The following is a 144179-nucleotide window of genomic DNA, read 5'->3' as shown; positions in this document are numbered from 1 at the left end:
GCCCGAGTTGGAAGTTCAGGCAGGAGAAGTACGGCTGCATTGTGGTGTAAATAAATTGGAGCGGAGCAGCAATCCAACTGTGATTGCCACTTCATGGAAGCTATGGCCACCAGTGCAGAAAGCTTCAACTACCTCCAGCCAAGCTATAGAAATCAGTAACCACTGTTTTGGGCACCCCACACCAAACTCCCTCTCCATGACCATTGTCTCAGGTTGAAGTAAACTCTTTGCAGCTTTTTTTATCATAGAATTTACAGTGCAGAAGGAGGCCATTCAGCCCATCGAGTCTGCACCGGCTCCTGGAAAGAGCACCCTACCCAAGGTCAACACCTCCACCCTATCCCCATAACCCAGCAACCCCACCCAACACTAAGGGCAATTTTGGACACTAAGGGCAATTTATCACGGCCAATCCACCTAACCTGCATATCTTTGGACTGTGGGAGGAAACCGGAGCACCCGGAGGAAACCCACGCACACACAGGGAGGATGTGCAGACTCTGCACAGATAGTGACCCAAGCCAGAATCGAATCTGGGAGCCTGGAGCTGTGAAGCAATTGTGCTATCCACAATGCTACCGTGCTGCCCCTACAAGTATCCTACTTGATTTCGAGCTGAGCTGGGGACCCAATATCGTCTCCACCACAAAGATTTCATCTCCTTAACATCACTCTCCTCCCCTAACTGAGTGAAGCTCTGACACCGCAGCAATTGTAATCCTCCCGGCACCACAACGCTCTTCAGTCCGCTGCTGAACCATTTTCCCAGCACTCTCGATATTCGGACCCATTGTGTGCAACTGGCTCACTTTGCAGCTGACAAGGCCAGCAAACCGCAAGTGATGTTTGTTTGGAGCCTGCAGTTCACACCTAAAATGTCCATGAGGCCTGAACCTGAAAGTGCTTTGGGCATTCCAACTGCCTCATTGGGCAGACAACACAGGTGCAAGACCAAAATAGCAAATATCTTGCACCCAAATTAAAGATGAACCCCAGTGTATTTTTCCACTTAATGTGAGAATTTATTTTAAATTAATTTTCGGGGTGTGGGCATCGCTGGTTAGTCCAGCATTTGTAGCCCTTCCATAATTGCCCTTCAGAAGGTGATGGTGAGCTGCCTGCAGTCCCTGAGATGTAAGTACACCCACAATGTCACAATGCTGTTAGGGAGGGAGCTCTGGGATTTTTGACCCAGCGATAGTGAAGGAACGGTGATATATTTCCAAGTCGGGGTGGTGAGTGACTTAGAGCGGAATTTTCAGGTGGTGTGATGCCAGATATCCGCTGCTCTTGTCCTTCTATGTTAGAGTTTGGAAGGTGGTGCCTAAAAGACCTTGACGAGTTACTGCCATCATCGTGTGGATGGTACACACGGCTGCCACTGTTCATCGTTGGTAGAGGGATTGAAATTTGTGCAAGCAATCAAGAGGGTTGCTTTGTGATGGATGGTGTTGAGCTTCTTGAGTGTTGTTGGAGTTGCACTCATCCAGGCAAGTGGAGGGTATTGGATCGCAATTCTGACTTGTGCCTTGTAGATGGTGGATAGGCTTTGCCGTAGGATTCCTAGCCTTTGACCTGCTCTGGTAGCCACAGTATTAATATGGCGAGTGCAGTTTTGCTTCTCATCAATTTTAACCCCCAGAATGTTGATTGTGGGGAATTCAGCGTTGATAATGCCATTGAATGTCAAGGGACAATGGTTAGATCCTCTCTTGTCGCAGATGGCCATTGCCTGGCACGAATATAACTTGTCACTTGTCAGCCCAAGCCTGAATATTGTCCAGGTCTTGCTGCATTTGGACATGGACTGCCTCATTATCTGAGGAATTACAAATCTGAATAGTGTGCAGTCAGCTGTGAACATCCCCACTACTGACCTTATGATAGAAGGGAAGTCATTGTTGAAGCAGCTGATGATTGTTGGGCCTAGGACCCTGAGGAACGTCTGCAGTGAAGTCCTGAAGCTGAGACGATTGACCTCCAACCACAATTAATCAACTCACTAGAGGAGGAGGAGGCTCCATAAATATCTCCACCCTCAATGATGGAGGAGCTCAGAAAATCTGGCATGAAAACTCGGCCATGTATCTGGAGAGATACATTCCTGTTTTCAGTCAGAACCTGATACCGACAATTTTGGTAAAATTCCGCCCAGTCATCAAGTACTGACTGTCGTGGTCTCTATTCTGCTTTACCTGGATGGCTTGGATGCGTAGTGTTGAATAAAGAACACAAAGTTTTGTTAACAAACAAAACTATATATTTATTCACACCACTAACTAAGATTCGTTGACATTCCTAAAGTAGAAGGTTATTGTATTAAACTATGGTATCTCTAACTTATAGAACTCTCAAGTATACAACTGCTCTCTCTCACATCTCACAATCTAATCCTTTTACTATCTAATCTTCTTAATCTTCTAATCCTCTAATCCCAGAATCCCCAAGTCACATGATGTATATATAACTGTTCTGTGGTTCCCTCTGGTGGTATGAATCATTATCATTAACCTTTAACCCTTTACATCCCAGTCAATATACATCTCATTACACTGACGGATTTAAGATGCATTATGGAACAGGCAACCACATTCTAATCTTGATGAAGCAATTAAACTCTGACGACCACAAGCTATGTTTAAAATAAAATAAAATAAATAAATAACCTTTATTGTCCCAAGTAGGCTTACATTAACACTGCAATGAAGTTACTGTGAAAAGCCCCTAGTCGCCACATTCCAGCACCTGTTCGAGTACACAGAGGGAAAATTCAGAATTTTCAGCTGGTACGGGAATTGAACCCGCGCTGTTGTCCTTGTTCTGCATCACAAACCAGCTGTCTAGCCCACTGAGCTAAACCAGTTTACCTGAAATTTGAAGGGACTATCTTGGAAGGACAGGCCAATATAAATACAGCTCCACAGTTTAAACCATGAATTACTGGCTGGGATATTTAAGCCCTGCCATGGCAGGACCAACGTGGGGGATGCAGTGAAACAGCCAAATGTTCATTGACATTTGGCGGAGCTGGAAAACCATGGTCAAGGTTTAACACTCTTTTCACTGCAGCACGTCACTCAAATTACTGGTCACAATGCCACAGGAAATCTTCGAATATATTTAATAACCTTCTCTCATGTCTCATGGAGACGCCACGGTGGCACAGTGTTTAGCACTGCTGCTTCATAGCGATAGAGACCCAGGTTCGATTCTGACCTCGAGTGACTGTTTAGAGATGATACATTCTCTCCATGTCTGCGAGGGTTTCCTTCAGGTGCTCTGGTTTCCTCCCATAGTCCAAAGATGTGCAGGTTAGGTAGTTTGTATATACTATATTGCCCCTAGGTGGGGTTACAGGGATAGGGTGCGGTATTGGGCCTCGGTAGGGTGCTCTTTCAGAGGGCTTGTGTAGACTTGATGGGCCGAATGGCCTCCTTCTGCACAGTAGGGATTCCATGATCATCCATTGTTCACAAAACACAAATTGAGGTTCCTTTGAATCTGTTTTGTGTTTGCTTGCTATTAAAAAATTGTAGACCATAACCATTTGAAGATTTGCATCAGCATTCCTCTGTTCCAAGAAAAAAAAGCCATTAGATTACAGAAGGAACTGTTCTGCAATCTTCAACTTTTTTGACTGAGCATCAGCATTGGAGAAGTAGATAAACTATTTATTCTGATGTTACATAATAAAGAGAGTTCGGATTTTAACATCTAAATTGAACTGGTTTAAATAATATCCATTTAGGTAGTGTGTAAATTTTCAAGTACAGCAGCAAACAAAATGTAACAAAAGACTTATTATTTCCATTATGGAGTCGAGATAAGCAGGGAAGAACTGCCTTTACAGTTTGTCTCTGTCAAATCCAAGGGAAATGCAATAATTACATGAATTGCTAGCATATGTGTGCTTAAAATTCTGAAGTCAGAATAATACCTCCCTATAGGTTACGTTGATGCCTTGTAGAATAGTTATTGGCTGCTAAGGGCAAACCAAAATGGCAACAGGGCCTCAAAGAGCTCTTATTTGCATATGTAAATACCATAATGCAAGTCCTGCACAAAACTTACTTTTGCTTTTGCGAATAGGGTGGATGTCACACGTCTCATCAGAAATGTGCATCTGCCTCTTGCATTTCATATCAGGAGTTTAGAAGGATGGTTAGCAGCTGATATAGACTGCTTGACCAAATTCATTGGCATTTGTCTTTTGATTTTTGACAAGTACTGTAAATCTTTCATTTCATACCTAGAAAATGTGTTAATATGACGACCGGGCTCTGGGTATCTTTGATAGAAGATAGCTAGAAACCTTGCTGTTGCAAAGGAGTGAACATTTTTTGACTATTTACACTATTTACAGAGACAGATTTTAGCAGGACTCCATTAGAACCATCTTCCCTCTGTTCCAGTTACATGTGATCTGACATCATTGATGCTGCACTCGAGCTATTAGCAGAATAGTTATCAATCCCTTACACTACACGTCCCCCAAGCCTTTCATTCTACCCTTAAACTATTTACATTTTTATCCAACTCCTATCTCCCCCTGCTCCTCCCCCCATCAAAGTCACGATCAGGCCCCCAAGTCAGAGGTAAACATATTGCAATTTGTCAACTAATCTGCCTGACTGCATCCTTGTTTCTTTCAGAAGGGGGGTAGCAACATATGTGTCCTGCAGAAGAGGATGCGAACAATCCACTCAGCTGGTTGGAGCATATTCGCTTCCATAGGGCAGTCAATCTAGACTTGCAAAGGCCACTTGCTGATTGGTAGCAATGCAATCTATTTCAACTGTGGACGGCAGGGGCAGTGTTGAGTAAGTAAGAATGAGGGTGAATTAAGGAACTCAAAACTTGGCTCGGTCAGTTCTGGTTCTGCATCGAGACAGACTCTCCAGGACAGAGTGCTGGCAGCTCCTGCACCTTATGGTGGTGGCCAAAAGCAACAACCTGGTTTGCATGAGAGTGATCTTCCAGCTTCTGGATTCTACCCATGTCGGTCTCTTTGATACCTGGTCAAAGAGTATGCAGGAGACTTGAGAGTTGAATGTGTAACTTCCTACCCATTAGGAGCTCTGAATGAGTCAGATCATTGTGTAATGATGTGGACTGGTAACTAAGCAAGGCCAGGTCGATATCATTTCCCGTTAACAAAGCCTTGACTATATGGATCTTTCCCGTTCAGCATTGCCATCAGCTTGTGGGTATCGAGGTGAGCTGGTGAAATATACAAAACCATATGATTCAGTGAAGCGTTTGAAGTAGTCATTCATGAACTATGGTCCATTATCCAATATGACCATAACCTAGATGCCATGTGTGCCAACAATCTTGAAGTATAATGACAACTGCTACCAATGTGGGGCTGTATAATTGCTTCACTTAAATCCATTGGGAATAGTCTTCGATGATGGTGAGAAGGGTTTTACTCTTGAAGGCGAACAGTTCCATCCCAAAAATTTCCATGGACAAAATGGGAAAGAAGACGTCATCAAGGGCTCCTTGCGATTTTGACATGTTGGAGAGATAGCACATGTTGGAGAATAGAGCACTTGGACGTAATTCCCCTGAAAAATGACCAAGTATCATTTTGTGTGGGTTTGGTGGGGTTTTTCCCACCGGCTATAATGGCAAGATTGTAGCCTGTATTCACCCACACTTAGTTCCAAAAATAAGCCCCCACACAAATCTCACCATGCCTGGCTCCCTCGCCGTCTGATGCACCCAACTCGCACCTCAATTTCTCGTCACTAACAAGGGGAACTGTTTTGAAACGTTCCCTTAACACTCACTCCCAGTCAAGTCACAAGGAGGGCAGCAGGGTGAGACCCCGAGGGGGTCGGAGAGCCAGCAGCAGGGTGAGAAATGCCACTTGGGATATAGTGGCAGCTGCAGTGAGTTCAGGCGCCAGGACCAGGAGGACTGTTGTCCAATATACAAAGAAGACAAACGACCTCCACCGAGCCGCAAGGGTAAGTTAAAAGCTCTCTCCTGGCATCAGTCCCACTTGCTACCCTTCAATTTCCCAACCCTCTCCCCCCCTAAAAATCACTAGCTGGCACCTCGCATTCTCCCCATATCCAATCTTTGTGCTTGCTCCTCAGCACTATCTGGCACTCACCAGCACAACCCCTTCATGCCCAGGTGCAGTGTCCACACATGCCACCTGCTATTGACCCCCCCTGACCCATCAAGAGCGTGTCTCACAGTGCTGTCTCTCCGCAGGACAACAAAGCCCATAATAAGAGAGAAAGGGCCAAGATGGGAGGGGAGGTATGCCAGAAAAACGAGTCCTCATCCCTTCTGAGGAACAGGCGGTGGAGATTGCGGGGTTGCCTGAGGAGTCCTGACCGACAGCGAGTTTGGCATGCGCCGCAGAGAAGTGAGGATCCATTGCCCTTCATCCAGACCGATGCCCTGTTTCAAGTGAGATGTTGATGTCCCAGGAAAGTATCCTTCCCTCTCACTGACCACAGGTCCATTGTCTCACCAAGAGGCCAGGCCATCTGGAGTCAAAACTCACCCACTTGGAGAAGGAGAAAGACTGACAATCAGTTAGGTTTTCCATCCAGGGAGCCTCAAATCCCCCAAGCCTCCCACCCTAACCACGACTGTCCCGCCTTCTTTCAGAGTGCCATCCAACGAGACAGTTATACTGGTAAACTCTGCTCCACACACTCACTCCCAGCCAGATCAGGAACACCTAGGAGGTGATTCCCCAAGCCCCACGCCGGGCCGTGGGAATCGCCGCAACCGCGCCACGACGCCCTGTCGCTGGCGCGCGATTCTCCAAGGTACAGAAAATCGGCATCATTTGCGCTGGCGCGGCACCGGCCGCGGGCTACTGGAATCAGCGGGGCTGCCGATTCTCCGGCCCAGATGGGCTGAGCGGCTGTGATACTTGGGCTGCTTCATATGGCTTCACACACGCGACATCCAGCCCTCTGCACCCCCAGTCAAATGGAAAGGCGGAGAAGGGCGTTCACATTGCCAAGCGGCTCCTCTGTAAGGCTGCTGCTGCCGGGTCGGACTTCTGCCTCGCCCTGCTGGCCTATCGCTTGGCCCCACTAGCCACTGGTCTCTCACCAGCACAGCTGCTGATGGGTCGCGCCCTCAGAACCACTGTGCCTTCCATCCTGGCACCAACAATAGACCATGCTCCGGTACTGCATAGGATGCAACTGCAGCGCGGTCGCCAGAAGAGATCGTACGACACACGGGCAACTGATCTTTCCTCCCTGGCCCCTGGAGACAACGTCCGCATCCACCTACCAGGCGGTGGCTGGTCAGCACCTGCAAAAGTCCTCCGACACGTGGCTCCCCGCTCGTTCCTGGTACGCATGCCGGATGGATCCGTGCATAGGCGCAATCGAGCTTACTTCCACGCTCGCAATGGGACCCTACACAGACGCCGTGCCCTCCACTGGTTCCTGATAGCGACTTCCTGGAGATGCCATATACCATGCCCCTTCTGTCGCCGCCCGTGGCCAGGCTCGCACCTCAGCCAGTGGTTCTCGACCCACCCTTGAGGTGGTCAACCCGAATTCGTCGCCCACCTACTAGACTGGACTTTTGAGACTGTTCACACGTCAAACTTTTGCAACCATTGTTTTATAACATGCCTCTGTTTTATCGTTACAGGCTTCGTTTGATCGTTCCAAATTTCCACGTTGTTCTTCGTTTTATTATGGTACAACCTCGTTAGCATGTCACACCTGACCTCGCCCCTTGTATATAGTTAAGCCCCATGTACATGATGTGAATAATATCCTGGGGTGGGGGCGCGGGGTGATCTGACCCCGGGGGGTGTCCCCACGGTGGCCTGGCCCACGATCGGGGCCCACCGATCTGCGGGCGGGCCTGTGCCTTGGGGGCACTCTTTCCCTTCCGCCTCCGCTACGGCCTCCACCATGGCGGAGGCGTAAGAGACTCTCCCCACTGCGCATGCGCGGGAAACTGACAGCGGTCGCTGACGCTCCCGCGCATGTGCCGGGAAACTGTCAGCGGCCGCTGACGCTCCCGCCCATGCGCCGCATTTCCGCGCCAGCTGGCGGGGCAACAAACGCCATTTCCGCCAGCTGGCGGGGCGGAAATCCCTCCGGCGTCGGCCCCATGTACATGATGTGAATACACACCTTTAGCTGCACTCAGGACACATTTATATTTATAACCACGTAGGCACATAATCTTGTAAAAAAAGGGGGGATGTCATGATATTCAACCATACATCATAACACATACATAATGATAGACAGACCAACGGACCAATTAGCACACATAACACGACAGCCAATCACAGACAAGAGTAGACACAGTATAAAACAAGAAACACGATACTTCCTAGGCATTCCATCTGGAGAAGGCACAGGGCCAGGACCTCATAGCAAGACACTCACACAGTCACAACGTGCTGAGTACCAAGTCTGATGTATAAATAGTTTAATGGAATAAAACTGCGTTGTACCAATCGCAACCGTGTTGGTACGTCTGTACCTCAGAGCACCCAACACTTCAGACTCCTGGGACCCCCCCACCCCCACTCACACCTCCTCTTACCACCTCCCTCTCTTCCCATTTATTTCCACTCTGCTCATTGGCAAGCATTCTGAATGCCCTGTCCTATCCGCTGTGAACTGACAGCCATACCAATCATTTTGGAAAGAATCAATACTTGCTGTTGACATTTTAGTGGTTCTGTGCGACTTTTTCTAGTCTGTACCAACATCAGGGGCGTCATTCTCCGACCCCCCGCCTGGTCGGAGAATGGCCGTAGGCCGCCGTGAATCCCACCCCCGCCCCCGCCGAAGTCTCCGGTACCGGAGATTGGGCGGGGGCGGGAATCGGGCCGCGCTGGTTGGCGGGACCCCCCGCTGGATTCTCCGGCCCGGATGGGCCGAAGTCCCGCCTAGAAATTGCCTGTCCCGCCGGCGTAAATCGAACCTGGTATTTACCGGCGGGACCAGGCGGCGTGGGCGGGCTCCGGGGTCCTGGGGGGGGCGCGGGGCGATCTGACCCCGGGGGGTGTCCCCACGGTGGCCTGGCCCACGATCGGGGCCCACCGATCTGCGGGCGGGCCTGTGCCGTGGGGGCACTCTTTCCCTTCCGCCTCCGCTACGGCCTCCACCATGGCGGAGGCGTAAGAGACTCTCCCCACTGCGCATGCGCGGGAAACTGACAGCGGCCGCTGACGCTCCCGCGCATGCGCCGGGAAACTGTCAGCGGCCGCTGACGCTCCCGCCCATGCGCCGCATTTCCGCGCCAGCTGGCGGGGCAACAAACGCCATTTCCGCCAGCTGGCGGGGCGGAAATCCCTCCGGCGTCGGCCTAGCCCCTCAATGTTGGGGCTAGGCCGCCAAAGATGCGGAGCATTCCGCACCTTTGGGCCGGCGCGATGCCCGTCTCATTGGCGCCGTGTTTGGCGCCAGTCGGCGGACATCGCGCCGTTGGGGGAGAATTTTGCCCCGTGTGTCAAACTAAATTAGGAATCAAAGGCACACAGGACTTCTCAGTATCCAACAATTTCCTCACCAGCCAGCTGCGTATTAAAATGTCTATGACTTTGCTATCGATAATAGCCTTACCTGGTTGCTCTGCAAGTCCAACAGCAGTGTGGTAGCAGCGGAAGCAGCTACGCCAGTTCATCTAGTGCTCAGCCCGGCAAAGGTCTAGCATGGGCTTGGGGAGGGGTAAGACTGTCTCCAATCTTTGCATACCTATTTCAACTGTTGCGGGACTCTGGTAACAATTCATTGCTCTGTTTGCCGCCACGGGCAATTCTCAAGTGTGTCTGCTGAGCTGAATGTTTTTCTGCTTTCCCACCTTTCTCGGCATCTAGGGGGATCCTTCAAAAACAGTTCACAAACCCCATTGCCACCATGTGTTAACATCACCACTTGGCTCTGGGTGCCTTTAATAGAAGAGAATTGGAAACTATTCTGTTGTAAAGTAGTGAACTTTTATTGACTATTTGCACTTTAGCAGGATTCCAGTTACATGTGCTCTGATATATTTTTTTTATGAATTCATGGGACATGGGCATCACAGGCTGTGCCAGCATTTATTGCTGATCCCTAATTGCCCTTGAGGGGGCATTTAACCACATTGCTGTGGATCTGGAGTCACTGTAGGCCAGACCAAGTAAGGACGGCAGATTTCCTTCCCTAAAGGACATCAGTGAACCAGATGGGATATTTAACGATAATCAACAATGGTTTCATGGGGCGAAGTTCTCCGGTATAGGCGCGATGTCCGCCGACCGGCGCCACAAACGGTTCAAATCAGTCGGGCATCGCGCCGCCCCAAAGATGCGGAATCCTCCGCATCTTGGGGGGCCGAGCCCTAACGTTGAGGGGCTAGGCCCGTGCCAGACTGATTTCTGCCCCACCAGCTGGCGGAAGTGCCCCGCCAGCTGGCGCGGAAATGACATTGCCGGGCGGCGCACGCGCGGGAGCGTTAGCGGGGGCTCACGGCACCCCACGCATGCGCAGTGGAGGGAGTCTCTTCCGCCTACGCCATGGTGGAGACCGTGGTGAAGGCGGAAGGAAAAGAGTGCCCCCACGGCACAGGCCCGCCCGCGGATCGGTGGGCCCCGATCGTGGGCCAGGCCACCGTGGGGGCACCCCCCAGGGCCAGATCGCCCCGCCCACCCCCCCCCAGGACCACGGAGCCCGCCTGCGCCACCTTGTCCCGCCGGCAAGGTAGGTGGTTTAATCCACGCCGGCGGGACAGGCATCCTAGCAGCGGGACTTCGGCCCATTCGGGCCGGAGAATCGCGGGGGGGGCCCGTCAACCAGCGCGGCGCGATTCCCGCCCCCGCCGAATGTCCGGTGCCGGAGAATTCGGCAACCGGCGGGGGCGGGATTCACGCCAGCACCCAGCGATTCTCCGACCCGTCGGGGGGTCAGAGAATCTCGCACAAGGTCACCATTAGACTTTTGGGGGGCGGGATTCTCCAATATGGAGCCGAAGTGTTCACGCGAACTGGGCCCTGGTACGACCGAGGGGGGCCAGCACGGCGCTTGAGCGGTTCACGCCGCTCCAGCCTCCTTTCACCGTGCCAAATGGGGGCCGCACCAACCCGCGCATGCGTGGGGGACGTCTTTAGCGCGCCGGCCCCGACTCAAGATGGCCTCGGTGTTCAGGGGCCGGCACGCCAGAAAGTAGGCTGGGGGGGGGAGAGGCCGGCCGGCCGATCGGTGGGCCCCGATCGCAGGCCAGACCCCATCGGAGGTCCCCCAGGTGAAGGAGCCCCCCCACAGGCCACCCCCGTTCCCGCAGAGTTCCCGCCAGCAGCGACCAGGGGTGAACGGCGCCGGCAGCACTCTATCGTATCAGCGCGGCCGGCCTTGCCGATTCCAGCGGCCCGCGGCCAATGCCGCGCCAAAAGCGGCGGCGCAAATGGCGCCGATTCTGCGCACCTCGTAGAATCGCGCATGGCGTCGGGGCACGGTTGCAGCGATTCTCTGGCCCGGCGCGAGGCTCGGAGAATCGCCCCCTTGATTCCAGAATTTTAATGAATTCAGGGGCGGACTTCTCCGGAAACGGCGCAATGTCTGCCGACTGGCGCCCAAAACGGCGCCAATCAGACGGGCATCGCGCCGCCCCAAAGGTGCGGAATGCTCCGCATCTTTGGGGGCCGAGCCCCAACATTGAGGGGCTAGGCCGACGCCGGGGGAATTTCCGCCCCGCAAGCTGGCGGAAACGGCCTTTGTTGCCCCGCCAGCTGGCGCGGAAATGACATCTCCGGGCGGCGCATGCGCGGGAGCGTCAGTGGCCGCTGACAGTTTCCCGCGCATGCGCAATGGAGGGAGTCTCTTCCGCCTCCGCCATGGTGGAGACCGTGGCGGAAGCGGAAGGGAAAGAGTGCCCCACGGCACAGGCCCGCCCGCGGATCGGTGGGCCCCGATCGCGGGCCAGGCCACCGTGGGGGCACCCCCCCGGGGTCAGATCTCCCCGCGCCCCCCCCAGGACCCCGGAGCCCGCCCACGCCGCCTTGTCCCACCGGTAAGGTAGGTGATTTAATTTACGCCGGCAGGACAGGCAATTTATCGGTGGGACTTCGGCCCATCCAGGCCGGAGAATCAAGCGGGGGGGCCCGCCTTCCGGCGCGGCGCGATTCCCGCCCCCGCCGAATATCCGGTGCCGGAGACTTCGGCAACCAGTGGGGGCAGGATTCATGCCAGCCCCCGGCGATTCTCCGACCCGGCGGGAGGTCGGAGAATGTCGCCCCTGATTTCACCATCTGCAGTGGCGGTATTTGAAACTGGGTTCAGACTGGATTACTCTGAGTCTCTGGTTTACTAGTCCAGTGACAATACCACTACATCACCGCCTCCCTAAAAGTACATTGGTGATGTACTTTAGCTGTTAGCCCTTAAACTACAGAAAACACCAATCCACATCATGCTGTAAACCTCAAAGAACCTAACATATTTGTTAACACAACCAGTCTCGGAAAAATCCCTATTAGTTTGGGACAAATTACTTGTATTTAAGTTAAATGTGCTTGACTTGCTTCCTTTATAACAAATTGCAAATGTTCCCTGATTGATATCCTACTAACTGACCTATAATATTCAGGACCACACATTTCTGAATATTAATAAAAGTTGGAGCAACATTATTTAATTTCCAATCTTCTGCCACTGGCCCTGCATTTGTTGAGGTAAGGTGAATATCTCTCCATTGGATGTATTACTTGTGTTCTCAATTTTTTTGTCTGTTTGAATGCATTCTTGCATTGCAGTATTTCAATACTCTAAAGTTATTCATGAGCGTTTCATTACTAATTTCAAATCCCATCTCAGGAGTTGAATGTAGAATCTATGCTGACACTCCAGTACTGAGGAAGCTGAGTTATTGAAGGTGTACTCTATCAGATGAAATATTAAACTGAGGTCCTGTATATCCAGTGCAGGTGAGTGCTTTAGATTGATGACTTTCAATATATACATCTTTTAACATAATAACCAGAAGATGTAAATGCAGTCAATTATAAAAGAGACAGCTGGATCGTTTAGTTACAGCCTGAAAACCCATGAATAAAAATGGTACTGTTAACTTTCATGAATTGAGGTGATTGTTGGCAATCACACCTTACTTTTTAAATTATTTAGTTAGCCTTTGTTCATTAAGCTAAATACATAAAATTACTAACGCATCAAGAGAATAATAAATTGATCAATATGTATTAGATCTCCTTCACAATGAGCTTTTGTAACAGCATGAGAGATGAATAACGTTAATTTCAACATTATAAATATTTCATGGAAAGAAACTGGATAATGACATTTTCATTGTATTTTGCGACCAGAGGTTTAAAAGAAGTGATGGATTTAGCCTGTAAAGATAGGTTTCAATCCCACATTAACATTTCTCAATTGGTTAGGTATGTTATAGTCACAATCTTAACTGTTTAAACATGAATGAACTGGCCTAGGCCACGTATTAGGAGATCCAGTCCCAAAGGCCATAAAGCAGTCTTTGCCAAACCTCCCATCCTGAGAATTTTAAAGAGATGTTTCCAACTATTTAACGTTTCAGGGAAGACAGAATATGGGGATGGGAAGAAAGATAGGAGCCTCACGTTGCTTGTGCAGGGAGGAAAAGTTTTTATGCTTGGGGGGGGGGGGGGGGGTGGGGGGGTATCGTACTTTTTTGGGAGTGGGGTTGGGTATATATAGCCCCTATTTTCCTTGAATGGCTGTCTTCCTTCTTTGTGTGTGATGGGGTCTTTCCCTCTTCTGTCACTGTTTATACATGGGGTGTGCATTTTTTGTATGAGCACTCATGTGACTGTATATGGGGCCTATTGACTCATTTTTCAGCAGCTTGGAAAGGGACCAGGGTGGAAAGAGAAATGGGAGGAAAATGCCCAGACATTTTGCTGTCTGTAACCTCGAACCTTTCGATCGCCAAAATTTAACATAATTTCTCTGCCAATCAGTTAATGACGGTGTCCTCCATTGGAGTCAAAACTCATGACATGTAAGACCTAGTCTTGATGCCTTCCTTGAATTAACTTGCAGTTGCTGCACCAAGCAGAGAGGGATTAGATCATTTTGAGTCCTGTTGAAGGGTTGTGAAGGTGCCTATGGCAGATTAGATTAGCGAGGAGAAAAGAGCAGATGTGGGTAGACATCACTGTAAGGACAATAGAAGGCAATGTTTTGCCTGACTCTGAGTAGGAAAAAGGTTAATGAGGAGGAAAGGGAAGGATTGCAATCCAAGGTTATTTCTTCCCATATTAAAGCCAAGTTGTAGAACTATACTGCTGGCATTGACCTGTCCAACCACTTGCACTAACTAATTTGCTGGGTCACTGACAGTTGTCCTCCTGATCCTCACTTGTCCCAAGAGGACCTTTGTGGCAGTTGCCTTTGAAATGAGCTGTCCATTCACCATGACAAAAACCTCACCTTTTTTAAGAGCTGTATATAAGAGGTAACTTTAAAAAACAAGGAGATCTGGCTGATCTCACACCCTCTCAACCAACAAGCTGTCCAAAAGTAGTGTGATTTTTACCGGCAGCTTGCCCTCCAGCATTTGAACATGGTCCGATCATCAGTTAGGCCACCCAGCAATATGTCATAATATAATATAATCTTTATTATTGTCACAAGTAGGTTTACATTAACACTGCAATAAAGTTACTGTGAAAATCCCCTGGTCGCCACATTCCAGCGCCTGTCGGTACACAGAGGGAGAGTTCAGAATGTCTAATTCACCTAAAAAGCACGTCTTTCGGGCTTTGTGGGAGGAAACTGGAGCACCCGAAGGAAACACACACAGACATGGGGAGAACGTGCAGACTCCGCACAGACAGTGACCCAAGCTGGGAATCGAATCTGGGACCTTGGTGCTGTGAAGCAACAGTGCTAATCACAGTGCTACCGTGCCGCCCTTGGAGTGTCATTGGAGAAGCGGAGCAGACACCACGCTTGCTGCTAATCTGATTTGCACCACGTGCCAAAATCTCCTGTGAGTTGTTAAAGGGAGATGCAAAAAGCATTGTACTGCCACAAAAAAATGGTAGCAACAATGGATCATGTCAATAGTAAGCATAAAAATAGGAATATATTATACATAACATTACAGCAAATTAAAGTCGATTGCAAGAAGACTTTCCCATGGCCCAAATCACAAATTTCCACAGCTTCTTTGTTTAAAGACTGCATTGCATATAATTGGAGCTCTCACAGCATGAAAATGAACATGAAACACTTCACTTCTTCTGAGCAAGCTATTGCAAAGTTGTCAGAAGGGAATGTTTCATTAATGAGGTGCCTTCAGAGAGGCGCCATATATTCAGATCTTTTTTTATTTGACAGTATGCAATAACTTCCTGTCCACAATCCTATTGTGAATAAGTACACAAGAGTACATGACATGATATAGCTGTATCCAAATAGATAAGGGCACCTTCTTTACAGAACATATGCACTCTCCACTGAAAAACATTCAGATAAAACACATTGCAGCCCATTGTGAATCAGCTGTCATTACCATTTTCCATTTCTCTCTACAGAATGTACATTCACTTGTGAACTAGGCCTTTATCATCTTTGAGATTATTGTGAACGATTGCAATAACATCATGAGGGTGAATGGGCGGCACAGTAGCATAGTGGTTAGCACTGTTGCTTCACAGCACCAGAGTCCCAAGTTTGATTCCCGGCTTAGGTCACTGTCTGTGCGGAGTCTGCATGTTCTCCCCTGCGTGGGTTTCCTCCGGGTGCTCCACTGTCCTACAAGTCCCGAAAGACATACTGTTTGGTAATGTCGACATTCTGAATTCTCCCTCAATGTACTCAACAGGTGCCAGAATGTGGCGACTGGGGGATTTTCACAGTAATTTCATTGCAGTGCTAATGTAAGCCTACTTGTGACTATTATTATTATTACCTTCCCTCTAAATGAAACCACTCCGCCTGGCTTTATCTCCGCTTCTTCTGCTGCCCAGGCTGACATGTTGAGGTAGACTGGGTGATCACTTTGCTGAGCATCTTCGGTCTGTGTGCGTTCAGGACCCTGACCTTCCCGGTGCTTGCCATTTCAACACAAGACCCTGCTCCCATGCCTACAGTTCTGTCCTTGGCCTGCTGCAATGTTCCAGTGAAGCTCAATGCAAACTGGAGGAACAGCATCTCATCTTCCGGTTAAGCACGCTACAGCCTTCCAGTCTCTTCATCGAATTCAACAACTTCAGATGACCAGCTGTACCCCGCCTCAACCCCTTTGTTTTCATTCCATTTCATTTTAACTGCCTTTTACCTTTTATTTATTTCTTGTCTTTCTTTATACATATATCCCCCCCTCCCACCCTGCATCTTATCCCCTCTCACCTTGGGCGAGATTCTCCGACCCCCCGCCGGGTCGGAGAATTGCCGGGGGCTGGCGTGAATCCCGCCCCCGCCGGTTGCCGAATTCTCCACCACCGGATATTCGGCGGGGGCTGGAATCGCGCCGCGCCGGTTGGCGGGCCCCCCCACGTGATTCTCCGGCCTAGATGGGCCGAAGTCCCGCCGCTAAAATGCCTGTCCCGCCGGCGTAGATTAAACCACCTACCTTGCCGGCGGGACAAGGTGGCGCGGGCGGGCTCCGGGGTCCTGGCGGGGGGGGCGCGGGGCGATCTGGCCCCGGGGGGTGCCCCCACGGTGGCCTGGCCCGTGATCGGGGCCCACCGATCCGCGGGCGGGCGTGTGCCGTGGGGGCACTCTTTCCCTTCCGCCTTCGCCACGGTCTCCACCATGGCGGAGGCGGAAGAGACTCCCTCCACTGCACATGCACGGGAATGCCGCCAGCGGCTGCTGATGCTCCCGCGCATGCGCCACCCGGAGATGTCATTTCCGCGCCAGCTGGCGGGGCACCAAAGGCCTTTTCCGACAGCTGGCGGGGCGGAAATTCGTCTGGCGCGGGCCTAGCCCCTTAAGGTTGGGGCTCGGCCCCCAAAGATGCGGAGCATTCCGCACCTTTGGGGCGGCGCAATGCCCGACTGACTTGCGTCGTATTGGGTGCCAGTCGGCGGACATCGTGCCGTTTCCGGAGAATTTCGCCCCTTTTCCTTTTCTTTCCTTTGCTTCTCTCTTTCCCCTACATCTGTCACAGCTTACCCTTTGATCCTAGTTTCTCTGCTGCTTGGTCTTTCACACCTTTTATTCTCCCTGGGGACTTTTCCCTTGGTTTCTGTGGCTTTGACTCATCTTTCATTCCCTCACCCCACAGTATAAATATCTCCCATTTTCTCTGCCATTTAGATTTGACAAAGGGTCATCTGGACTCAAAACATTTGCTCTTTTCTCTCCCTACGGATGCTGCCAGACCTGCTGAGATTTTCCAGCATTTTCTCTTTCAGTTTCAGATTCCAGCATCTGCAGTAATTTGCTTTTATTATGTGGAGGTACGGTTCTCATTACCAAATTACAGCTCGGTCTGACCGCTTACTCCTCGGCAACTTTTTATCTTGTTCCACCCTTCCCAGCTCATTTAAATCCTCATTCTCTACCGACCACCCAACTACCATAAAATAATTTCATAACTAGATATTTTGGGCGACACAGTGGCACAGTGGTTAGCACTGCTGCCTCACAGCTCCAGGGACCGGACCCGGGTTCAATTCCAACCTTGGGCGATTATCTGTGAGCATTCTCACCGTGTCTCTGTGGGTTTTCTCCGGATCTTCCGGTTTCCTCCCACAGTCCAAAGATGTGCAGGTTAGGTGGATTCGTCATGCTAAATTTCCCTTTGGTCTCCAAAAGTTTAGATGAGGTTACGGAGATAGGGTGAGGCGTGGGCCTAGGTAGGGTGCTCATTCAGAGGATTGGACTAGACTGGATGGGCTGAATGGCCTCCTTCTGCACTGTATGGATTCTGTGATATATTTCACTGCTTTCCTCTCAGTCCCTGCATCAATCGACTTCTCATCTTTAATGATTGCAACCTCTGTCATTCTGGGGGCAGCACGGTGGCATAGTGGCTAGCACTGCTGCCTTACGGCGCCGAGGGCCTGGGTTCAATCCCAGCCCCAGGTCACTGTCGGTGTTTGCACATTTTCCACGTTTTTGCATGGGTCTCTCCCCCACAACCCAAAGATGTGCAGGGTAGGATTGGCCCCACTAAAAAATTGCCCCTTAATAGGAAAATTTTAAACAAAATTAATCATGCTATCTCTTCTCGAAAATCCCTCCTATCCTCACTTAATAACTCCTTCCATTTAAACTCCCCTACCCATATTCACAGCAACCCTCTACCCTTGATTTTGCCATCCCATATGTCCTCATTATTTGAAAAATGTCAATCACAGATAAGGCCATCTCTGTTCACCTTTTATATCTTTCCACCATTTCTTCTTATTCCTGTGCAAATTTCGTTCCTTCTGTGTCCATCCCTGGGGAAAATGCATGTTTAGCTTTACGCCTCCATCCTTTTCCATATTTCTGCAGCTATTGACCTGCTCAACCACACACCCAGTCCCTAGTAAAACCATTATTTTCTTCCTCTGAAGAGAATTCTCCCATTACAATCCTCATTCCCTTAAATCCTAGGGACACCGACTTAATTAGATGTCGCAAAGAATTGGTTTAGCCATTCTCCGACTGGTTTAACTGGACCACATTAAGTATTATTGGTCCTACTCTTGACGAATGTGATATAAAATAGTTACTTTAGAGTTACTAGTTAATGTAATGTAGAAATAAGTCACTTTGATTCTTGCAGTTAGGGACAAAGGAATTTGAGACCGCATGGAAAAAGCAGGAAGAGGTGTGTCTATGAGGGTGATGCTTCATTGATAGGGGCCAGAGAAAGGGATTGGAAGTGAGCCAATCAGAATAGATCGAACAGGTCAGGAGGGACATAGGCTGACCTATGTCCGTCGAGTATGTGAAACTTGATACCATTTGAACTGATTTTGCAGAGATCCCTTTGTCTGTTAGTTCAGTCGTTTTCTGGAGTGTAAGAGGCTGGATGTCCTGTTACATTTCTGTAAGATGATTCAAGCTTGCAAGCTAAATAAATAACTTCTGTTTACGTGCGAATCCGTCTCAACTTTTATTGAGGCCAGACTGACAGAGAAAGAAATTTGGAGATCAACATTTGGTGCCGAAAACCGGGATTTCTCTGGGCGATCCTGATCCAACTGCGAAATCAGAATTAGACTGATTATGAACAGGAGGACGGGAACAAAGGGCCCTCAATGTAGAAATGGAAAACGACCAGCATTGATTGTTCCCCTCTTCTTATCGTCTGATTAGTCTGGTCACTCGCGGTTGGCACAGAAAGACCGCCTCGACGAAATCACAGGTCAGTCTGGGGATTAGCACTTTAATTGATGGGATTTCATATTGTTGTTTCGGCTTGGGTTAGGGTTTTGGGCTGATGGGACTTTAAATAATGAAGGTTCAGTCTATTATCGGGGTTCAGAGGCTGATGGGACTTTAAATAATAAAGGTTCAGTCTATTATCGGGGTTCAGAGGCTGATGGGACTTTAAATAATAAAGGTTCAGTCTATTATTAGGGTTCAGAGGCTGATGTGACTTAAATAATAAAGGTTCAGTCTATTATTAGGGTTCAGAGGCTGATGTGACTTAAATAATAAAGGTTCAGTCTATTATTAGGGTTCAGAGGCTGATGTGACTTAAATAATAAAGGTTCAGTCTATTATTAGGGTTCAGAGGCTGATGTGACTTAATTAATAAAGGTTCAGTCCAGTATAACTGTTTTTAAATCTGAAGATGGTTCAACTCTATGTGTGAGTGTTTTAAATATATAGTTGATTAAGCTAAAATTGTCTCCTTGGACTGTAAAGTTCCGAGGTCTAGTTGAGATTGTGAGGTTGAAGCAGAAGTCTCTCAAAGGGTTAACAGCAGCAGGCGGAGTTGAAAACAGACAGTGCTTCTCACTCAGGCCTTGAGATAACAGCACCAGTCTGCAGTGTAATCGGATACCTTTCCTTTGAGTCAGTGAACACCAGCAAAGTTACGTTTTGAATTAATTAAAGGAAACCAGTGGGTTTCTCCACCTCTTTGATAAAAGTTATTATTTTCGAAAGCAATTGATTGAAATTGCCAGAATCTTAAATTTTACTTACTTGAAATAAGGTTTATCTCATTTTATCTGGAGATTAATAGAAACTTAAAGAAGATCATGGACACCATTTTAAAAAGTGTCAATCTGGAGATGATAATTGATTTTGCTAATACTTATGATAGTTGATTTTGCTAATACTTATGTGTATGTAACAGAAAAAAAACTTGTTAAAAGAAAAATTGTTAAGATAAAGAAATAATTAAGTTGTAAATGTTATACAAGTTTGTGTTAAGCAAATTGTAAATTTAGTTCTGAGTTGAGATCAGAGCTAAGCTTGCAAGTTGCAGTAATTCAATTTGAATTTTCAAACATTTTTAAGTTTTAAAAAAAAGAGAGCAAATAGAGAAAAGAAGGACACAGATCTTGAATGCGTTGAATAGCACATTTCAAAGGCCCATAAATCTTTCTGTTATCTTAGACCTAAAACCTAGGAAGATTGACGAGCCATAGGAATGTCTGGGGCGTTTTAATGAAATCTACCGGGGGCAGTCAGGCGATTTGCTGTATCAAACTGGTCAGAATTCCCCTCAATACTGTGCTATGTTAATGCATTGCCTACCACCTTCTGTGGTTACTGCTGTGAAATGTAATAACATGAATTGGACAGAGAACGACCCTTCCCAGATGGCAAGGGCAGTCAGATTTTACTGGAAGGAGGGTGTAGGCCAAGAAGGAGGCTCAGTTACAAAGGTTAAGACTGAGTATGTAATGAAAAAGGATGATCTGCGATCCCAACAAGCGGCAGAAATGGTAGTTTACCAGCAGGAGCTCCAATATAGTGACTTTGGGTGGGTGGATCAGCGAAGAGGAGGATGAGACAACAGTGCTATATTTCTATCACCCCCCAGTGGTGGACGTTAGACATTGAACAGCCACTATCACTGCATCACGTTACCCTGGCCTATGACAGAACTGGACGAAACAGGGAGTTGGAGGACAAATACCGGCCATTACTTGAGACCGAATGGCCAGTCAAGGTTACAGCCACAGTCACGGGAAAAGAAGGTACAGCCGATTTTGTTACAATATCACCACATTTATGGCCACAGTCAGCTTCGGTAAGCCCTCATATTACACGTCAGGTCCATGACCAGTACCATGCCAGGGATATGGGGCGAATGGTCAGCATCTTACCGCAGCTCGTCAGAATAGGTATGAGATATACCTTTTGAACAATCCACGTCTGACATTTAAATACTGTACCACTATCAATCCAGCCTGTTTTCTTAGTGGTCCCCCTGTCCATGAAGACGCACCTGGCCACGACTGTTTAGCCTTGATTCATGAAACTACCACAATAAGGGGCGATTTGAGTGACATTTCGTCAGAACAACCTGACATGATTATGTGTGGTCAAATATCCCACCGGGGTTTAGTTAATGACCTACTGCAGGCCCTCCTTCTGCCAGCGCAGATTTCCGTTATTAAATGCGCTGCCCACACGAATGGTACAACCCCAGTTGACGTTGGTAATGAACGAGCAGATTGTGCAGCGCGCACAGCCGCACAAATTCAGCAAGTGATGGTGCCTAAAATGTTAAGTCAGACTAAACGATCTACTATGAATGTGTCTGCTTCTGACAAGCCAATGCCAGACGTCATAAGGTTACAGGAGGACGCTCCTGAGAGTGATAAACAAATGTGGAAACGGTTAGGTTGTACATATGATTCTGTTTCCTCTTTATGGACCACGCCTGCACATCAGACTTGTATGTCTGATGTACTGGCTTTATGGGTCATCGAATGTGTACACTTTGCAACTCATTGTGGGGCTCGAGGGACTAGTGATTTGTTGCTGGACACTTGGTGGCACCCTAAAATGCAGGGGTTGGCCCAAAGTATCAGTAATCGGTGTTTGATTTGTCAGCAATATAACACCGGAAAAGGTATCCCTTGTGGGAAGGGGCAAACCCCGTTGCCCAGTGGTCCCTTTGAGACGCTCCAAATGGATTACATTGAGTTGGAAAGGTGTCAATGTTACAAATATGTTTTGGTCATTGTGGATGTGTTCAGCAGATGGGTCGAGGCGTATCCGACTATCTATAGTAAAGCTGCTACTGTGGTCAAAGTCTTGATGAGGGAAATCATTCCCCGGTACGGTATACCAGCTCAGTTAAGTTCTGATAATGGGCCTCATTTTATTGGACAAATTAACAAGGAGTTTTGCTCCCAGTTGGGCATACGCCAGCAGTTACACTGTGCTTACAGACCGCAGGCAGCCGGGGTGGTTGAGAGACACAATCAGACCCTCAAAACTAAAAAAATTGAGTCCATCTCCACTACTGTAAAAGGTCGGATACTAACCTGCCTCCCTTCTCCAGTGCTATTTTACAGGTGTGGAGCATGATGGAGTGGCTACGCATCGTCTGTCTGATATTTGGCCTCACTTCGCTTGGCGTGTTATTGGCGATGGACATGGAAAAGGGGAATATTATGTATCTGTGTAGCCCCAACCAATCTACAAGGATACATCACCTATGCAAAGGTGATGTTCTTCACTGCCCCCATATACGAGGACATGGTATCGACTCATGGAAGGTCATCAAAGTTAAGGAGAATGCGGGAGTCATGAAGCAGCTGCACCGGTCCCGGCGATGGGAAGGGAACATTATATGGACATTGCCTTGTTTTTGGAATACATGTAAATTTGATTTTGGATGTGTTAAAAGTGGTACAATAAAGGTAACATCAGGCTGTCAGAAGAGTGTAGGAAGAGACCATGAGAAAGAGAAAGGGACTAGAGAGAGGACGGGGCGTGTGAGAAGGGAAGTACAGCTAGAACGTAGGTTACCGGGAGATGCACTTAAGTTAATTAAAGGCCAAACTGAGGAAAACCCGGGTAGTATGAATCTCTTCTACCAGATTTACCACCGTCTGTATGGCCAGGGACGGGTTGTCTGCTACCCAAACCCCGCAGCGGTGTCTAGGTTATTTTCTGTTTCACCGCTTTGGGGCACTCCCCAAACGGTGGTTCATTGTCAGCGTTCCGAGCCATTGCCCGAGCAAGTCACTCTTCCTTACGATCCGGATTCAGCACCACCGGCTATTTGCCTTCCCCTTCCTCGGGGTAATCCCCATTCACAGTACGATAGGCTGCGACGGTGGAGGGCGTACATACCTAGCCACTTCACTCCCAATAGGGATTCCCGGTCGTACGAGAATTGCTTCAGCAGTGAAGGGTACGGCTGTTTGCTGGTAGAGGTGGACACAAATATAACATGTCTGTTTCCCACCTGTACGGACAGGAGGTGCCATATCACCCAGGCGTCTGGCCAATGCGTTTGTTACAACATCACTTGCGTTCCATTGAACGCTGGCCTCCAGCTCCTTTGTGGCTGGGCGAATGTCTCTCATATCACTGTTGGGAATAGGGCTTTCTGCATTGCTGGGCGGCCCGAATGGGCATTTCAAAATTGGATAAACTGGGCTACTGGGAGGTCCTTACGCAACCTACCACAGTCCCCTGCCCTTCGGCGTGGAACCTGCATAATCAGTTAGCACGCCGGGCAGTCTCTGCTGAATTTTGCGAGAACTGGAAAAAACCTCAGGTTCTTGCACCCAACCGGGGCCACTCAGCCGGGTGGGGCATTCTGAGCGTATTGACACTGGGAGGTGTGGGGGGTTCCTTGGCTGTTAGTGATCGGAATTATTTTATTTGCGGCCTTACCATCTTGGGAAATGAAACCTTGGGAGCCCTCGGGGCAATAACCAAGGAGTTGTCTCAGCTACGGTTGTTTGCAATGCAGAACCGGTATGCTCTTGACTATCTTCTGGCCCGTGAGGGTGGGGTATGCGCCATAGTACAGGGCAAGTGGATCATGGGTGTTCAGGACTTGACCGCTAACATTACTAAATTTATGGATCGCATACGGGATCACTTGGACGGGGTGCAGGATCCTGACTCTTGGGGTAACTGGGGATCTGGAGGATGGAAGGACTGGTTGATAAATATGGCCATGTATCTAGTGGTAGCTATCGGCTGCATCTTTGTGGGCCTGGCCATCCTTAAATGTGTGATGGGTAGAATGCGGGGTGCACTAGATCAGATCACCGCCCCAATCACCGAGAAAAAAAATTTAACTGTTAAAATCCATGAGGGTGAGGCAGATGAAGGGGGGCTAAGACAGGAATTGGAAATGCAGCGACGGATCTTTTTAGATGAGGAACCGTAGCTATAGATTGGATAGTTCGGTTATCATGGAATGATAAAAGGAGGGAATGACGAATGTGATATAAAATAGTTACTTTAGAGTTACTAGTTAATGTAATGTAGAAATAAGCCACTTTGATTCTTGCAGTTAGGGACAAAGGAATTTGAGACCGCATGGAAAAAGCAGGAAGAGGTGTGTCTATGAGGGTGATGCTTCATTGATAGGGGCCAGAGAAAGGGATTGGAAGTGAGCCAATCAGAATAGATCGAACAGGTCAGGAGGGACATAGGCTGACCTATGTCCGTCGAGTATGTGAAACTTGATACCATTTGAACTGATTTTGCAGAGATCCCTTTGTCTGTTAGTTCAGTCATTTTCTGGAGTGTAAGAGGCTGGATGTCCTGTTACATTTCTGTAAGATGATTCAAGCTTGCAAGCTAAATAAATAACTTCTGTTTACGTGCGAATCCGTCTCAACTTTTATTGAGGCCAGACTGACAGAGAAAGAAATTTGGAGATCAACACTCTTACCTGTTGAAACTGTTCACTATTCCAGGATCACCCTGAAATGTAAAAATAACCCCCCAGCTTCTTTTGTCTGCTGAAAACACTACCCTTCTCCGCTTTCCTTTGTCTTCTCCACTCTTGCCTCAAGAACAAGTGCACGGAACTTTTGCTTAACTAAGATTCAGGGGCGTCATTCTCCGACCACCCCGCCGGGTCGGAGAATGGCCGTTGGCCGCCGTGAATCCCGCCCCCGCCCCCGCCAAAGTCTCCGGTACCGGAGATTGGGCGGGGGCGGGAATCGGGCCGCGCCGGTTGGCGGGACACCCCGCTCAATTCTCCGGCCCAGATGGGCCGAAGTCCCGCCCAGAAATTGCCTGTCCCGACGGCGTAAATCAAAGCTGGTATTTACCGGCGGGACCAGGCGGCGTGGGCGGGCTCCGGGGTCCTGGGGGGTGCGCGGGGCAATCTGACCCCGGGGGGTGCCCCCACGGTGGCCTGGCTGGCCCGCGATCGGGGCCCACCGATCCGCGGGCGGGCCTGTGCCGTGGGGGCACTCTTTCCCTTCCGCCTCTGCTACGGCCTCCACCATGGCGGAGGCGGAAGAGACTCTCCCCACTGCGCATGCGCGGGAAACTGTCGGCGGCCGCTGACGCTCCCGCGCATGCGCCGCATTTCCGCGCCAGCTGGAGGGGCACCAAACGCCATTTCCGCCAGCTGGCGGGGCGGAAATCCCTCCGGCGCCGGCCTAGCCCCTCAATGTTGGGGCTCGGCCCCCAAAGATGCGGAGCATTCCGCACCTTTGGGCCGGCGCGATGCCCATCTGATTGGTGCCGTTTTTGGCGCCAGTCGGCGGACATCGCGCCGTTGGGGGAGAATTTCACCCCAGATGTCTCATCAACATCCTCTGCTCTTCCCCTAGCCAAATCTCCTCTAAGGTTCCCCATTGCCTGAGACCTGAAATTGGATTTTTCTTTAGGTTCTCCCCCAACTACCTCACAAATTCACTGAAGTCTCCCAATCCTTAAGGCACATCACAGGCTCCCTCAACCCTTTTCCGACTAAACTGTTGGTCACCCAAGTTCCCTGCCTACCTCCCACGTTAGCCAATAGTGTTAATAGTTATCCCTGCTCCAGCGCTGTCTCTGTCTCTTTCAGATCTGCTATCATCACCCCTTTCCTCAAAACCCCCCCAAAATCTCTGAGCACTTGCTGCCGACTGCCCCATCTCCAACTTTCCTTTTCTCTCTTATGCCCCTGAATATGTTGCATCCTCCCAAATCCACTCCTATCTCTCCTGGAAGTGTTTGAAACTTTGCACGTCCAAGAGGTGAGGTAAGAGTGACTGCCTTGGCATCAAGGCAGCATTTTACTGACGGGTAACAAGGAGCCTGAGTAAAATTGAATTTAATGAGAATCAAGGGGAAAGTCTCCAATGGTTGGAGTATTACCTAGCACAAAATACATTGGGCGGGATTCTCCATTTCGGGCGAGATTCAATGTAAAGATTTCTAACTTCATTTGTGGTGGGTTTTTCAGAGAGTTTCCCGCCGGCTCTGCTGGCAAGTTCCCCACCGCAATCCAATGACATTTAGGGCGTGACTCTCCAGCCTCATCGCACTCTCACTTGAGCGAAACGAGGACGGTGAATAGCGGGGAGGTGGAAAATTAGAACCACGCGGACGCCAAATTGTTTGCGATGCAACCGGCCCGCATCCGTAGGCAAAATTGGGATTTGGGATCTTGAGACGAGAAACCAGTTATCACCACCTAAGCCCTATTTCCGTACAATTAATAGAAGCCACCCCATATCCAAAGATGTCCCGTGATTCAGCAGTCTCCCCAACAAATGGTGACGCTGGCGCCAATTAGGGCAGCTCGGTAGCATTGTGGATAGCACAATTGCTTCACAGCTCCAGGGTCCCAGGTTCGATTCTGGCTTGGGTCACTGTCTGTGCGGAGTCTGCACATCCTCCCCGTGTGTGCGTGGGTTTCCTCCGGGTGCTCCGGTTTCCTCCCACAGTCCAAAGATGTGCAGGTTAGGTGGATTGGCCATGATAAATTGCCCTTAGTGTCCAAAATTGCCCTTAGTGTTGGGTGGGGTTACTGGGTTATGGGGATAGGGTGGAGGTGTTGACCTTGGGTAGGGTGCAGACTCGATGGGCTGAATGGCCTCCTTCTGCACTGTAAATTCTATGATAATTAGTACCCCTTTTTAAAAACATGAACATGGCGGATGGGCTGTGGGGAGCTGAGGAGGTGAGCAGCCATCTTCGCTCACTGGCTGTGAGCCCGGTGGCACTGGGCATGCTGCCCCCATGCTCGGGGGTGAGGGGAGGGTAACCGGTGGGTGCAGCCCCGGTTGGGGGTAGGCTGCCATGGGGGGGCTGGGGGTATCAGGGCTGGCGGGGGAGGGTGCCCTGCAGGGCAGTGGGGTGGGGGGGAGGACAGATGTGCATGTGTCTGCTATGCCAACCCATGGATCATGTGTTCCAATACCTGGGGCAACCCTAGTCCCTGCCTGTCTGCCCCATTTCATCCCAAGTGGATCCCCATGTAGCATGTTGGGCTCATTCCCTAGCATCCCAATCATGCCTTGATGCATGGACACTGTGCGTGAGACAGCATCACAGATAAGCGGCCAACCTTCTATTACTCAGGGGATGGGCCCCATCACGAGGCACATGTTCACAGCTAGGTGTGTGTGGACAGGGCATGAAGGGTGGAGAGGGCTGAGAATTGGTCGGCCTGCATTACGGAACAAAGAGCCAGCAGAGCATACTTGTTGTGGTGAGGGTATTTTAATGTACCTCGTACAACCCTCGCCCCCCAAGCCCCCACAATGCCCCCTTCCTCCAAAGCATACTCCACTCCTTACCCCCCCCCCCCCCCACCCCGCAGTGATCTTCGATGTGCTTGGCCTTCCATGCTCTAGCTCCACGTCTAGGTGGAGGTGGAGGCAGCCAGCTGCTTATCACGACCCAGGGCCTTCAATATACCTGGTGGTTGCCTTCTGGGGGCTCAGGGACTAGAGCCCCGGCGCATTTCTGGGCTATATATGCAAAGCCCCTGTGCTGAGTGCGAGACACATTGCTGAAGAAAATAATAGTCAGCAGTTTGTGTTTTCGCGCAAGGTCCTTTATTTAACACAAAGTTCATGGGGGATTAGATAGACCAAAGTCATTCCAAATGTCCCCCCTCTACAGAGTGAAGCACGATCAATGACCACTAAAGGGAGGTTGTAGTCCAATTGAAGGCTTTAATAAGCTAGATGTTTCCCCAGCAGCTCAGGCACAGAATGAAGGCTGCTGGGGCGGCACGGGCTCTTATACCCTGCCTTGCAGGGCGGAGCTACCATACAGCTTGACCAATAGGAAACATACAATAACTACCAATGGTGTTACCAGGTACTGTAATACCTCTACACAGACTACCACATTCACCCCCTGTTAAAAATGAGTCTGGCGGGGGTGGTGGCCTGATATTACAAAATGGTAACGTGGTAGAAATTATAGTTATGGAGGTACCATAATGCCTCCGTACAGCGTTTTGTAACTATATACAATTCTATTTACCATTTACAACTTATGATTCATAATTAACTACACACTTTAAAATGAAGCAATCAGTCGATCGGGGGCCCTGGTGGTCCTCTGTGATCGTCGAAGCTTCGGTGGTGACTCCGGTGGAGGCTCGGGCATCTGTGACTCCGGGAGCATGGCCTCGATTTCTGTGGTAGCTTCGATACCCCTAGACGGCGCTGGTGGGGAAAATGGTTGACCTGGGAAGGGACCGTTTGCAGGGTGCGTCGGTGGGTGGGGGGGCCGAGACGGGGCCGGCGGAAGGACCGATCCTCCTGTAAGGTGCACTGGTGGGAGGGAGGGTGGGACTGGTGGCCGGGGTGTGCGTGGGGCTCTGGTGGGCGGCAGGTCTCGTAGGGAGACCGTATCTTGTCGGCCGTCAGGGTACGCCACATAGGCGTACTGGGGCTTAGCGTGGAGAAGATAGACCCTCTCGACCAATGGGTCCGACTTGTGCGCCTGCACGTGTTTTCGGAGCAGGATGTGTCCATGAGCAGCCAGCCAGGTAGGGAGCGAGATCCCAGAGGAGGACTTCCTGGGGAAGACAAGGAGACGTTCGTGAGGTGTTTGGTTGGTTATGGTACAAAGCAGTGACCAGATGGGGTGGAGGGCATTCAGGAGGACTTCCTGCCAGCGGGAGACAGGGAGATTCCTGGACCGTAGGGCCAGTAGGACGGTCTTCCAGACCGTTCCATTCTCCCTCTCTACCTGTCCGTTACCCCGGGGGTTGTAACTGGTCGTCCTGCTCGAGGCGATGCCCTTGCTGAGCAGGAATTGATGCAGTTTGTCGCTCATAAAGGAGGACCCCCCTATCACTATGTATGTAAGCGGGGAACCCGAACAGTGTAAAGATGCTATGGAGGGCCTTGATGACGGTGGTTGCGGTCATGTCGGGGCAGGGGATGGCGAATGGGAACCGGGAGTACTCGTCAATCACATTCAGGAAGTTCGTGTTGCAGTCGGTGGAGGGGAGGGGGCCTTTGGAGTCCATGCTGAGGCGTTCAAAGGGACGGGAAGCCTTTATCAGGTGCGCTTTCTCTGGCCGGTAAAAGTGCGGTTTGCATTCCGCGCAGATTTGGCAGTCCCTGGTGGCAGTCCTGACCTCCTCGATGGAGTAGGGCAGGTTGCGGCTCTTAATGAAGTGGAAAAAGCGAGTGACCCCCAGGTGGCAGAGGTCCTCGTGGAGGGCTCGGAGGCGGTCCACTTGTGCGTTGGCACATGTGCCACGGGACAGGGCATCAGGCGGCTCGTTCAGCTTCCCGGGACGATACAAGATCTCGTAGTTGTAGGTGGAGAGTTTGATCCTCCACTGCAAGATCTTATCGTTTTTTATCTTGCCCCGCTGTGCATTATCGAACATGAAAGCAACCGACCGTTGGTCAGTGAGGAGAGTGAATCTCCTACCAGCCAGGTAATGCCTCCAATGTCACACAGCTTCTACTATGGCCTGGGCCTCCTTTTCGACTGAGGAGTGGCGGATTTTGGAAGCATGGAGGGTACGTGAGCTACGTCAGACGCGTCGTTCTCGACCTGGAAGGGGAGGGACTCGTTGATGGCGTGCATCGTGGCCTTTGCAATGTGTGCTTTGATGCGGCTGAAGGCCTGGTGGGCTTCTATCGACAGGGGAAAAGCTGTGGATTGGATCAGGGAACAGGCCTTGTCCGCATAGTTGGGGACCCACTGGGCACAGTAAAAGAAAAACCCTAGGCAGCGCTTCAGGGCCTTGGAGCAGTGAGGGAGGGGGAACTCCATAAGGTGACACATGCGTTCAGGGTCGGGGCCTGTAACTCCATTTCGCACTACGTAGCCGAGGGTGGCTAGGCGGTCAGTGCTAAAGACGCATTTATCCTTGTTGCATGTAAGGTTAAGAATCTTTGCGGTCTGGAGGAATTTTCGGAGATTGGTGTCGTGGTCCTGCTGGCCGTGTTCGCAGATGGTGACATTATCGAGATACAGGAATGTTGCCCGTAAACCGTACCTGTCAACCATCTGGTCCATCTCGCGCTGGAAGACCGAGACCCCGTTGGTGACACCGAAGGAAACCCTTAAGAAGTGATAGAGCCGCCTGTCTGCCTCGAAGGCAGTGTATTTACGGTCACTAGTGCGGATGGGGAGTTGGTGGTAGGCAGACCTAAGATCCGCCGTGGAGAAGACCTTGTAATGTGCGATCCTGTTTACCAGGTCGGATATGCGGGGGAGAGGGTACGGGTCCAGCTGCGTAAACCTGTTGATGGTCTGACTGTAGTCGATGACCATCCTATGCTTCTCCCCGGTCTTTACCACCGCTACGTGAGCTCTCCAGGGACTGTTGCTAGCTTCAATTACTCCTTCCCTCAGTAGCCTTTGGACCTCTGACCTAATAAAGATCCGATCCTGGGCACTGTACCGTCTGCTCCTGGTGGCGATGGGTTTGCAATCCGGGGTGAGGTTCGCAAACAGGGAAGGCGGATCGACCTTGAGGGTCGCGAGGCTGCAGACTGTGAGGGGGGGTATAGGGCCGCCGAATTTGAAAGTTAGACTTTGGAGATTACACTGGAAGTCTAAACCTAGGAGTGTGGCCGCGCAAAGGTGGGGAAGGACGTAGAGCCGGTAATTTTTAAACTCCCTTCCCTGGACTGTGAGGTTTACTACACAAAACCCCTTTATCTCTACTGAGTGGGAACCGGAGGCCAGGGAGATTTTTTGATTAACGGGGTGGACAAGGAGAGAACAGTGCCTTACCGTGTCAGGGTATATGAAACTCTCCGTGTTCCCAGAGTCGATTAAGCAGGACGTCTCATGCCCGTTGATTAGTACTGTTGTTGTAGTAGTTGAGAGTGTTCGAGGCCAGGACTGATCCAGGGTCACCGAGGCTCATTTCAGCAGTTGAGTGTTCTCTTCGGTGGGGGTGCGGTCAGCCGAGCTGGGGTCCTGGGAGTCTATCCAAGATGGCGGCTCCCATTGGTCGCACATGGTTGGGGGTGCACAAAATGGCGGCGCACGTCCATCGAACGTGGGGTCTGCAGGACAAAGTGGCGGCGCCCGCTGGCCGCACAGGAAACGTGGAAAGGTTTGTGGTGGCGGTCCGCATTCGGTGCCGGAGACCGCGGCGACCGCACGGGCCTGGCATACCACCACGAAGTGGCCCTTTTTACCGCATCCCTTGCAGGTGGTGCGTGGGCCGGGCAGCGCTGCCGGGGCTGCTTGGCCTGCCTGCAAAAGTAGCAGCGGGGCCCCCCGGGGTTGCCAGGCCGCTTTGCAGCACAAGCTTGTGGGGGGATGGGGGATGTCTCGGGGTCGGCTGCGGAGGGGTTCCACGATGCCCAGGGGACTGCCGCGCTGACAGGAACGTTAGCGCGGCCGTTTCTGGAGGCCACATCCAGGGAACCTGCAAGGGTCCATGCCTCCCTGAGGCCTAGGGTGTCTTTTTCCAGCAATCGCTGGCGGATTTCGGAGGACAGCATACCTGCCACAAAAGTGTCCCGGATCAAGAGTTCTGTGTGGTCACTCGCCAAAACCAGCGGGCAGCTGCAGTTTCTTCCCAACACCAGGAGCGCACGGTAGAATTCTTCCAGCGATTCCCCAGGGATTTGTCGCCTCGTTGCTAGCAGATGTCGGGCGTAGACATGGTTTACCGGGCGAATATAATGTCCTTTTAGCAGCTCTATTGCTGCATTGAAGTCTTCCGCGTCCTCGATGAGGGTGTAAATTTCCGGGCTCACCCTCGAGTGCAGGACTTGCATTTTCTGTTCTCCCGTGGGTGTGTTGTCGGCCGTTCTGAGATAGCCTTTAAAACACTCCAGCCAGTGCTTGAAGATTGCCGCTGAGTTCGCCATGTGGGGGCTGAGTTGCAGTCACTCCGGCTTGATTCGGAGCTCCATCCTTTTAAATCTAGCTTATTAAATTGATGCATGATCAATGACCACGAAAGCAAGGTTGTAGTCCAACTGAAGGCTTTAATCAGCTAGATGTTTCCCCCAGCAGCTCTGGTACAGAATGAAGGCTGCTGGGGCGGCATGGGCTCTTATACCCCACCTTGCAGGGTGGAACTACCATACAGCTTGACCAATAGGAAACGTACAATATCTACCAATGGTGTTCCAGCATTACCAGGTACCGTAATAAGCAGAAAGACAGAAAAAACGAGAAGGCCTTGAGTTCCTCGCCTGAGAAATATAATAATTGTCTGCTGTCAGTAAAACAGTGAGCAGCTTTATGCTTGTTTACATTGTATGACCTTCTGACTGTTTCATACAGAACCTCTTGCCAAGTGCCTATTTCCATGAAATATAGTCAAGCAGCCGGTTAAAATGAATACAGAGTATTAAGGCAGCTAATCCGCCAACTAAAGTCCCTTCTACACACAACCTCATCAGAGGCGTGGAACTCGGGGGAGCTGTGAGCCACCTGGGCCAGTTCTTAGGCTGGGTTTGGGTTGTCACCCAGCGCACCCTCCCCCCGGTCATTGCCCAAGGGCCCTGGGGTTCACCTTGCGATGGAAGGGAAGCTGGTTTGAGCCCCAGTTGCCCCTGCATCATCAGGCTCTGCAAGCCCTGGCGGCTCCCTAATGTTTGCACCATGGTGTTGGCGCACTCAATGATGCTCCTCAGTGATTGAGCCATGCTCTGCAGCGCCTCGACCATGCCCATCTGAGAGCGGGACATGTCCTGCAGCACCTGATTAAGATCAGCCTGGTACTGGGTCATGACCCCAGTGAATTACTGCAATGAAGTTAGTGTGAAAATCCCCTAGTCCCACATTCCAGCACCTGTTTGGGCACACTGAGGGAGAATTTAGAATGTCCAATTTACCGAACAAGCATGTCTTTGAGGACTTGTGGGAGGAAACCGGAGGAAACCCACGTAGACACAGGGAGAACGTGCAGACTCCGCACAGACAGCGACCCAAGCAGGAATCAAACCTAGGACCCTGGTGCTGTCAAGCAACAGTGCTAACCACTGTGCTAACCACACTTCAAATTTTTTTCAGCACGAGGAAGCTGAACTCCGAGATCAGGCCGCCATTTGAAAGGGTGCCCCGATCTCTAAGTAAGCTTGTGGATCCCCCACAGCACCCCCCCCCAACCCATGGGCAATGTCACGCTCCACACACATGGACACCCGCCCCTACCTGTGGTGTTCCCTCCTCTTCAGGCCCCCACCTGCCTCCTTACAGACCAGGATCCCCATCCGTTGCCATCCCAAACCTCCCAGAAGCCCCTGTTTAATTGCCATGCACCCCCCTAATTCATCATACCCCCCCCCCTTTCATGGGTATGACCCCTCTCAGCCCCCTGAGCCTTGGCAGTACCACCCTGGCTTTCAGGCACTCTTGCACTGCCACCTTGGCACCCGGGCTGTGCTTCTGCCAACTCGGCAGTGCCAAGGTGCCCACATTCCTGTGGGAGGGCCAGGGGGCCATCCTGTGCTATCCCTGACCACCCAGCTATCTCGATGGGCCGGGAGACTCCCGGGTGCCGTTCCACTGGTCCATGTTTGTGTGGACCAGTGCTGAACGGCGCCCGGCTGTGGGCTCGCTGATAGATGCCGGGAGGCTGGTAGATCGCGGGTAAGTTCACCCAAGTCAGTTTAAAACCGACTTTGGCATACGCCGATTGGTCACGCCCCTTTTGGGCGTGCTGCTGACTCCACGCCTCGCGGAACTTGGGTACATCCCGCGAGGTGTGAAGGCTGCCGGGAAATCCGTGGAAGGCCTCCCCCAGGATTCACCGGCCGCACTACGCTTGAGTGCAATGTTGCCTGTGGATCACGCCCTAAGTATTGACGCCGGGACAGAATCAGTGAATTTCTATGAGTGCAAAATTGGCACCTGTCCCGGAGTAATTCCATAACCATTAATGGGCTAGCATTGGTGCCACATGGAACAAGAGTGATTCCAATGACAAACGGTGTCCGATTTGCCAGGGTCAGGATTGCCACACGAGGCTGACAGGCTTCAGCCGCATATTAGCTCTCTACTCCCCACACACGCTCATTCCATCCAACAAGGTGGTACTGGTTGCGCTGAAGCGAGTCCATCCCATTGATGGGTCAACTGGGGCCAGAGGTGGGTGGTCTGGGGGAACACCCATATGACCCATGGTACTAGGTTCACAGCGGGAAGTCAGCGGAGTGCGCAGCCGCATGGCTGCCTTGCAGGATACGGCAAAAGTGTTCCGTGCCCCTCGACCCTGACCCTACGGCCCACCTCCTGGCTGCCCCCTGCTATTCCCCCCAGCCCTGGCAGAAGCCACTCCCGGCCAGCGGCACAACTGTCAGCACACTATAGCGATGTTGAACACTTTTTCTGCACCCCCTCTCTCCCTCAGCACCCACAGCAAATGTTTCCCGATTTTTAAAACCACAAGTGGAACTTTCCATCGGTAATTCCTCCTGGCGAAGAAGAGCATCGTGGGAGCCCCAAAGAATACCAGATCAGGCCGTTAATGGTATGCCAATGGCGTTTACTGGTTTGTGCGGAGTAGAATGCATTGACATTGCTGTCAAGGCACTGGAGCATGGCATTCTGTTGGGCATCCGACGCCAGCCACAATTTGTGCCTCACGTGAAATTCTCCACCCAATCACGTTTCCCGATTCTGGCGTCAGCCGACAGTAGATCCGCCCATTATGCTTGGATGTTAAAGGCTTCAGAACTTTTCTGTCGGAGTTCTTTAGAGTAGTATCCGCGACTCAACAATCTTCAACTGCTTCAACAATAACATTGCCTCCACTGTAAGGTCAGAAGTGGGGGTGTTGGTTGATGATTGCAATGCTGAGGATTGCACTCCTCAGATACTAAAGTAGGCCAGGTCCATATGCTTCAAGACTTGGACAACATTCAGGCTTTGGCCAATAAATGGAAAATAATATTCATATCTAGCATGTCCCAGATCCGAAGGTGATCGATGGAGTGCATGTCCCCCTCCGAGCACCAGTTCATCAGGGGATGACTTTCATCAAGGGGTTCCACTCCCTTAATGTGCAGTTGGTGCGTGACCTCTAGCTACACATCATGCATGTATGCGCCCAATAATTTCAGGATTAAAGGCTTGAAGGGCCGAATGACTTCCTCCTGCTCCTATTTTTTCTACGTTTTTCTAAATTAAGGTCTGATCTAGGATGAAAAATTCCAGCTTTATAATACTCATCAGGTGTGGAATTCTTAAGACCATAAGATATAGGAGCAGAATTAAGCCATTTGACCCATTGAGTCTGCTCTGCCATTCAATCATGGCTGATATGTTCCATCAATTTACTCACTGTCCCAGAGCTCTGGGGTAGAGAATTCCACCAATTCATGACCCTTTGGGAGAAGTAGGTTCTCCTCATCTCCATTTTAAATTTGCTACCCCTTATCCTGAGACTGTGATCTCTCATTTTAGATTGCCCTACAAGAGGAAGCATCCGCTCCATGTCAACGTTATCCATATCTTTTATCATCTTATCTACCTCAATTTGATCTCCCCTCATTCTTCTAAAGACCAGACAGAAATGGCCCAAACTGTTCAATCTCTCTTCTTACGACAAAGCCCTCATCTCAGAAATGAATCGAGTGACCCTCCTCTGAACTGCCTCCAATGGTACTCCATGAATTCTTGTGTTTACCATTAAAACAACATGATAAATTGCCCTCTTTTGTTAATGTTCGCTAAACCAGGGGCGGGATTCTCCCCTACCCGGCGGGGCGGGGTGTCCCGGAAGGATGGAGTGGCATGAACCACTCCGGCGTCGGGCCGCCCCAAAGGTGCGGAATCCGCACCTTTAGGGGCCAAGCCCTCACCATTAGGGGATAGGCCAGTGCCGGAGTGGTTGTGTCCCGCCGGCTGGCATGGAAGGCCTTTGGCGCCATGCCAGCCGGGGCCGGAGGGACTCCGCCGAACGGCGTAAGTCTGCGCATGCGCGGGAGCGTCAGCGGCTGCTGATGTCATCCCCGCACATGCGCAGGGGGGGTCACCTCCGCGTCGGCCATGGAGGAGGTCATGGCCGACGCGGAGGGGAAAGAGTGCCCCCACGGCACAGGCCCGCCCACGGATCGGTGGGCCCCGATCGCGGGACAGGCCACGGTGGGGACACCCCCCGGGGCCTGATCACCCCGCGACCCCCCCCGCTCACGCCGCCTGGTCCCGCCGGTATGGGAGGTGGTTTAACTCACGCCGGCGGGATTGGCATTACAGCAGCGGGACTTTGGCCTATCGTGGGCCGGAGAATCGCCGAGGGGGGACCGCCAACTGGCGCGGCGTGATTCCCGCCCCCGCCGAATCTCCGGTGCCAGAGAATTCGGTGGCCGGCGGGGGCGGGATTCATGCCGCCCTCCCGGCGATTCTCCAACCATTGTCAGAACATTGTTGTCAGAACAAGGGGATGGGCACAATGGAAATGTGGAGCTTGTTCAAGGAACAGCTACTGCATGTCCTTGATAAGTATGTACCTCTCAGGCAGGGAGGAAGTGATCGAGCAAGGGAGCCGTGGTTTACTAAAGCAGTCGAAACACTTGTCAAGAGGAAGAAGGAGACTTATGTAAAGATGAGACATGAAGGTTCAGTTAGGGCGCTTGAGAGTTACAAGTTAGCAAGGAAGGACCTAAAGAGAGAGCTAAGAAGAGCCAGGAGGGGACATGAGAAGTCTTTGGCAGGTAGGATCAAGGATAACCCTAAAGCTTTCTATAGATATGTCAGGAATAAAAGAATGACTAGGGTAAGAGTAGGGCCAGTCAAGGACAGTAGTGGGAAGTTGTGCTTGGAGTCCGAGGAGATAGGAGAGGTGCTAAATGAATATTGTTCGTCAGTATTCACACAGGAAAAAGATAATGTTGTCGAGGAGAATACTGAGATTCAGGCTACTAGACTAGAAGGGCTTGAGGTTCATAAGGAGGAGGTGTTAGCAATTTTGGAAAGTGTGAAAATAGATAAGTCACCTGGGCCGGATGGGATTTATCCTAGGATTCTCTGGGAAGCTAGGGAGGAGATTGCTGAGCCTTTGGCCTTGATCTTTAAGTCATCTTTGTCTACAGGAATAGTGCCAGAAGACTGGAGGATAGCAAATGTTGTCCCCTTGTTCAAGAAGGGGAGTAGAGATAACCCCGGTAACTATAGACCAGTGAGCCTTACTTCTGTTGTGGGAAAAATCTTGGAAAGGTTTATAAGAGATAGGATGTATAATCATCTGGAAAGGAATAATTTGATTAAAGATAGTCAACACGGTTTTGTGAAGGGTAGGTCGTGCCTCACAAACCTTATAGAGTTCTTTGAGAAGGTGACCAAACAGGTGGATGAGGGTAAAGCAGTTGATGTGGTATATATGGATTTCAGTAAAGTGTTTGATAAGGTTCCCCATGGTAGGCTACTGCAGAAAATACGGAGGCATGGGATTCAGGGTGATTTAGCAGTTTGGATCAGAAATTGGCTAGCTGGAAGAAGACAAAGGGTGGTGGTTGATGGGAAATGTTCAGACTGGAGTCCAGTTACTAGTGGTGTACCACAAGGATCTGTTTTGGGGCCACTGCTGTTTGTCATTTTTATAAATGACCTGGAGGAGGGCGTAGAAGGATGGGTGAGTAAATTTTCAGATGACACTAAAGTCGGTGGAGTTGTGGACAGTGCGGAAGGATGTTACAAGTTACAGAGGGTCATAGATAAGCTGGAGCGCTGGGCTGAGAGGTGGCAAATGGAGTTTAATGCAGAAAAGTGTGAGGTGATTCATTTTGGAAGGAATAACAGGAAGACTGAGTACTGGGCTAATGGTAAGAGTCTTGGCAGTGTGGATGAGCAGAGAGATCTCGGTGTCCATGTACATAGATCCCTGAAAGTTGCCACCCAGGTTGAGAGGGTTGTTAAGCAGGCGTACGGTGTGTTAGCTTTTATTGGTAGAGGGATATAGTTTCAGAGCCATGAGGTCATATTGCAGCTATACAACACTCTGGTGCGGCCGCATTTGGAGTATTGCATGCAATTCTGGTCGCCGCATTATAGGAAGGATGTGGAAGCATTGGAAAGGGTGCAGAGGACATTTACCAGAATGTTGCCTGGTATGGAGGGAAGATCTTATGAGGAAAGGTTGAGGGACTTGAGGCTGTTTTCGTTAGAGAGAAGAAGGCTAAGAGGTGACTTAATTGAGGCATACAAGATGATCAGAGGATTGGATAGGGTGGACAGTGAGAGCCTTTTTCCTCGGATGGTGATGTCTAGCATGAGGGGACATACCTTTAAATTGAGGGGAGATAGATATAAGACAGATGTCAGAGGTAGGTTCTTTACTCAGAGAGTTGTAAGGGCGTGGAATGCCCTGCCTGCAACAGTCGTGGACTCGTCAACACTAAGGGCATTCAAATGGTCATTGGATAGATATATGGACAATTAGGGGCAGCACGGTAGCATTGTGGATAGCACAAATGCTTCACAGCTCCAGGGTCCCAGGTTCGATTCCGGCTTGGTTCACTGTCTGTGCGGAGTCTGCACATCCTCCCCGTGTGTGCGTGGGTTTCCTCCGGGTGCTTCGGGATCCTCCCACAGTCCAAAGATGTGCGGGTTAGGTGGATTGGCCATGCTAAATTGCCCATAGTGTCCAAAATTGCCCTTAGTGTTGGGTGGGGTTACTGGGTTATGGGGATAGGGTGGAGGTGTGGAACTTGGGTAGGGTGCTCTTTCCAAGAGCCGGTGCAGACCCGATGGGCCGAATGGCCTCCTTCTGCACTGTAAATTCTATGAAAAGGGAATAGTGTAGATGGGCTTCAGAGTGGTTTCACAGGTCGGCGCAACATCGAGGGCTGAAGGGCCTGTACTGCGCTGTAATGTTCTAGGTTCTATTAGTCCTGATTCATGATCACTCGTTTGTTAAAATGAGCAAATCTGGGGAAATATGGACCCACAAAATTGTTGTTGTCAGGAACACAATACCTGTACAGGGGTAAGTGCCTGTGCACACTTGGAAAAGGAAATAAGCATTTAAAACAGCTGCACAAATAGAAATAATTGCCCAAAATACTCATGTTTCCAAACACTTTCATGCAATATTCAGATCACTTTATGTTCATACTTGGGCACAAAACTATTCCATTCACAGATGGTGTACATAACCCATTATTAGCTGCAGGTATATTGATGTTTCTTTTATATAAACAAAAATAGCATTACGCTCCAGCACAATGCAAGCAGTGTAAAACTATTAAGAGAGCTAAAACTGAACTTGTTAAGTTGACGAGGAAAAGGATTTGACAATAATAAGATTCACATTAATGGTCCTTTACTGTTGCAATGAAAGCTTGTCATTTTTCTCAGCTGATTATTAATCGGAAGGCACTCAGGTGGTTAAACACTGAATCATGGTCCGTGATATAATTGAGTTTGCATAATGGGCAGTGTGTGCATCTGGCTTTTCCCGATGAAATATGTAAGGCCTCACTGCTAGCTGTGTCAATCCGCTAAATGTCTTCAACTGGGTGTATGTTCAGCCAAAGGCCCAGGCACTGCCTCACTAACCATCTGCTGGAGCACACAGAAGGTTGGCATGCTCCATCTTAGTTAGCAGGGAACTGTTATACCAAATTAAACTTTCATTTATACCAGCCATCCATTTCTGGGCAATGTTTAAAATAGAAATATATCAAACTGTTCACCGCATTTGATCACAAAAAGAAGTCTTACAAAACCAGATTAAAGTCCAACAGGTTTGTTTCGAATCACTAGCTTTCGGAGCACAGCTCCTTCATCAGGTGATACAATGAGAGCATTATTGTCAGCTCACTGTCTCTCCAGATAACAGATGAAGACCAAAATAGCTACGGCTTCAGTTTTCCAAAATTGGTAACTCCAGGCAATGACAGCTTTGGGACATTCACTTCTGTCTTCTGTTCACTACTTTTGGTAAAACAACTATAAAGCTTTGATTCACATCCATTTTTTCACTAAAAGTAGCAAATGCTGCAAGGAATTACAGGCCCATTCAACTTAGCCTGAAATAACCTGGTGTATAATGGTATCAGGAGCTGTAAATATGCCAATCTTTGATGCTGTCCCCTCAACCAGACCCCAAATAAAGAAGAAGTGGACGATTCCGAGCATACACCTCGGGAGAAAGCTAATATTAGTATCAGTGAAAATGGAAGATGGGGAGATGTAAAACAATGTCAAAAGTGGCAAATATAACAGTAGAAATTCTCACACCCAAATTGCACCAGGTGTTCAGCTTCATATTGCTTTGGGTACTCCTTAGGCATCTCTGGCAGTCTCCTGAAACAAACACCGGCATCATTAAAATATGTTTTTATAGGGCCGTAAATCAGGAACCTTTTGTGAAATCAGTGACTGGAACCTTGTTGTCAGTGTCTAATCCAGCCCGGCCAAACATTGTGCTGAGAGTCAGGATTGGAATATATTTGAAGGGATCCACGGCTTTATTAAGGTAAGTCTCTGACTAGGCTTGAGAGAGACTGCTGCTTCTTGTGGGCCATGAGCTTGGCTGTTGGATATTTATTACTTTTGGAAAATGAGTCCTTGGAGGTACTGTAGTCTTTGCAACATTGCCTGCAGCACCATCATAAAACATGGATTTACGGCTTGTTTCACCTTCCAAGCTGCCCGTTGAGGAAGGAGAACAGCAGCAACAAGGAAGAAAACCCCGAGGCAAAGTGGCTACTTAGAGAAGCTGAAGGGGAAGGCACAATAGATATGTGGGTGTTCAGGAACTGACCATTATAGCTGAACCTGACAGAGGAAGGTGACTTTGCCAAGCTGTGTCACATGCTGGAGCAGGATTTGGAGCCCAGTGTCAGGACATGAACAGCACTTGCACTTAGCACTGTTGATAACAATGACTCTGACCACTTATGAGTGATATTCCAGACTCAATCAAGGGACTTCAGCAACATTAGTCAGTTTTATCTACATACCTAAATAAGGCAGGTGGGAAATGCACCATTTTTGAGGTGGCAACAATTATCATCTTGCCCATAAAGAATGGGAAGCAACAGGAAGGAGCTTTGGGAATTTCCAGAATTGCTTGGATTGTCGTCACAGTGCAAGAAGTAACAGACAGCACCCACATGGCCACGTGCACACACTTCAAGGGCTTTTCATTCATTAAATTTCCATTCATTATATGTAAAGCATCAGATCGCAGGCTGATTGTTTGGGAACAAGGAATTTATTCTCAACATCTGGCTCATGACTCCAGCCAGAGAGCTAGGCACAAATGCAGAGTGTTACTGTACCAAGAGCCAATTAAGTACCATAGTTCTGATAGAGCAGACCATAATATTCTTAAAATATCAGTAGGAATTTTGCAGATGCAGTCCAAGTCCTGCCACCAGGATTAAAAGAGGATGAACCTGGCAGGCTACAAGACCTGGGGCCACATTTCACCATCAGACCATAAGACATAGGAGCAGAATTAGGCCTCTCGGCCCATCGGGTCTGCTCCGCCATTCAATCATGGCTGATGTTTTTCTCATCCCCATTCTCCTGCCTTCTCCCTATAACCCCTGATCCCCTCATTAATCAAGAGCCTATCTATCTCTGTCGTAAAGACACTCAGTGATTTGGCCTCCACAGCCTTCTGCGGCAAAAAGTTCAACAGATTAAATGGTCGTCACGAATGCTGCTATCATACAAAGGACACCAGCCTTCCCTCAAGAGCTGACTCTGCAATCTCAGCAGTGTTCTTGTGGTGATTGTCACTTTAAGGCTAGACTTACTGAATATGGATCATGTGGTCTGAACAAACAATCAACACCGAGCATGGGGAATGTCTCTAAGTAAGGGGAGGAGTTTTCCGAGTAAGAAAGAATGCATTATGGACGGACTCGAAACAAACTCGGGGCAGCACGGTAGCACTGTGGATAGCACAATTTCTTCACAGCTCCAGGGTCCCAGGTTCGATTCCGGCTTGGTTCACTATGCGGAGTCTGCACATCCTCCCCGTGTGTGCATGGGTTTCCTCCGGGTGCTCCAGTTTCCTCCCACAGTCCAAAGATGTGCAGGTTAGGTGGATTGGCCATGATAAATTGCCCTTAGTGTCCAAAATTGCCCTTAGTGTTGGGTGGGGTTACTGGGTTATGGGGATAGTGTGGAGGTGTTGACCTTGGGTGGGATGCTCTTTCCAAGAGCCGGTGCAGACTCGATGGGCCGAATGGCCTCCTTCTGCACTGTAAATTCTATGAAATGAAGCAATTTTGTAAATTAAGTTTGTTTGTTCAACTTAAAATACCTTCGGGAGTACATCTTTACACCTTGTAAAGAGGACAAACAATCCTGGCACTGCCTCTCGTCCTATACCTGTGAGTATCGCATTTTAAAGGAAGACTGAAGGAAAAACATATATCCCAAAATGCCTCTGTTTGGGCAAATAGACCCATTCGCCCTCCCACAGAGGACTGGAAACAAAATATCAAGCTCCTTGGGTTTTATTTACAGGCAAATGAAATATGGAAGGAGGCAAAGCACAAGGCAATTCTCCTGAGCATCTGTGAAAATCAAACCTACGATTTTAGTGGTAGTCACACAGCCTCACGTGTGCCCATCTCTAAGTCGGTCAGTCAGCTTGTGGATTGACTGAGGGTCATTTTCAACCAGAACCATCAGTCACAATCCAGAAATTCTAATTTGATTCAAGGGTGAGAATTAGGCAAATCAATGACAATTTACATTGCTAAACTAAAACAATTATCAGAGCATTGTGAAATTGGAGCAACGCTAAACGACATGCAGTGGAATCAGTTAGTTTGTGGCGTGAGCAATGCTGCCATACAGCACCAATTACTAGCAGAAGTCCAACATAGATTTCAAATGGGCAATGGAGATAGCGCTGGCCGTGGAAAGCACTGAAAAAGATTCACAGAAGCTGCAGAACGCTCAATTAAGACCTATTCCAGTATATACACCTGCCTTTTGGTGTGTCAGTACGTGCAATATTTCAAAGGACGATGGTGACTCTGTTACAGGGACTACCACTGGTTGTAGTATATCTTGACGATGTCCTTATAACACGATCGACAGAGTTTGAGTATCTGGAAACTTAGAAGAGGTGTTAAAGAGACTTCAGGGGCAGGATTCTCTAAAAATGGGGCTATGTCCCCACGCCGGCGGGAAAACCGGCGCCAATGACTCCAGCGTCAATGGCCACCGAAAGTGAAGAATTCTCACCTTTCTAGGGGGCTAGGTTGCTGCCAGAGTCGTCCTCGCAGCTACACTCGGTGCCGAAGGACCGGCACGAGTTTGCGCATGTGCGGAACAGCCGGCGTGATCTCGCGCATGCGCGGGCCGGCCGGCGTGTTTCCGTGCATGCGCAGAACGGCTGGTGTATTTCCGTGCATGTGCGGGGTTCCCTTCTCCGCGCCAGTCCCCGGGCCAATATAGTGAAGCCCTACAGAGGCCCGGTGCGGAGGAAAGAAGGCCCCCACGGAACCAGCCCACCCGCAGATCGGTAGGCCCCAATCACGGGCCAGGCCACCGTGGGCCCCCCCCCCCCCCCGGGGTCGGATCACCATGCTCCCACCCACCCCAGGACGGCCCCCGCACACTTACCTCCAGGTCCCGCCATGTGCGAGGTGAGTAATTCACGCCGGCGGGAATGGGCAAAACTTGACGGCCACTCAGCCCATCGGGGCCCGGAGAATCGCCGGACCACCGGCGTGGCGGGAATCCCACCGCCGCCTGAAAATCGGTGCCAGAGAATAGGGAAGCCGGCTTCGGGGTGGGATTCGCGCCTCCCCCCGGGGATTTTCCGACCCGGCGCAGGGTCGGAGCATCCCAGCCCAGGTGTCTGGAGCCCACCTCAAGAAAAAGAAGTGCACCTTTCAAGCCACCAAGGTAACCTTTCTGGGGGAGGGTGGAGACACACAATGATTACACCCCATGGAAGAAAACGTCAAAGTGATAAAGGAGGTGCCTAACTGATGTCTCCTTTGAAGCAATAATGAATAATATGCCGGCGAGTGCATATTCAATTGTGCCTTACTGCACACTTAAATATGCAGATTTAGGTCCTGCCGTTGTGGGCGGGATCCAGATTGTGACGTCTCGCAAGATCCCGTTAGATTTCACGAGGTGTAGTGAGCCGAGCAAATCTCGTGAGAGTCAGTTACCGGCCAGTTGCGTCCCGAACCATGCGCGACTATTAGAATTCGCCCATTGTTCTCTGTGGAGCCTTGTGCTAAGCCTTGTATTGTACATGGTTAGGAGAATGTTCAATAAAAGATAAAGTTTATTAACAGCCTTTCCTCCATCAGTCTCTATCAACCCTTACCAAAGAAATCCTCATCTAAGATACACAATGATGATAACAGAAGCTGTGTCACTGCTAGCAATGGCCATTGCCTGAGCTTCACCTGCAGGACGAGGGCACATAAATGAACATGTGACTTGGAAGACAGGTAAATGGGATTGGAAGGTGCCAGGGTCAGCAGAGATTGATTGGCGAAGGGCAAATAGTGGGCCTTGCTGTGCACAGATGGCGCTATTGATGGACCATGAAGTGCCCAAAAATTCTCCACTCCCAGAATCTGCTGGGGTACTCCTGATGGTCTCAAGCAGTGGCAGACCCTCCCATTGTGGGAAGAAAATGTCCACATGGGCAAGAGTTGGCCCGAATTAACCATCTTTTCTGACACTGGCAAAACGATATGGTGGCAGGACACCAGCCCCAATCCCTACACCTTCCTGCAACTTTTTGCCAACCTTCCATTCTCCCTGCCTGACCCCAAAGGGATGTTAAAATTCAGCCCAAAAGAGCCACACTTGGGATAGCTCTCGAAGCATCTTTTTATACAGCTCAGAGATAAGTCTCATGGTTGTCTAACATATGTTGCAAATTTTGAATACAAAGGATGGCAACCTTGGAGTCACCAGAGGAGGTGGAAGGTCTGAAGTAAAGACAATGAGCGAAGAGGAGAACGTGATTACAGTGCTGTCACCTGCTAGGCAGAACATTATGGGAGAGGTTCACTTGAGTAATCCTCCTCTCTCCTCCCTCCCGTAGTACACCAGCCGTTTTTCCTTCTATCATACTCAATCCTTATTCCCACTCTTCAATGTGCTTCATCAGTTTAAGATTATGAGTGTTACCCTGGTGTTACTATGAATATCAAAGCCAGCAGTACTCCAAATAATGTAATTTACTGTTCTACCATACCTCAGCCTCTTTCATTTGGTAAATGCTCATATTGAAAGTCGGGAACTAAAATCACACTTACAGAAATTTACTTCTGAACTTATTTACCTATTGCAGTTACCCAATAAGTTAGTTCCCTGGTATCTACAGCTTGGAAGGGATGGACTACTGGGTGTCTAACTTGAGATAGCCATGATGAATAAACTTGAAGTTGATGCCACTTTACCAAGCTCGACATTGTCTGGCAATGCCAGCATTTGTTGCCCAATTCTAATTGCCACAATGGAGTGGTTTGCTGGGCCATTTCAGAGGTCTGAGGTGACAAGTGGGCCAGAATTTCTTCCCTAAATGACATTACTGAAGTCAATGGATTTTTACAATAATTGATGATAATTTCATGGTCACCATTGCTAACACTAATCCAGATTTATTCATTGAATTTAAATCTCAGCGGGTGCTAAGGTGAGGTTTGAACCCCAATGCATTAGCCTGGGCCTCTGAATTACAAGACCTGTGTCATTACCACAAAGTCATTGTCTCCTCATGCACTTAGCATAGGAGTGGTGATGCTCTCAACACCTTTGTACATACTTACCTTCATTCTTTTAGGAGATTTTGGACACCTGGACCAAAATGGCTGCAGTCTGAACATTCAGTGAAGCTGTCAAAACTGTTACCAGATGCTCCGTCACTGTGAGACCCTCTGCAGAGATAACCATTTGCTCCATGGCTGATGTATCGTTATCAGTCTTTAATGTAGGCTGGAACCTGGATCCACGTTCCTTCCGAGGGCATCCTAACCCACGACTCTTACTTGAATATCTCAAGCAGAGTAATAGTAAAGCAGTCCACTTTCCAGGTTGGGACAGGGGCCTTGCAGATGCCGCAAGCTCACTTTCATTATATAAATGGTTCTGTCTCTGCATTTTGCTGTTGATTCTACAGCCTATTACAAGGCTGGTCAGGACTTCGGCTTCACCTCTCAGCTGGCCCAGTGAATTTTCAAGTAGTCCACTGCATTTCAATGAATGCAGTATTAAATATAAAGCTGTGCAGAAATTCAGATTTTTTTGTTTACTTCAGCCTCAGGGAAATAGGCTTAAATGCTGTTTATTGGTCACAGATCTCACAGGAAAGAATGGGCTGGCAATTCTTCTGGTGCTGTAAGTGGAGCCCAGCGTACGGAAGTAAAAACAGAAAAACTGGAAATACTCAGCAGGTCTGGCAGTATCTGTGGAGAGGGCAACAGAATTAATTTTTCAAGTCGAATATGACTCATATTCAAAACCACTATACTGATTAGTGTTTGGGCAAACCCTGGGTAGAACCAATGCCAAACCCTGGGTAGAACCAATGCCAAACCCTGGGTAGAACCAATGCCAAACCCTGGGTAGAACCAATGCCAAACCCTGGGTAGAACCAATGCCAAACCCTGGGTAGAACCAATGCCAGAAATGGGATTTAATGAGTAATTGGTTGATTATTTTGATAAAGTGGGGAGAGGCAGATTTGACAGAGATATTGGGTGGAATATTGTGCCCTCCCCTCAGGTGAGTATCATAGCTGAGGGCCCTACAGCCTTGCCGTCTCCGCCCTGATTAAAACCAGGACAGGAAGATCCTGCATTAGATCTAGCGGGAGGGTGAGGGCGGCCTTCCCACCCCATCAATTGAGGCCCTTTTGTGGGCAGTTAATGCCCACTTCACAGCCTTATCCTGCTGATACCAGTATTACTAGTATTAACTCAGCACTGGATAGGAGGCTTGCCATGCAGAAAGCTCGACAAGCAAACCCGTGCAACATTTCTTGGAGGCTCTAAGGGGATGGCGGAGGGATGCCTTGTTCAAAAGGCACTCCATGCCTGATCAAGAGACCCGACCAAGTGGGGTCCCTTTGAGAAACAGCTTTTCTACCAAAACCACTGCCCTCCCTTCCGCTGCTACACCCACACTATCATCCCCCTCCCGCCATCACTCACCTCGGACATGGGGTCCAGCGATGGTCGTAGGCCTCAGGTCGGTATCAATCTGGCAGAAGCCCCACCTTCCCAACACCATTCAATAGAGTTGTCGGTCTCTGATTGGCCAGCAGCCCTCAGCAGGTAAGGCATTGACCCTCAGGAATAAAGATGCCAGAGGAAGACAGGATCTTAGCCCAGCAGGTGACCAAGTGAAACAAGATGCAGTGGGCCTTCCGAAAAAGAGGGGATGTGGGGCTCACGTCACTGAGACCTCTGTTGCCTCTCTAAGATTCCAGCTATTGTTTCAAACAACATGGGTATTATCTTGGAAAAAATGTTTCAAAATGAGAGGACTTGTATTTTGGTATGACACCCTGAGCAAGGGTGCAGTCAATTCCAGCCCCGCTCATCCCAGAGTCACACCACAAATGGATTAACCAATAAGTCTTATACAAATTCCTGAAGTCTTGGGCCCTTACAGTCACCAGAATTGTAAGTTTAAACACGATTACTGTTTATTTATACCAAGAACTATCAGGAAATATGCAGTTGATACAATTGGTTAATGACAAGCTAATAATTCTTTCACTGTCCCACCCTCTACCCACATACAGACAGACAAAGACAGAGGGATGAGAGAGGTAAAAGATAATAAGGATACATAGATATATAGAAGATAGCAGCAGGAGGAGGCCTTTTGGCCCTTCGAGCCTGCTCCGCCATTCATCCCGATCATGGCTGATCATCCAACTCAATAGCCTAAACCTGCTTTCTCCCCATAGCCTTTGATCCCATTCTCCCCAAGTGCTATATCCAGCCGCCTCTTAATTATGTTCAAAATTTTAGCATAAACTACTTCCTGTGGTAATGAATTCCACAGGCTCACCACATTTGTGTGAAGAAGTGTCTCCTTGGCAGGATTCTCCAATCCCCCGCCGGGTCGGAGAATCGCCGGGGGGGACGGCGTGAATCCTGCCCCCGCCAGCCACGGAATTCTCCGGCACTGGAGATTCGGTGGGGCAGGAATCGCGCCGCTCCAGTCGGTGGGCCCGCCCCCCGGCAATCCTCCGGCCCGCAATGGGCCGAAGTACCGCTGCTGTAATGCCTGTCTCGCCAGTGTGAATTAAACCACCTCCCTTACTGGCAGGACCAGGCGGTGTGAGAGGGCTCCGGGGTCCTGGGGGGGGGGGGGGGGGGGGGGGGGTGATCTGGCCCCGGGGGGTGCCCCCACGGTGGCCTGGCCCGCGATCGGGGCCCACCGATCCGCGGGCGGGCCTGTGCCGTGGGGGCACTCTTTCCCCTCTGCGTCGGCCATAGCCTCCGCGATGGCTGACGCGGAGGTGACCCCCCGCGCATGCGCTGGGATGACATCAGCTTCCGCTGATGCTCCCACGCATGAGTGGACTTCCGCCGGCCAGCTCGTGTGGCACCAAAGGCCTTCCATGCCAGCCGGTGGGGTGGCAACACCTTTGAGGCGGCCCGATGTCGGCGTGGTTCATGCCACTCCATCCCGCCGGGAACCCCGCCCCGCCGGGTAGGGGAGAACCCCGCCACACATCTCTGTCCAAAATGGATGAAGGTCAAAACATAATGTGCGGGATTCTCTCAGTCCGGGGCCGGGCCGGAGAATCCCCGCGACCGGCGGGAATCGCGCCACGCCGCTCTGACGCCGGGACGCAATCCCCGCAGAGCGGAGAATCGGCAGCAATGGCGCCGGCGTGGTCGGCGCGATGCCGGTCGGGGGCCACTCTGCGGGGCCCCTCTGCCGATTCCCGGCCCGGGATGGGCCGAGCGGCCATAACAAAATTCCCGAGGCCCACCTGCGCCATTCTACCCTGCTCCTAGCCGGTGGGATCACGGCATGAAAAGGTCTGGGGGCAGCCTGTGGGGGTGGGAGGGGGTGTCCGACCGCGGGGGTGCCTCCGTTGTGGCCTCGCCTGCGATCGGGGCCCACCGATCGGCGGGCCGGCCTCTCGGGCTGGTGGCTTCCTTTGTTCCGCGCCGGCCCCTGTAGCCCTGCGCCATGTTGCGGCGGTGCCGCCGTAGAGAAGGGATCCACTGCGCATGCGCGTGTTGGCGCCGGTGCCACTGCACATGCGCAGACCCTGCGGCACCCAGTTGACACCAGGATCAGCAGCTGGAGCGGCAAGGGTCGCTCCAGTGCCGTGCTGGCCCCCTGTAGGGGCCAGAATTGCTGATCCTGAGGCCATGTTGACGCCGTTGAGAAACGCGATGGCGTTTACGACGGCGTCACCCTTAGCCTCAGAATCAGAGAATCCCACCCATGAGTCTTTGCTTCAGATGGTGTTCCTTTCACACATGTTACTCACAGCATGCTTGCTGATTAAAGTCTCTGGTTCACAGCTGGCAATGGTCATCTCGTTAGAGTCATTCATTCAGAGGTCTTGCAGGTTAGAAATTGCAATACCAACAGACAGCAGGCTTTCTGGAGAAACGCATGGGGCGGGATTCTCTGATCCTGAGGCTAAGTGTTTACACCGTCGGAAACGCCATAGCATTTCCTGACGGCGTCAACATGGCCCCAGGATCAGCAATTCTGGCCCCTACAGGGGGCCAGCATGGCGCTGGAGCGGCTCACGCTGCTCCAGCTGTTGATCCGGCCGTGGAATGGGCGCCGGGGGATGCGCGCATGCGCAGGGGGTCCGGCTCGAACCCTGCATATGCAGCCCCACCAGCGCGATTTCCGCACATGCACGCCGGCCCCCACCCAACATGGTGCAGGAGACAGGCGCCGGCGCGGAAGAAAGGAGGCCGGGAGACAGCGAGGCTAGCCCGCTAATCGGTGGGTCCCGATCGTGGGTCAGGCCACATCTGTGGACCCCCCTGGGGTCTGACACCCCTCCCCCCCCACAGGCCACGCCCGGACCCTTCAGCGCCGAGGTCCCACCGGCTCAGAGCAGGTTCGAACGGCGACGGCGGGACTCTTTTTTTTTACGGCCGCCGGCCCATTCGGGCCGGAGAATCGCATGGGGGCCACATAGAGCGGCCCCTGACCAGCGCCGTGCCGACCACGCCAGTCCCAATGGCACTGATTCTCCGCTCTGTGGAGAATCGCGTTCCGGCGTCAGGGTGGCGTGGCACGATTCGCGCAGCCCGCCAGCGATTCTCCGACTCGGCGCGGGTTCGGAGAATCCCACTCCTTATTTCTCATTAAACTGGCCTTCAGCTCAAAATTCACCTGCAGGCCTATATCTTTTGGGCAGCACTCTAGCACAGTGGTTAGCACTGTTTCTTCACAGCGCCAAGGTCCAATGTTTGATTTGCGGCTTGGGTCACTGTGCGGAGTCTGCACGTTCTCCCTGTGTCTACGTGGGTTTCCTCCGGGTGCTCCAGTTTCCTCCCGTAAGTCCCTTAAGACATGCTGTTAGGTGGATTGGACATTCTGAATTCTCTCCCTCTGTGTACCCAAACAGGCGCCAGAATGCGTGTTTTTTCACAGTAACGTCATTGCAATGTTAATGTAAGCCTACTTGTGACAATAAAGATTATTTATTCACTATTTAGTATTATTCTGTCAGACTCTCTGCCACGTTCATTTTGGCGGGATCCTCCGCTTTGCCGGAAGCGTAGCCACGCCCGCTGGTTTCCCGATGGTGTGGGGTGGCCACATAGAAAACCCCATTGGCCAGCTGTGGGAACAGAGAATCCCACTGCTGGCGGAGCGCGCCACGCCGGAAAACAGGGCTGGCAGAATGGAGACTCACGCCCACTTTATTTCATATCAAACCTGGCTTTCAGCTCGTGGTTTGACTTCAGACCTTGAGACTTTAGAGAGTGACACCCAGACTTCTGGAGAGAAAGTTAGCCCCGTTGTAGCCTTCTGGAGAGGATTAGGTAGATCCTTTAGGAGAGAAGTAGTTAGATCTCTTCATCCAGACTACAGAATCAAAACTGAAACCAAACTGAAACCTCATGATTCTGAAAACATTCCAATGGAATCAGATTCATCATCACCGGGCAGAACACAGCCTTTTGAGTCAATTCATTGGTCACCAGCCAAATCAATCAAACAAAGTCATCACTGATGCCAGCCAGTCTGCAATCACCATTCTAAATCAGCACAACCTTCAAGATTCTTTTGTTTAAATTAAAGGTACGGGGTACTTTCAGGCTGCTTGTCTTAAAATAGCAGGTCCATTAATCACCCATGGACTCAGAAATATAATGACAAAAATAAAAGAAAGGGGAAATAAGGAAATAAACAGGATGGACCCTTACAATTTACAAAGTAGCTTGTCATTTCTGTAGGGATTCTGAGTGCTTCACAATCGTTTTTTATACTGTTATCATGTGAACAAACATTCAAATTAATTTTCACACAATAAGATCCCAGAAGTTCGAATTAATTGAATAGTTGATCTCTAATTGGCCAGGACACCAAGAGAACTCATTGTTTTCACAATTTTCACATTGGCCTGAATAAGTATGTAGAAAATGTGTATAACATCTCATTATGTAGTTAAATCAGCTTCAGATTTAAGTTATTCAACACATATTGATTGACAGTTACAGGGAATGTTTCTGCTGAAATCTAAATAATATTCATGATTCCTTTCTTTGTATCAATAATAAGCGAACAATTGCTTTTGATGATTGTTCCAATTAGAAAAACAGTTTTTTGCTTAAATACTGCAGGATGAGGCCCAGGAATATATTGGCTAAATTAGATCTGAGCTTTACTAAAAGATTATGGATCTCTAATACCCTATGCACAGTAAGTACTGTCATTAAAGAGACTTCAAGGTGTCCTTTATATACTGAAGTCACATTGGCCAATGTCACATTCAATGGATTTTTTAGGATAACCATTTCCAGCATACTTTTGCACAGATAGAATTGGACGTTCGACCCAAACTTTAGAGATCAATTTTCAGGTTTTAATTGGACCCGATCATCAACCTGTTCACCTTTAAAGGGACTGTTACTTGAGGGGTAGAGAGATATTTTCTTTGATTTTTCTTCACGTTTTGCAGAAGGTGTCTAAATCCTTGGAATAATTAAGTGACAAAAATTGTTCAAACAAGTTTTAATTAAAATTGGAGCCTCCAGGATGATTGACGAGGGGCAGGATATTTCGGCTCCCCGTGGCGTGATTCCCCGTGGCGAAGGCGACTCACCATTCTGGCTGCCGGCAGGATCCTCCGGGTCCACTGTTGTCTGCAGCTTTTTGTGTCATTCGCCAATCCCCCTTGGGGAAATCCGCCATGCGGGTTGCCTTCGGTGGGACCGGAATGGCCAGGAAATCCCGCACTCAGTATTTGTTCTTAAAGTGCTTAAAGGAAAGACTTTGATGTTAGAACCTAAATTGTGCGGAAAGGAAGAGCAGGAGGAGACATTAGATAGAAAGTAGTCTGAGCATTTTTATACTCGTTCAACATAGGGGTCTTCTCAATGATCTTTGCAACCAATTAATTACTTCAAACTACATATAGTTTGAGTACATTCACACTTGTTACAGAGGTAAACATGGCATCTAATTAACACACAAGCAAATTAATGACTGATCAGATAATCTTTTTTTTTGGTGATGTAGTTTGAGGGCCAGATGTTCACCTCAACAATAGGAGAACTTTGTACTCTTCACAGAATAATAGGATTCTTTATGTGTTGGATCCACGGTAGGCAGAACGCATAGACGAAAATGTAAATTATAGAATAAGGTCTATTTCGATCCAATTCTAACACTCCTCCACTCCCCTAAGGATCTCCTTCCCGGCCTGCAGCTTAGCCGGGTTTTTATCCAACTGGGGCTCTCCTTGTAAAGGGGAAACCCCGCCCCCTTAAGGATAAGGCCTACCTGCCTGCCTTAAAGGGGACATTCATATTCTGGGGAGGTCATGAGAAATGGTATAGCCCTAATCCCGGGACCTCCTCTGGGGTTATAACACTCCTTCCCCACTAACTCAGGAGCAACATCCACATCCATGGATAAGTGCACCGGGACTTATGACCGTTTCGCCTGTGGATGGCGTGCAGGCGTGGACCTCCCAGTGTCAGTAGGCGTATATCAGACCAGGGAGTGGCATTTACGTGATGAACATCTGGGCAGCGGCAGCAATGCTGGCATGGCCACGAGAGCCAGCACTGGCACCTTCTGCGGTGGTAGACGGTCCATCTCGGTTTCCGAGTCTAAGCTAGGCGGTTCTTCATCCGGCATCTCGGTGTTCTCAAAACTGAATCCTCAGCAACCAGCAGAGCCGGGGGCATCAGTACTAACAGGGGTGGCCGGGGTAGCAGTGAAGATGAGACATTTGAGTCAACAGCCGGTACGGCAGGAGTATCGAGCACACGGCTTCAGGGGTGATCCACGTTGATGTGTTGGGTGCTTTGGATCCGTGGAACACATACAGGCTACCAACACTTAAAATAGAACAACACTATTTTATTAAGCTAGAAACTGTTGAACATACTTTCACTGTGGGTTAACACAATGTTAGATTAAACTAAAGACCTATGCCTATCCTAACCAGTCTATGCACTCAGCACATGGTGACGATCTGTGCTGTAAGCTGTAAGCTCTGTGCTTCTGAGAGGCTGCATCCCGAATGAGCAGGAAATCTGATGCCCTCTGTCTTTATAGTGAATGTGCTCTAACTGGTGATTGGCTGCGGTGCTGTGTGTGTTGATTGGTCCTGCTGTGTGTCCATCAGTGTGTGTGTCTGCACCATGATATACTGGTGTATATTATGACATTCCCCCTTTTATAAAAAAAAATGTATGTGTGTGGCAATAAATAATGAGCGGTGATAATGTTCCGAACTACTTGTGGGGTGCGAAGACATATTTACAGGACTATGTACATGAGAACTAAGCTATTTACATGGGAAGGTGCGTGGTGCAGAGAAGCAGTATGCAACAAGAGTAACGAGATCAACACTATATACAAACCAGGGAAATGATCAAACAAAGCAACAAAACAATTCAGAGAGTCCATAAATTTGAAAAGTTCATAAACTTAGTCTCTGAGGTGGGCGACAAATTCTGGTTGACCGCCTCAAAGATGGGTTGAGAGCTGCCGGTTCAGGAGCGGGCTGGACTGCGTCAAAGTCAGGGGGAGGCAGAGTGACAGGGAGCTCTGCATAGTCCATGGCAGGGTCAGCAGGAGGGCGCGGCGACACTGGAGGATCACGTGGCGAGCGTGGAACGAGACGAAGGGCACGTCAATTGAGGCGCAGAATAGAGCCATCCGGTGGACGAACCAGGAACGAACGGGGGGCCACCTGCCGAAGGACAACAGCAGTTGCAGACCAGCCACCATCTGGAAGATGGACACGGATGTTGTCATCTGCAGCCAGAGCAGGGAGATCAGCTGCATGGGAGTCATGAGCCGCCTTGTGCTGTGCACGAGACAGCTGCATCCGGCGAAGGACTGGAACGTGGTCGAGATCTGGGACATGGGTGAACGGCACCGTCGTCCTCAGGGTGCGACTCATGAGTAAATGAGCTGGCGACAGGCCAGTGGACAGTGGGGCGGAGCGATAGGCCAGCAAGCAAGGTAGAAATCAGACCCAGCATCGGCAGCCTTGCATAGGAGCCATTTGACGATATGTACTCCCTTCTCTGCTTTGCTGTTGGATTGGGGGTACAGGGGACTGGATGTCACATGGGCAAAATTGTACCGCCTGGCAAAGTTGGACCATTCTTGGCTGGCGAAGCAGGGGCCATTGTCCGACATAACCGTGAACGGGATGCCATGTCGAGCACAGGTTTCTTTACATGCACGAATGACTGCAGACGAGGTGAGGTCGTGCAACCGTATAACCTCCGGGTAATTCGAAAAGTAGTCCACGATCAGGACATAGTCTCTACCCAGCGCGTGGAACAGGTCGATGCCCACCTTGGTCCATGGTGACGTGACCAACTCATGGGGCTGCAGGGTCTCCCGTGGTTGGGCCGGCTGGAAGTGCTGACAAGTGGGGCAGTTGAGCACTGTGTTGGCTATGTCCTCATTAATGCCGGGCCAGTACACTGCCTCTCGGGCTCGTCGGCGGCACTTCTCCACGCCAAAGTGGCCCTCGTGTAGTTGTTCCAGACCAAGCTGGCGCATGCTATGCGGGATGACAATGCGGTCCAGTTTTAGAAGAACCCCATCTACTACCGCCAGATCATCTCTGACATTATAGAATTGAGGGCATTGGCTCTTGAGCCACCCGTCCGTTAGGTGGCGAATGACACGTTGTAGCAAGGGGTCAGCCGCCGTCGCGCGGCGAATTTGGATGAGGTAGATTGAGGTAGAATATAGGCAGGTAGATTGGAGGCCGCGAATGCCACATGGCGTCACCCTGGCAGACAAATCCCGCTGGGTCACATGGAGTGTTGACTGCCCTGGAGAGAGCGTCAGCAATGATGAGGTCCTTGCCTGGGGTGTATACCAGCTGGAAGTCGTATCGCCGGAGCTTGAGAAGAATACGCTGGAGGCAAGGCGTCATGTCATTCAAGTCTTTCTGTAATATATTGACCAGCGGGCGATGGTCGGTCTCGACGGTGAATTGAGGAAGTCCGTATACATAATCGTGAAACTTAACCACACCGGTCAGAAGGCCCAGGCACTCCTTTTCTACCTGCGCGTAGCGCTGCTCCGTGGGGGTCATCGCACGTAACGCATGTAGCCAGATAAAATGGCTAACTCCCGATTTAAAATGGCTAACTCCAGAATTAAAATGGCGAACGGCAAAGGCTGATGGGAAAGTCAGCCAACAGGACAGAAGTGAGCAGCTGCAGGTTGAGTGTGCAATTACTTCTGGAAAGGCCAGACAAGATCGATACCAGCAACCATCAGCATAACAAAACACCAGCCATCTGCATATTAATGAGCAATCCCCGGGAACAATGAGCAACATTTAGACACATAAAGCAAAACCAGATTCTTTGGCGCCAGCAGAAGCCTACACAATGGGAGGTGAATGACCACCTCAAGACCGCCCATCGATCAGGGAACCGCTCCAGCATTGGAGAAAATCGAACCAAGTGATTGGGACAAAGTCCAATCACTTGGAACCAGGTAGAGGGTCCGCCCCGAAAGGCGGGAAGCCCCTGGGGACTATAAGAATCAAGCCCAAGTTCAAATCGTTCTTCTTGACCAGGTCACTCAGCAACGCGAACCAACCCTTGACAGTGACCGGTCCAGCCGCCGTTGATATCCAGTAAGTCTTACTTCAACGCTCGCTACGAGATAGGTGCTCCTAGCTACCAATCTGTACCAACTTCGAATCCCGCAGACTCAGAACCCGAACGAAAGGCCATTCGTTTCCCTGACCTGGTGGGCCAGTTCCAAGTTAAGTATAGGCCTGTTAGTTGTAGAAGTAGCTTAGACGTAGAATTTGTACATGAGTAGTGATTACTGTGTATAATAAATGTGCTTTGATTTAAATCTTACTAAGCGGTGTATTGGAGTATTGATCATTACTTGGACTTGAACCACGTGGCGGTACCATAAAGATACCTGGCGACTCAAGAGCAGAGGTGATAAAACAGAGCAATTAAACTGAGGCAAAAGTTAGCAACACGCATATGCAATGGGGGCCCATGATGAGGCCTCATCACGTTGCAGGAGCACTGCCCCAATGCCGGATTGACTGGCATCAGTCAAAATTTTTGTCTCTTTTGCTGGATCAAAGAAGGCCCACTGACCGGGGCCGTGGTCAGTTTTGCCTTGAGTTCCCTTCATTCGCGCTCGTGGGCAGGGAGCCATTGGAAGTCTGTCGTCTTCCTGACCAGGTTCCTGAGAGCCGTGGTATGAGAGGCGAGGTTAGGGATGAATTTCCCTAAAAAATTGACCATGTGCAGAAATCGGAGGACCGCCTTCTTGTCCTCTGGTGTTTTCATAGCTGTGATGGCAGCCACCTTGTCCGCATCCGGCTGCACACCCAATTGGGAGATGTGGTCCCCGAGGAGCTTAAGTTCTGTCTGACCAAAAGAGCATTTTGCCCTGTTGAGGCGGAGGCCATGCTCATGTATACGTCTGAATACGCGCTGGAGGCGACTAACATGCTCCTGCGGGGTGGTGGACCAAATGATTATGTCATCGACATAGACGCGAACACCTTCAATACCTTCCACCATTTGTTCCATAATCCTATGGAACACTTCTGATGCAGATATGATCCCAAACGGCATCCTGTTGTAACAATATCTTCCAAAGGGGGTGTTAAACGTGCAGAGTCTCCTGCTGGATTTATCGAGCAGGATTTGCCAGAATCCTTTTGTGGCGTCGAGTTTGGTGAAGAACTTGGCGCGAGCCATCTCACATGTGAGCTCTTCGCGCTTGGGAATTGGATAGTGCAGTCTCATAATATTGCAATTTAGATCCTTGGGATCAATGCAAATTCTCAATTCGCGGGTAGGCTTTTTTACACATACCATGGAACTGACCCAGTCCGTCGGTTCCTAGACTTTGGAAATCACTCCTTGGTTCTGGAGGTCCTGCAGCTGCTGCTTGAGGCGGTCCTTAAGGGGTCCTGGGACCCTGCAAGGTGCGTGCACCACAGGCGTGGCATTCGGTTTTAATAAAATCTTGTAGGTGTATGGGAACGTGCCCATGCCCTCGAAGACGTCGTGGTACTGGTTGATAATGGCGTCGAGCTGCGCCCTGAAGTCAGTGTCCTGAAGGCAGGCGCGTCAGCAGGAGAGAGACAGTGAACACTCTGAACTAGGTTCAACAGCTTGCATGCCTGCGCGCCATGCAGGGAGGCTTTCGAGGAGCCCACGATTTCAAAGGGAAGGATTACATAGATTACATAGAATTTACAGTACGAAGTCTTACAACACCAGGTTAAAGTCCAACAGGTTTGTTTCGATGTCACTAGCTTTCAGAGCGCTAGGGTGTGCTGGCGTAGGGGGTCCGATACAGTAAAGATTTAATCACCTGCGAATGGTCGCATTCCAAGCATTGTTTGGCATCTTTGAATTTGTCTATATATGTGTTTCTGGAACATACCTCTTCATTCACCTGAGGAAGGAGCAGCGCTCTGAAAGCTAGTGACATCGAAACAAACCTGTTGGACTTTAACCTGGTGTTGTAAGACTTCGTACTGTGCTCACCCCAGTCCAACGCTGGCATCTCCACATCATAGAATTTACAGTGCAGAAGGAGGCCATTCGGCCCATCGAGTCTGCACCGGCTCTTGGAAAGAGCACCCTACACAAGTCCACACCTCCACCCTATCCCCATAACCCACCCCAACCAGCACTAAGGGCAATTTTGGACACTAAGGGCAATTTATCATGGCCAATCCACCTAACGTGCACATCTTTGGACTGTGGGAGGAAACCGGAGCGCCCGGAGGAAACCCACGCAGACACGGGGAGAACGTGCAGACTCCGCACAGACAGTGACCCAGCAGGGAATCGAACCTGGGACGCTGGAGCTGTGAAGCAATTGTGCTAACCACCATGCTACCGTGCTGCCCTAGGATGGCTTTGTGTGACCTGTGGATCACTTCAAGTTGGCATGAGCCGCTGGCAGCAATGGCATTGCCATTATAATCTAATAGCTGGCAGGCTGATGGAAGGATGGCTGGTTTGACACGAAGGCTTTGGAGGTCAGACCGCGCAATGTGATTGGCGGAGGCACCGGTGTCCAGGCGGAATCGTATTTGGGACCGGTTGACCGTAAGGGTGGCACACACTCATCGTCCGTATCGATGCTGTATACCGATACAGGCTGGATTCTTTGCTTCGGGGCCACGCTGTTTTTTGTAATGATACCGACTCGAAAAGGCACCTTCGGGTCCTTGGTGTCAATATCGGGTAGCAGGTCCAAATCGGGCTCGGTGACCGTGGGTTGAATGGCCCGGACATTCCTGCGAGGCTGGCTGGAGCGACGAGTTGGCAGGCTGAGCTGATCTGCATAAAGCAGCATAGTGGACAAGTTTGCCACATCACAGGCATCGTCGGGATTTGGCAGGACATTGCCGCTTTAAGTGGGTGGAGCCACAGTTGCCGCACGTTGTAGTGTCAGTACGTTCGCTGCGCCACCGCGCATGCCGTCGTACGTGGTGCGCACCTGCGCAGTACGTTCGTCGAAGTCTGTGAAAAGCACGCAAAATGGCCGCCCTCATCCAGGCTGAGGCCCTGGAGTTGCTTGGACCCGTTCTGCCTCGTGGGGACCTTGCCACGCCGTTTCAGCCGCTTGGATGTGGGAATACCGAGTAGTGGCGTGTTCGTGTAGCAAGCAGGCCTCGATGCCAATCGCTAGGGTGAGCTGCTTTACCTTGAGGAGCTGCTGGCGTAGGGGGTCCGACTGAACACCGAAAACGGTCTGGTCGCGTATCATGGAGTCGGAGGTGGGCCCGTAATTACAGAACGTACTGGATGCGGAGGTGGGTGAGAAAGGACTGGAAAGGTTCATCCTTACCCTGAAAACGCTGTTGGAATACATAGCGCTCGAAACTTTCATTCACCTCAATGTCGCAGTGACTGTTAAACTTAAGGAGGACCGTCTTGAATTTTGATTTATCTTCATCATCAGCAAAGGTGAGAGAATTGAAAATGTGGATGGCGTGGTCCCCGGCCGTGGATAGGAAGAGAGCGATCTTCCTGGTGACTGAGGCAGCTTCCCAGTCTGTGGCTTCAAGGTATATCTGGAAGCGTTGTTTGAATATCTTCCAGTTGGCCCCTAGGTTACCGGTGATGCGGAGCGGCGGCGGCGGGCGGACGCTGTCCATTTTGCAGGATGGCTGTGTGCTGGTGGAAGGCAGATCACTTGCAGGTAGATCTAAGAAGTTCTAACATCCCTCAACTACTGGTACCATCATGTGTTGGGTGCTTTGGATCCGTGGAACACATACAGGCTACCAACACTTAAAATAGAACAACACTATTTTATTAAGCGAGAAACTGTTGAACATACTTTCACTGTGGGTTAACACGATGTTAGATTGAACTAAAGACCTATGCCTGTCCTACCCACTCTATGCACTCAGCACATGGTGAAGATTTGTGCTGTAAGCCCTGTCCTTCTGAGAGGCTGCATCCCGAATGAGCGGGAAAATTGATGCCCTCTGTCTTTATAGTGAGTGTGCTCTAACTGATGATTGGCTGCGGTGTTGTGTGTGTTGATTGGTCCTGCTGTGTGTCCATCAGTGTGTGTGTCTGCACCATGATATACTGGTGTATATTATGACACACGTGGCCATTAGAAACATGGTCCCGTGCCCGAAATTGGTAAGAAATCAGACCTGTTTTCGCCAACCCAACACCCCGGATCCAAGCGACCCCTCCGCTGAAGTTCCGGATGTGTACCATGTCTACTGGTGCGAACTCGCGCTGTGGCCTGCCGCGACTTGTGTCTTCCTTGGTTCGGTCCTGAACACGGCGAACCTTTCCACCAATATCCGGAAGGATGAGACTTAAATGGGTGTGGACGTGGTGACCCATCAACACCTCCGCTGGCCCGATGCCTGTTGTGACATGCGGGGTTGTTCGGTAGCAGAATAAGAACCTTTTTAAGCGCATCTCCCAGGATCCCCATGCTTGTTTTTTCATGCCGAGCTTAAAAGTTTGCACTGCCTGCTCAGCCAACCCATTCGAAGCTGGGTGGTATGGGCCGGTCCTCACATGACGGTCCCATTGGCAGATATGAATGCTACAAATTCTGAACGAGTAAACGCCGTAGCATTTTCCAATACCAGCACCTCGGGTATGTCAAACATGCTGAAAATGTGCTGGAGTTTCTCTCTGGTGATCCGGGCATTGTCGCCTGTACTTTGAGGACCACCATCCACTTTGAGTGGATATCGACGAGGATGAGGAACATTGCCCCATAAGAGGGTCCGCAAAGTCTATATGGAGGCAAGACCACGGACGACCTGGCCAATCCCATAGGTGGAGCGGGGATGCAGGAGTCAACATCTGGTGTGCATGACACTGGACTCAGCACTGGGCCACCCGCATCGATGCCAGGCCATCGAACGAACTAACATTTTCATCTTGGACACACCATGGTGACCATTGTGGAGGTCCATCAGTTGTTGGCCACGTTCAGGGTCGGAGACCACCTCACATGTCCCTCAAAGGAGTATGCCGTCTTCTATGCTAATGTTCTGCATCTTTGTGGCATCGGCCTCAGGTCCTGAGGTACAGCCCTGTGCTGAGCACCATACTGCACCATGTGATGGATGCGGGATAGCTGAGGATCGGTCTGGGTCCACCTGCGGATGCGGGATGCCGTGACCGGTAGCACGTCCATAAAATTAAGGGCGGCAATGTCCTCACCGGCTGTCGCTGGTGTAAGTGGCCTGATCAGCAGGGGCAAATGACTTAACACGCGGTGTGGAGAATCTTGGTCCCTGAGCAGTGCTCCAACACATAGTCATACACTGCGAGCAGCAATGCCCATCGCTGGATGTGGGTGGAAGCAATGGGGTGGAATCGCCACCTTCTCCTTGAAGAGCCCTAGGAGGGGCTTGTGGTCCGTGAGAATGGTGAAGCGATGCCCGTAGACATGTTGATGGATTTTCTTGACCCCGAATACGACAGCCAAACCCTCTTTCTCGATCTGGGCATACCGCTTCTCTGCATCGGCCAATGTTCTTGAGTTCAAGTTGATGGAATGTTCAGATCCGTCATCCATTTCATGAGGTGGCACGGCCCCGATGCCATACAAAGAAGCATCGCAGGTCAACAAGATTGGCCGGGATGGGTTGAAGTGGGTCAGCCATCTTGGCGAGGTGAATTGTTGTTTCCCCCCAACGTTAGCCACTTGTTGCTCTCGGCCCCACTCCCAATGTTGCCCCTTTGTAGGATCTCTTATTTTATCTTCTAATGATAGTTAATAGTTGAGGTATCCAAAAATACAACTTTATTGTGAATTATTCACTTGAATACACTTGAATAAGAACTGAATCAAAACATAGAAACAAAATATCAAACAATACATACAAGGATCAAACACATGAAAAAAATAGTATTAAACATAAAAGCATAAAGAAATCACTTAAACACAAACAAACAAATAGATGGTTCAAGAATTCAGGAAGGCAGGAATTTAGGAACAGAACCTTGACCACGAGGTCTTACTTTCCGATGGTCTAATCCCTTATTTACTCTCATTGGTTTCTAATTCTCAGCTTGGACCTCCTGATTTGTTCAAATGGATGTCTGTTACTTAGAGGATGATTTATTAATCAAACATTGGCCATTACTTTTTTTTAAATTTAGAGTACCCAATTAATTTTTTCCAATTAAGGGGCAATTTAGTGTGGCCAATCCACCTACACTGCACATCTTTGGGTTGTGGGGGCGAAACCCACGCAAACATGGGAAGAATGTGCAAACTGCTATGAGGAGCGGTTGAATAAACTCGGTTTGTTCTCACTGGAACGAAGGAGGTTGAGGGGCGACCTGATAGAGGTCTACAAAATTGTGAGGGGCATAGACAGAGTGGATAGTCAGAGGCTTTTCCCCGGGGTAGAGGAGTCAATTACTAGGGGGCATAGGTTTAAGGTGAGAGGGGCAAGGTTTAGAGTAGATGTACGAGGCAAGTTTTTTACGCAGCGGGTAGTGAGTGCCTGGAACTCGTTACCGGAGGAGGTGGTGGAAGCAGGGATGATAGTGACATTTAAGGGGCATCTTGACAAATACATGAATAGGATGGGAATAGAGGGATATGGACCCAGGAAGTGTAGAAGATTGTAGTTTAGTCGGGCAGCATGGTCGGCACGGGCTTGGAGGGCCGAAGGGCCTGTTCCCGGGCTGTACATTTCTTTGTTCTTTGTTCTTGTTTGCACATGGACAGTGACCCAGAGCCGGTGTCGAACCTGGGACCTCGGCGCCTTGAGGCAGCAGTGCTAACAACTGCACCACCGTGCTGCCCCCTAAACATTAAGATTGACTGGTATCCATCAGGAATAATTCAGTGTCTCCATGTAACACCTTATAGGAATAGGCTTCTTCTGCCACTGCTAGCCATCAACTTTGCTGTAACTAATTATTTGATACATTTTTATTACTAAATGCACTGAAATGCAATGGTCTATTTATTTTATGAAACATTCGTTGAAACAAGATCTGAATGTCTACAGACAAGACCCTAAAGTTAAATAGTTGATTCATTATCTGAAACAATGATCATCTTTTCACAGTCATGGCATTTTGAATAATTCCATTCTTTAGCCTTGCACTCAATCAGTACCTAAAGACATCAATAAATCAATGAATCAATATCAATAACCTATCATTCCACACCTTTTGATTATGCTGAACCTAATAGAATGAATCAATTAAAATAAAGCAAAAAGTAAAGCGAAAAGTAAAATGCTAAAAGAAACACATTCACAGTTATCTTTGATGGTCCCTTTATTTCGGGACAGCCTTCAACACTAGAATGGGCAATTCTTAAAAGATTTAAGAAGTCTTAAGAACCATTCATATCATGTCAAGGTATTTGTCTAGGTGAACACATATGCACTGTTTCAGGGCTTCTTGACATTCTCTTACAGATACATTTAGTTGTCAGAAACATAACATACATCGCAAAAAGAACTGCAAAAAACGTGACCAAACCTTGCACCACTGAGGACCCTAGGCACCCAGTAGCCCTACCCCAAAAGGGTGCCCGGACCTGAGTTGCTTAAGTTGTTCAACCTCCTTCTGAATGTGTTTTCCCAAATCAGTACTCTCTTTGGAGTTTTCTGGAATATAAGTACAACATTCTAATCCAATCAGGGCACATCTCCCACCATTCTCAGCGAGAAGATAATCACGAGCCATTCAATTTTGCAAGGCCACAGTCCGGATAGCTAGCATTTCAATGGAAATCTTCAAAAGGGCTATGGAGGTATCATTAACAACCTTTTCAATGATGACTGCCATTTTATTAAACTCTTTGGTCACCTTGGCATCACTTAAAAAGGAACAAACAAAGTGAAAAACCTGTCACGTGCAGTAATGGCAAGTTTACTTCTTTGGACTAATAGTTTGTATCAGTAATTGTTCAACCTTGACATCTCACATCACTGTCTTAAGGGTATATGTTCTTTCTCCCTTGCCAATTTTGTGTGTGATGCTATGACCAGAAATTGATGATAGAATCATATTGAGTTGCCATACATAGATTTATGTGTTAACCTAAACTAAACTAAATGTCATTTCAACTTGTGAATAACGTGCAATACAGTTCCAGTTGTCACAGGGTAAGATCTTATTCTTCCACCCCTTAACTCATTATTATTCTTGGTCGCTTTCTTTCCTTACCCCTTGAGTGGGTGATCTGTGCAGGGAGAAAATTCACTTCTTTGTTTTTGTTTTCGATTCCAGTTTTCTCTTCACATAACTCGTGTTAAATTCCAGTTTATTCCATAATCTATTGTAACTTGAATGTGATCTCTGAATAATTGGATTGATACCCCTTTCTCTCTAAAACTCCCCATTTGCAAATTATCTCATTCAAATATCATTTAAAATAACATCATGCATGCACATAAAATATTCTCCAGCTCTCCAAATTGTCTGTATCCATCTTGTGGATACGCCTCACCAGGTTTACTTGCTACAAGGCCCTTGTTCTTATCCAAATAATTTACCCTGTCACTTCAATTGTGCTCATTTCAACAGGTATCAGTCTGTTTGACTCTATTCCAATTATTTAAAACTCAGTTTCTCTGTGGAATGTCAGTGCCTTGATCACTTAATGATGTTGTTTCACTCTGTTGGCCCCATTGACCATTTCAGGCCATGCTGTTTGTCATGTAGTGTGCATGCATGGGGCCTGCTCTTCAATGCATAATGGCAAGCCTGTCTATTAGTCACTTCACACGTAATTCATCTGCACATGCACGCAGTGCCCCCAATGTCATGCCACACATTCTTGAACCTTTTGTGATCTTATCAAAAAATCTCAAAGTTGTTGCTTCTCTCTCCATGTATGGTCCAGATGCCTTGGGTGGTGGCCAGATTATCAAACTTTGTTCTCTAAAATAAAAGCATAGACAAGGACACGAGCATTACGAAGAGAAGTTTTATCGATTTACTAGCCTCCTCTGGACTTTCCCCTTCATATTAATGCCAGGTTGAAATATTCAATTGAATTGCACCCAATGTTCCAACTCCCATTTCCTGTTTTTATTTCTTGTCTCAATTGCCTACCCTGGATTACTTAATCCTATCCCAACCATGAGCCCTGGAGAAATATTGTAGTCCAATAAAATATCTTCATATTTAAAACAGAAATTAAATATTTCCATTTGATTCCTGTAAGGGATGAATTAATTATGTCCACTGTGAGGAATCTTGGCAGCCTTCCAGGGCCAGGATGTTGACTGGGACATAAAGTGCCAGGTGTTCAAACTCAGGTGTTCTCATGCCAAGCTATGCTTGTTTGATACTTTATTTATCCAACTATTTGTAGACCTTGCTGACTTTCCCAGCCGCTTATCTCTCATAGACCCGTTTATTCCACTGTATAACTGAGAGGCCCTTCTGCCTGTTCGTTGGACTTCACCTCAGACCTGAATCGCGACAGGTGCCAGGAGCCGAATCTCGAAAACGCCGTCGACATCGGGGCCCCGACGAGCTGATGGGCAAGAGATTCTTCTGTTGTATTCTTATCTTATATTATATTCTTATATCATATTATTCTTATCAATATAGTAGAGCAGATGAACTTCTGTCGTTGTTCTCTTAATTACATTGTGTCTGAATCACAAAGAACCCTTGGAGTAATCCAAGACATATTTAGGCAGTAACATTTAGATTGCTTGTTCTTTGTCTAAAATTCCATTTTTATTAATGTAACTTGCTAAATTACATTGCCTTGCTGCATCCCAGAACTGTCCCAAATTCAAACGACAGTGTTGTTGGCTTTCAGATTTTTATACATGTCCAGTTCATCTTTTCTTTGTCTTAAGTTATAGATTCTCTTCTTCAAAAGAGGTTTTGTCCTTATGTCCATGGATACCAGCTAACTGCAAATCTTGTTCCACTAGCAGTTAAGATCTATTCAACTTGGGACAAAATGTGTTAATTCATCGAAACATATATGACAATTCAAACTTAAATTTTGTAATTCCCAATTCCTGTAAAAATATAAATACATCTTCAGCTGTTAACAGAACAAAGAACAAAAGAACAAAGAAAAGTACAGCACAGGAACAGGCCCTTCAGCCCTCCAAGTCTGCGCCGACCATGTTGCCCGTCTAAACTAAAATCTTCTACACTTCCAGGTCCGTATCCCTCTATTCCCATCCTATTCATGTATTTGTCAAGATGCCCCTTGTGGTGAATGTATTACAGCAGCCATTCACCACTGTATTACATTGTACTATGCTGATGCCCTTGTGGGCTCCGCCCCTCGGGGGAGGTATATAGAGCTGCAGCCTGTAGGTGGCTCTCAGTTGCAGGCAGGCACAGTTCTAGCTGACTGTTCACTTCAACGCTCCGTCTTGTGTGAATTGATGGTCGCATCACCCCTTAAACGTCACTATCATCCGTGCTTCCACCACCTCCTCCGGCAGCGAGTTCCAGGCACCTTCAACCCTCTGTGTAAAAAACCTGCCTCGTACATCTCCTCTAAACCTTGCCCCTCGCACCTTAAACCTATGTCCCCTAGTAATTGACCCCCCTACCCTTGGGAAAAGCCTCTGACTATCCACTCTGTCTATGCCCCTCATAATTTTGTAGACCTCTATCAGGTCGCCCCTCAAACTCCTTCGTTCCAGTGAGACCAAACCAAGTTTATTCAACCTCTCCTCATAGCTAATGCCCTCTTTACTAGGCAACATTCTGGTAAATCTCTTCTGCACCCTCTCTAAAGCCTCCACATCCTTCTGGTAGTGTGGCGACCAGAATTGAACACTATACTCCAAGTGTCGCCTACCTAAGGTTCTATACAGCTGCAAAATGACTTGCCAATTTTTATACTCAATGCTCCGGCCAATGAAGGCAAGCATGCCGTATGCTTTCTGGACTACCTTCTCCACCTGTGTTGCCCCTTTCAGTGACCTGTGGACCTGTACACCTAGATCTCTCTGACTTTCGATACTCTTGAGGGTTCTGCCATTCATTGTATATTCCCTACCTGTATTAGACCTTCCAAAATGCATTACCTCACATTTGTCTGGATTAAACTCCATCTGCCATCTCTCCACCCAAGTCTCCAAACGATCTAAATCCTGCTGTATCCTCTGACAGTCCTCATCGCTATCCGCAATTCCACCACCTTTGTGAAGTCTGCAAACTTACTAATCAGACCAATTACATTTTCCTCCAAATCATTTATATATACTATGAACAGCAAAGGTCCCAGCACTGAACCCTGCAGAACACCACTAGTCACAGGCCTCCAATCAGAAAAGCACCCTTCCATTGCTACTCTCTGCTTTCTATGACCTAGCCAGTTCTGTATCCATCTTGCAAGCTCACCTCTTATCCCGTGTGACTTCACCTTTTGTACCAGTCTGCCATGAGGGACCTTGTCAAAGGCCTTACTGAAGTCCATATAGACAACATCTACTGCCCTACAGGCATCAATCATCTTTGTGACCTCCTCAAAAAACTCTATCAAGTTAGTGAGACACGATCTTCCCTTCACAAAACCGTGCTGCCTCTCCCTAATACGTCCACTTGCTTCCAAATGGGAGGAGATCCTGTCTCGAAGAATTCTCTCCAGTAATTTCCCTTCCACTTACGGCTCACCGGCCTGTAGTTCCCTGGATTATCCTTGCTACCCTTCTTAAACAAAGGAACAACATTGGCTATTCTCCAGTCCTCCGGGACATCACCTGAAGACAGTGAGGATCCAAAGATTTCTGTCAAGGTCTCAGCAATTTCCTCTCCAGCCTCCTTCAGTATTCTGGGGTAGATCCCATCAGGCCCTGGGGACTTATCCACATTAATATTTTTCAAGGCGCCCAATACCTTGTGTTTTTGGATCTCAATGTGACCCAGGCAATCTACACACCCTTCACCAGACTCAACATCCACCAATTCCTTCTCTTTGGTGAATACTGATGCAAAGTATTCATTTAGTACCTCACCCATTTCCTCTCGCTCCACATATAGATTCCCTCCCCTGTCCTTCAGTGGGCCAACCCTTTCCCTGGCTACCCTCTTGCTTTTTATGTACGTGTAAAAAGCCTTGGGATTTTCCTTAACCCTATTTGCCAATGACTTTTCGTGACCCCTTCTAACCCTCCTGACTCCTTGCTTAAGTTCCTTTCCTTATATTCCACACAGGCTTCGTCTGTTCCCAACCTTCTAGCCCTGACGAATGCCTCCTTTTTCTTTTTGACGAGGTCTGCAATATCTCTCGTTATCCAAGGTTCCCGAAATTTGCCATGTTTATCCTTCTTCCTGACAGGAACATGCCAGTCCTGAGTTCCTTTCAACTAACATTTGAAAGCCTCCCCATGTCAGATGTTGATTTACTCTCAAACATCCGCCCCCAATCTAGGTTCCCGCCTAATGTTGTTATAATTAGCCTTCACCCAATTTAGCACATTTACCCTAGGACCACTCTTATCCTTGTCCACCAGCACTTTAAAACTTACTGAACTGTGGTCACTTTTCCCGAAATGCTCCCCTACTCCCCTCATTCCCCAATACCAGGTCCAGTACAGCCCCTACCCTAGTTGGACTATTTACATATTGTTTTAAGAAGCCCTCCTGGATGCTCCTTACAAACTCTGCCCCATCCAAGCCCCTAGCACTAACCCTGTTGCTTTTTACTCCTTTCCAAAAATCTGCCTACCTATCTGTTTCTCTATCTTCCGCAGGCCAGGGTTAATTCTCTGCTTATTTGGAAAAGGGCGAGTAAAAGTGTTCAACTAGACGTCATTACGTCACCACCTCTCTTTGTTTCGACCTAAAAAGAAAACATGGGGCGGAGAATCGCCGGGGGGTGGCGTGAATCCTGCCCCCGCCGACCGCCAAATTCTCCGGCACCGAACATTCGGCGGGAGCGGGAATCGTTCCGTGCCGGTCGGCGCCCCCCCCTCCCCCTCTCCCCTCCCCCCCTCTCCCCTCCCCCCCCTCTCCCCTCCCCCCCTCCTCCCCCCCCCTCCTCCTCCCCCCCCCTCCTCCTCCCCCCCCCCCCTCCGATTCTCCGGCCCGCAACTGGGACTTTTAACTCAACACTGGACGAATTCTGATGCATTTCTGTTGGTTCCCATCATACTCTGATCCAGCTTCTGTGCTGCCAAAAGAGGTTCACCATGCACATCCTTTGAGCTCCGAGGACTCTACAGTCCTCTTTATGGACTACATGAGATTCCCAACAATGTTCAATTTGTAGGATTGTGAGGGAAGACTACTGAACCACAGGAGTGATAACAGTGACCAATAGGTATCTTTTCTGGCAAAACAAATTTTAATTTAAACACAGGATTAATCAAATTAATCGCAAATCAATATCTTTACAATTAACAGTTAAACAAAAGGGAAAAAAACTTTAACTCACGATTTACCCCTGCCACTTAAAATTCCAGTATTGAAACCCAATACAGTTCAAATGCCACTGATAAAATAATGTGAACAATTAGGGTTACGTGCTTCTCTCTGCAGATCAGGAACAACCTGAAAATCCTTCTGTCCTGTCAGACACTCCTGTTCAATTTAAAAATCCTATAGAAGACTGCCATATGACAGACATTATCTGTATGCCAAGCATAAGGCATTCTCAAATCTCTCCCAATAAGGTGTTGCAGAACTGGCTTAGCCAGGACTAAACACAATCCCTCGTAAATTATTTGCACTCCAGGGAACCTCCTAAACAGAAACAAGATTCCATCTATTTAAATGTTAATTTTCAGTGCCAGAGAGGTTGTTTTGCAATAATTAATAATCACCATGCCATTAAAATCATATTTATACTGGACTAGTTAGGACCTAATGTCTTTGGCAAATTTAATATGGACGTGTAAGGTAAATGCAGCAATTTCAGATTATTCCATGTATTTGAGTGGTGAATTAGACAACGAGATAATGATATCGCACAGCTTTTGAGGAATATCTTGGATGGCAACATCCTAATCTTTGCTTTTAACTGCATGTGTGCTGTTGACAGAAGTTGCTGTCCAGTTTGCACATAAGCAATCACGAACATATCCGCACCAATATTTTACAGAAAGGTTTAACCCATTGTGTTTCAGATCCACAATATGCCGTTGATCCAAGAAGTTTCACATTTCCAAGGAGTTGGAGATGACTTATTTGTTAATTGGTTGAGTGCCATCAAATACTCAGAAGTGCCTTCACGAAAAATGTATTTATGCAATTCAAGGAGGATATTTGAATAATTGATTGTCCATCAGAAGACAGCCATTAAGAACTGCATTAAAAATATTGACTTGTTTACAGAAGCATTCTTCATTGGAATAAATTAATTAACAGAATCAAGAGTTGGGGGTTTGTCTTTACTTTTGCCCTACTTAAGCCTCACAATAAGCCTTGGTTGATGCATTATTAAAATTACAGACTAGGAAGCCACAGATTCAAATCTTAGGCTCCCAGCCAGAGAGGCAGCAACAACATCACAATTAATCCAATTGCTAGAAGGCCAAAAATCAGCCAGATTGCTACTCCTAGTTATTATCCAGTAATTCCTACTGGTATGTATCAATATGTGGATATTTGGGTAAAGGCAAGATCTGGTCAGAGCTGTAGCTCCCTTCGTGACAAAATAACCAAATTCACCATTGATATCTAAATGAATAAGTCTCACTTTTGTGAGGCAGCAGGGGGCTTCCACCGTTTTAAACCATGAAGAATCAGGGCCTTCATCAGAGCATATAAAATCATAGAATCATAGAATCCCTGCAGTGCAGAAGGAGGCCATTCGGCCCATCGAATCTGCACCTGCGCTTGCTCTGATAGAACACCCTACATAGGTCTAATCCCCTACTCCTATCCCCGTAACCCCACCTAACGTCCGGGCAATTCAACATGGCTAATTCACCTAACCTGCACATCTTTGGTCTGTGGGAGGAAACCTGAGTACCCGGAAGACACGGGGAGAATGTTCAAACTCCATAGACACAGTCACTTGAGGTCAGAATCGAACATTGGACCCTGGTGTGGTGAGGAAACAGTGCTAACCACTGTGCCACCGTGCCGCCCCACGAAGAGGGGCTACTTTTTCCTCAATTGCACCTGGACTAGTCCTTTTGCATTTCTTTCTGATGCTGCTGAAACACCTTTCTTGATAAACTACATCAACTGCTCCACAGGCAGTGAGGTAGACATTCCTTTTGCCTCCACAGGACAGGGGCGGGATTCTCCGACCCCCCACCAGGTCGTGGAATTGCCGGAGGGCGGCGTGAACACCGCCCCGCCGCTCCAACGCTGGCTGCCAAATTCTCCGGTGCCAGTTTTCGGGCGGGGGCGGGGATCATGTTGCGCAGGTCGGGGCTGTTGGTAGCGGCCTTCCCGACAATTCTCCGGGCCTCGATGGACCGAGCGATCGCCCATTTTTGGCCAGTCCCGCTGGCATGAAATGGACATGGTCCATCCCGGCAGGACCTGGCTTGGAGGACGGCTAGCGGAGTCCTCGGGGGGGGGTGCGGGGGGATCCGGCCCCGGGGGAGTGCCCCACGGTGGCCTGGCCCATGTTCGGGGCCCACCGATCTGCAGGCGGGCCTGTGCTGTAGGGGCACTCTTTCCCTCCGCGCTGGCCTCTGTAAGACTCCGCCATGACCGGCGCGGAGAAGAAACCCCCTGCGCATGCGCAGGAAACACGCCGGCGGTTCTGCACATGCGCCAGAACACACCGGCGGTTCTGCGCATGTGCCAACTTGTGCCAGCCCACGGCGGACTTCGGCACCAGCTGGCGCGTTGCCAACGCCGCCGGCACTGGCCTAGTCCCCGTTAGTGTGGAGGATTCTGCAACTTCCGGGCAGCCAGACGCTGGAGTGGTTCGTGCCGCTTTGGCGCCGGGCCGTCCCGCCAATTGCGAGAGAATCCCGGCCCAGGTCTCTGCATATCGATAGATCTAAGTTCGAGCCAGCAGGTGTGAGCTTCATTGTGAGACAGACTGATAATTGTCAGCGTAATTCTTACCACACTTGTGGTTGTTCAGCAGTCGACAGATACAAAGCAGAGGGGTCAATATCCTGGTGCATTCATGGTGGCAACTTCTCAACCAATCAAAGTTAACTTGCCAACTAATTAGCACCCCTTTTCGAATATAATGTCTACTTTAGATGTGACTCGGTGATTAGGCAGCACTCTCTAAACAATCCTGAGTGTGCTAAGGATGACACTGACAACCAATTTATGGTTATTAATTGGGTCACAATGTAGCTCACTCATGCTTGCGAGAAGCTACACGCATGCAGGAACTTATCCTTTGAAGGAAAAAGGAATATGTCTAGACATTGTGTATTTTTTTTGAATAAAAAAGGTGGATAAAGTTCACAAAAAGAATTCAGTCCCATCCACTTCAACTGTGCCTTTTGAACTTCTGTTTCAGTTCTATATCTTGTAAGGGGCAGCACGGTGGCGCAGTGGGTTAGCCTTGCAGCCTCACGGTGCCGAGGTCCCAGGTTCAATCCCGGCTCTGGGTCACAGTCCGTGTGGAGTTTGCACATTCTCCCTGTGTTTGCGTGGGTTTTGCCCCCACAACCTAAAGATGTGCAGGCTAGGTGGATTGGCCACGCTAAATTGCCCCTTAATTGGAAAAAATTAATTGGGTACACTAAAAAAAATGTTTTAAGTTATATATCTTGTAATTATAAATTATTTAATACTTATATTGATTTTATCCACTGTATTCCTTTGCATCGATCTTCTTAAGATCTAAGGTATCTGGCATCCATTCTTTTTGTTTATTAAGAACTGTTTGAAAAATTGTGATTGTCTGTTGCAAATGTCAGCCAGTTTCTTCTGAATATATGGTCATTGATGTCTCCCATAAATGCAGGACATGTTCCTTATGATCAGGAGTTAGCATCACTGCCTAATATATCTCCATACTATACTATGTCCCCTTGGGATCAGGATAGCGTGGCTCAGACTGCAATCTGGGGAGGGGTTGTCTGCTCTGACACATCTTCATGTCTGGAACAAGATTAAATGACGAGTGGAGCGCATATAATGCAGCTCCAGCTTGTCAGGCTCTTTAAAGAGAATTCCGGCCTAGCGGGGATGGCAATTGCTTCCAATTCACACCGGCAGACTGCTGGCCTATTTCCATGTCCTGAATCTCAGCACAAATTGCACCGCCAATGCGAATTGCATGCTGTTCACTGAGAGCGTGATTCTCCCCAAAAATCTCAAAGTTCATTTGTAGCGGGTTTTTCAGGGAGTTTCCCGCCGGCTCTGCCGGCAAGTTCCCCACCGCTATTCAATGACACTTCATCACTCTTTTTGGACCCTGGGTAGTTTGTCACCAGTTTAGTCCACACTTCGGGTTCAATTCTCCACCCTCGATACACTCTCGCTCAAGCGAAACGAGGCCAATGAATAGCAGGAGAGGCCAAAAACGAGATCCGTACCAGGCGGCAACCAGTTTGCATTGCAAACGGCCACTCCTGTCGGCGAAATCTCGATCTCGCCGTAGCATGGCGAGAAACCAATTACCACCACTTATGCCCCACATCCATACAATTAACAAGTGCCACCCCATATCCAACGGCTTTCCGTCATTCAGCGGCCTCTCCAGCAAGTACTCACACTGGCGCTGATTCGCACTCCTTTTGAAAAACGTGAACCTGGCGGAAGGGCTTCTGAGGGGAGCCAAGGAGGTGAGGAGCCATCTTTGCTCACAGGCAAAGAGCAAGGGGGTGCTGGGTTTGCCACCCTAGTGCTCAGTGGGAGGTGGGGGACCCTCAGCTGGGGGCAGGGGACCCTCTGCAGGGGTGGGCCACCATGGGAGGGTGGGGGTGCGCTTCGGGAGGCAACCGGGGATGAAACACGCATGGCACCACCATGCTAACCCCTGGATCGTATGTACCCATTTCTGTATTAACTATTCAAAGCATCTAAGGCAATAAAATGTAATTTGTATATCTAGATATTCATTGGATGGTTTAATTCTCCATCAGTATAAACTATTCTCTTTCAGTGAAGGACTGTTCAAACGGGTCTAAAATCGGCCACAATGCGTTCGTCCTTCAGGATTGTTTTTATAATAAAGGAGATGGAGTGTAATTTTTGTTGATGCGCACCAAATGATTATGGACAAGAAAACATGATACATCAGACTGCCAACACCTGATGAGAACTTTCAAGCATAATATTTATGGAGGATATGAAAGGTGTCATTATTATTTCTTAACTGGTGATACATCTGTAAAGGCAGATGAAATTCCTTTCGGTGTGCTCTAATGTAGCAGAACACATACCGAAGAGTGTAACAAATTTACAGGAATGCGCTGTTTTGAGCAGTGACATTCCTGTGAGATTGAAGTCGCCAGAATGCAAACACAAATGATGAGCTAATCAGCATGCACCAGTACTAATGCTTCATAAGCCCTTGTTAAGCAGCTAATGAGATACTTAACGAGGTGGAACCTGCCAAACTTGGTTAATGCAGTGTGCAAGTCTCTCGCGGTCTTTGTGCTGAATGGTTCATCTGAAAATCTGGAAAATCCGATTGCCACTTTTCCAGATTTCTGACTGACCTGGTAAAGACCTTGGGTAATTTATATTAAAATTACATTAAGTTACATAGCTCATGTAGGACTAAAGGCTTGGAATACGCAAACTCTACGGGTGTGATTTAAAATGAGTTGAGGCATTAGCTTAGAATGGTGTTTCTTTCATGCCAGCTTGACAGCTTGAGACCTGGGGTTTGTTAAAAGATCCCAATAACACTTCTGACGTATCAGCCCAGATCTTCCAGTCTCAAGACCGTTATAACAGCGTGTACCGCCCAAGATACACATTGGGACACCTCAGAAGTTCCAACACACTGACTGTGGGAATTACTCAGGAAGTTTGAACTTCTGATGAACAATTTCCCTGCTCCCCAAGAGATAGAGTCAAGGATTTAGGTGGTTCCAACTTACTTGTGTAAATAGTTACGCAGGGAACATTGGACAGAAAAAACATAGTGTAACACCTGAGTAATTATGCAACTGCACCCCCCCCCACCCCACTCCCCCGCATGACGGTCCCCCCACGTGATTACCCTGCATTGACTTTCCCTCTGCGCCCCTGATTCTTTAACTGCCCCCTGATCCTCCAACCATGCCTGAACCGACCTGACCCAAACTCATCACCTGACTATCCCTCACTCCCCAACCCAATCACACTCAACCTCATTCCCGACCCCATCAACCTTACCTGACCTTACCAACCACCCAACCCTCTGCCACCCAACCACTAGCCACCTACCACTCACCTCCCTAACCACCTGCCACCCTAAGCCCATCATCCTAGTCACATGCCAACTTACCTCCCTGCCTCCCTATCCACCTGCATCCCTCCCCCTATACCCATCTACCTCACCCAACTGCCATCCTAGCCCCTGGATGCAGTTCCAGTTCAGGCACGCTCCACATTTCTCAAGGAACTGGGATTGGAAGTCACAGCCCAGAAATATGGAGCTCAAGCATGTTGAAGTAGAGTGGCAATCCAATGGTGATTGTTGCTCCTTGGAAGATTTAGGCCCTCATGTTGGAATCACTTCATTTGTGTGTCCTTAACAAGGAGAGGGAGAGCCACACAAAAAGAGTATTAGCATCTTAAGAATAACAATAATCGCTTATTGTCACAAGTAGGCTTCAATGACGTTACTGTGAAAAGCCCCTAGTCGCCACATTCCGGCGCCTGTTCGGGGAGGCTAGTACGGGAATTGAAGCTGCGCTGCTGGCCTTGTTCTGTATTACAAGCCAGCTGTTTAGCCCACTGAGCTAAACCAGCCCCTTGGTTTGAAAAGTTGGTCAGTTTCCACAAATGAAGAACTGGTGAAGGATTGTCCATTTGGGAGACTAAGTGCTGACGCCGGGACTGAATCTCGAGTGTTTTACGTTGACAAAAGCGGTTCTGGTCCCGGAGTGATTCAGGACCCATTAGGGGGACCGGCGCCACATGGAATGGGTACAATTCCAATGCATCCCGGCATGTGATGCGATGGGGTTGGTATCGGCATTGGAGAGCCTGACAGGCAGAAAATACATATAAGTACTCCACTCCCCACACACCCTCATTCCAGCCAAGAATCTGGCACTGGTTGTGCTGGAGCACACCCATCTCATTGGTGGGTCTGCTGGGGCCAGAGGGTACCTAGGGAATAGCCTGGGGGGGTACCCATACGACCCTTGGCGATAAGTTCCCAGTGGGCAGTCAGCAGCATGCACAGCCTCAAGGCTGCCTTGCAGGCTGCACCAAGGTGGACCGTACCAGGCCACCCTGACCCCAATGGCCACCCACTGGCCAGTGTAGCCACCTAAATTGGCCAACTCCCGATTTAAAATGGCGAACGGCAAAGGCTGAAGGGAAATTCAGCCAACACAGGCAGAAACCAGCAGGTGCAGGTTTGCTGTGTATTTAACCCTGCAAAAGCCCAGCATCGATACCAGCGACCATCGGCATAATAATGTAGCAGCCATCTACATACTAAAGAGCAATCCCGGGAACAATAGCAACATTTGGGACAGACAAAACTAAGCCAGACTCCCCGGCGCCAGCAGGAGCCAACACAAAAGAGGTTAACGAACACCTCAAGACCACCCATCAATCAGGGAACCGCTCCAGTATTGGAGAAATCGAACCAAGCGATTGGAACAAAGTCCAATCACCTCGACCCAGGTACAGGGCCCGCCCCGAAAGGCGGGAAGCCCCTGAGGATTATAAAGTTAAGCCCCCAAGTTTAACTCGCTCTCTTCTTCCTGCCCGGGTCACCCAGCAACGCGAACCAACCTTGACCGTGACCGGTGCAGTGACCGCCGAAAGAAGTGAGTCTCAAGTCAACGCTCGCTACGAGATAGGCGCTCCTACCTACAAATCCGTACCAACTTCAAATCCCGCAGACTCAGAACCCGAACGAAAGGCCATTTGTTCCCCTGACCTGGTGGGCCAGTCCAAAGTTAAATATAGGCCTGTTAGTTGGAGAAGTAGCTTAGACGTAGAATTTGTGCATGAGTAGCGATTACTGTGTATAATAATTATGCTTTGATTTGAATCTTACTAATCAGTGTATTGAGTTATTGATCATAACTTGGACTTGAACCTCGTGGCGGTATCATAAAGATACCTGGCGACTCGAGAGCAAAGGTAATAAAACAAAGCAATTGAACCAACCGGAAAGTTAGGAACATATTACTGGCGACATTCTGACAGGAACCGATCTAGAAGTGGCTTAACCACTCCGGGAGAACCCAAAAATTTGAATTAGAGATCCAATTGGGAACAGAAAACCACAAGTGTTCAAGCAGTTCTGATCAATCCTCATAATTCGGAAGTGTGTGTAATCATGCGTAACTAACAGGGCGATAAGGTAATACTGATAGATTTTTGTTGCGACAAAACTGTCGGGAGTTTGTATTTCGGAAATTAGCGAAAGCTGTACCCGTAATTTACAGCACCACCTTAGTCCCCCTTGTTCTAAATTTAAAAGAAGCATTCGGATAAGAAAGATGGCAATGCAGGCAATGCAGCGCCTCATGAACCCAGAGGAATTTGCGGTCGCAGCGACCAGCAGCAGTAGAGTAGGACAATGTCCCATATGGGAGGAAGAAATCAGGAAGTACCTCAAAGGGAAAGGATGGCCCCTTTGGAGCGAATTCTGTAACAACGAGGAAACAGGTCCCGGACGTATAGGACATACTTGGTGGGAGAACCTGAGCGAGATTCACAAGAAGAGCTTAGGGAAAGCTCGCAAGCCGATGACAATCGTGTCCTGCTTGGCACAGTTGCGAGGCACAGAGGAGGTCGTTAGGACGCTTGGGAAAAACGTAGAAGGCATACATCAAATGAGTAAGGTCGATGTAATTAAGGTAGAAAGAGCAAACTTAGAGTTGAGGAGGAAGTTGGCAGCAAAAGATGGAGAGGTGGATGATGCCAAGTGGGCTCACCAGTCTTGTCTGGCGCACTTAAGCAGCTTCCAGTCCCAGTATGTAAAGGCCTATCAGGACACGCAACGTGCAGTCCTGGTACGAGAGGAAACCGAAAAGCAGGTAGAGACATTACAGAGGCAGTGTAGTGACCTGAAGGCAGCGTTAAGAGCACTCCATGCTGCCACCACGGAGCAAAGACAAAGCTCACTAGACCACGCAAAGTGCCGGAAGCAGATTGCAGAGCTGCAATCGCTGCTTTCAGTCCAAAAAGGATTCCAGGAAACCTTTGGAGCAAAGTTAGATGAGGAAGATTGCCCTGAGTGGGAAGAATTAAATGAGACAGCGCAGAGATATGTTCAGGCAGAAACATGTGCGCAAGGACATTCACAGAAGAGGAAAGCACCCCAACCCCGCACAGAGCAGATAGTTCAGGCTCCAAAGAACCCAGTAACCACCCACCGCACAGCCACAGCAGACGACACAGAATTTGTGTATACCACCCCCTTAACAGTGACCCAATTACGGGGCGTGTGCGAGAAAATCACACCGTTCCTCCCCACCTCAGACCCCCACCATTTCTTTGCCAGAGTAAAGCAGCAGGCGACCATGTATGGCCTGGATGAGCGAGAGCATGTAAAGCTCACAGTTTTGAGACCCTTCGGTCGTAGCAGCCCTTCCCGACCCACAGAATGTAGGAGGAGGTACCCTTGCAGAAATGCATACCGCGGTCCTAGATGCGATCGGGCATAACCGGGGTGACCCCGTAGATGGCCTCAATAAATGCAGGCGAAAGAAAACAGAGCACCCCACAGCGTTTGCTGGACGCCTGTGGATCCATTTTGCAGCAGTTTTTGGAGACTTAGACCGTGCCCATTTGTCCCCAGACAACATGGCCAAATGGACCCGCACCCTTATCTCCCATGCCACAGAAACAAGACAAAAAGCTTGCGCAAATTATGATCCCTCAGAGGAGGCTCATAATGAGAAATGGGTAGTAAAATGATTGTCCCGCACCTGAGAGCAGTCTGTACAAAACAAACCCGCAGTTAAAAATCCCGAAGAAAAGCAGGCCGACGCAGATATGCAGGCAGTTAAGACACACCAGAACCCCGCATGGGTAAATGAAGGAAAGAACAGCCCCTCACAAAAGTCACAGGAGTGTTACAACTGTGGACAGTTGGGACACTTTGCAAGAGAGTGCAATGCCCCATGAAAGACACAGAGAGCCCAGTAGACGGGCACTCGAAGTAGGAATAAGACAGAGCCCATTCATAGTGGTAGCACCCGTTCAGATCAGACGGACCTGACCGGAATGGACTGACGGTGTACGGGCTCCTCCAGTTGGGTCTGCGACACCCTTTGGGATAGGTCCGGACGACCGGTAGTTGCAGCAAAGATTCGGGGACAGCCCATCGAGTTTCTCTGGGACACAGGAGGGTCCCGCACCACAATAAATTCCTCCACCATGTTCCAAAAGAACATGTGGCCCACTACAGCCACTGTCACCCTCAGCGGCTTTACAGGCCACTCACAGCAATGACACAGCACAGCCCCTGTACCCATTCAAATCGGCACCATCACCACTAATCACCCCGTAGTTTTAGTTGACCTGCCCCACACAGCAGAACACTGTCATGATATTCAAGTGAACATCACAGCACATACACACATACATAATGATGGACAGATCAACGGACCAATTAGCACACACAACACGACAGCCAATCACAGACAAGAGCATACACAGTACAAAACAAGGAACAAGACAGTTCCTGGGCAGTCCATCAGGAGACGGCTCAGGACACAGACCTCATTGCCAGCCACTCAGACTTCACCATGTGCTGAGTACCAGAGTTTACTATGTCAATAGTTAAATGAAATAAAACTGCGTTGTACCATTTGCAACCGTGTTGGTTCGTCTGTGTCTCAGAGTACCCAACACTTCAAACACATTCTGGGAATCGATTTTATGAATTCCCACAACCTATCATTTGATCCAGTCAACCAGTATGTCTGGAAAATGGCACAATCTGCAAGAGCCCCCGCAACGCTCAATATAGGTGAATAAGCGAACAAGATTAGCGCAGTAGGCGACTTTTGGTTCAACCCGACCACGCTTAGCAAGGACAAGCAGGTTAGGGCAGTTATGCAAAAGAACAGGACAGCATTCGTGACCCACAAACACAACTGTGGACGGATGACTGGTTCCGTACATATCACAGGACCTGACCCTAGACACCCAAAACAGTATGGATTTCCCCAAGAGGCAGAGGGAGAAATCTCAACAGTAATAGACAGCTTATTAGAGCAGGGCGTACTTAGATCAGTAGCCTCCACTAATAATGCCCCGATTTGGCCAGTGAGAAAGCCCGATGGATCATGACGACTGACCATCGATTACCGGGAACTCAACAAAATCACCCCCCGCAGCAGCCCCCATAATAGCAACAAGTCCCGAGACCATGCTCAAGAAGGAACTCAATTCCCGATACTTCACGGTTTTGGATGTCAGTAATGGATTCTGGTCCATTCTATTGGCAAAGGCGTGCCAGTACAAATTTGCCTTCATCTTTAAAAACCAACAGTACACGTGGACATGCCTGCCACAAGGATTACACAACTCCCCCTCCATTTTCCACCGACAGCTGGCAAATGGTTTAGACAAATTTTCTCGCCCCGAATGTCTGGTCCAGTCAGTAGACGACCTACTACTGCAGACAGACACCAAGGAAGAGCACATCGAGCTTCTGTCCGAACTCCTGGAACTCTTACATTCAATTGGTTGTAAAGTTAACCCCAAAAAGGCCCAGATTTTGGAAGAACATAGAACACAGAAAATACAGCACAGAACAGGCCCTTCGGCCCACGATGTTGTGCTGAACCTTTGTCCTAGATTAATCATAGATTATCATTGAATTTACAGTGCAGAAGGAGGCCATTCGGCCCTTTGAGTCTGCACCGGCTCCTGGAAAGAGGACCCTACCCAAACTCAACACCTCCACCCAACACCAAGGGCAATTTTGGACATTAAGGGCAATTTATCATTGGCCAATTCACCTAACCTGCACATCTTTGGACCGTGGGAGGAAACCGGAGCACCCGGAGGAAACCCACGCAGACACGGGGAGGACGCGCAGACTCCGCACAGACAGCGACCCAAGCCGGAATCGAACCTGGGACCCTGGAGCTGTGAAGCATAGTGCTATCCACAATGCTACCGTGCTGCCCTTAAGAACAAATAAATCTACACTATATCAATTTACCGTAATCCATGTACCTATCCAATAGCTGCTTGAAGGTCCCTAATGTTTCCGACTCAACTACTTCCACAGGCAGTGCATTCCATGCCCCCACTACTCTCTGGGTAAAGAACCTACCTCTGATATCCCTCCTATATCTTCCACCTTTCACCTTAAATTTATGTCCCCTTGTAATGGTTTGTTCCACCCGGGGAAAAAGTCTCTGACTGTCCACTCTATCTATTCCCCTGATCATCTTATAAACCTCTATCAAGTCGCCCCTCATCCTTCTCCGTTCTAATGAGAAAAGGCCTAGCACCCTCAACCTTTCCTCGTAAGACCTACTCTCCATTCCAGGCAACATCCTGGTAAATCTTCTTTGCACCTTTTCCAAAGCTTCCACATCCTTCCTAAAATGAGGCGACCAGAACTGTACACAGTACTCCAAATGTGGCCTTACCAAAGTTTTGTACAGCTGCATCATCACCTCACGGCTCTTAAATTCAATCCCTCTGTTAATGAACGCGAGCACACCATAGGCCTTCTTCACAGCTCTATCCACTTGAGTGGCAACTTTCAAAGATGTATGAACATAGACCCCAAGATCTCTCTGCTCCTCCACATTGCCAAGAACTCTACCGTTAACCCTGTATTCCGCATTCATATTTGTCCTTCCAAAATGGACAACCTCACACTTTTCAGGGTTAAACTCCATCTGCCACTTCTCAGCCCAGCTCTGCATCCTATCTATGTCTCTTTGCAGCCGACAACAGCCCTCCTCACTATCCACAACTCCACCAATCTTCGTATCGTCTGCAAATTTACTGACCCACCCTTCAACTCCCTCATCCAAGTCATTAATGAAAATCACAAACAGCAGAGGACCCAGAACTGATCCTTGCGGTACGCCACTGGTAACTGGGATCCAGGCTGAATATTTACCATCCACCACCACTCTCTGACTTCTATCGGTTAGCCAGTTCGTTATCCAACTGGCCAAATTTCCCACTATCCCATGCCTCCTTACTTTCTGCAGAAGCCTACCATGGGGAACCTTATCAAATGCCTTACTAAAATCCATGTACACTACATCCACTGCTTTACCTTCATCCACATGCTTGGTCACCTCCTCAAAGAATTCAATAAGACTTGTAAGGCAAGACCTACCCCTCACAAATCCGTGCTGACTATCCCTAATCAAGCAGTGTCTTTCCAGATGCTCAGAAATCCTATCCTTCAGTACCCTTTCCATTACTTTGCCTACCACCGAAGTAAGACTAACTGGCCTGTAATTCCCAGGGTTATCCCTAGTCCCTTTTTTGAACAGGGGCACGACATTCGCCACTCTCCAATCCCCTGGTACCACCCCTGTTGACAGTGAGGACGAAAAGATCATTGCCACCGGCTCTGCAATTTCATCTCTTGCTTCCCATAGAATCCTTGGATATATCCCGTCAGGCCTGGGGAACTTGTCTATCCTCAAGTTTTTCAAAATGCCCAACACATCTTCCTTCCTAACAAGTATTTCCTCGAGCTTACCAGTCTGTTTCACACTGTCCTCTCCAACAATATCGCCCCTCTCATTTGTAAATACAGAAGAAAAGTACTCGTTCAAGACCTCTACTATCTCTTCAGACTCGATACACAATCTCCCGCTACTGTCCTTGATCGGACCTACCCTCGCTCTAGTCATTCTCATATTTCTCACATATGTGTAAAAGGCCTTGGGGTTTTCCTTGATCCTACCCGCCAAAGATTGTTCATGCCCTCTCTTAGCTCTCCTAATCCCTTTCTTCAGTTCCCTCCTGGCTATCTTGTATCCCTCCAATGCCCTGTCTGAACCTTGTTTCCTCAGCCTTACATAAGTCTCCTTTTTCCTCTTAACAAGACATTCCACCTCTCTTGTCAACCATGGTTCCCTCACTCGACCATCTCTTCCCTGCCTGACAGGGACATACATATCAAGGACACGTAGCACCTGTTCCTTGAACAAGTTCCACACTTCACTTGTGTCCTTCCCTGACAGCCTATGTTCCCAACTTATGCACTTCAATTCTTGTCTGACAACATCGTATTTACCCTTCCCCCAATTGTAAACCTTGCCCTGTTGCACGTACCTATCCCTCTCCATTACTAAAGTGAAAGTCACAGAATTGTGGTCTCTATCTCCAAAATGCTCCCCCACTAACAAATCTATCACTTGCCCTGGTTCATTACCCAGTACTAAATCCAATATTGCCCCTCCTCTGGTCGGACAATCTACATACTGTGTTAGAAAAGCTTCCTGGACACACTGCACAAACACCACCCCATCCAAACTATTTGATCTAAAGAGTTTCCACTCAATATTTGGGAAGTTAAAGTCGCCCATGACTACTACCCTATGACTTCTGCACCTTTCCAAAATCTGTTTCCCAATCTGTTCCTCCACATCTCTGCTACTATTGGGGGGCCTATAGAAAACTCCTAACAAGGTGACTGCTCCTTTCTTATTTCTGACTTCAACCCACGCTACCTCAATAGGGTGATACTCCTCGAACTGCCTTTCTGCAGCTGTTATACTATCTCTAATTAATAATGCCACCCCCCCCCACCTCTTTTACCACCCTCCCTAATCTTATTGAAACATCTATAACCAGGGACCTCCAACAACCATTTCTGCCCCTCTTCTATCCAAGTTTCCGTGATGGCCACCACATCATAGTCCCAAGTACCCGATCCATGCCTTAAGTTCACCCACCTTATTCCTGATGCTTCTTGCGTTGAAGTATACACACTTCAACCCATCTCCGTGCCTGCAAGTACTCTCCTTTGTCAGTGTTCCCTTCCCCACTGCCTCACTACATGCTTTGGCGTCCTGAATATCGGCTACCTTAGTTGCTGGACTGCAAATCCGGTTCCCATTCCCCTGCCAAATTAGTTTAAACCCTCCCGAAGAGTACTAGAAAACCTCCCTCCCAGGATATTGGTGCCCCTCTGGTTCAGATGCAATCCGTCCTGCTTGTACAGGTCCCACCTTCCCCAGAATGCGCTCCAATTATCCAAATACCTGAAGCCCTCCCTCCTACACCATTCCTGCAGCCACGTGTTCAACTGCACTCTCTCCCTATTCCTAGCCTCGCTATCACGTGGCACCGGCAACAAACCAGAGATGACAACTCTGTCTGTCCTGGCTTTTAACTTCCAGCCTAACTCCCTAAACTTGTTTATTACCTCCACACCCCTTTTCCTACCTATGTCGTTGGTACCAATGTGCACCACGACTTCTGGCTGCTCCCCCTCCCCCTTAAGGATCCTGAAGACACGATCCGAGACATCCCTGGCCCTGGCACCCGGGAGGCAACATACCTTCCGGGAGTCTCGCTCGCGACCACAGAATCTCCTATCTATTCCCCTAACCATTGAATCTCCTACAACTATTGCTTTTCTATTCTCCCCCCTTCCCTTCTGAGCCCCAGAGCCAGACTCAGTGCCAGAGACCTGGCCGCTAGGGCCTTCCCCCGGTAGGTCATCCCCCCCAATAGCATCCAAAACGGTATACTTGTTTTGAAGGGGAACGGCCACGAGGGATCCCTGCACTGTCTGCCTGTTTTTTTTTTTCCCCCTGACTGTAACCCAGCTATTTTGTCCTGTACCTTGGGTGTGGTTACCTCCTTGTAAACTCTTCTCAATCACCCCCTCTGCCTCCCGGATGATCCGAAGCTCATCCAGCTTCAGCTCCAATTCCCTAACACGGTCTTTGAGGAGCTGAAGTTGGGTGCACTTCCCGCAGGTATAGTCAGCGGGGACACCGGTGGTGTCCCTTACCACCCACATCCTACAGGAGGAGCATGCAACTGGCCTAGCCTCCATCCCTTCTTACCTGACAGAATATAGCTGCCCTGTGGACTAACTAGATCTCCGCCCTCCGACTCTGCTCCCAGTCAGCTACACTTTCTGTAAACTCCTGGCTCTCTTCGCACTCTTTGCGGAAATGTCGGAAACAAAATGAAAGGAGCACCTTACTCCCTCCTCACCTAACTCCCTCGGTCACCAAACTCTCACTATTGCACTCAAATGCACCAAATTCAGCACTCCCTCGGTCACCAAACTCTCACTATCGCACTCAAATGCACCAAATTCAGCACTCCCTCGGTCACCAAACTCCCACTATCGCACTCAAAAAGCACCAAATTCAGCACTCAGTGCAAACAAAGTCTGCACTGTAGGGGATCACTTTTATACTGTGAATCTAGCCTCTGAAAACTGGCCTAATCCAATTCACTAATTAACAAGCTCCAGCTGCAAGTGCCTACAAGTAGAAGCCTGTTTAAAGCTTATTGAAAATTCACCTTCTTCTAAACCAAACAGCAACTTTTAAGTTAATTAACTAAATAAAAGAAAGACTAAACTTTAGATAAAAATGAAGCCTTATACTCCCTCGGTCACCAAACTCTTACTATAGCACTCAAAAAGCACCAAATTCAGCACTCAGAAGATAAGGTGATATATTTGGGAACAATTATCACACACGGTAAACACGAGATCGAGCATAAAAGGATTGACTCGATTGCTAAATTGCCCCTTCCCCAGAAAGTTTCAGCCCTCCGGTCATTTTTAGGACTGGTTGGCTACTGCCGAAACCACATTGGCGGTTTCGCCAGCAAGGCAGCACCCCTCTCAGACCTCCTAAAGAAAGGAGCCCCCTGGGAATGACTTCCGCAGCATACGGATGCTGTGGATGCATTGAAAAGAGCACTCATAGCAGCCCCCGCACTACAAGTTCCAGACCCACTTTCCCCTTACGCTATAGAGGTAGCAAGCACAGACCGCACCCTTTCGGCCGTGCTCCTCCAGGAACGGCACAAACAGTTAAGGCCCGTAGCTTACGCCTCCAGAATTTTAGATGCTGTGGAGCAGGGATTTTCAGCCTGTGAGAGGCACCAGCTCGCAGTATTTTGGGCAGTTCATTATTTTTCGTACATTACCGGACTGAACCCCATCACAATCCTCACGGAACACACCCCCACACAACTTTTACTGGACGGACGACTCAAGGACGGTACAGTTAGTCAAATAAGAGCAGCCAGATGGACCCTTCTCTTGCAGGGATGGGACATCACTGTGAAACGGACAAAGACCCACAGTTTTTAGCAAACAACCTACAGTACCCCGGAACCCCCCATGAATGTGAAATTATCTCTCCACACCACAACCCTTTATTGCTAAACCCCCCCCCAGAAAGATAGGTAGTTCAACCCAGAGCCGCAAGCACAGACACGTGCGAGCCCATAAAGATATATGTGGATGGATCTTCCACAGTATTGGAAGGGAAGCGCATAACAGGATGCGGTATTTATGTTGAGGACGCGCAGGGACGCTCCCTAGAAGAAATAGCAATAAAACTTCCAGGACACTCAGGCGCGCAGGCAGCAGAACTTGCGGCCATCGCATACATAGTGGAACACCCAGATTCCTTCCCCAGCCCAGCAGACACATGCTCGGACAGCCTCTATGTCTGCAACAGCCTTATGGAATTCCTGCCCCTGGGGAAAGCAAGAGGATTTGTTTCCACAGACGGAAAACCCCTCCCCTCAGCTCCACTACTCCGTCACATTTTAGAGAGAGCACAAAACAGGACTTTTGGGATAGTCAAAGTTCGAAGTCACCATCGTTCCTCCCCCCCTGGAAATGTGAAAGCCGTTGCATTGGCTAAAGCAGATTCCAGACATGGATATTTTTGGACACCCCCCGAAAGCGCACCAGTGAATGCAGTTCAGGTCTCACAGACTAAGATCGAGGATCTAGTGCAGGCCCAGAAGCAGGACAGCAATCTGAGGGAGATTTTAAAAGGAAACTATCCAGCACCCTACAAGAGGTTTAAGAATGCTCTGACCACACATGACGGTGTGGTGTTAAAAGACACCCCTTATGTGGTTCCTGAACAGGACAGGAATCAACGGATTTGTTTATTCCATGATGGTCATGGACATCAGGGAATTGATCCCCCTACAGCCCACCTCAGGCAGCTTTGTTGGTGGCCGAATTTAAAGGACGATGTAAATCACTACATCGAGAATTGTCTTATCTGTGCCCAGAATAATCCGGACAGGTATGCCAAAAAGGCTGAACTTAGTCACACCCGACCCGTTCATGGCCCCTGGACTAACCTCCCGATTGATTTTATAGGACCATTGCCCCCTTGCAGGAATGGTTATAAATATATTCTCGTGGTGATAGACACGTTTACAAAATGGGTGGAAGCATTCCCATCCAGAACTAACACGGCAAAGACCCCAGCCAAGATTTTGACCCACCACATCTTTACAAGATGGGGACTCCCCCGCAGCATTGAATCAGACCAAGGTTCCCATTTTACGGGACGCGTCATGAAGAACGTCCTCACGATATTTGGCATTACCCAAAAATTCCACATTGCATACCATCCCCAGTCGAGTGGTATCGTGGAGCGCATGAATCGGACCCTAAAATCCACCCTCAGAAAAATGGTCCAGCAAAACAACACCACTTGGGACTCAGTCCTCCCTTTTGCGCTGATGTTTTTGCGAAACACGGTTTCCACATCCACAGGTTACACCCCACACACCCTCATGACCGGACGCCCCATGAAAGACGGAGAATTTTTATTAGGTTTAGACTTGACCAGCCCCGAAGTGACGGCCCTCACACACGAGAACGCAGTCAAACAATTAGTAGCGAATGTTCAAACAGCTCAGCTAGCAGCCGCAGTGAAATTGGGCACAAGAAAGAAACAGAGCAAGGCCTGTTTCGATTAGACAGTGCATGCGACTGAGTTCAGTGTAGGACAGCAAGTCATGCTCTCCGTATACAACCCCAGCACATTCCTGTCACCAAAGTACTCGGGTCCGTACTCCATTGCGGACAAAGTAAGCCCTTCCGTCTACAAGATAAAGTATCCCAACGGAAAGACTGTGTGGTTCCATATCAACCAGCTGTGTATGGAACACAGTCTAACCACGCACACTATGTCATGTTCGACGCAGCAGACAACGCCCCTCCCACAGCCAACGTAACCCTACCATCCCCCAACACGTCCAGCCCAGCCACGGACTCAACCTCGACTCCACCCCCAAACTATAGACTCCACCCCGGAACACCCACAGACTTCAGCAGCAGAGACAGCGACTGTGACTCGGACGATAGCCACAGCACGCCTCCCTACTATCCCCATGCAACAGGACCCACACCCAGCGAATCTGACCACGATTCGAGTGATCCCTTCACGATCACTTTCCTACACAAACCCCACCACCGACCACCGACCTACAATGACGACCCCGATTCCGTCTCATTCAACTAGACACCACCTATTGGCAGAGAGATAACTCGTACAGACTCGTCCGGAATGACGAGAGCGATCCGAAATCACACCAAGCAGCCCTATCAGCCCTGATACATTCAAGAGTTTGGCATCCGGGAGAAGATGACGACCTTGAGTCTGACTCCCAAAATGAGAACCCCTTTGCGACCCTGTTCGCAACCGATAACTGAGGTGTCCAGATGATGTTTTAAAAAGGAACCGCTTGGGAGAAAACGGTGTCCTTTCTGATGGAACCTGCAGCATGTTTTATGTTGTTTGTAGTGTTTGTTAAATGTTGTATGTCTGACCGGAATTTTTTTTTTCCACGGCCCCACGACACCACCCCTCTGACGCCCACTGGCAGTCAGAGAAACTAGTTTGGCCAGACGCCAGTTCAGAGGAACTAGTTTGTCCACAGAGACTTGTAAATGTCCCAGACGCCAGTTCATAATTGCTCTTCTGGTTCGAGGAAGGAACCAATGCGGCAGCCCCCCATGATGACTATATTTCTTGCCCATTCTTGTCGGTTGCTCAGGCAGTGGAGAAACGGCTTGGGACCCGCCCTGCTTGGGAACCCCTCCTCTGGTCAGCTACGCTCGGGTAGGGGAGACATGGCATTGGTCGCCGTCCTACCCGGGGACTCCATCCAACTCTTACCCGTCGCGGCCCATACGCACCTCATTTTGGAAAGTTTTTGTTCAAAAAGTTTTGTTTTGTTTCAGGTAACCCTTAGGTTGCCAACCCTCTGCTATTTACATCCACAAACATTTGGATGGTAAATCGCACAGTCTGCAAGACGGCTCGCACTGGCTCATTATTTGTAAGTGTGTCTTGTCCTGAAATTCGATTTCTGAAAATAAAATGAGGGAGTCACACATAGTGACCAATTATAAAGGGAGTAATTGGCACTAAAGGACAGACAGGCTATCATACGAGATGTTAAACCAAGGTAGTAACAGACACTATGCTTGGTCACACAGAACTCCAGAAGCTCCAGGACCGGAGAAGAGATGAGAAGTGAAAGAAGAAGAACCATGAGGACATCCTCCGCGTGGTTCATCGTTATAATGGACATTTGGTTGCGCATGAACGCGAACCCCATGACCTCAAGCCCCCCAGCCGTTAATGATTCACTTCCCCACAGTACCCAGACCCCAGTCACCAGCGACACCACAACATCTTTGTGTGCCAGGTTTATAACCTGGTACTCCCTGTCCTACTTGATAGAATCCCTATTGGAATTGGCGATACTCTGCTGCATCGTACAGACTATGCGTCTGAGAAAATGGAGAAGGAGAGCCTACCGCGCTCGCACCCCGGTATATAGGATCAGATCCCCTATTTTCAGATATGACCAGACCCCCGACCCCCACGATTTATAATAAAGAATATTCGTTTACGTTTTTGTTCTAAATAAAGAAATGTTCATGAGCAATTGTACGATCCTGAGCTTGACTGCCAAGCCAGGAAAAATGTGTATAAACTGCTATGATTTTGTTTGTATGGTTGAGGAAGTTAGAGTGATGAAATGTTTAAGTGAGTGTAGTGTATTAAGGATAGTTAGAGGTTCCCATTTTCTTGTTTTGTAATGCATGTCTCTGTTTGACATAGCGCCCCTTAGAATTGTCAGTTAAAATTTTTTTGCATAGTTATGGTCAGTGTAGAGGCCATGAAAGGAGTGCTCACCGGGTCAGGGAATGAAAAACAACGCAGTTATGTGATCCTTCACGCTTCGCGTTAGGATCACAAGGAGGGTGTGTAGCCACCTAAATTGGCCAACTCCCGATTTAAAATGGCGAACGGCAAAGGCTGAAGGAAAATTCAGCCAACACAGGCAGAGACCAGCAGGTGCAGGTTTGCTGTGTATTTAACCCTGCAAAAGCCCAGGCAGCATCGATACCAGCGACCATCAGCATAATAATGTAGCAGCCATCTACATACTAATGAGCAATCCCCAGGAACAATAGCAACATTTGGGACACATAAAACTAAGCCAGACTCCCCGGCGCCAGCAGGAGCCAACACAAAAGATGTTAACGAACACCTCAAGACCGCCCATCGATCAGGGAACCGCTCCAGTATTGGAGAAATCGAACCAAGCGATTGGAACGAAGTCCAATCACCTAGAACCAGGTACAGGGTCCGCCCTGAAAGGCGGGAAGCCCCTGGGGGCTATAAAGTTAAGCCCCCAAGTTCAACTCGCTCTCTTCTTCCTGCCCGGGTCACCGCGAACCAACCTTGACCGTGACCGGTGCAGTGACCGCCAAAAGAAGTAAGTCTCAAGTCAACGCTCGCTATGAGATAGGCGCTCCTAGCTACCAATCCGTACCAACTTCGAATCCCGCAGACTCAGAACCCGAACGAAAGGCCATTTGTTCCCCTGACCTGGTGGGCCAGTCCAAAGTTAAGTATAGGCCTGTTAGTTGTAGAAGTAGCTTAGACGTAGAATTTTTGCATGAGTAGCGATTACTGTGTCTAATAAATGTGCTTTGATTTGAATCTTACTAATCGGTGTATTGAGTTATTGATCATTACTTGGACTTGAATCTCGTGGTGGTATCATAAAGATACCTGGCGACTCGAGAGCAAAGGAAATAAAACAGAGCAATTGAACAACCCGGAAAGTTAGCAACACCCCCCCCCCCCCCCTCCCCCGCTACTGCCTGTCCCTGGCAGAATTATAGAATTAAGTCAGGGAGTAGTGATGGTAAATTTGGATTTAAGTTTAACAGAGAGCGGGAGCTTCGAAGTAGATGAGTTCCTCACTTTTAAGGACATTTTTTGCGGAAAAATTAGAGCAGAAACAATTAATTGAGTCTTAACTGAATGCAACAAAGAGCAAAGAGTGCATGCTGATATACCTGTACTTGCATCATGAAAAGAGCAGTCACGAATTTAGAAGCACACTAACCACAGAATTGACCTTCCTCTGCCTCGTGTGTTTTAACAGAGGCATTCACCTGTTTATTTTAAGGTGTCTCACACCCCTGGTAACATAGTAGAAATTCCATAGAAAAGCATTAAGTCTTTGCACACTAATATGAGCAACAGTCATTTTTGGGATCAGAGGAGATGATGAAATCAAGAACGTCAACAGCTGATGAATGAATAAACATGCAACCATTGAAAATTGTTCTTCATGTTTGAATTTCTAGATGACAAGAAGAGGGATACACTTTAAGGCCTTGGGCAATAATACAGAGGGATGTGAGAAAGAACTTTTTTGATGCAACAAGTGGTAATGATCTAGAACTCGCTGCCTGGGATGGTATTGGAAGTGGAAATGCTCAATGACGTCAAAAGAAAATTGGATCTGTACTTGAGGAAAATAAACCTGAAGAGCTACAGAGATAAAACAGAAGACCGAGACAAACTGAATTGCTCCACACAGAACCCGCATGGATTAAATGGGCAGAATGGCCTCCTTCTGTACCATAAATGACTCTATGACGCTAAGAAATGTTCTTAAAGAATTGAAAGAAAGAAAAATTATTTTCCTGCACCCACCCTAGCCTCAGTTCTGCCCAGATCCAGGCATTAAAATAGGTGTAAGTCTGTCTCTGACAGGACCCAGCACTAAAGAAGGAGCAGTAAATTCCATGTTGTGCCATTCCTTCTCTTGTTAAAATCAGTTTTACAATCACTTCCAGCACCTGCTTTAGCCAAAATACACCATCCCTTTAAGAGGTGCGAGCTGGATTTAAGTAGTGTAATATTAGCCTTAATTTGCGCACAAAACCTGTGCGCTGCCTGTAACAAAAGCAATGGGCACAGATTAAATGCACATTTTTGAGGTTATCAAATTCTGCAGCCAAGACATTAAATCCTTAATACATGTTCCTTGTATAGAGCACAATTAAATTACTCTGCTGAAAGGGACAGTCTGTTTTAAATGCTTGGAACAAGTATGTTGCACTAAAACTATTTGCCTTAAAGGATTTATTATAGCTTAATTGGTAAAATCTGCATGCAGCCTGTTCTTAATGGGTGTTTACAAAGGGTAATTGTCCTCTGAATCTATTTGGAGCAAAGCTACGATGTATGTTGCAGTTCTTATAGACTTGTAAAATGAAGATAAATCCTCATCTACAATACATTCTAGCTCACAAACTTTAGCTTAGTGAGGCTAGAAATTGCTACAGCGATTTAAATATAATGTAATTTCAATTATTTTTGAAGCACCTTAGCATAAATAATTTATAATAGAATGATGAATTAATTCTAAAATAATTTCAATTAAAAGACATGTTGAAAAATGCCAGCAAAGTAGTTGCACATCTGACAGTCCTTCCCTGCAATGATCAGTAATCAACGCATTAAGCAAGATATCTTTCTCAATTTCACTGTTGTTAATGCCCACACTGACAGCCTTCCACCTTGTTAGGTGATGGTGTTGCTCAAGAGGTCCACTCTAGCATGGCAATCTCTGCTGCATCTGCTGCAGACGAGAAGCTGGATGTTTTGCTGGCCTCTGTTTTCCCCCTTTTCGGCCAGCTGAGATTTTTGTTTCTGGTCGCATCTTCCAGTGACCCTCCAAACATTCAGCAACTAGAAGTCCCACCCATCAGCGACTGTTTCCCAGTTGTCAGTCAATATCCACCATCTTTATATCTCATTTTCAGGCATCTTTGTAGAGGAGGTATGAATGCTCAAGTGGCCATGACCCAGTGACCAGTCTACCATACAGAAGGTCTGTGGCTATATGGCCGACATCCATCATGTGCACTGGATCAGCAATGTTCAGACATAATTGACTAAGCAATGAGTGCATTCTGGTGGAATTAGCATGCTCCAGTGTCTCTAATTTGGTGACCTTGTCCTGCTAAGAGATGCCGAGGATATGTCTGAGATAGCAAAAGTGGAAGCTGCTCTGTAGAAGTATACGCTGAGGACACAGGATTTGTAGATTAACAGTTTAGTGCTCTCAGTCAGTTGGGGTTGTTCCACACTCTTTTGCTCAGGTTGGACATAACAGCTGCAACTTCTATGATGTGTGTGTTGATGTCAGCATCAAGTGGTGGATTGCTGAATAATCATGTATAATAATAATCTTTATTGTCACAAGTAGGTGAAAATCCCCTCTTCGCCACATTCCGGCGCCTGTTCGGGTACATGGAGGGAGAATTCAGAATGTCCAAATTACCTAATAGCTCATCTTTTGGGACTTGTGGGAGGAAACTGGAGCACCCGTAGGAAACCCACATAGACACGGCGAGAATGTGCAGACTCCGCACAGACAGTGACCCAAGCCGGGAATTGAACCTAGGACCTGGCGCTGTGAAGTCATAGTGCTAACCACTATGCTACCATGCTGCCCATAACACTGTTAGATGGTGGTATGCCAACATCTTGGACCGGGATATTTCCCTTCTTGATTATGATGTTCAAACCAAACTCTTTGCAGGTATAAGAGAATCTTTCCATTTGCCGTTGTAGTTGTTCTTCAGTTTTTAAGGCTAGTGCAGGATCATCAGTGTGGAGCAACTCTCTGATGAGAACTTGGCACATCATTGTCTTGGACCTCAGATAAGTAAGGTTGAACAGCTTTCCGTCAGATCAGGTATGGGAGTGGGCATGCTCTGCAGAAGATCTGTGGGCATAGGGCAGTAGCACAAGAGAATAATATGTCAAAGAGCATCAGTGCCAGAACACAATCCTGTTTGGTCTCACTGCAAATCTCAAAGGGTTCCAATGTTGCTGTGTCATAATTGACCTTGCCCATTATGCTGCCATGGAAAAAAGTCACATTAACCAGCTTCAGTGGGCAGCCAATTTTCTCTGGCAGCTTAGATGGACTGCATCTGCTCACATGGTCAAATTGATGAAGACAATATATAGTGGTCCAATTTTTTCACGGCATTTCTCTTGCAGTTGCTGGACTTGAAGATCATGTCATTTGTAAATTTCCCAGTTCTGAAACCCCATTAGGATTCAGGATAGATGAAGCCTGAAAAGGGCAACCTGGTTAAAACCTTCGAGGGAGATGCTTCAACAGCTTTTGTAATTGCTCTCAATGCAGTCTACCCGCTCTGATCTCGCTTGTAATTAATGAGAGGCGATTGCTTGGTTTCAACGACAGGTTCCATCACAGTGATGTCAGTCTCAAACTAGTCGGCAATTTTCCACTCTTGTTTCACATATGTTGAGAAAGCGACTTCATAGATGGTGTCTTGAAGTATGTTCCATTTCACTTCTACGCTCTGTGTAGGAGGGAATGCTGAAGAGTGCCTGTTTAATCAGTCAAGCAATGTTGGTTTATATCTGGATCAGCAGTATGGCTGATATTGAAGTGAGGGTGGAATTTCCGCTTTGAATGAAAAACTTTGAGGGTAGCATTGAGACCCTGGTGCACATTAGGGAGTGATCGGTAACACAGTCAAAGCTGTGGTAGCTGTGTGTGTTAAAGATGCCATTCAGAGAGTCATCATGATTCTATGATGATTCTATGACTGATGGTGATCGGCTGCAGATGGTGCCAATGGCCTGTTGTTGGATGCCCCCAGGAAATCTTGTGCATGGTTTGTTCTGAAAGAAATTACTAGTAACGCAAGCTTGCGGTGATAGTAAACCTCAAGAACACTCTATCCATCCTCACTTATCTTTCCTGAGCCATGATGTCTGAAGCAGGTGGCCATCTCTCATGGTCCATGATGAAATCCCCCTGTTCAACTTAAAGAGAGCAGCATCATGCTCTCATAGAACTTTCACTTCTGCGGTGAAGCACAACATTGGAGCATAGATACTCATGGGGTTAATTGTTCCTGTTTGAGTTGAGAGGCTGATGGCGAGGACACCATTTGTGTGAGATTTTATCATAAAGAGTAGCGACTTTTCTTGGAGCTAAGTCTACACCTTGCTCACACGTTCCCTGTGAACTCTTTCCATGTAAATTAACATGTGTGCTTTTCTTTCAGTGATCTGCTCTCAACAAGCCTAGCCCAGGGAAGCTCTTTCAATGTTCAGATCCATGTTGATCACGGCTGCTTTGCCTGAACTAATCGGCCAACTGCAAGTTATCCGTCAAACCCGTGCACATAGTCTTGGCATTCCAGCTTGCCAAATGAAGAGTTGCCACCTTCTTTCTTTTTCTCTGTTTTATTTGTTTGACTTGTGTGATGGATTCCACTGAGTCTCAGCTCCAAGCACTCATTGACCAAGGAGAGGTCAGCACTTCAGGTGCTGCGTGATTTGAGCTGCACAGTGGGTGAATAATGGGACACAATGACCCATTCCACCCTCAGAGACAGCCCATAGCACCTACTCTCTATGCCAATCCGGTTGGGCTTTTCATTGTAACTCTTGTCTCCCTTTATGTGCTGACACTCTTGTGGCACCCAGGGCTGGTGCACGGTCAATTCCAGTCCCACTTGACCCGAAGTCGCAACATAGGTGAAATTAAAAACATTCTTATTTAATTATCTTATCTTACAATTATTTTATTCATTAATAATTAAATCATAATTAAATGTTGTGCTTTGATGTTTCAGTAAAACATTTGTAGAAACTTGCAAAACATGCAAAACATTTATTAACAAAAATAATTTTATAAATACCAAACTTTGAAACAAGTCAACATTTAATTTAATTGTTGCTGAACAATAACATTTTGTGTAATAACAACCTCAACTTTTACAAGTTTCTTGCAATAAAATATATTTTCTTACTTAAACACAATGATCAATAAAATATATTCTATCTCTTTGTAAAAGGGAGGGGAAGGAGGAAGGGAGGGGGAAGAGGGAGGAAGGGGAGAGAAAGGGGAATGTGGGGAGAGGGAGGGAGTGAGATGAGGAGGGAGAGAGGGTTTAGATATACCAATTGTTAATTTTACAAGCTCAAAGTCCGAAAGCAGCAGCTGCTGAAGCACAGTATCCGAGCATACATCTCCTCTGACATTATTTTGGTATGTCCTTTGCCTGTACACGCTTAGAGGTGAGTGATTGATTCACTTCCTCACCAGGTGAAGATGTAGCCTGACTCTTATCTTATGATCCCTGCGACTGTGTCAAAGCCCCAAAAGAAGTTCAAGGATTTTAAGAAGCCAAGCTATAAATGTGATTCCCCAGCAGAGGTGAAGCATGACCACAGATTTTGAATCTGCAATACCTGTCAGAGATAGTTCACATTAGTTTATAGGAGGCTTGCAAATGTCAACTAAGGCATTAATCTTTGTTGAAGCATTTGAAGTAATCACTGAGGCTTGTGAGGATGAACATTACATCAGGAAGACACTTAGACAATACAACTTAAAATACATTCCAAAATCCAAATGTATTTTAGCTCCGAATCAGCTAGGAGGGCACGCGTGCTATGTCCTTGAATGAGTCAATAGCACCAGTATTGAGGCCATGATCATCTGAAACCAACTCCGCTGGGCCGCCGTTCAGGGTTTCCGATTCTCACCAGCCAAAGCAAATCTTCTTCTCCCAGCTCAAGGAAGGATCCCGAATAAGTGAACAAAGGAAGTTCTTCAAAAACACAGTGAAGATTTACCTCAAGGAATAGAACATAGACGTCAATGCCTGGGAGACCATTGCTCAGGAGAGACCTACTTGGGGGAACCTCCTGATTGAAGGGACACAATTCTTCTGGAACACCCAATGGCAAGAGGAGGTCCAGAAAAGGAGCCTGAGAAAGGAATATGCAAGATCTAGAGTCGAAGGACCGAGCCCACCTGTTGGGAACTCTTGCCAAGTGAGTGTTTGAAGATGCGGTTCTGGGACTGGGCCCATCAGCCACGCAAGGACCCATAGATCCTGTGGCCAGTAACACAGAGAAAATTAGGTGGACAAGCATACTCATTAGCGAATGATCACTGAAGATTACATACACTCCAAATCCATTCTATCCATTATAGTTCCTTTAATGCACTGCCTGGGGGGGTGGTAGTGGCACTTAAAAAGTACCTGGATGAGTACTTGACATGCCATAACATTCAAGGCTATGGGCGAAGTGCGAGCAAGTGGGATTAGGTGGGCAGGTCAGGGCCTTTCATGCGTTGGTGCAGACTCGATGGGCCAAAGGGCCTCTTCTGCACTGTTGTATTCTGTGGATCTGTAATGTAATAACATCCTCATGACAAACCTAAGCTACAAATAACTCTTTCTTTCACTTTTTGTGGCTCCAAACTCACTTTTTACTATAAAGTTCTTTTTGAATGGAATTAACAGCCCCATGACAAACCAAAGCTTAAAAAAATATATATCTTCCTTTCACTTTATTTGCATTTAAAAAAAAAATATTTTTATTCAAGGCATTATCAAATTATCAGGCAAGGCAAAGGCCAACACGTCAGCCTTTCTCCCCACGTGCACTTCCGGATTCTCCAACAATCCAAGTGATGTGACCATCAATTCACTCGAGACAAGAGTAGAAATAAACTGTGGCTTTAATCAACTATAACAGTGCCTGCCTGCGACTGTTCTAACACTGAGAGCCGCCTACAGGTCGACTGCTCTTTATACCTCCCTTCAAGGGGAGGAGCCATGGGCGGAGCCCATACAGGCCCCAACATGTTACCTTTATCATTACCTTATGGATAATGCCATACAATGGCCCATAGGTGGAGGCCACAAGGGCAACAGCATAGTACAGATACAAATGGTGGATTATTAATGTAACACATTCACCACACCAAGTATCGCCACCCATCCCCAGAATGTCCAACATAGTCCACGCAAAGGACTTCCAGACCTCTACCAACTTTGTGCAGGCCCAAAACATATAGATATGATTAGCCGGTCCCCTCAAACACCGTCCGCATCTATCCTCTACCCCTGGAAAAAATTGATTAATCCGTGACACAGTTATGTGCGTCCTTTGCACCATTTTAAACTGAATGAGACTTGGTCTCGCACGAGGAGGTTGAATTTACCCTTCGCAGGGCCTCACTCCATAACCCCACCTCAAACCCCCCCCCCCCACCCCCCGCAACTCCTCCTTCCACCTCCGCTTCATATCCTCCACCGAAGACCTCTCCCTTTCTATAAACACTCCGTATATGTCCGAGATCCAACCTTCCCCTATCTCATCCTCAGACAGAATATTTTCATGCAACAACAGAGGTGGCAACCTCGGAAGCATGGCCAATTGCTTTCTCACTAAATCTCTGACTGAAACACATTACCTCTCAGCAACTGCAACTCCTCCAACTCTCCTAACACCACAAACCTACCCCCCCATGAACAGGTCCCTAAAACACTCTATCCCCACACGCTCCAACACACTAAACGTGGAATCCAGCCCTGCCGGGATAAATCTATGATGGCCACAGATTGGTGCCCACAATGATATACCCTCCATCTAAGAATGTTGCCTGCACTAATTTCACACTCTGAGCGATGAAACCACCACTGGGCTCGTGGAGTAGCCGGCGAGAACGGAAGAGGCACCATTAACAATGCCCTAAAGCTCGTCCCTCTACATGGGACCTCCTCCATCCACCCCCACACCGACCTCTCCTCCACCGTCCACTTCCTGACCTTTTCAACATTCGCCAGTAATAATTCAACAAGCGCCAACCCCCCTATATGCCTGTCCCTTTCCAAAAACACCCTCCTAATCCTAACCCACCCATATAAACTCAGAAATTATCCTCTTCATCCTTCCAAAGAAAGACTTCTGCGCAAAATTTGGAAGATTCTGGAAAATAAACAAAATCTTTGGCAAAACCATCATCTTTACTGTCTGGACCCTCCCAGCCAGCGAAAGTGGTAGAACATCCCACCTCTTAAAGTCCTCCTTCACCCCCTCCAACAAGTTCGCCAAATTCAACTTGTATAATTGTGCCCAACTATGCACCACCCGCATACCTTAATATCGAAAACCCGACTTGACCAGTCGAAAGGGCAACTTCTCCAAGCCCCTCGCTGCATCTGAGCATTGACTAGGAACACCTCGCTTTCTCTACGTTGAGCTTATTCCCTGAGAATGACCCAAACTCCGTCAATATCCCCCATAATCTTATCCATACTCTCCACCGGATCCGTGACGCACAACAATAGGTTGTCCGCATACAGGGAGACCCGGTACTCCACCCACTCCTCTCAATACACCTCCACCACCCCCATCCCCGAAGCCCTAGTTGCCATTGCCAACGGTCCGATCACCAACGCAAAAAGCAACAGAAATAATGGACACCCCTGCCTCGTTCTCTGGTGGAGCCAGAAATATCCCAAACTATTATTATTTTTTCAAACACTCGCCATGGGGGCCCTGTACAACAATCGAATTCAATCCACAAATCCCTGCCCAAATCCAAACCATCCCAGCAACCCGAACAAATAATCACACTCAACCCGGTTAAATGCTTTCTCCACGTCCATAGACAACATCATCTCCATTTCCTGACCCCCCACACCCCAAAGAGGGCATCATGATCACAGCTTCTGCCCCTTCACAAACCCGCTTTGGTCCTCATCTATCACCCTTGGCACACAATCCTCCATGCGCGCTGTCAACACCTTAACCAATAGCTTTGCATCCACATTCAACAACAATATCGGAAGATATCATCCACACTCCTCTGAGACCTTATCCTTTTTAAGGTAAGTGAATTTGATGCCTGTGTCAATGTGAGTGGAAACTCTCCCTGCCCAGCCAACTCGTTAAACATCTCCACTGAAAGTGGCCCCTGTTCTGTAACATATTTTTGATAGAATTCTGCTGAGGACCCATCCAGACCCGGGGCCTTCCCAGACTGCATTTAACCCATGCACCCAACCCCTGCACCTTACCTCTCCACAGGAAAATCTAGGCCACCCCAGAACCACCTCAGGATTGAATCTCCCCACGTGGGGGATCTGACCTGTACAGCCCCAGTCGAAGGCCTCAGATATCCCATTCACTTACCCTGTCTCAGTGACCGCCCCCCACCCACCCCCCCCACCCCTCCCCCCTCCCACCCCCCCTTTCCCGACACAGCAGTCTTACCGCCTTTCCTGTAGACATCAGCTAGAACTCCATCTGGAGCTTCTTCCTCTCCTTCAACACTCCCTCCTCAGGTGCCACCAAATACCTCCGATCCACCACCAGAATGGCCTCCACCAATCCCTGCCTCTCCAACCATTTCATCTTATCCCTTAGTGCCCGAATCAAAATAAACTCCCTCCAAATTACCGCCTTCAATGCCTCCGAAGCATGGAAGCAGAGACCTCCTCACTTTTATTAAGCTTAACACCTATGTATGGTTACATCTATCTTTTCACAAATCCCTTATCACCCAACAACCCCACATCCAGCCTCCAGTGCAGTCGCTGGGAACCCCCATTCTCTACACACAGATCCACAAGATACGGTGCATAGTCTGACACCACGATCATCAAGTACTGCGTCCCGACCACCCCCACCAGTGGCGTCTTGTCAATGACAAAAAACTTCAATCTGGGAATACATCCAATATACATGAGTAAAGAACGAAAATTCTTCCCCCTTCGGCCTACCAAACCGCCATGGGTCCACACCTTCCATCCGTTCCATAAACCCCAACAATTTCCTTGCCATCGCCGACAGCTTCAAGGACTTGGAACGTGACCAATCCAGCCTAGGATCAAGATCAGTATTAAAATCTTCCCTCACCCCCACCCCTCCCACAATCAACCGGCGCATGTCAAAGTCTGTAACCTTCACCAGCACCCTCTTCATAAAATCGACGTCAGCCCAGTTGGCACGATAGATGGTCACCAAAAGCACGGGAGCACCCTCCAGCCTCTCACTCACCATCACATACCTACCCCTGGATCACCCACTATTCTGCTCGCCGAAAAGGCCCCCTTCTTACTTATCAGCACCGTAATCCCCCTCGCCTTCATATCTAACCCTGAATGGAACACTTGCCCCACCTACCCTTTCCTCAATCTCGTCTGACCTGCAACACTCAGATGAGTCTCTTGCATAAACATCATGGACTGGATTCTCCGCCCCGCCGCGCCACATTTTTGTTTCACCGGGCCGGCGGGATGTCCCGCTACGCCCGCTGGTCAATGGGGTTTCTGATAGTGGGACAGCCCCACCCACGCCGTCGGGGAACCCCCGGGCTGCCGGCAAAACGGAGCATCCAGCCGGCGGAGAATCTAGCCCGAGGTGCGTGAAAACACGGGACCTCTTGATTGGCCCATTCAGTCCCCTAATGTTGCAAGAGACCAACACATGGAGGCAAAAAAGATACTAACTTTACATTTACACAATTAATTGTACAGCGTGGGTAGTAAAAATAAAACCAAACCGCAAAGAACAAAGCAAAGTACAGTACAGGAACAGGCCCTTCGGCCCTCCAAGCCTGCGAAGACCATGCTGCCTGGCTAACCTAAAATTTTCTACGCTTCCGGTGTCTGTATCCCTCTATTCCCACCCTATTCATGTATTTATCAAGACGCCCCTTAAATATCACTATCATACCTATACAGTATTGTATGATATTTTCCTTATGTTCCTCAGAGGCTTCGTTTGTTCTCTGCCTTCTAGCCCTTATAAGTGCTTTTTTTCTTTTGGACTAGGCTCGTTAACCAAGGTTCCCGAAACCTGCCATACTTATCCTTCTTCCTCACAGGAACATGCCAGTCCTGAATTCCCAGTTCAGCAGTTGAAAGCCTCCCACATGCTGTTGATTTACCCTCAAACATCTGCCCCCAATCAAGATTCTTCAGTTCCTGCCTAGTATTGTTATAATTAGCCTTCCCCCAATTTAGTACCTTCACCGAGGACTACTCTTACCTTTTTCCATCAGTACCTTAAAACGTACTGATTTATTGTCAAAATGCTCTCCAACTGAAACTTCGACCATCTAGCCGGGCTCATTCCCCAATATCAGGTCCATTGCGGCCCCTTTCCTAGTTGGACCATCTACATTTTGTTTCAAGAAGCCCTCCTGGGTGCTTCTTACAAACTTTGCCCCATCCAAGGCCCTAGCACTAGTTGAGTCCAGTCAATATAGGGGAAGTTAAAATCACCTACCACAACAACCCTGTTGCTTTTACACCTTCCCAAAATCTGTCTACATATCTGCTCCTCTGCATATATATGTATACATTTCTGCAAACATAACAACCCCATGTGAAAATATACATTTCCCCACCCTCCCTGAGTACACCTCCAGTTCGTTACGCAGGTGAAACCAACCAAAATCCAATGTTCTCCAATGTCCACCAACCCATAGTCCCTTAAGAAAATGCTTGCCTCCTCCGGTGTGTCGAAGTAATGCTCCTGTCCCCCATGCATGCCTCACAATGAGCAGGGTACAGCACCCAAACCGCACCTTGTTCCTGAATAGGGCCACTGTGACCATATTAAACCCAGTCCGCCGCTTGGTCAGCTCCACTCCCAAGTCTTGGTAGATCTAGGCCTTCCCAGATGCACACACGCGTCTCCTTCACCTACTTCAGAATTCTCTCCTTATCCAAATACCAATGCAGCCTCACAATTATTACTCTCGGCAGCTCTCCCACTTTTGACTTTCTCCTCAGCGACCTGGGAGCCTGATCTACTTCAGGAGGATGGTTGAAGACCCCCACCCCCACCCCCACCAACTTCTCAAACACCTTGGCCACATCTCCAGCTCCTCAGAAACTACGTTAGGGAACTGGAGCTTGAGCTGGATGAACTTCAGATCATTCGGGAGACAGAGGTGGTTATAGATAGAAGCTTAAGGAATGTAGTTACTCCAAAGAATAAAGATAGATGGGTGACGGTGAGAGGGGCTGGGAGGAAGCAGTCAGTACAGGGATTCCCTGTGGTCGTTCCCCTTTATAACAAGTATACCGCTTTGGATACTGTTGGGGGGGACTTACCAAGGGTAAGCCATGGGGTACAGGTCTCTGGCACAGAGTCTGTCCCTGTTGCTCAGAAGGGAAGGGGGGAGAGGAGTAGAGTATTAGTCATTGGAGACTCCATAGTTAGGGGGATAGATAGGAGATTCTGCGGGAACGAGAGAGACTCGCGGTTGGTGTGTTGCCTTCCAGGTGCCAGGGGCGGTGATATCTTGGTTCGTGTTTTCGGGATCCTTAAGGGGGAGGGGGAGCAGCCCCAAGTCGTGGTACACATAGGTACCAACGACATAGGTAGGAAAAGGGATAGGGATGTAAGGCAGGAATTCAGGGAGCTAGGGTGGAAACTTAGATCTAGGACAAACAGAGTTATTATTTCTGGGTTGTTACCCGTGCCATGTGCTAGCGAGACGAGGAATAGGGAGAGAGAGGAGTTGAACACGTGGCTAGAGGGATGGTGCCGGAGGGAGGGTTTCAGGTTTCTGGATAATTGGGGCTCATTCTGGGGTCAGTGGGACCTCTACAAATGGGATGGTCTACACCTGGACCAGAGGAGTACCAATATCCTGGGGGGGAAATTTGCCAATGCTCTTCGGGAGCAGGGGCTTGGGAACCTGAATTGTAGCTCCAGTATACAGGAGGTTGAGAGTAGTGAGGTCATGAGTAAGGTTTCAAAGTTGCAGGAGTGTAACGGCAGGCAGGAAGGTGGTTTAAAGTGTGTCTTCTTCAATGCCAGGAGCATACGGAATAAGGTGGGTGAACTTGCGCATGGGTTGGTACCTGGGACTTCGATGTTGTGGCCATTTCGGAGACATGGATAGAGCAGGGACAGGAATGGTTGTTGCAGGTGCCGGGATTTAGATATTTCAGTAAGCTCAGGGAAGGTGGTAAAAGAGGGGGAGGGGTGGCATTGTTAGTCAAGGACAGTATTATGGTGGCAGAAAGGACGTTTGATGAGGACTCGTCTACTGAGGTAGTATGGGCTGAGGTTAGAAACAGGAAAGGAGAGGTCACCCTGTTAGGGGTTTTCTATAGGCCTCCGAAAAGTTCCAGAGATGTAGAGGAAAGGATTGCAAAGATTATTCTGGATGGGAGCGAAAACAACAGGGTAGTTGTTATGGGGGACTTTAACCTTCCAAATATTGACTGGAAACGCTACAGTCTGAGTACGTTAGATGGGTCTGTTTTTGTCCAATGTGTGCAGGAGGGTTTCCTGACACAGTATGTAGATAGGCCAACAAGAGACGAGGCCATATTGGATTTGGTACTGGGTAATGAACCAGGTCAGGTGTTAGATTTGGAGGTAGGTGAGCACTTTGGTGATAGTGACCACAATTCGATTACGTTTACTTTAGTGATGGAAAGGGATAGGTATATACCGCAGGGCAAGAGTTATATCTGGGGGAAAGGCAACAATGATGCGATGAGGCAAGACCGAGGATGCATCGGATGGAGAGGAAAACTGCAGGGGATGGGCACAATAGAAATGTGGAGCTTGTTCAAGGAACAGCTACTGCGTGTCTTTGATAAGTATGTACCTGTCAGGCAGGGAGTAAGTGGTCAAGCGAGGGAACCGTGGTTTACTAAAGCAGTCGAAACACTTGTCAAGAGGAAGAAGGAGGCTTATGTAAAGATGAGACATGAAGGTTCAGTTAGGGCGCTCGAGAGTTACAAGTCAGCTAGGAAGGACCTAAAGAGAGAGCTAAGAAGAGCCAGGAGGGGACAAGAAAGGTCTTTGACAGGTAGGATCAAGGATAACCCTAAAGCTTTCTATAGATATGTCAGGAATAAACGAATGACTAGGGTAAGAGTAGGGCCAGTCAAGGACAGTAGTGGGAAGTTGTGCGTGGAGTCCGAGGAGATAGGAGAGGTGCAAAATGAATATTTTTCATCAGTATTCACACAGGAAAAAGACAATGTTGTCGAGGAGAATACTGAGATTCAGGCTACTAGACTAGAAGTGCTTGAAGTTCATAAGGAGGAGGTGTTAGCAATTCTGGAAAGTGTGAAAATTGATAAGTCCCCTGGACAAGATCGGATTTATCCTAGGATTCTCTGGGAAGCTAGGGAGGAGATTGCTGAGCCTTTGGCTTTGATCTTTAAGTCATCTTTGTCCACAGGAATAGTGCCAGAAGACTGGAGGATAGCAAATGTTGTTCCCTTGTTCAAGAAGGGGAGTAGAGACAACCCCGGTAACTATAGACCAGTGAGCCTTACTTCTGTTGTGGGCAAAGTCTTGGAAAGGTGTATAAGAGCTAGGATGTATAATCGCCTGGAAAGGAATAATTTGATTAGAGATAGTCAACACGGTTTTGTGAAGGGTAGGTCGTGCCTCACAAAACTTACTGAGTTCTTTGAGAAGGTGACCAAACAGGTGGATGAGGGTAAAGCAGTTGATGTGGTGTATATGGATTTCAGTAAAGCGTTTGATAAGGTTCCCCACGGTAGGCTACTGCAGAAAATATGGAGACATGGGATTCAGGGTGATTTAGCAGTTTGGATCAGAAATTGTCTAGCTGGAAGAATTCAAAGGGTGGTGGTTGGTGGGAAATGTTCAGACTGGAGTCCAGTTACTAGTGGTGTACCACAATGATCTGTTTTGGGGCCACTGCTGTTTGCCATTTTTATAAATGACCTGGAGGAGGGCGTAGAAGGATGGGTGAGTAAATTTGCAGATGACACTAAAGTCGGTGGAGTTGTGGACAGTGTGGAAGGATGTTACAAGTTACAGAGGGACATAGATAAGCTGTAGCGCTGGGCTGAGAGGTGGCAAATGGAGTTTAATGCAGAAAAGTGTGAGGTGATTCATTTTGGAAGGAATAACAGGAAGACAGAGTACTGGGCTAATGGTAAGATTCTTGGTCGTGTGGATGAGCAGAGAGATCTCGGTTACCATGTACATAGATCCCTGAAAGTTGCCACCCAGGCTGAGAGGGTAGTTAAGAAGGCGTACGGTGTGTTAGCTTTTATTGGTAGAGGGATTGAGTTTCGGAGCCATGATGTCATGTTGCAGCTGTACAAAACTCTGGTGCGGCCGCATTTGGGGTATTGCGTGCAATTCTGGTCGCCGCATTATAGGAAGGATGTGGAAGCATTGGAAAGGGTGCAGAGGAGATTTACCAGAATGTTGCCTGATATGGAGGGAAGATCTTATGAGGGAAGGCTGAGGGACTTGAGGCTGTTTTCGTTAGAGAGAAGAAGGTTAAGAGGTGACTTAATTGAGGCATACAAGATGATCAGAGGATTAGATAGTGTGGACAGTGAGAGCCTTTTTCCTCGGATGGTGATGTCTAGCACGAGGGGACAAAACTTTAAAATGAGGGGAGATAGATATAGGACAGATGTCAGAGGTAGGTTCTTTACTCAGAGAGTAGTAAGGGTGTGGAATGCCCTGCCTGCAACAGTCGTGGACTCGCCAACACTAAGGGCATTCAAATGGTCATTGGATAGACATATGGACGATAAGGGAATAGTGTAGATGGGCTTTAGAGTGGTTTCACAGGTCGGTGCAACATCGAGGGCCGAAGGGCCTGTACTGCGCTGTAATGTTCTATGTTCTATACTTCATGGCCTGCATTTCTCAATTCCTTCAGGCAACCCCACAATCCTCAGGTTCTGCTTCCTCGAACAATTCTCCAGGTCGTCAACCTTCTCTCTCAACTTTTTCTGACCCTCCGCCTTAATGTATTGCTCATGTGTTTGCTTTGTTTGGCCCCTTGTTCCGCAATGTAACCAATCACTGTTTGTCGATGTGCCATTTGTTTCTGTCAATGTACTCTGTCGATTATTCTTTTTTTGTCTACTACGTATGGACTGTGCACATTCCCTTGGCCGCAGAAAAATACTTTTCACTGTACTTTGGTGCATGTGACAATAAATCAAAACAAATAAAATCAAATTTATCAACATTTCAGCCCCCAATGACGCAATACGATCCTCAGGGTCAGACACCATCTCCTCCACCTTCTGGATCGACACATTCTACATCTCTACATCTCCAGCTTCTGCTGCACTCTCTCCAGGGCAGCTCGAATCAGCTCTGCCACCTTAGCCAGATCTTCTGAAGCCGCCTTCCTTCGCTGCTTAAACTCCGCCAACTGCTCTTTTGACCACTGTGCAAGCAACAGCGCCACAGGCCCCTCTGCCATCTTTTCTCCTGCTGCGCCACACGAGGCCTCCTTGTCCAAATCGTGCCCCTTATTCGTTGCACTCCTCATTTGATAATTCTTCGACATTACCCGCCGAAGGAGAATACATTTGTCCTTGACATTCCCACTTTATCCACCTGCAAGAGCCCCGCAAAACAAGTAAACAAGGCCAAAGAATCCAACCTCAGGCAGGAGCCACCTTATGTTCAACCACTCACGCCACGGCCGCCACCTGAAATCCTTTATTTGCATTTTAAACATATTCACAAACACGAATAATATAGAACATTAACCTACCAAATAATGGTCTCCTGATGTCTCCTGCCTCTGCTCGATGGACCGAAGAAAAAGCCCAAATAAAAAAATGTAAAAACTCACCTAACATCAGGGCAAGCCAACCAATTTAGCGCTGTCCCAGAATTTCACATTAAGACAAGCAGGTGAAGAAAAACGGACAGGGAGTGTGGTGGTATGTATTAGGGGTAATACGGTACACCACGTGTCGACAGGCTATTGGTGGAGGGATGCCAGGTCCTGATAGGATCTGCCACCTACTGGACTCCACCCAGAAATGCCGGTATAAGAACCCAGTTTTTCCCTCCATTTCCCTCAGCAGCTGCATTATGTAACCACGCTGCTGGGGATAAAGTTCTGCTTAATAAAGCCTTCAATTAACATTACTTCAACCTGCCTTGCATCATATTGACGGTGCTACAATTTATAAAGCAGAATTTAAATTGAAGAAAACGACGTGGGAACATGGAGCTCCGAATCACCCCGGAGTGCCTGCGCATCGCACCCCAAGCAGCTAACTCGGCCTCTATCTTCAAACACTGGATGGCATGCTTTGAGGGCTACCTCCGAACGGCCCCCGGCACACCGACTGACGAACAAAAGATGCAGGTCCTCTATTCCAGGGTGTGTCCTGAAGTCTACTCCCTTATCAAGGACGAGGACGGTTTCACCGGTGCCATCGCCGCGCTGATGGATATCTACATCTGGCCCGCCAACCAGGTTTTTGCTCGCTACCAGCTCGCCACATGACGGCAATTTCCGGGGGAATCGCTGGATGAGTTTTATAACGCCCTGCAGATCCTGGGTCGAAACTGCAACTGCCCGGCAGTAACAGCGAGTGAACACACAGAGCTCCTGGTCTGCGATGCGTATGTGGCAGGTTTGGCCTCTTCCCAGATCCGCCAGAGGCTTCTGGAGAAAGAATCTCTGGGACTTACAGAAGCTCGGGCCCTGGCGGCATCCCTCGATGTGGTCTCGAGTAACGCCCGCGCCTACGCCCCCGACCGCACTACAGCCCCTTGGGCTCCGTGGACCCCCGCTGCGGTCGACTCTCCGACACCCCCCCCACCCCCGCAAACCTGCGTGGCCAAAACACCAGACCAACCGGGGGGGCCACGCTGCTATTTTAGCGGCCAGCCGAAACACCCTCGGCAGCGATGCCTGGCCCGCGCGGCTACCTGCAAAAGTTGCGGGAAGAAGGGCCACTACGCGACGGTGTGCAAGTCCCGCGGGGTCGCCGCTATCTCCGGGGAAGAAACGGGACCACAGACCCAGCCCCCCCAGCAATCCACGTGTGACCAACGGACGCCGCCATTTTGGACCCCGGACGCCACGAGGGAGAGATGGGCGCTGCCATTTTGTCCACCCCCGACTGCGCTCGATCCGTGGATGCCGCCATCTTGGCTGAAGGACCCCAACACTGACGGCCACATACTGCCTGATTACGATGCTCAACTTCAACAACCACGTCTGGCTTCGACGACCCTCGACCAGTTGCGACCCCGGACGCTCCAGACTGCAACCACTACAGTCCTAGTGAATGACTACGAGACGCCGTGTCTTATCGACTCTGGGAGCACAGAGAGCTTCATTCATCCGGACACGGTAAGGCGCGGTTCCCTCGTAATTCGGCCAAGCACCCAGAAAATTTTCCTGGCGCCGGGATCCCACTCCGTTCAGATCACGGGGTTCTGCATCGCTAACTTAACGGTGCAGGGGAGGGAGTTCCGAAATTACCGGCTGTATGTCCTCCCCCATCTCTGTGCGCCCACACTCCTAGGGTTGGACTTCCAATGCAACATCCAGAGTTTAACATTTAAATTTGGCGGCCCTATACCCCCACTGACTGTCTGCGGCCTCGCGACCGTCAAGGTTGAACCGCCTTCCTTGTTTGCGACCCTCACACCGGATTGCAAACCCGTCGCCACAAGGAGCCCAGGACCGAGCATTTATCCGGTCCGAAGTCCAGGGGCTGCTGAAGGAACGCATCATCCAGGCTAGCAACAGTCCCTGGAGAGCCTGGTAGTTGTTAAGACCGGGGAGAAACAGAGGATGGTATCGACTATAGTCAGACCATCAACAGGTACACTCAGCTAGATGCGTATCCTCTCCCCCGCATATCCGACATGGTCAATCGGATTGCACAGTACAAGGTCTTTTCCACCGTGGACCTCAAGTCCGCCTACCACCAGCTCCCCATCCGTCCCGGTGACCGCAACTATACTGCCTTCGAAGCAGGCGGGCGGTTATACCACTTTTTAAGGGGTCCATTCGGCGTCACGAACGGAGTCTCGGTCTTCCAACGAGAGATGGACCGAATGGTTGACCCGCACGGTTTACGGGCCACGTTCCCGTATCTCGACAACGTCACCATCTGCAGCCATGACCAGCAGGACCACAACGCCAATCTCCAAAAATTCCTCCAGACCGCTCACGCCCTGAACCTCACTTACAACAAGGAAAAATGTGTGTTCCGCACCGATCGTCTAGCCATCCTGGGCTACGTAGTGCCTAATGGAGTGATAGGCCCCGACCCTGAACGCATGCGCCCCCTCATGGAGTTCCTCCTCCCCCACTGTGCCAAAGCCCTGAAACGTTGCCTGGGCTTCTTTTCTTATTACGCCCAGTGGGTCCCCCAGTACGCAGACAAGGCCCGTGCACTAATCCAGTCCACTACTTTTCCCCTGACGACAGAGGCATGCCAGGCCTTTAGCCGCATCAAAATGGATATCGCAAAGGCCACGATGCGCGCCATCGACGAGTCTCCCCCCTTCCAGGTCGAGACCGACGCATCGGATGTAGCTCTGGCGGCCACCCTCAACCAAGCAGGCAGACCTGTGGCCTTCTTCTCCCGAACCCTCCACGCTTCAGAAATCCGCCACTCCTCAGTGGAAAAGGAGGCACAAGCAATAGTGAAAGCTGTGCGGCACTGGAGGCATTACCTGGCCGGTAGGAGATTCACTCTCCTCACTGACCAACGGTCGGTTGCCTTCATGTTCGATAATGCACAGCGGGGCAAGATCAAGAACGACAAGATCTTGCGGTGGAGGGTCGAACTCTCCACCTTCAATTATGAGATCTTGTATCGTCCCGGAAAGCTGAACGAGCCATCCGATGCCCTATCTCGTGGCACATGTGCCAATGTACAAGTGGACCGTCTACAGGCCCTCCACGAGGACCTCTGCCACCCGGGGGTCACTCGTTTCTACCACTTCCTTAAGGCCCGCAACCTCCCTTACTCCGTCGAGGATGTCCGAACAGTCACCAGAAACTGCCAGATCTGCGCTGAGTGCAAACCGCACTTTTTCAGGCCAGGTAGAGCGCACCTGGTTAAGGCCTCTCGACCCTTTGAACGCCTCAGTTTGGATTTCAAAGGCCCCCTTCCCTCCACCGATCGCAACACGTACTTCCTGAACGTCGTTGACGAATACTCCCGTTTCACTTTCGCCATCCCCCGCCCCGACATGACAGCGTCCACGGTCATTAAAGCCCTCGGTACCATTTTTACACTGTTCGGTTTCCCCGACTATATCCATAGCGACAGGGGGTCCTCCTTTATGAGTGACGAACTGCGTCAATTCCTGCTCAGCAGGGGCATAGCCTCGAGCAGGACGACCAGTTACAACCCCCGGGGGAACGGGCAGGTAGAAAGGGAGAATGGAACGGTCTGGAAGGCCGTCCTGCTGGCCCTCCGGTCTAGGAGCCTCCCAATTTCCCGCTGGCAGGAAGTCCTCCCGGATGCCCTTCACTCTATCCGGTCCCTGCTGTGCACCACCACGAATCAAACGCCTCACGAGCGCCTCCTCCTCTTTCCTAGGAAGTCCTCCTCTGGAACGCCACTTCCGACCTGGCTAGCAGCTCCGGGACCCATTCTGCTCCGGAAACATGTGCGGGCGCACAAGTCAGATCTGTTGGTGGAACGGGTGCATCTCCTTCACGCCAACCCGCAATACGCCTATGTGGAGTTACCGATGGCCGACAGGACACGGTCTCCCTGCGAGATCTGGCGCCCGCCGGAGCTACCCACACCCCCCCAACGCCAATCACCACCTCCTCACTCCCGCCGGTTCATCCCACAGCCACCCCCTTCCCGGGGGGTTCGGTTCTCCTCCCAGACCCGCCAAGGAGTAAGGACACAGGGGACAGCGCTATGCTCCCAGAGTCGACGTGACCCGAGCCAGCGCCATCACCACCACGCCCGAGACGATCGGAAAGGACGACCAGGGCACCCATCCGGCTCATCGAATCACTTTAACTCTCAACGTTTTCAGTTATTGTGTCTTGTTATAGTTATGGCATCATGCCGACCCTGTTTGGCCCGTTGGCCCAGTTGAAGCGATAATTTTGTGTTTTGTTCAAAGTTACGGCACAGTACCGACTCTGTAAACTCCTACCACCATGCGAACCACCATCCCGCCGGGTTTTTTTTCAACAAGGGGTGAATGTGGTGGTATGTATTAGGGGTAATACGGTACACCACGTGTCGACAGGCTATTGGTGGAGGGATGCCAGGTCCTGATAGGATCTGCCACCTACTGGACTCCACCCAGAAATGCCGGTATAAGAACCCAGTTTTTCCCTCCATTTCCCTCAGCAGCTGCATTCTGTAACCACGCTGCTGGGGATAAAGTTCTGCTTAATAAAGCCTTCAATTAACATTACCTCAACCTGCCTCGCGTCATATTGACGGTGCTACAGGGAGTTTATCCATGCTTCCAGCATGCACGTTCTTGCGTCTGCTCTTCTGACTGGTCACGCCATGCTTGCGCGACGGACAATCGACTTAAGTCCAAGAATGGACAAGAAGTTACAGGCCAATGTCCTGGCAAGCAGACTGTTTCAACTTTGAATCTTTTGCTTATAGGCACATTCTGATTATGGATCCACGGACCAAAATAATAAAAATAAAATAAAATAAATGGGAACAAAATAAATAAACAGGAAAGATTCTCTGCAGTGAAACTAGAGTGGCCTTCCAGGGGAAAAGCTTGGACAAAATTTGGGATCCCTGAACTGCCGAAATGTCAGGGTTCTCCTCTCCACCTTCCCAGTTTGATCCAAAGGAATGGGAAGCATCGTGTTTGGCACTGGTTTGGTTGCAAGAGTTGCCAGAAAGATGACAGATTTAGACATTAGTCTGCTTTGGGCTCCACTCCAGATATTTTGTCAGTGATCATCTTCCTTCGCCTTCAGCTCCTTCGAGGTATCCACAAGGAGGTGGAAATGCACGGCAAAAGTTCAGCGTTTCATTCACAGTGCCAGAAAGTTACCACATGCCAGTGCGCCTGCACACCAGGGAGTGGTCTGTCCCACAGTCAAAGCTGTGGTAGCTGTGTGTTAAGATTGTTATTCAGAGAGTCATCTCTGTGGTTAGCATTGCTGCCTCACAGCACCAGGGACCCGGGTTCAATTCCGGTCTTGGGTGTCTGTCTGTGTGGAGTTTCCACTTTCTTCCGATGTCTGTGTGGGTATCCCTTGGGTGCTCCGGCTTCCTCCCACAGTCCAAAGATGTGGAGTTTAGGTGGGATTATCGGGATAAGGCGGGGATAATGGGAACAAAATAAATAAACAGGAAAGATTCTCTGCAGTGAAACTAGAGTGGCCTTTCCAGGGGAAAAGGGAACAAAATAAATAAACAGGAAAGATTCTCTGCAGTGAAACTAGAGTGGCCTTTCCAGGGGAAAAGCTTGGACAAAAGCATTCAGCATGCTAACTCTGTTCACCCACCCAAGAGATGCATCACATCAATCTAGGTAGGGTGCTCTTTCGGAGGATCACTGCACACTCAATGGGCCAAATGGCCTCCTTTGCACTGTAGGGATTCTATAATTTCTTCCTTGATGTCTGGTGATAGTCAGATCCAGCAGGTGCCCACAGGACATCATGGGCACATTTTCTTCTTGTGCGCACCACCAGGAAGCACATCTGAAGACTTGCTGATAAAGCAGTATGCTGACAGGAAGAGACTTACACATTTGGCTCCCTTTTTTGCATTGCTGCTAGCCAATAGTGCCAGCTGAAAATGAGAAGCAAACTAGCATGCAAAAGCATTCAGCATGCTAACTCTGTTCACCCACCCAAGAGATGCATCACATCAATCTGTGGAACACACTTCATAATATTTTGATTTAATGTTGATTGAAGAAACTGTCTTTCCTTCTGACAACTTTTCTATTTACCAATAATTCATGTCTATTTGTATTTTTACATATCCCAGTGCAAAACTGAATCTATCAATTTTGATAAATGGGTAACACAATATGGCTTTTCTTTTACCCATTCGGCTGGGGTAATAGTTATAGTTCACTGTTGAAAGTGAATACGAGAGTAAATGTTATCTTTAGATGATGTGCCTGTCAGGGCTGAATAGCTGGAGGCATGTGGAGGCAGTGCCAGATAGGTTTGAGGCTGGTCAGCATTGGTATGTGCGTGATCACCAGGATATTCAGTGTGAGTCCTGAGTTGCAGTGAGTGCTGGGCAAGTGATTAATGTGTTATGCATTGAGAGGCTGGTGATGTGGTTGACAGATGTTGTGTGACTTTAATAATAATATTTATTAGTGTCACAAGTAGTCTTACATTAACAATGCAATGAAGTTACTGTGAAAATCCCGTAGTTGTCACTCTCCGGCATCTGTTCGGGTACACAGAGGGAGAATTCAGAATGTCCAAATCACCTAACAAGCACGCCTTTCGGGACTTGTGGGAGGAAACCCACGCAGACACGGGGAGAACATGCAGATTCCACACAGACAGTGACCCAAGCTAGATTCGAACCCAGAGCCCTGGCGCTGCGAAGCAACCGTGCTAACCATTATGCTACCGTGCTGCCCTATCTTGCTGCAGTGCTGCCAGGTCTTTGGGTCCAGACTTCAGGTGTTGACCTTTCTGGCCACCTGTTCCCATTTCCTTCAGAAGGTGGTCCCTGAGGGTCTACAGGTTCCCCCTGGAGCCATGGCTTCTCTTCTCCTGCCTACCTCCGCCTCAAATGCCTCCAACACCATTTCTATCCAGTTGGAACACTCTCTCGACTCTGCTGCTGCATTTTCCATGTTTTAAATGTCATCAATATTGTTCACTGCAACTCCCTTTCAAAAGGGATAGACAGCTTTTAAGAACAGGCCATGTACTCTCAGCACAATGTATTTCAGTTCTTTGCTGAGTCCAGGTGTAATGAGGAATGATGTCGGCGAAGCCAGTAGTGATTAGACTATTCAGCCCCACAATATAATCATGGCAATGTGCTGGAAGCATCAATTTTGCAAGCTGTCTACCATCAAGAACATCGGCAGGGGCAAGTTCAGGATCACGAACCCGCGGCCAAAAACAGAGCAGGCAAATTTTAGCCCTACAGATTCCTAAAATGTTTTAGGGTCCACTTTAATGGCACCTGCTAATCTTTTCCCATAAGCTATCTGTGCACTGCATCCCACTCTCCCAAGCACTGCATATTCACCTTACAATTCTGTCCTGCACTTTATTAGCTGTTCGCCACGTCTTGCTCCCTGCATTTTTCATAAGCCGCTTTTTCTGTTTATTTTAACTTTTATTTCATTTGCCATCCAGGGCAGATTCACTGTGGATTCTGTGCCTTTTCTTTATATGTCTAGCTTGCACTTGAATTGCCTCATCCTTGAATGCTGCCATTTCTTCATTATACCTTTACTCTCCGGTGCTTTTCGCAATCAGCCTGTGCTAGGTCCCCTCTCAAATCATTGAAATTAGATTTTCCCTGGTTGAGTCTTTTTACTTTAGATAATTTCTGGTTTCTTTACACAATTACTTGATTAGCTCAGTTAGCTGTGTGGTGATATGCCTATGGGCTACATCATAGTTGGATGGTGTGAGACCTCCAACCAGCAGGTGGCAGTACAGACACACCATGCGGTCCCCAGACCAAGGTCATGTGACTTGGGACCTGGATATAAAGAAGGCACATCCGGTCATTTCCAGAACAAGACATAGAGGGTAATAAGAGGTGCACGTAATTGGTCAGCACAAGGTGCAAGTTCCAGAGAAGTAGCAAGACTCCATGATAACGTGCTCTGTATCAGATTGCCATTCTACTGCACGAGACACAATAAAAGGATCTTGGTTTGATCGATCAAAGTGTTTCGTGAGTTCTTCATAATAGTACAAAGGACCAAACACAACATGGTACCAGGTGTGCTGATGATTTGAGGTTAGCAACAGCAGTGACAATGTTAGGCATTCGGCTTGAAGAGCGGCCTGGTGAACTGCAACCTGAGGAGACCAAACGCGTAAAATAAATGCTGAAGCTCAAGACTGAGGGACCCTCAGCAACTTCAGATATCTGGTAATGGAGGTGAGAATTGGTGGCTGTTCAAACAGCAGTTCGAGCTTTAAGTTTCGGCCGTGAGCCTGCAGGCCCAGCCTGATGAAAGGTGAAGCGCATTGCTGTTAACAATGGCAGGTCCACAAGTGTTCAAACTATATAACTCATTTGTCTTTGAAAGTAAGGGGGATCAGAAGAATTTTGATGAAGTGATAAAGTGCTTCGATCAGCATTGTTCCCCTGAGAAAAATGAAACGTTTGAGCGCTATATGTTCCATACGCGTACCCAGGGAGAACATAGAACATACAGTGCAGAAGGAGGCCATTCGGCCCATCGAGCCTGCAAAGCGGCCGACAGGAGCCGCCACCGCCTTCTTATGCCAGAAGTGTGGCACTTGACATGCCGCATGGCAATGCCCGACCTTTGGAAAAGCTTGTTCCAGGTGCGGCCGTATTAGGCATTTTGCAAAACAATGTTTTGCGCGTCCTACAATGGACCAGTTAAGAGCAGTAAAGGTAGTAGATGAGGTAAATACCGAACACCAGTTTTTCATTGATCTCATCGCGAGCAGGGACCAAAAGAGTCCAAATGAAAGTGATGAACAAAGAGTTTTAAGGAAGACTGAAGCGAGTAACAATTCCCAGCAAACCATTAAAACAAGATGGAAAGCGATGGTGTCCCTACATATCGCACGACTTTGATGCGACTTTGACATGATAATGAGACCCAACCTCCTCAGCCGGTCTGCTTTGCAAAAGTTAAATGCGTACCTGAAAGTCGATGGTCTGCAGCGTTGCTGGTGTACGTCAGGACAGGAACAATGGAGACCTTCGGTGAGTGCGAATTTATACTCTCAGTACAACACTTGAGGCACCTGTTACTGCTTCACATTGTCGATATGGACACTGACGCAGATTCATTTCACTCCCTAAATTTAATTCAACAAATATGTAGTCCAGAAAATGGCTGGTCAGCTGAAGACTACAAATCCTGACAAGATGTTAAGAGTCATAGAATCATAGAATTTACAGTGCAGGAGGCCATTCGGTCCATCGAGTCCGCACCGGCCCATGGAATGTGCACCGTACTTAAGCCCACGCCTCCGCCCTATCCACGCAATCCCACCTAATCTTTTTGGACACTAAGGGCAATTTAGCATGGCCAATCCACCTAACCTGCACATCATTGGACCTCTGGGAGGAAACCGGAGCACCCGAAGGAAACCCACGCAGACACGGGGAGAACGTGCAGACTCCGCATAGTCAGTGACCCAAGCCGAGAATCAAACCTGGGACCCTGGAGCTGTGAAGCAACTGTGCTAGCAACTGTGCTACCGTGCTGCCCACAGAGTGTGCATGGTTTATGAGGATTCAGAAGAAATCCTGGTGGAGGACGACAAATCAGATGAGAAGACGAAACAGCCAGCGAGCATTCCGCGGTTCTGGTTAAATCTTCAAGAACGTGCATGTGCTCAGGGCCATGATACAGGAGCATGACGAGCCTGTATTAGAGTATCTCCATGACATTGATATTAAATGGACGGAGCTGGAGAAGCTGTGGAGCTTCCCTCTGGAGTTTACATTTGAGGCCAATGAGGTTTTCACAAATAAAGTGCTCCAAAAAAAAATCGGATCGAATTGGGGCCGTCCAGATCAGATTCTGTTGAGGCCATCAGTTGAGATCATTCTGATACATCTCCCCACCCAGCCTTTTAATCAGAAATGAAACTTTAACAGACCTGGTTGCATAGTGAGAGTGTTTCAAACCTGCCCCTTATAACAGAGATCCATTAGATCAGGCAGATTAGGCGTTGTAGAATCCAGCTTCTTGATCCAACTGAAAACTACTTTGGAGAAATAGCCTCACAGAGAATGTCTACCAGCTCAGCTGAAAAAACAGAGCCTCCAACTAGGTTTTTTGAGAGAGATCCATCCCTTCACAGAGAGAGAACTTAAAGCCTTCTTCAGTTCTGTCCCCAAAAAACAAAACTGAAACCCGGGAGCCAGTTTGCCTGTCTTTCTAGAAGCTTCTGAAGAGTTCCACCAATCACAATCGACAGCAGGGGTTTTCCCGGAATTCTAAAAGAGCCGATTGGCTGCTGGTCAAGCCTGTCAGAACAGGTCATTGCTGCTGTCAGAGCACATCCTGCAATTGTTTTTTTTTAAACAAAGGAGTAGGCCCCAACAATGCCTCGGGTGAGGAAGTAAATGGTCAATAAGTGTCCGGCGAGGATTCACAAGAGGGTTCCTTAGGGGCTGGTTTAGCACAGTGGGCTAAACAGCTGGCTTGTAATGCAAAGCAATGCCAGCGGGTTCAATTCCCGTACCAGCCTCCCCGAAGAGGTGCCGGAATGTGGCGACTAGGGGCTTTTCACAGTATCTTCATTGAAACCTACTTGTGACAATAAGCTATTATTATTATAGAGGGTCAGCACTGGGGGTGACTGAGGGGTAACATGACACGGCTAACATTGATGTGTCCCCTTATTAAAGAAGTGATGGTGAAGTCTATCATCACTCACCCCGTTAAAGGTCATGCCGTCTGGGGGACGTCTTTAAGTCGCTCCGTGAGGTTGCAGCTGCTGACCCCATGCATCCACTCAACTGCCCTTTCACCTAATGCCAGGGTGAGGAGTGGGGGAAATGTGCCACTGAGATTCTCGAGGGTCTAAGCGTCTGATCTTGGTGGAGTTGACAGGAACAACTCTAATGAAATGGAAGTGTGAAAGGGGAGGGTGTGAGGCTTAGTGGAGAGGCACTCACTGAGGGGGAAGCATAGCGTCAGAGGCTTTTTCCAAGGGAGAAGTGTCAATTACAAATGGGCAGAGGTAGCAGGCTCATTAGTAACAATTAAGAGGCCTCTGGATCGATACATGAATCGGGAGGAAATAGAGGGATACGGACCGAGTAAGGGAAGAAGGTTTTCTTTTAGTTTGGGCACCATGATCGGCACAGGCCTGGAGGGCCGATGGGCCTGCTGCTGTGCTGTACTTTTCTTTGTTCTTTGTTCTTTGAACTAGAAATCTCTTGCTGCACAGACTGTCAGGTCGACTGGAAGGAGAGCAAAAATCGAACGGTAAAACAATTCAAACGGAGCCAATGCGCAGAGGTCGAAGCGCTTACAGAACAGTTATGAAAACTGTACCACATGAATCGTTCTTTAATTTCTTCAGTCCTCCTGAAATTCCCCAATGGCCTATTAAGCCCAAATTCGGCAGCCAATCCCGTGGCTGACTTTGAACTCAGTGGTCTACGACATGAACAAGTAATTCCATGTGCAAGGTTATATTTTACAGGAGGAATCACTGCAGATGATGCTGAATCCAATGATGACTGCTACAAATATATGCCTGAAGATGATGGCTACTCCGAATATATGTTTGAAGATCTCGCAGAAGATACTGAAAGTAATGGTGTGGAAGGCGAGACGAATGAAGACAAGCATGAACTGCTTGTAGATTTTTTTCGCATGAGCGAAGACAAGCTGAATGAAAGGGCTCAAGAAGCGCTACTCCGGTGGTCCGGACGAAATGACAAGGTGATCAAGGGGGACACCCAGACCGCGCTAGACACTGAGAAGAGCGGGAGCTCAGGGATTGCGCACTCATAAGAAATAAGAACATAAGAACTAGGAGCAGGAGTAGGCCATCTGGCCCCTCGAGCCTGCTCCGCCATTCAATGAGATCATGGCTGATCTTTTGTGGACTCAGCTCCACTTTCCGGCCCGAACACCATAACCCTTAATCCCTTTATTCTTCAAAAAACTATCTATCTTTATCTTAAAAACATTTAATGAAGGAGCCTCTACTGCTTCACTGGGCAAGGAATTCCATAGATTCACAACCCTTTGGGTGAACAAGTTAATCCTAAACTCAGTCCTAAATCTACTTCCCCTTATTTTGAGGCTATGCCCCCTAGTTCTGCTTTCACCCGCTAGTGGAAACAACCTGCCCGCATCTGTGCTATCTATTCCCTTCATAATTTTATATGTTTCTATAAGATCCCCCCTCATCCTTCTAAATTCCAACGAGTACAGTCCCAGTCTACTCAACCTCTCCTCGTAATCCAACCCCTTCAGCTCTGGGATTAACCGAGTGATTCTCCTCTGCACACCCTCCAGTGCCAGTACGTCCTTTCTCAAGTAAGGAGACCAAAACTGAACACAATACTTCAGGTGTGGCCTCACTAACACCTTATACAATTGCAGCATAACCTCCCTAGTCTTAAACTCCATCCCTCTAGCAATGAAGGACAAAATTCCATTCGCCTTCTTAATCACCTGTTGCACCTGTAAACCAACTTTTTGCGACTCATGCACTAGCACACCCAGGTCTCTCTGCACAGCAGCTTGTTTTAATATTTTATCATTTAAATAATAATCCCTTTTGCTGTTATTCCTACCAATATGGATAACCTCACATTTGTCAACATTGTATTCCATCTGCCAGACCCTCGCCCATTCACTTAGCCTATCCAAATCCCTCTGCAGACTTCCAGTATCCTCTGCACTTTTTGCTTTACCACTTATCTTACTGTCGTCTGCAAACTTGGACACATTGCCCTTGGTCCCCAACTCCAAATCATCTATGTAAATTGTGAACAGTTGTGGGCCCAACACTGATCCCTGAGGGACACCACTAGCTACTGATTGCCAGCCAGAGAAACACCCATTAATCCCCACTCTTCGCTTTCTATTAATTAACCAATCCTCTATCCATGCTACTACTTTCCCCTTAATGCCATGCATCTTTAGCTCATGCAGCAACATTTTGTGTGGCACCTTGTCAAAGGCTTTCTGAAAATCCAGATATACCACATCCATTGGTTCCCCGTTATCTACCGCACTGGTAATGTCCTCAAAAAATTCCACTGAATTAGTTAGGCACGACCTGCCCTTTATGAACCCATGCTGTGTCTGCCCAATGGGACAATTTCCATCCAGATGCCTCGCTATTTCTTCCTTGATGATAGATTCCAGCATCTTCCCTACTACCGAAGTTAAGCTCACTGGCCTATATTTACCCGCTTTCTGCCTACCTCCTTTTTTAAACAGTGTTGTCACGTTTGCTCATTTCCAATCCGCCGGGACCACCCCAGAGTCTAGTGAATTTTGGTAAATTATCACGAGTGCATTTGCAATTTCCCTAGCCATCTCTTTTAGCGCTCTGGGATGCATTCCATCAGGGCCAGGAGACTTGTCTACCTTTAGCCCCATTAGCTTGCCCATCACTACCTCCTTGGTGATAACATTCCTCTCAAGGTCCTCACCTGTCATAGCCTCATTTCCATCAGTCTCTGGCATGTTATTTGTGTCTTCCACTGTGAAGACTGACCCAAAAAACCTGTTCCGTTCCTCAGCCATTTCCTCATCTCCCATTATTAAATCTCCCTTCTCACCCTCTCAAGGACCAATATTTACCTTAGCCACTCTTTTTTGTTTTATATATTTGTAGAAACTTTTACCATCTGTTTTTATATTCTGAGCAAGTTTACTCTCATAATCTATCTTACTCCTCTTTATAGCTTTTTTAGTAGCTTTCTGTTGCCCCCTGAAGATATCCCAGTCCTTTAGTCTCCCACTAATCTTTGCTACTTTGTTTGATTTTTCCTTCAATTTGATACTCTCCCTTCTTTCCTTAGATATCCATGGTAGATTTTCCCTCTTTCTACCGTCTTTCCATTTTGTTGGTATAAACCTTTGCTGAGCACTGTGAAAAATCACTTGGAAGGTTCTCCATTGTTCCTCACCTGTTTCACCATAAAGTCTTTGCTCCCAGTCTACCTTAGCTAGTTCTTCTCCCATCCCATTGTAATCTCCTTTGTTTAAGTACAAAACACTAGTGCTTGATTTTACCTTCTCACCCTCCATCTAGTATTTTAAATTCCACCATATTGTGATCGCTCCTTCCGAGAGGTTCCCTAACTGTGAGATCCTGAATCAATACTGTCTCATTACACAGGACCAGATCTAGGACCGCTTGTTCCCTCGTAGGTTCCATTACATACTGTTCTAGGAAACTATCGCGGATACATTCTATAAACTCCTCCTCAAGGCTGCCTTGACCAACCTGATTAAACCAATCGACATGTAGATTAAAATCCCCCATGATAACTGCTGTACCATTTCTACATGCATCAGTTATTTCTTTGTTTATTGCCTGCCCCACCATAATGTTACTATTTGGTGGGTGGCCTATAGACTACTCCTATCAGTGACTTTTTCGCCTTACTATTCCCAATTTCCACCCAAATGGATTCAACCTTATCCTCCATAGCACCGATGTCATCCCTTACTGTTGCCCGGATGTCATCCTTAAATAACAGAGCTACACCACCTCCCTTACCATCCACTCTGTTCTTCCGAATAGTTTGATACCCTCGGATATTTAACTCCCAGTCGTGACCATCCTTTAACCATGTTTCAGTAATGGCCACTAAATCATAGTCATTCACGATGATTTGCGCCATCAACTCATTTACCTTATTCCGAATACTACGAGCATTCAGGTAAAGTACACTTATGTTGGCTTTTTTACCTCTGTTCTGAATCTTAACACCTCGACCAGTAACCTCTCCTAAGTTATATTTCCTCTTAACCTTTCTCCTAATTTTCCTTGTCGTTGAACCCATATCTTCATGTAACAACCTGCCGCGTTGCATACAATTAATGTTCTCCCTTCCCGTTTTATTCCTTTTAGTATTCCTGGTCCTATTCACTGAGCTCCCCTCAGTCACTGTACCTTGTACTGTCGCCCTTTTTGATTTTTGACTCTGGCTTCTCTACCTTACACTTTCCCCCTTACTGCCTTTGTTTCTGTCCCTGTTTTACTACCTTCCAACTTCCTGCATCGGTTACCATTCCCCTGCCACATTAGTTTAAACTCTTCCCAACAGCTCTAGCAAACACGGACATTGGTTCCAGTCCTGCCCAGGTGCAGACCGTCCAGTTTGTACTGGTCCCACCTTCCCCAGAACCGGTTCCAATGCCCCAGGAATTTGAATCCCTCCCTCTTGCACCATTTCTCGAGCCACGCATTCATCCTATCTATCCTGACGTTCCTACTCTGACTAGCTCGTGGCACTGGTAGCAATCCTGAGATTACTACCTTTGAGGTTCTACTTTTGAGTTTAACTCCTAACACCCTGAATTCAGCTTGTAGGACCTCGACCCGTTTTTTACCTATGTCGTTGGTGCCTATGTGCACCACGACAGCTGGCTGTTCACCCTACCCCCCCCCCCCCCAGAATGTCCTGCAGCCGCTCCGAGACATCCTTGATCCTTGCACCAGGGAGGCAACATACCATCCTGGAGTCTCGATTGCGTCCGCAGAACCGCCTGTCTATTCCCCTTACAATTAAGTCCCCTATCACTATAGCCCTGCCATTCTTCTTCCTGCCCTTATGCGCAGCAGAGCCAGCCATGGTGCCATGAACCTGGCTGCTGCTGCCTTCCCCTGGTGAGCCATCTCCCTCAACAGTATCCAAAGCGGTATATCTGTTTTGCAGGGAGATGACCGCAGAGGACACCTGCATTGCCTTCCTACTCTTGCTCTGTCTTTTGGTCACCCATTTTCTATCTCCCTCAGTACCTTTCACCTGCGGTGTGACCAACTCGTTAAACGTGCTATCCACGATGTCCTCAGCATCGCGGATGCTCCAAAGTGAGTCCATCCGCAGCTCCAGAGCCGTCAAGCGGTCTAACAGGAGCTGTAACTGGACACACTTCTTGCACGTGAAGGAGCCAGGGACAGTGGACTTGTCCCTGAGCTCCCACATCGCACACGAGGAGCATGACACGGGTCGGAGATCTCCTGCCATGTCTTAAGCCTTCGGTTAACTTCAACAATTGCAATTTCCCCCCCAAAATAATAAATAAATAAATAAACACGAAGAAAAAAATAAATAAATAAATAAATAAACTCAACATGGAAGCTCCAATCAAAGCTACTGATTCCACAGCGGACCAGCCATAGACAAAGCTGGAAGCAGAGGAAATCATCCCAATATTAGAAAAGTTAATGCAAGAGGTACGTGATGACTCCTTCCCATACTTTAAAACAATTCTGGTAATCGATTCCCAGGTCATCAACGACACTGAAGATGAATGGGAAAACATTGATGATGAAAACGATAACTGTGACTCTGCTGGTGGGGCGTCTGACGACTCCAATGCTGAACCAGTGGAGATGCTTGAGGATGCTGACGATGACTGGGAAGACATCGATGGGAATTACGATGATGGCAGTTCGAATGTTGAGGTAATTGGCGACTCCGGGAGTAACCCAGAAGGCGACCTAATGACCACATCACTATGCAGCTCTAAGGACCACGAGTGTGATCATGAAGGCCCAGGGCTTGGATCAGCTAAACCAGAAGCTATGGTCATCTCCAGTGATGACGTAGAAGCCACTGATGCTCCAACAAGCTGAGATGAGGTGAGACCGCCAAACCTGGTTTCATCCTCTGAGCCGGCACTAGAAACCGAGGTGATCCGACATGCTGATGAGGCCACAGATATGAGCCTGCTCACACTGACCAGAGACACTTAAACTTATTCTGACACCTCACCACATAACGACAATCAATGCCACGACATAGGCTGCTAAAAACAAGACAACTAAGAAGCACACTAGAGCACTTCACCGTGTCCAGAAAATCAAAAAGAAAAAGAAGAAAAGACTTGGAGAAATACCGCATCCTGCCAGTAAACCAGAATTGAAAGTACTTGCAGGTAACAAGCAACAACGTGCCAGAAAATGAAAGTGAAAGCAACTGCTGATGCAGATATGGCGGTCTTGGACAAAGACCTTTCAAAGACACAGAGTGAAGCATAAGACAAGTGTGTCAGATTCTGCAGAAGTAGGCAGCGACTTGAAACAATTATTCTGCACAGAGTACAAATGGACACTTTTTGTAAAACTTGCTCAATGTAGTGACATGCCATATCTGTATAAAATGTAATGTGTAATGTTGCTTGTAAAAATAATCTTATATTGATGTTTTGCGAGGAAGGGGGATGTGTGATATGCCTATGGGCTATGTCATAGTTGGATGGTGTGAGACCTCCAACCAGCAGGTGGCAGTACAGACACACCATGCAGCCTCCAGACCAAGGTCATGTCACCTGGGACCTGGATATAAAAAGAGGCACATCCGGCCATTTCCAGAATTTGAGGGTAATAAGACGTACATGTAATTGGTCAGCACAAGGTGTAAGCTCCAGACGAGTAGCAAGTCTCCATGATAACGCTCTCTGTATCAGGTTGCCATCCTACCGCACAAGATACAAGAAAAGGATTTGGGTTTGGACAGATGAAAGCGTTTGGTGAGTTATTCATAATAGTACAAGGGACTGAACACAACAGGCTGTTGGCTGGTTCGCGATGTGGAGCGATGTAAACAGCATGGGTTCAATTCTCATACCGGCTGAGGTAATCCATGAAGGCCCCGCATTCTCAACCTTGCCTCTTGCTTGAGGTGTTTGATCTTCAGGTTGAATCACCACCTGTCAGCAGCTTGCTCTCAAAATGGGCGAGCAACCTACGGTTTTCATTTCACTTCAAACTGAATGATGTGGTGGTCACTGTTGGCTAGATGATATACAATTTCACCACACCCTATTCGTTGCAATTAATTTCCATGACCAGATTCAAAACTCTTTCCTTCCTGGTTGGACCAGAGATTTTGATCCAGAATGTTCTCCTGTGCACATAGCAGAAATTCCATTCCTTCCCCACATTTGCCGCTTTGTTCTCCCCAGTCGATATCAGTCTGTGTTTGGATTTGAATATTTTTAATTACTGTGCTTCTTATTCATCAATGATCCATGGCAGGAATTAATATGAACAAACCTTTTATATCTTTTTAGAACGACTGTCCATTAATATTGTTAAACCCCTGTGTTACAGGATGAGTGAATTTGGATGTTTTATGCGTTAATGACATAGTACAAAACATAAGCGCATAAGCATTAGCTGTGAGTTATTACATGTGAAAGGTTTTGAGAAATAATTGTTACGTGAACCCATTCTAAACAGTCTGCAGTGTCTGCGACTTTATTAATCATAACTCTCCTGCCAACTCTGAGCATTTGCATGAACTGCTCAATGAGATGCATATTTAAATAGATAGCTCACTAATCATAGTGAGGTTTCATTAAGCAAAGCTAGTTTACCAAAATAGGACTGCTTGAGGAGGTCAAGATGAGAATAGAATTCATCACTTTGGCTAGAGTGCACCCAAGATGACTGTTAATACAGACCTAAAGGCTCTTGAAGGGCATCAATGATCACCAGATCCTCATTTACATTGCCTTCTCTCCTGCTCCTTTCAATCTCGATGCAATGTGGACCAAAACCCGTCTTTTAGGTTTGGCACTACATTGAAACACAAATTAACAGTGGACTGTTTCAAGTGCAACCAAAACAAATCTCAAAGCTTGCTCTATAAAACAGGTGCTGACGTCAGCTGCCAAGGATGGGTAATGGCTTTTACAACAATTCTTACTTAAATACATGTATGTACAGAATTTCAATTTGCAACCCTAATTAAGAACAAAATATTGCTTCACACCGATTCTTTAGATATGTTGAACATATTCTTGTTACTTCACCATACAGGCTCCGTTCAGTCTTGATCTATGGTCAATTACCTATCTCAGTCAATGCTGGTGTAAGGATACAGGAATTAGCCTTGAGATGTTGCGAGGCCAGAAACCAGGAGCATGTGGATTAGAACGGGTAAAAACTGGTCTGAATTTGTGGCTTCATTTGGATAGCCAGGCTAACCCTTTGGAGAGGTAAGATATCCCATTGGTATGTCATCCCGGTATGCCTGGAACACCTTTGGGAGAAGTAAGGCACCCGATGCGATTGTTAAACGTAACCAGGATTTTGCATAATCATGCAGAATTAATTGGAACTTTCAAAGCTCTCAAAAAATTGTCAAGTTGTCAAAGAATTATCAAAGGATACTGGGTGATGTCATGTGAGAGTACCTTTAAGAAATGGGTGTTTATAAATGGGTGTGTATATAAATATCTGTAGTGAGAGTACCTTTAATAAATGGGTGTTTACTACTGCAGTGATGTCAGAGAGTGGGTGGAGCTGGGCTGTCTGTCAGCTTTTTACTTTCGTTTTCGGCTGTTTGCTGCAGGGTGTGTTTTAGTTTTGTTTTCAGTGTTGGAGCTGAAGCCAGACAGAACAGGTGTACTGTTGATCTGTCAGCCATGAAAAGACTATCTCTTGATCACTTGGTGAATTCAGAATTATAAATGTTCTCAGTAGTGAATGTAAACCTAATGTGCTTCTGTTAAAAGGTGTTTCTTTTGTCTTCTGGATGTTGTTTGGGAAGTTATTAAGGATTACTTAGTGTTGTATTCTTTGGGGGTTGTATTTGAATTGATGGTTGCTAAGATGTTCACTGTATGTTTTAAAAAGGTTAACTTGAGTTCATAGAATAAACATTGTTTTGCTTTAAAAAATACTTTTCCATTTCTGCTGTACCACACCTGTAGAGTGGGCCGTGTGCTCTCCATACCACAATCTATTAAAAGTTGTGGGTCAGGTAAACTCCATGATACACTTTGGGGTTCTCTAAATCCTGGCCCATAACAGTGAGTTGTCATGGAAAGGGTAAGAGGCGGTAGGTAGAATCATAGAATCCCTACAGTGCAGAAGGAGGCCATTCGGCCCATCGAGTCTGCACTGGCCCTTGGAAAGAACATCCTACTTAAAGCCCACACCTCCACCCTATCCCCATAACCCAATTACCCCGCCTAACATTTTGGACACTAAGGGACAATTTAGCATGGCCAATCCACCTTGGATACTTGGACCTGTGACTCTCCATCATGTGTTAGGGAAACAACAGCAGTCTTAAGGGATTTGTACTGGTAAATATTAGAAATAAGGTATAGTTTCTGCTGGGTTAAATTTAATGTTTCTGTGCCTGGAAGGGACCAATAGTTAGAGTCATGTTGGAAAAAAGTGTTTGCGTGTGTGTGTGGGGAGAAGGGGGGTCAATTCCAAAGGAATTCTAATGTGATAGAGAGTGCTTACAGAGTGAAGAATAAATATAGTTAAGTAGCACCAAGAGACCCTTGTAAAGGAAAGACATTTTCCTTTGTTCTATAGTTTTAGGTGGAAGCTACAGAGGTTGATGACAGGAGCTAGAGAGGGAACATTTCTCCCATCTTTGCTGGAAGAAATGCCATGCAATGGAGTAATGGTTATGAAAGCCAGTGCCAGAAATGTAAAGGACATCCACTTCAGGAAACTAAAGAAATGAAGATGAGTTTCAGGGAGCCGGAAGTTAAAGGAACAAAGAGGAACTCGGAGCAGAAGAGGGTACTGGTCACTTCAAGTCACAGAACTGTAAAGGAGCTGGCTAGTGAGAAGTCAGAAAGATATCTGAAGTAGTTCTGAGGTTTGTGATATCTCACTACAGTTTGTGAGACAGTAATTGAAATATTGTGACCCATTGGTGGCCGGGCATCGGACTTTGTGTGTTTAAAATCAGTCAAGACAAAAAAATCTTAAAAGATGTTGGTGTGAAACCTGGAGTGGATTCTCTGTAGAAGAGGAGTGGAGGTTCTGTTCATCAGAGTATTTTTGAAAATGTGGACTGGATTTTGGAATACAAACCCACTAATGGAAATATGATTATAAGAGAAAATCTTAAAGCATGTTTTGGGAGTGGAGTTTGAAAACTCTCGTATAACTATCATCTGGGGGCATTCGGATGAAGACATCCACAGGCACTAAATTGATTTTAAGAGTGGAGTATGTATTTTGTGAGTCAATTAGACCGTTGTATCTTCAAATGTACTGTGAACCTGTGTGTAATTGTCAACCTAAAGGGGGAGTAAAGGACTATTGTATTATAATCCATTTTCATGTTTAATGTTATTTTTCTTGCTTTAAAAATAATTAGCGGTCCTGTGGCTCTGTTCCTCCATGTTTGATTTTTTATAAATAAAAGTTATGGTCTTTTGAGCCAGGGTTCCATTCTGGGATCTCCCCGTCCTGTTACATCATCAGTTGGGATTGCAACACTTGTTATCTAAGTCATTTTTTAAAATCAATATAGAGTACCCAATTTTTTGTTTCCAATTAAGGGGCAATTTAGCGTGGCCAATCCACCTACCCTGCACATCTTTGGGTTGTGAGGGTGAAATCCAGGCAGACATGGGGAAAATGTGCAAACTCCACATGGAATATTATGAATCACTGATGCCCATAGATTAGCTGGAAAACAATGGGATAGATAAGGCATGTCTGGGAATTGGGTTCCGATATGCATTTCCCTCCACCAATTGCATGCCACTCACAACATTCATCTCTCAAGCCCAGTGATGACCATTAAGACCTCTGAAGGAAATCAGCTATTTCTGATAGGTAAAAGGCCATTTTAATGTAAATATTAAAGCCCAGTCTTTAATTCCCATTTGAAAATGGCGTTTTACCTATCAGAACTCGGTAGAAATTAGAGTTACACTTATCGAATGCAAGTAAGAATCTTTTATTGCCTCTACTGATTACAATTGAGAGAAACTTAAATCTATTCTCAATAGAGCCTTGCCAGCAAAAGACTTAAAGAGAAGTAATTTATAAAACAATTTTAACTTTCAAAAATAATATAGGAATGGTTTCTTGCTGCTTATGGAGCTGTGCCATTACTGCAAAAGACCATTTCATAGGTTTCTTTTTGGTCAATCGTGTGGTTTTTCACAAAAAATTTTTGATGTCACTGTCCTTTAGGGGTGTCATATTTTGATTCAATTTTCGTAGCTCCTTTAAACAACCCAAAATGCCTACAAAATGAAGATCTAAGGTCTCCCAATATATTGTCAGCAGAGACTTCCGGTACAGCGCAACCTCCCTTAGAGGTTGTGGGAAGTAGTTCTCTACCATTTGAATGTTCTGAATCTATTTTAGGATTTATGTCCGCCATAAACTCAGCTTTACACCCAATTTTTTGGTCGTCAACTACGTTATGTGCAATCTGATGATCACACCGCCGCGACTATTTATTATTCAGTCCCGTTTTATTTAATTTCTACGACCGGCTCCTGATTGAATAACGCTTTCTGAAAAGGTCCTTTCTATGGGGTCGAAGCACCATTTGATGCGGCTTTAAGACTTTTAATACGTGAAAAAGATATTTGCTTATCCCAGTCTTAGTCGTTTTTCGGATAGATGTCTTTGGGTCTTCCGTCCTTCTGGTCTTGCTTCGGTCTTCCGATTTCCTCCGGCTCTGCGCTCCTCCCCTTTTGCCGACTGCGCCAATTGTAGAGATCTACCATGTGGTTCAAGAGCAGTCTTGCAAACACTATAGAACTCGGTAGAAATTTGAGTTACACATCTCGGATGCATGTAAGAATCTTTTATTGCCTCTACTGATTTCAATTGAGAGAAACTTAAATCTATTCTCAATAAAGCCTTGCCAGCAAAAGACTTAAAGAGAAGTAATTTATAAAACAATTTCAACTTTCAAAAATAATACAGACATGGTTTCTTGCTTAAAGCAAAACAGCTTGCGCGAACTTCAAGAGTTAGAGTGAAAAGTGAAAATACGAAAATAAGGTTCGCAAGTACTTAGATCAAAGTGATCCTGGATAGAGAATGGCTGTGCGGATCCTCATGTTGAAGGAGAATGTTATCAGTCTGGAGCCATCTGACCATACTTCTATGTCGTCCTAATTGGTTTGGATGAGTTTCAAATACATTTGATTTGATGGTTAACTGGCAATCCTCAATGTGCAACATAAGTTTTAAATGTTTCGTGTTTGAATATTTGTGTGTGCTATGGAATGTGATTTTGTGTTGTAATTATGTCTGGTTTTTACTGGTTTTCTGCTGACTTTTACTTGATTCATATTCTGAACAATGGTGGCTTCATATTGCTATGGTGCTTATTTCGACCTTGATCTTGATTACTGGTACAGCTCATTTCTTAATCTGAAACCTACTTTGAAATCTATTCATTAGGACAATAGTCCGTTCATATTGTCAGTAAAAATGTCACTTTTATCTTCAATTAGTTTGTGGATGTTTCAAGCTTTGTACCTCTGTTTAAATTATGTGTTTTGTCATGACCTAAGGTTATGAATACTGAAATCCTTATGTTAAAATGGGTATTAAAGACTGTGCTTTAATATTTACATTAAAATGGCATTTTACCTATCAGAAATAGCTGATTTCCTTCAGCCTCTTCAGAAATAGTATCAGGTCTGGTATAGTTAATTATACCAAGGTATGTAAGCAAACATGTTTGATACCTATGTTTTATCATATTGGCATCTAGGGACCAGCTGCAGGGTACATTATAACAGGGTACATTTTCACATGGTCATTCTCATTTCTCACCTTGATCCTCTTTTTTTCCAAGTCAGAGACTTTTAAGATATCTCTTCAACTTTTTTAACATTTTCACAACCAGAGTGGCCACTGAAATTACTCATCATTATTTGATTGTCTCCCGTAATGGAGCTCTGATTTCCTTCATATTGGGCACACCATGACCTGCAGTTCTTCTTTGTGAAATTATGATTTCTGTTATCTGTGCTGTGTCTCCATTGTTTTCCAAACAATGTGTTCTGGATTTGTCCACAAAGCAGTATTTCTACTGATTTGAGTGGTTGTTCAGCTAGTGATCACTCCCCATTACAGCCTAAACAGTGAAAGCTAAACTCAGATCTTCACTCCAATCTTGGGTGAACAGAGATGGAAGAATTCTCATTGGGAGTGTGGGCTGGATTCGAAGACAGACCCCTGGAATGACCCCTGTAGAGGTGGGCTGGGAAGGAAGGCCTGCCTCTGTGCTCCAGCAGTATGTTGAATTAAATTTAAAGAAGAGTGGAACAAAACCAACCTTTCAGCCATCAACCCCCATACACTCCCCATGATGGATCCATGCCAACCAATGCCACCTCGTGCCCCACCCCCTCTGTGGCCTAGTTTAGTTCCTATGCCAACCCATGCCCTACATGGGGCAGCACGGTGGCACAGTGGTTAGCGCTGCTGCCTCACAGCTCCAGGGACCCAGGTTCAATTCCAGCTTCGGGTGATTGTCTGTGCGGAGTTTGCACTTTCTCCCCGTGTCTGCGTGGGTTTCCTCCAGGTGCTCCGATTTCCTCCCACAGACCAAAGATGTACAGGTTAGGTGGATTGGTCACACTAAATTGCCTCTTAGTGTTCAGGGCCAGGTTTTTTAAAAACTCCAAAGTATATTATGGAGTTCACCTGACCTATAACATTTTGTTGAATTTGGCTAGGATGAGCACAGGAGCCGTCACTTGAGGTGTGATTCCATCGTCTTCCTGGACACTTTATATCAAAATAAGCTTTATTCTAAGAACTTAGTTAACATTTATATATAACCAAACAGCAAGAATATCTATCAATTACAAACATAAAGATACCTCACAGCTACAGTAATCTATATATGACACTTAATGAATTCCCCCTTAACAGTTCCAATTCAAAAACAAAATCCAGCACTCTGCATTCTCACTTGAATAATTGGCTTTTCCTTAGATTTTGACCCTGTCTTACCAGCAGGTTTACACCCTTCCGGAAAGCAAACTATATTTTTTAAGTTACTAAAGCAGGTAGCTATCATCAATGGTTTTTTTTCCTGGAACAACTCTTTAAATTGAACATAGAAAGACAGGGACAAAACACTTATTTCTCCCTGAGTCCACAGCAGCCAAAACTGAAAGCAAAAGTAAAATTCACAGCCACAAAAATGACATCACTGAAGCCATGTGATAAGACAAAAACCTTCCAAAAAGGGACACTCACATGTCATTAGTATCCAAATATGTGCAGGTTAGGTCGAATTATATGGATAGGACAGGGCAGTGAGCCTAGATAGGGTGGTCTTTCAGAGGTTTGGTGCAGACTTGATGGACTAAGTGGCCTCCTTCTACACTGTAGGAATTCTTTGGTTCTATGGACACAAAGATAGATGGCATTGTAAGAAGTGTAGATTGAAGCATAAAATATTAATACATTAACTGAATTTATAAAACTGTAGCAACTTGATTTCAATATAGCCAAGGGGAGAGAACATCCACTTTGTACCTAAAAGTAATAGATCACCCATTGTATTTACAGTGATAAGCTAGAAGCAGTGAAGATCCTAAGAGATTTAAGGGTCCAAATACATAGAACATGAAAATGCCATGGGAAGATACCAATAATAATCCAAAAGACTAATGGAATGCTGACCTTTATATCTAGAGGTCATGCTACAGCTATATAAAGTTGTGGTTGGATCACACCCGGAACACTGAAAGCAGTTCTCGGCACCACACATTAAGAAGGGTAATATTGGTCTTGGGATGTAAATTTACTCAAATTATGTCTTGCCTCCAAGGATTGAATTGCAAGGAGAAAACTACACAAAATAAGGTTTTATTCCCTGAGATTTACAACTTTAAGTAGTAATTTGATCAAAGTTTTCAATATACTAAGGGAAACGAATAGGGAGATACAGATAAATAATTTCCATTGATGGGGGAATTTAGGACTAGGGAACATAGACTAAAAAATAGAGGATTGATAAAATTCTGGAGCGAAATTGGAAACACTACTGCATGCAAAGCTTCTTCCACAAGCAGCAGTGGATGTTGGGTCAATAGATAATTTTAAATTTGAGGTTGATAGATTTCTGTGAACCACGTTGCCAAGTCCAGTAAAGGTATGTCATATTCATAACTTTACAAATGGATGGAGCGCCTACGGAAACTTCTGGAACTGTGTTTTATTTGTTTAAAATAGACACTGTTTAATTAGTAAGATGGGAGTAAGGTGACCTTGCTTATTTAACACAGGCTATCAAACTTCTGGAAAGTTCTAAATTGAATAACCATGGGTGCAGGCTTCCATCTGGAATAGACATATCAATACCAATGCTATCTGTGAAATTTGCACCCAGAATTGTTTGAACCCTACTCAGCACACAGAGTCAATGGACTCCTGGACTTTATGGCTCTGGGTTTGCAATTTAACAAAAGAAAGCTGATGGGAGCAGTTATCCACAAATTATATGTCAAAGACCCATATTTTGTCTCCCATTGAGTAGTGCTGGCATTCCACTTCCAAACCATTCCAGTTGGACGAATGTCACTGTTGGTCATGTGATCAAAACCAGATTGAGAGGATGAGTTTTATCCAAGTACTCAGTGACCAGAACAGACTGCAGAAGGACATTGACACTGCAGAAAAAGGCTGTGACATCTTTGCCTTTGAAGAAAGTTCAGTCATCAGCTAGTCTGAGATCCAGATTCAGAAAACAGCTCAAAGTCATTAAGCAGCCCAAGTACTTAACCCATTCCAGTTTCAAAGTTATCCAGTGAAACAATCTCCTGGATATTTGACGACAATAAATCTTGTAATCTGCTGTGAACCTTCTGCATTACAAGATGCTCACTTCAACTTTAAATAATCAAATCCGTTCAAGAAACCATAGGCATGTCACATAGGAGACAAGAAATCGTACATCAGAGACTAAAGTCACTGTAATATGTAGAAGTCGGTAATTTGTTAATTTGGGATAAGTGTGTGAGAATAACCTTTATGTTTAAACTCATAACAGCTTGCTGCTGAATTTGTATGGGATACACAATCCAAGGACAAGAAAAGACACACCTCCTTCCATACAAAACTTAACTGAATACCAGAAGTAAGAAAGAACATGCATTCTGCGACGTGGGCCAGAATTATACACCCCCCTCCATCCAGTGGGTTCGGAGATGGGGGGTGGGGGGGGGGGGGGGGGGGCTCTTAAAATTGCTGGTTGTTGGAGGAAGTGATTTAACATGATTCGCCAGCCATCATGTGGTGGGCGAGGTTTAATAGACCATTGTTCCTTTCCTACAGATCGATTATGCATGATCACACTTGTTAAGTTTTACCTTATCAAATTCAGTCATTTGGATGCTTATTTAAGCAGGTCTAAATAATTTAAAGACTCTCCAGTAGCCACAGTGTTGTAAAAGACGAGAATAAATGATTAATTTTGTGAATGTACAGAAGACAAGGGGAAACTAAAAAAAAACAGGGCTTTATCTTAATTGCCACATCTGATGGGAAGTGACTTATGCAGTTAATATCAACAGATAATGGAATCTCATAAATAATGCAGTTTATGATGTCCTGCTGAAGCATTAGCGACTTGCATAACTAATCATGGCATCATTTAGTATGATTTGGATAACTACATTTATGGCTCAACATAGTTTATAGATGGAGGGATAAATTCAAAATCTTGCCACAGGGCACTTTAAAGTTTCTTTGGACAATGCTGAAACCATTAATGTTATTCTTGTACATTAGTCTTCAGTCCAGTCACCAAAGTGAATAAATGATACTTCCAGGACTTAATTAAATCTTGGGTCTTATTATTACAGTCATGTAAATCGAGGAGCTCTTAACTGGAATTTGGAATTGTGCTATGGTCCCAAAGGCATTGATCCCATACTTGTTCAAGTAGCTATTTTTTAGATGTGAGTTTAGACTGTTAGCTATTATATTGTAGGGAGAACCAAAATGAAGCATCATTTGATATCTAAAATTATACAATGCCCAGGAGACTCACTGGAAAGTATAAGCAGGAATACTGACCAATTATTCCCCACAGCGTTGCTCCTCACAGCTTCACAAGGGAAGTCATGTGCTCCACCATCCTGGATTCTTCCCCCTTCCTCATGGGAAGTTGTACTGAAACTCTCACTTTCTCACTTATCAGGAACTGAAGGGGTGAAGGTTCCTCAATCTTCCCATCTCCAATCGCATTGTGCCCTCTTTCTGCACCACTTGAAATGAAGCAAAACAACATACTCCAGACCAGGAATACAGTTCACAGAGTGTGATTCACAACCCACCCTTCCAAAACATGCTTAGAGTTAAAATTGACCCCATCATGTCTTTTCTGACACTTCATGTTAATATCTATCATTTATTTTGCATTTTCCACATTTCAATGCATTGCTATTTATATACCTCTGGCCACATCTGTTGGGCACATCACACCATGTTGATGCCTGCAGTAACCTTTAGCTGTACTTTGCAGATCCATAACTCCAAAAAATCTCCTTCACCCTCTCTCCAGAAACCCTTCTTCTCTCCTCTGTGATTTAACTCTCCTTTCCCTCCCTTCTCCCGCCCACCTCGACTTGCCCCTTCCATCCTCTGATCCTATTTAATGTCAATATGATATTTTGGGTGACATTTACCGCCGGCGGGATATTTCGGTCTGACCGATGGTGCACTCCTGCCTTGGGTTTCCCAGCGACGAGGGGTGCATTCAACAGGAAATCCTGTTGACAACTGTGGGACCAGAAGATCCTACTGGCGGGCTGCCTTCGACGTCGAAAAACACGCGGCGGGTTGTGCAGAAAATCCCACCATTGGTCTTGACTCGTAAAGTGCAGGAGACTGATTAGTTACTTCAAAAATCAAATAAAACAGTGTGTTGTCAAAAAATAAGCATCAAAATTAACCTGAATATTATTCTCGCATTATCACCAATCAGTGTTGGCAGTTATAGCATAAAGCTGACTTCATGATGTTATACAAATATTGACTACAGTTGAGGGCTGTAGAGTTAGCTATTGATCTGAGGCTTAGCAAAATGATTCACAATCATGCTTGACACTCCTACAGCTCAAGGGCACTAGTTTACTTTACACTCTGAATACTCCACTCAATACTTGTTTTCTTATCACATGACAATATTGAAGTAAGTGTTAATTATAGGCCATTGCATGTTAGATCCTGAATACAATTATAGGCAGGTGAAAAGTGGCAGTGACAACCATTCCGAGTTACAGCTACATGCTTCACTGCCATTCATTTGACAAGTCAACTCTACCCTATGATTATTCTGAGTATATGCACCAGACTAATTCAAAGACACACACAAACACTATCAGGAAATATGATTGCATTCATATTAAGCAGACAGCACTGGCAATTATTTTTATTGTGTCCTACAGCCTTTTATTGTCCAGAATGGTCTTGGAGTGAGGCCAAAATGAGACCAATTTACAGTTCTGCCTTACTTGGACACTGTTGGGAAGATTCCAGATTGTAAATTGGATCCATTCAGATTGTGCTGGGCTGAGGTGGTCTGCTCCACCAGCGATCCCACTGTGACTGTGAAATAAACCAGAAACTACATTTTATGTTAACAGCATTGTGCAATATTGTTAAGTTGACAGGAAAATTATGTCATTAGTTATGTATAACATAGTGGCCTGTAACTTCTGGCAGAGTGGTAATCTCCGTTGGATTGCCACTCTTGCCAGCCTTACCTGCATTGTAATTCCTAAGCCCCTGTCTCATCCAACCTTCCTCCCTCAAACTGGGCCAAACAGGTGCAGCGAGGCAGGCCTCACCCAGCATTATTGTGGAGTAACTTGGGCGCAGAGTGGTAAGTCACTCCCCCTTTTTATGGTAGTACTGCTGTAAAAGGGAGGCGAAAAGGGACAATTTCCAGGGAGCAAGTAAGCTATAAAGTTGAGGGAATGGGAGGGGGGGGGGGGGAAGAGGGCCAGATCGCACTTGACCTGGGGTGGGGTGATCAGGCCTGGGCCCAGGAAGGAGATCAGTCCAGGACGGAGGAAAGATGGGGGGCAGCTCAGGAGTGGGGGGGGGGGGGGGGGGGGGGGGGGGTGGCGTCGGACCGGGTTGCACTGGGAGGGGTGAGTGTCATGGGTTCGTGTTTGTGCGGATTGTCCCATGTGAGGCTGGGTCTGGGGTTTTTAAATAGTTACTTCAGAGTTAGAACTGATTTTCTTTCCTCTAACTCTTTCAGAGTAACTATCAGGGTTAAACTGGCAGAACCATCCAAACTCAACAATTCAAATCGCTTCTGTCGGATAGTCCCCGCCCCAGTGCAATTGTCCAGAAGAAAATCGCACTTCTCTACAATTGCTGGGTAAGCCCTTATGGGGGAACATCCCAGAGAGATTCCCAGAGGGGCACCCCTTAAATACGACATTGGAGAACCCGGAAGTTATGGTGTTCTGCACTTTGTACCATATTTGGGGGAATGATTGCAATCCAGATAAGTTACAAATCTTTTCCATTCTTAGAAGATGTCACATTCCATTCATCCCCCACCATCTGGCCTGCGAAAACCTACCAACTGTTCTGGCTTGAGACAATTCACACCTCTTTAACATGGGGTTACCCCTATCTCTGGCTCTGTAAAGGTTTAATCATCTGCTAATGCTCGCATTCAAAGCATTGTCTGGCATCTTTGAATTTGTCTGTATATATGTTCCTGGAACATACCTCTTCATTCACCTGAGGAAGGAACAGCGCTCCGAAAGCTAGTGATTCGAAACAAACCTGTTGGACTTTAACCTGGTGTTGTAAGACTTCTTACTATTCTTAAAAGAGTTAGACTTTCGCCTCTCCGGGTGCATGATATTATTCAACATAATTATTTCATACAAGGCGTGTAATTGGATTCTATTTTATCAGTAATCTCAAAGGGTAAAAGCATAAAATTACTTCTGAGCAACAAAGTGGAATGATTGAACAACTTTGTGGCCCCCAAGTGTCTCAATGCGACACAACCTTTCTGAGGCCAGAGGACAAGGAATGAATGGTTTACAGATTTTACAGATCAGCTAGTCTAAATGTTAGACGTTTTAGTTGCTGTGAAATGAAGAGTCTAAAGTTCTTGTTCCTTTTCACCAAACACCATTTATTTCACTTCCACAGCCTCTGCACTAAACTCTTAACAACACACCACCTGACAGAGGCCACCTGAAGCCCCTTTACATATCAGTGTCAATTAATGGATACTTAACATAAATGAGACAACTAATTGCAATGTCTCTTAACCCATTACTTAACAGTCTCCCCTTCCTTGGAGAAAAAAAATAATTAGGTGAAAACAAAATTTCAAAAAAATCAAAAACACACACATGATGTTCCCCCCCCCTCTTTTTTTTTGTTTGGACGAGAAAGAAAAAAAAACAGTCACAGAAACAAGCGCCCTTCATTAACAATATCCAAAAGTTTCTGTGAACTCGCCCCTCTTTTCGTAAAACAGTCTGACAGTTGATAGCTCCTGTCGACCCATTTAATTTTTGTTATTTCTCCTCTATCGAACATCTGCTTCAAACTTGCAATGTCTATCCGTAACCTCTTTTCATTGACACTTTATGTAGAGTGCACACTTTCTCACAGGGATTTATTGTCAATGTGACAGTCAACAGGTATATTACCCAAATCCCCTAATCCCAACATTTCTGTCAATATCATACTTATATAAAAAGCCATATCAACCACCTCTACAAGGCTTAACGTCTCAGCAGCCAAAGTGCTTTTTACCACTCTCCTTATTTTCTTTGTTTCCCACACAAGTGGGCAACATTTACCATTGTTCCCCAAAAGGAAAATTATAAAACCTCCTGCGCTTGAAACCCCATCACATAAATTTGCGTAGGACGCATCACTATAAACTATGAGTTGCAAGTGCTTACTGTCACCTAAAACCGGGAACTTCAAAACACACTCCTGCATTTTTAGTTTGGCCAACACTTATTTGCTCTTATTATGTCTTCCACTTTGGGATCATTCATTTTTGTACTCAACTCCAAGACATCAAAACTCACGTCCGGTCTAGTCTATCTACCTAACCAGTTCAGTTGCCCAATTAATCTTCGCAGTTGCTCTTTTTCTATCTTTGAAACCATTGCGTCTTTTTGTGAAACTCGGCCACGACTAATTGCTATTGGGGTGATGCTTTCCAAATAAGATTGCTGATGTAAAGTTGCCCCTAATTTAGTCTGTCCAATTTCGAGTCCAATATATTTAAATGCACTGGAAGCCTGACTTCCAATCCTGAATTCTTTCCTCAAACCAGAGATTACAATAGCTTCAAAATCACTAGTCCCACCCTACAAAAAATCATTGACATGCATCATAAAAATGCCAGAAAGATTTCCTTTATGGTGCCAGTAAAACATTGCAGGATCTGCTTTCAACTGGCAACAGCCTAACTTTAACAAAACTGACCTTACCGAAAAATACCAGACTCTAGATGCATAATTTAATCCACATACACATTTGTTCAACTTCCAGAGTACCCCTTCTGTGTTAACTGCTTCTTTAGGAGGACGGTAAAAATGTCTCTCTGGAGCTGATGCCCCTGCAAAAAGGCAGCTTTTATATCTATAGATTTGCATTCCCATGCCTTTGTGGCTAATAGAGCCAAGAAGATCTTTAAAATAACCTTTCCTGCTGTAGGTGAATCTACCCTTAAATCCTGACCTTCTAAGTTTTCTTCAAATCCCCTTGCCAGGAGCCTGGCCTTTGCCTTATATGTTCCATCCGGAAGAACCTTTTCCGTGCAAATCCATCTGTGGGATAGAGCTCTTTGTCCCCTATCCGGTACTTCCATGTACACCCAAAATTCACTCCAACTATGCAATTCTTGCTGTTTAGCTTCTTTAATAACTTTTTCATCTAATTTATTTGAAGCCACCAAAATCTCACGTGCATGTGGGCTTCTACTCCTATTAATATTCGTAGTCTTACTCATGTTCCGACAAACTACGTCCCCTCTCCCGCCTGGTATCTCATTCTGTAATGCTACTGCTTGATCTTTCCCTTCTGCTGTGGGATGTCCTTTCAATAGTTCTCGACCTTTTCCTGTGGACCTGTTCACTATCCGATGTACTATCTGAACTGGCACTGCGTTTCTGTGCCCTCCATTTTGAACTTCGTTTTCCCAATCCATTGTCTTGACTCCTTCCCCTGAATGCTGTACATTCAACCAATGTTTATACTTTCCAGTGGCCTTCCCTGCTCTACTAATAACAGTTGCATCCTTCCATTGACTAGACCCTTCAGGCAAGTATGTCACTTTTGTACCAACTTTTGGCAGTTGCCCTTTTGGAAAAATGGCCTGTTTTAATTCATCAGAAGTGTTGTGTTCCTCCACAGAAACCCTGGGTGAAATTCTCTAGTATCAGTGCGATGTCCGCCGACCGGCGGCCAAAATGGCGCAAATCAGTCGGGCATCGCGCCGCCCCAAAGGTACGGAATCCTCCGCATCTTGGGGGGCCGAGCCCCAACCTTAAGGGGCTGGGCCTGCGCCAGAGTAATTTCCGCCCCACCAGCTGGTGGAAAAGGCCTTTGGTGCCCCGCCAGCTGGCGCAAAAATGAAATCTCCGGGCGGCGCATGCGCGGGAGCGTTAGCGGCCGCTCACGGCATCCCCGCACATGTGCTGTGGAGGGAGTCTCTTCCGCCTCCGCCATGGTGGAGACCGTGGCAAAGACGTAAGGAAAAGAGTGCCCCCACGGCACAGGCCCGCCCGCGGATCGATGGGCTCCGATCGCGGGCCAGGCCACCGTGGGGGCACCCCCCGGGGCCAGATCACCCACGCGCCCCCGCCAGGACCCCAGAGCCCGCCCGCGCCGCCTTGTCCCACCGGTAAGGTAGGTGGTTTAATCTACGCCGGCGGGACAGGCATTCTAGCAGCGGGACTTCGGCCCATCCGGGCCAGAGAATCGCGGGGGGGGGGGTGCCCGCCATTCCTGCCCCCGCTGAATATCCGGGATTCACGCCAGCCCTCGGCCATTCTCCGACCCAGCGGGGGGTCGGAGAATCTCGTCCCCTGTCTATATCAGTTAATTGGTCCTCATAGTTCTGTAACACATGCATACCAGATGACTCTGGTTCCTCGTCATGTCTGTCTGCTGTGTCTAAATTTGAAAATTTGTAATCTGTACCCATTATCCTTGATGATTGGACCCTAACAGTTTGATTACCATGTTGCAAAATAATTGTTTTGCCATCTATGCCTATGATCTTCCCTGGGCCTTTCCATTCATTGGAATTGTCTCTCTTATAGTGTACCATGCCTCCTTGCTGAAAAACGGTATCTGATGGCCGAACGTTATGTCTTAAAGCTCTGCAAATTCTTTCAGAGACTTCTGCTTCCAAAAAAGCTTTTCTACTGCTATGTAATGCATTTAAATATTCAGAGAAACCAGAGCTAATTGTAGTCCCCTCCCAAGCTGGAGGCTGGTCATCCAAAATGGATGGAATTTTAGGATTTCTACCAAACACTAATTGATAAGGACTATAGCCCCCAACCATCTGCAATGAATTCTTTGCATGTACTGCCCATGCTAAAGCTGAATTTAGCCTGCAATTTGGTCGACCTGCCAACATTTTCCGAAGCATGTCTTCGATGACAGCATGATTTATTTCACAGACACCATTACTAAATGGGCTTTCTGCAGCCGTATTCATAACTCTGATATTCATGTTTTCACACATATCCCTAAACTCATCATTAGCAAATTCTTCCCCATTGTCGTGAGGAATTTTGCCGGTGGACCCATTCCTGTCCCTATCCATTTTTCCACGATTTGATCCAGAATTACTCTCTTTTCTTTACTTCGTACAATCGTTGATTGACTAAATCTGGTTGCTAAATCTACAAAATTAAAAATAAATATATTATTTGCTTTATCCCAGATTTTAAGGTCCATGGCCACAATGTCGTTGAAATCCCTGGCCAAAGGTAGGGTTACTATCAGTCGTGCTGATGTCCTTCTGTACTTCCTACAAACTTCACAGCGGTCATTAACCTGTTCTATCAGTTTAGTATAGTCGTCAACCCTTACCCCTGCATCCTTTAATCAATTTTTCAGCCTCCGAGGAGACGGATGTGCAAATTGCCTATGCCGTTTTAATACCACAAACTTTTTATCAGCTAAAGTCCCATTTTCAACTGCCATTAAAAGATCCTTAACCAATCTACTTGAAAAATTATTTGTCAGTAAGGAATACAATAGTGTCCCGACTGTGTAAATTGTAAGTCCACAGTCTTTCCAAAATCTGTTGCCTTATCCTGTTCCATATCCAGTTTCATGTGTGCTTTCTTCATCGATGGTCTGCTCAGAAGCAAAGGTATCTCACTTGATACAACATCCATGCTAATGAAATGATTCACTCTGGCAATATTGCAAGGGATCACCACTCTTTTCAGCGACTTCAGAGTATTATCATCCCCAAACCTGAAACTTGTGGAACTTTCAAATTCCTTAACCTTGTTACGATTTTCAGCATTCAAAGAGTCCAGGTAACATTTTAACCAGTCAATTCCACACACAGTAGATGTGCAGCCACTGTCCAATACAGCACAGTTGAAGGATTCTGCAACCAACACCCTATTTACCGGCGTAAAACTGCTTGTCAATAGGACAATGCCTTCTTTCTGGTCACTATTTTTTTCCTCTTCTGACTCTTCCGTGTCATGTGTCACTTCAAACACTCTACCATAATGAGTTGGACAGTTGAAAGCATAATGGTATTGAGAGTCACATCGAAAACATTGATTTATCATGCCCTGTGCATTTCTGGGGTTCATCTTCCTATTGTAGGTTCTAACTGGGTTTCTGTCTTCATAATTTCCTTGTCTCAGTCTCCTTCTATAGTCTTGAGCCCTGTTCGTAGCCATACGATTTCACCATCCTGTTACTAGTGTATCTTCCATATTCTGCTTTATTGCAGGCTGACCTATTTGGGTCATCAGAGCCATCGGAATCGAATGTTTCCCCAGAAACTTTTGTAAAGCTTTTGTCATCTGTTCGAATAAGGTATCCTTATCAGTAAACTGAACTCCTGTCAAAACCAGGAGCCTATCCATGTTGCTCAATCTAGCACAGTCAAGTCATTTAAAGGCCAACACAGACTGTGGAAATTCCAGATTGTGTTTCTGCAGCCTTTTATATAGTCTGCCAAATTCCATTATATAGTCTT

General features: G+C 47.6%; 1 long non-coding RNA gene across 1 annotated transcript; it reads right to left on the bottom strand.

Annotated features, from left to right (window-relative positions):
* Positions 1-52397: 52397 nt before the first annotated feature.
* LOC140387250 (uncharacterized) lies at positions 52398-118165 on the bottom strand. Its single transcript, XR_011933806.1, has 2 exons — positions 118115-118165; positions 52398-52686 (listed from the first exon to the last, which is right to left on the bottom strand). It is a non-coding gene; the product is annotated as an uncharacterized lncRNA (long non-coding RNA).
* Positions 118166-144179: the final 26014 nt, after the last annotated feature.

Source organism: Scyliorhinus torazame, chromosome 12 (assembly GCF_047496885.1).
Source record: "Scyliorhinus torazame isolate Kashiwa2021f chromosome 12, sScyTor2.1, whole genome shotgun sequence".
Taxonomy (NCBI): domain Eukaryota; kingdom Metazoa; phylum Chordata; class Chondrichthyes; order Carcharhiniformes; family Scyliorhinidae; genus Scyliorhinus; species Scyliorhinus torazame.
The sequence above is the reverse complement of the archived record's forward strand: the minus strand, read 5'-3'. Positions and strand labels throughout refer to the sequence as shown.